Source organism: Mercenaria mercenaria, chromosome 15, assembly GCF_021730395.1.
Source record: "Mercenaria mercenaria strain notata chromosome 15, MADL_Memer_1, whole genome shotgun sequence".
Classification (NCBI taxonomy): Eukaryota; Metazoa; Mollusca; class Bivalvia; order Venerida; family Veneridae; genus Mercenaria; species Mercenaria mercenaria.
In genome coordinates this window covers 62,653,414-62,797,592 of record NC_069375.1, presented here as the reverse complement: position 1 = coordinate 62,797,592, position 144,179 = coordinate 62,653,414, and the positions used below count along the sequence as shown (strand labels likewise).

Genomic DNA, 144,179 nt, shown 5'->3' with positions numbered 1-144,179 from the left:
ATGTCATTCTAAAATAATATTCGTCAAGTTTATTTGTATTTTGTGACTTGACAAGAATGTGTTATGGCCGTAAAAGTTATAAAACCGTATAAAACATAGTTCGATATTTTTTGTGGGGGAGTGGGGGGAGGGGGGGGGGGGGGTACTTAGGTCTTTTACATATATTATACTTAAAGACAGCGTTATTTAAAACAAATGTCAGATTTTATTTTTCAACGACAGCGTATTTTATAAATGGGAGACGCCGTAAAAATATCAATGCTAGTGCTATATAAATATAAAAGGAAGTGTCTAGGGGTACGAACCTCCTTTTTCCTAGAGATTAAGGGTAATTTACAATTCAGATTTGGTTGAAAATGAAAAAAAAGAAGACTTCATCGATATTTGCCTTTAACTGACAGTGGCGTAGCTTCTATAAGGCACTGCAGGCCCGGGCCTGCAGGTTATCCGAGAAAGTGAAAAAATAAAAATGCCAAATATGCAATAAAAATCGAAGGGTCAGAGGGGTTAGGCTGTAGGAGGTAATGAATCAGTCACTATCAGGCGCGTATCTGGGCATATGCCTATACGCCTGTGCGTACAATTCAAATTCGACACAAACTGTCAGCGAGAACATAACGAACATATAAAGGAACACAGTGGGAACCGCACAAGAACGGCCGGTGGCAACACCTTCGAACGATAAATGTGTATTTTTCTTCTTTCTAAATTACACATTGCTTACAAAGCTGGGCATACCGATACTGCTTCATTTCTGTATATCATACTTATCTTCTTTGCAGTTTGCAGTTCATATGATCAGTGGCATCTGGATTATGTGATCTATAGCGTAAAAGTGAACAAACCTTATATAGGGAGTACGGACATATCATTTGATATCGAACATATATTGTGAATCGCATAGAATGTCTCACAAGAACTAAAAATTCTGTCTGCCTAAGTGACAAACTTAAGTAGAAACAAGCAAAAAATGAAAGTAAAGCAAGTGTTTTAATGCCATGGAAAACATTATGTAGGTAAACCCTAAACAGTTTCAGAGGTTTAGTATAAAATCATCAACTGTAATTTTTACAAGTACGTGTTTATGTCTCAAAAGAACTGTCCAGCTTTTAACAGTGTTTAATTGTTGGAGGCAGACCCCGGATGTCTCTTCGGACATAACTTTAGGCCATGAACTGATACCTGGATAAAGCCATAAATTGTTCAGAAAGCCAACTTGTAGTATGAACTGATACCTGGATAAAGCCATAAAATTGTTCAGAAAGCCAACCTGATGGTTTCCTCACAATGAAAAATGAAAAATAGACACCTCGTGCGATGGTTTCGAACATACAAAGATACAAGCGGATACAAGCTAAAGACTTTCATATTTGAAAATATGAACAGTTACTACATATAGTGAGGTAAACATAAAGTAACAGGTTTATCTGTATTTACAGTACTATATGCCCTAGGTTTAAAATAAGACGTAATGCATGTATAGCTAAACACAGTATAAATATTTGCTGCTATTACAAAAAGTTTAGCCAATGATTTATATTTAATTGACACTAAATCTCAGCATACCGGTACATGTATATTAACTGGATGTTTGGATGTTTTAGAATTAGACCACCACTTCAGGCGAAACATTTTGCCACAAACCCCTAGTTGCGATACTCAGTCAAAAGCGAGATTCTGTTGTGCATGCAAGTTTCTACGGCAACTACCGAGCGCTCGTTTCTACAAACATACCTACATATTAATTTGCCCATTGAACCTCGGTATACTCAATTTGGGCATGTCGGAATCTGTTTGCACAAAGGATCACCCGCCTGACTGCTATTCAAGTATCAATAAGATGTAATAAAACAGAGCAGTGGGAGAATAAAACTGATAGTCTTCCGTTATCTGGAGTAAGAAAAACGTGACTGCTTACGTGATATCGAAGGCTTTATTAATGGTTGCAATAACATCTATCAATCTATATCCAGATCTGAATACAGAAGACCTTTTAGCAATTTGCGCAGTTTAAATTTGCATTTTGCCAAAATTAGATGTTTAATGAGAAAACTTTAAACGTTGGCAATGTGTGCATAGATACATTAATCAAAAACTTGCCAAAATGTTGATGCAGACGCAATGCATTAAATTAAACACTGACGAAGATTTCAAATACGATTACAACAAAAGTAAAAAAAAAAACCCTAGTATACCTTTAAAGTGCGAGGTATCAAAAACTTACCAAAATGCGGATGCAGACGCAATGCATTTAGTTAATGACGAAGATTTCAATTATGATAAAACCCAAAAAACCTAGTATACCTTTAATGTGCTAGGTAACGTTCCATTCATTGGCTATGTAATCTTGACGTTGTGGAGGATATTAAATGAATAATAAATAAATAAATAAATAATCATAGTGACAGCTTTGCACACAGTTCGGATATTCGATGTTTTCACGTGTGTAGCAGTTAGATGCAGTTACCCAAACTGCCATAGTGTTTAAACCCTTTGTGCGTGAGCGGGTCTGGCATTGTACAATAAAATATATCATAGAATGACACAGTGTTTCAGTGACACAAATATTTTGAAACATAACCATATATCTACTGTTACTATTGATGTCTAATGTACGAAAACAGGGAGTAAATTGTGTAGAGCAATTCACAGAACTCTGATTCTTCAACGTTCTAAGTCTCAGCCGTGCTAGAGCGATACACAATTCATGGTCAAGTTAATTAGAACTCTTCATTGTAAATAAAGTATACGAAAAATGGTTGTATTCCTCAAAATATCTGGGCTGCTCGAGTTGCAGTTTTGCTTTTAGACAATGTCACGATCCCTGCCATTATGCAGAGCGGTGTGCTAATCTTTGATTTTAAATGATTACCCTCCGTAATATGTAGTACAAATGTGACAAACAAAATAGATTAACGCTGGAATATAGCAAGAGAACATCTCTTGCCTAAAAAAACATTCACTAAATCTCAATTTTCTGGAGACTGAGACCCCCTCCTCACCTACATCATACTCGCAGCATCGCTGCTTCGTTCGTAACTATGCTGCTCATATCTAGCGTACAGTTCAAAACCATCCAGGTACGCTCCCGTACTGTCCAATATTGAACACGTAATTAGAGCGTATTTATTAGGTATTTCCATGATTAAAAGATAAAACCGATACCAGTAGTTTTAATTATTTTCTCGCTCGTATACCACCGCCCCGCCAATTATCGCCCCACAACTTTATTAATGTTGGCAAATAGACAGTACTTGCGCCGAAAAAAGGGGTTGCGAATGTCATGATCAAATTACGCGGACGGGATTCGAACCCGCGACCACCGGGTTAGGAGTCCGACGGTACTTACAGGGTTTTTTTACCAAGAGGGGAAGGGGCCAAGGCCTGTTATTTGAGGGGTGTGGGTGGGGTGGGGGAATAGCTAGGTATTTGAGCAAAGGGGAATAAAAACCTGATGTAAAGTCAATTTTTGTGGAAAACTGCATGATTTAAAAGAAATTTACTGAGGGGAAGGGGCCTATCAGCGGCCCCTATCATGAAGGGGAAAAAACCCTGATTTAAATTCTACCCCTACATCTCGGTGCCTCTCAATAATCCATGAATCTAATGCATATTGAAAACATAAACTGTTTCAAGTTTATTAAAGTTTGAAAGTACTTTTTTTTTTATTAAAGAAGTCTAGACTGTGCTGTAAAATCTGTTTCATAGTACAAAATGCATATCTTGAAGTGCGTATACAGCTTATTTTTCAGTTGAATAATTATTGAAATGTGCATCTGTTTAATAAATAATGATTTACTACATTCTATCGGTGAATAAATATAATCAGAACTTCGGATGCTTAGTAATTAAATCAGGAGTGCGTAGCACGAGTGATTTAATTATTCGCATCATTTTATCCATCAACAAAATACAGGAACATATTTTTTATCAGTCACACTGTGAGTGATATAGGTTTGCTATTTCTTTTATTAGCATTCAGCAAAAAATAAACAGAATTTGTTTGTTGTGAATGGATATGGAATATCACATAGAGAACTGATACAATAACTCGCGCTACCTGCTCATGAAAATATTTAATTGCATCAACTGTCAATGTGATATATTCCATATCCAGTCAAAACAATCAAATTCTATTTATTTTGTTTTGCTGAATGCTAATAAAAGAAATAGAAAACCTATATCACTCACAGTGTGACTGATATGGAACTGATAATACTGATGTTGGTCAGTTATACTTAGTTATGATAACTTAGTCATAAACTGAACTTTGACCGTTTTTTGTGTGTTTTTATTGAATTAAACTCCTCCGTTGCTTGGGTATTATTCCGCCAGAATGGCTCAGAATGACCTTAAAATTTAAAATATATATTTTTATATGCCTCTTAGTTTTTCCCAAAATTTTCGTGGGGGGGGATCCCCAATCCCCCCATTCCCAAAAGTGCTTCTCGGCGAATGGGGCCTGAAATTAAAAAAATGCCAACTGCCCCTGAACTCGAATCAAAATGGTTAGTACAATTTCCCCGATTTTTTAATTTTTTTTCGAAAACTTTAAAATATACATTCTTCTTATTAAAATTGTATAAAAATATGATTTTTATATAAAAATTTTTTTTTTATATAAAAATATGGTTTTTTATTGCAAAGGTTTTTAAAATTGTTTAAAAAAAATTAATTTAATTTTTTTAAAAATAAACATTTTTTAAATGCTATGGTTCAAAAATTCTATTAAATTCTTTGATAAAAATGACTTGTTTTATTTCTGATGAAAAATCCCTTTTCCAAGTTTGTAACTCCGTGACATTTAATTAAGCTTTTTTTAATTTTATGAAAACCTTCCTTTTCTTCCCTTATATTGAAATAAACATCCGGTGACATACCGGGGGCAATAGATTCGACATCGCAATACGGCCCTGAAATAAAATTATGTTGTCCCCCCGTATCGATTTTTTTGCAATATCGGTCATGAGGTCAATTTTTCCCCCTTTGGTCAAAACTAGGTCGCTAGACAATCAAAGAAAAACCTTGTCTTCAAAGGGATTTGCATTTTATACTAGTTTTGATCACGTGTTTGCAGGGGTTAAATTAGGCAAATTAAAATCTGGATCTGTTGGGTAAAAGATTGGTCCCTGGCCCACTGGCCCCAGACCAAAACAAAAATGCCTTGTACATTTTATCCCTTACCCTTAGGTATTCTATAAGAACCATGGTCATAAAGGGGGAAAAACATACAACCCCATTTCCCTATTTCAAACGACATTTCTCAACTTAACGCGCGGAATGGGTCCCCCGCATATTGAAAAAGCGATAATTTTCTTCCATCATCAAAAGTCACATTGTCCCGAATTTCCCTATTGCATAGTTATAACATATTTTATGTTTTTGTCAAATTACGAAAAGACTGAATTCCCCAATGAATATCCGGTCTAGGGTCCGACAAGTGCCGTTAGGGAAATGTAAACAAAAAAAAACAGAATCAAAATTTACAATTTTTTCACTAAAAATTCGAAAGATGAAAGAATTAACTTCATATATTTTAATATGAAATCTACTTGGTCTCTCTGTTCTGTTTTTTTTATTCATTTTGTACTTATGCTGCATTTAAAACCCTTTTAGGGAAAACGCGTAGAAAATGACGACTGCCTACATTTTACATTAAACCAAATTTGAATGGTTTTTAATCTAAAAAGGAAATTTCCCCGGGAAGTTGCAAGTTTTTTTTTTGTAAAAAGTTGAAAAAACTATAAATCACGTTGTAGTATTGAGAAATTGAACCCAAAGGAAGATAAATTACATTGTTTGTACCATGTAAACATTTACCGAAATGCGTTTTTGGGATGAAATGCGCTTGAAACGGGTTAGTATGTTTCCCCTTCATGACCTGGTTCTTATAGAATACCCAGGGGGAGGGTTAGCATGTACAGAGGCATTTCTTTCTGGTCTGGCGCCAGTGGACCTGGTCAAATCAAAGAATAACATTGTGTATGAATAGGGGCTGCATTTTTTCATTGGATCTTCATGACATTTGATCAGAATGTTTGTTTAGAAATTATAGGTCAGTTCAAATAGGGGTCATCTTTGATCAAAACTAGGTCACACAGTAAAATTTCAAAGAGAAACTTTGTGAATGCAATAGGGGCTACATTTTAGGAGGATGTTTGCTTTAATGTAATTAGGTAAAAGTTGAAATATGGGTCTTGTTGGGTCAAAACTGGTCACCTGTTCAAATCAAAGAAAGCCTTGTGTACGCATTTGGGCTGCATTTTTTTAGTGGATCTTCATGAAATTTGATCAAATGTTTGTCTTAATGAATGTTAGGTCTAATTCAAATATGGGTCATGTTGGGTCAAAAACTAGGACACCTGGTCCAATCAAAGAAATACCTTGCCTATGCAAAAGGGGTTGCATTTTAAGCAGGATATTTATCTGATTTGATCAAGCTGTTCTCAGGTGTGCAACCTAGGAAACCATTTGGTTCTCTTGGTTTGTTTACATTGGTATTTAAACTGTGGATTAAAATTATTATTGTCGACTTTCTTAACATTCTGCGATTTTATTACCTTAATTGCTTTACAAATCAAGGCTCGAACTGTGTTTTATTATGCAACAGAATTACTGCTAGTACGTCATAACTGTTATACCATAACACCTAACAACATAGCGGCGCAATGGACAAGAAGACCTCACAAAACGGAATGTTCTCAAACGTTTAAAATAGAATTGAAATAATATATCTCAAGCAGTAATTTTCTCTTGAATAGAATCATTGTCTTCAAAATGCATATTATTATATCACCCGGAATGTGCTCTCGTGAAATAGTTCTTTCGCATCTGAATTTATTCCACGACAAATCACTGTTTGAGGTATATTTTTTCAAACATAGATTTCATATGTTTTTTAGAAGACAACATGTCATCAGGGATCGGGGATGGGGGGACTCTGCTTTACTGGGTCAAGGGGGATAATACCATATGTGAGCTAAGGCCATGTGCTAATTGATAAATATATGAGGTTTTATGATTCTAGCTAAAACACTCTTTGAATTATAAACATTTTCAACTGCGAAGGCATACACACACGCACGGACAAACGGAAGGATTAAATTTGATTAAATCATGGTTCCTAGAAAGTATACACTAATAGAACGACACCTGCCCATACAGTGTTCCCTGCTAGGGAGAATAGTGTCATTGATATTTTTTTAAAATCTGTTTTGATTTACCTTTATGAATCTTTGCATCTAATTTTCTTAAAACTGGAAGGGAGTTATCGGTGCTGGTCACTAGTTGTCGATGCAAGTGGGAATGAACCTGTTTTGGCAGTAACGAGGCTTAGTCGACTTTATATTTTATTATTGTACCAGTAAACGTGATAAAGTATCAAGTACCTTGATTATTGATAGGTCATCTTTTTTTCCTTTATAGCATATTTCTCGATATTCGCACCCACAAACTCTTGTAAAATACGCTAAACTGTTTACCTTCAAACTTTGTAATTTGAACCATCCTGACGATGCAGAACAATTTTTTTGCTTATCATTCTTACAGTAACCGTATTTTTTTTATGTTTTGGGGATACAGTCTGGGTCATTGTAAGCCATGTCTGTGTGTAACAGAGCGTGCAGAAATGGTTTTAGCCTCAAGGTTGACAAGCTTTATACAAAATAATTGTTAATACTGAAACATAATACTATTATGTAAAATAGTTTAAAATTTGTGTTTATCTTGCAAAAGATGATAGATAAGGGTAGCTTTCTCGGAAGCACACAGCATCACAAACACAGCCCAGAGCCATGCATCGTCAAAGTAGGCACACAACAGGTAGAAACTGTAACGGGAAAATATTATAGACCGGTTGCTTCTAAAATCCAAGAAGTACATTTTAATTTTATGGAAAATACAGAAAAGTGGGAGAGGAAGGGGAAAGGGGTAGAAAGCGGGGATGGAAGGGGAAAGTGAAACAAGGATGAATATTCAAAACTGATTGCTACGTTCCATAATCACATTACCCTACAACGTAAAAGCACGGAGAAATATCCAACAGAGAAAGCCATGTTCTAAAAATAGCCTTCTCAAACACAAACCCAGCAGGCAGATGCGCACACGACCAACGCACACGCACACGCACACACACACACACACACACGCACACACCAACACCCCCCCCCCCCCCACACACACACAAGGACAAAACAAACAAATAAAGGGACTCAGTGGGGCACCACTTTAGAACGGTCAGTGGCAAAACCACAACTGGAGAGTTTAATCCGGTTTATGGTGCACCTAACCTAGCTCTTACCCCCTCCCCCACTCCCCCAAACACACTATGTTTCACGTTCTAAAAACGCAGCCTCCCCAAACGTAAACCCAGCATGTGGACGCGCACACGAACAACACACACTCAGACTAAGCAAACACATAAGACAAAACGAACAAATAAAGAAACAAAGTGGGGCACCGCCTTGGAACGGTCAGTAGCAAAACACCACTGGGGAGCTTAAACCGGTTTAACCTCACTCTTACGTCCACCATGTTCCAAGGTCACAGGGCAGTGTAAATAGAATATATCCCCGCCCGGTGAAACTCTAACATATGCAAAGGCAGCGGAAGGCATACCTGATTCATGTGCACAGTTAGCCTGGCTACCGACTACATAATCTATTTCTTTAAATAATTGCTCTTATTTATGCTGACTTCATCAGTCTTGGCTCTCATTATCAGATGTTATAGCTTGACCTGATGAAAGTCGATCTCCAGGATTCAGGAGATGCTGAAACGACACAATGTTTTGACTGAAAGGAACATAATTATACAAAATTTAAATAGCCTGAGGAGTAATCTCCTTTGAGCAAAACATAGGGTCTGAACACAGACTAGTGCACGGTAGATACGCACACATCAATTTATACAACGCTGGAATTATATACAATTAATTCCTTTAGTGAGTTTCTTGGAAAAATGATATTGACAAAGAACATAGCCGGATGCTGATTTCTCGTTGTCAAGGTTGGTAGATCCTCATTCAGATCAAATCTTAAAGGTGATAATGTTTTTGTAAATAAACCGGACATTACTTGAGTAAAAGCAGGGCATCAGTTGGTATGTTTTCAGGTGTTGGGTCATCTCTTTTGATACTGAAATCATGTAAAAACATATGAAGTTTGAACAGTCATGTAAACTGTTTACAATTTCCAGAAAACATGTCTGAAGAACTGAAGAAAAACTTAAACAAACAATCAAACCGAAACTGGGTTCGAGCAGCACTTAGTCTAAGGTACTTCAAACAAGGATTTGAAACGTTTGTAAGGAATGAGGTAAGGGGCCACCATGCTGATATACTAAAGCGTCTACAAGAAGAGGAAGGAGTTTTGAGTTTGCACTGCGGCGAATGTACATCTGATAACCTGCTTCCTCAACACTCAGTACAAAAGAAATGCATTCAGAAAAACCGTAAACATTGCTTTTGCAGTGAACAGTTTTGTCGAAGACATTGCCCGAACAAAGTATGCAGTTACTTGTATGACTACATCGTTAAAGCCCATAGCAATAATGACCCTTTATGGACCAACACGGATCCAAGCAAATGGTTAACAGACTACTGGGAGCTAGGGAAATGCTTCCTTAGTACATTTGGTTACGCGGACAAACAGAGTGCTGCAGACACAGATGCAACAGGCTTGCTCAGTATAGCGATAAATGATACTTACATTCAAGAAAGAATGGATACAGATATAGAATCCCTAGCCAAGGTTGATTTCTCTTTATATTTCCAGATATATTTAAGAAATAATAAGTTCCCAAAAGTGGTTTATCGTAGAATAACCCGAGTTTTGAGTTCTTATGCGTAAGAATATATCATGAAGGCCGTAGGCCTGAGTGATATATTATTTCGCATTAGAACGAAAAACAAGGGTTATTTTACGATAAATCACACTTGGGAACTTGTTATTTCGATTCTAACACGACATAATAGTATCAAAAGTGTAAGAAAAAATTGTTACTACTTTTTACGACCGTGCTACGCACCTGGATCGGATGACGTCATTGCACGCGAGTGGTATATCGCAGAATAACCCGAGATAGATTTTGCTCTACATGTATGTAAGTTATTTGCTGGTCGTGTTAGAATTATGTTTAGAATGATAATAAATCGATTAATCACAATTATTCATTGAAAGCGACATTTCATGCCTTCTTAATCTTAAAATAATGCTTACTCACTTAGCACGCCTGCTCTGATACAGTACAAACCAATGTCTTAGTCACAACCAACTTTGTTTCGTTTATTTTTAAAATTATAATTGTATTTGTAATATAATACATGAGCTTATTTAAAGACGGACAATCACATTTAAGTAACACTTTATGACATTTTTTATTTCTTCTATATTATATTTAAGAAATAATAAGTTCCCAAACGTGGTTTATCGTAGAATAACCCGAGTTTTGAGTTCTTATGCGTAAGAATATATCACGAAGGCCGCAGGCCTGAGTGATATATTGTTTCGCATAAGAACGAAAAACTCGGGTTATTCTATGATAAATCACACTTGGGAACTTATTATTTCGATTCTAACACGACATACTAGTATCAACATTGTTAGAAAAATGTGTAACTACTTTTTACGACCGCGCTACACACCTGGATCGGATGACGTCATTGCACGCGAGTGGTATATTGTAGAATAACTTGAGATAGCTTTTGCTCTACATGTATGTAGGTTATTTGCTGGTCGTGTTAGAATAGATATTAATTTGAGGAAGAACAAACGCCCATTACACAGAGTCAGATCCCTTTTTAGAAATCATGTTTTCAGTGTTGTAAAATTTTCAGGTCCTTTGAGACCATGGAGTACATTTATTTTACTTTAATAGAGTTCCGCTTGAGCCAGGTCCGGGGGACATGAGGGGTGTTGCAATTTTCATGTAACCTCTCATGAACAGACTCAATGAAACCGAGCGTGTTATTATGTCACTTGGTTTCATCTTCCTTTTCAAAGGATCGTCACAGATTTTATCATTTCTTATGAATGTTAATTTCTCATTGCAGAGTTGGTGCAGCCGTTCTGCGCATGCGCGGAATTATTATCAAATGAAACGCACGGAAAAAATACTCATTTTTTTACATGTCCGCACGCATTTAGTGTATAATGTGCATAATATACTGACTAAAGGTTAGGGTTAGAATCACCATGGTTACAATATATATACATTTAAGGTATTTTTGTTGAAATTTAGTTAATCCGATAAATACCGGAGTCTGTAATATATCACGGGCGCACCAACTCTGTATTTAGTCACAGCCATTTCTTATACCCTTAACTATTATCTTTTATGATTACCTCCTCTACCCTTTTTAATGAGAAAAGAATTAAAAAGTAGCGGATTTCATTTGATTTAGGAAATGTTTAGTGTATTAATATCATTTGGTAGATAATGGGGTATTTCAACGATCTGTACTGAAACCGCATGTACCTTTGAATTCGTTTATTTCCAAGCAATATGTGATAATGTTATTTTTTCGAGTCTTGCATTTATAATGAAATTAGGCTAAATATGAAAGTTTCAATGCAAATCTTTGACAAACGCAATATCAAACAGCTGTTATATTTTTTATCATTTCCTAGACTAGGAATGTTTATAAAATATGCTTATGCTAAAACAACTTACATTATCTTGGTTGGCAAACTACTATTCGAAAATCAAAATGTAAAGATGTTTAAGTTTTGAACAAATCCGTGATTTGACCATCACCTGAATAACCATCTTAAAACACCTGTAAGATACCTTTTGTTCCAAAATTCGAAAGTGAAGACAAAACATGTGTTTAGTGTTCTTTTTAGAAGTTACCAAACAGAGACAACAAAAGAACGGACAGTTGTTTTCATAAATTTAATCTCACTTCGAAACTATATTCATCTATAATTCTATTTTCTGATGCAGCTGTTATTGGACTGCTTGATATAGGAAACAATGAAACCAAAACAACGAACAATACAAATTAATCGTATTTTATATCATTTAGTTTGACATTTCTTAGATTTATATGATAATTATCCGCTTGCCAAACCTCTGCCTCACATAGGCACTAACTAAAGGAATATCGTCCGCTGATTTCTGTGAAATGAATAAATAAAACTGTATATTGCAGGTGAAAGATACCAGGAATATAATACTACACTCTGCAGCATTATCACTTGAAGATGATGTAGTTATTAAATATATCGATGAAATGATTCAGGTTCTACAGGATAGAAAGGCTTTTGCTTCTGACGCGACTGCAAAGGATGCCATTGTACACCTGAATGAGGTAGGTAAAAACAAAATTAAACAAACCGCATCGCAAATGCCAATATTCCGTTCTGCAGTTGGGCGTTTTGCTCTCCTAACTAGACAGGTGGTAGAATTCATAATAGGTACTTGTGAAAATCTACTTCAGTATTTGTTTTTTGGTCTGTGGCGTCGGACCCTTACTAGTGTTCTTTTGCTGTTCTGTTTTCTGAAAATGTAGTCACTGATTATGTATATGTTTCTTAGATTTTTCAATTTTTGTATCGTATACTGTGTATGTAGTAGTGAATGTTGTGTCATATGATGCATTTCATTATGTATATTAAAGATTTACCTGGTGGGATTTTAATTTCATTATGTATATTAAAGATTTACCTGGTGGGATTTTAATTTCATTATGTATATTAAAGATTTAATTTCATTATGTATATTAAAGATTTACCTGGTGGGATTTTAATTTCATTATGTATATTAAAGATTTACCTGGTGGGATTTTAATTTCATTATGTATATTAAAGATTTACCTGGTGGGATTTTAATTTTTGCTACCCTGATGAATAGGAACATGATGTGTGGATGTGATTGGAAACAGTTAAATTCCCTTGTGTTCTTTTTGCCACTGATCATTTCAAGCCGGCGGAAAAAATATTCATTAAATTGCTTGTTTTGTCCAACCTGTTTTGCTTTATTTACATATGTCTGTATATATCCGTTAGGTTTACATTCATACATGTATATGCTGTTATACAGTATTGTAACGTTGGCTGTGTTTCTATTTCATTTCATGGGCTGTGTTCCTATTTTTTATGGACTGTGTTCCTATTTGATTTCATGGGCTGTGTTCCTATTTTTTATGGATTGTGTTCCTATTTGATTTCATGGGTTGTGTTCCTATTTTTTATGGACTGTGTTCCTATTTGATTTCATGGGTTGTGTTCCTATTTTTTATGGACTGTGTTCCTATTTGATTTCATGGGTTGTGTTCCTATTTCTTTTCATGGGCTGAGTTCCTTTTTCCTTTCATGGGCTGTGTTCCTATTTATTTCCATGGGCTGGCTCCCTATTTCTTTGTCACGGGCTGAATTCAGATTTCCTTGTCAATGGCTTGGTTCCTGATTTTTTATCATGGGCTTGGTTCCTATTTCCTTGTCATGGGCTGGATTCCTATTTCTTTTCACGAACTGCCTTACTATTCGTTTTCATGCACTGCATTCCTATATCTTTGACCGTTAATGTTGGTCCTTGACCTTGAATATCTTTCTTATTGGAACTATAATTGACTCCCGTTTAAATATTTTTCAAAGATAGAAACCTACCAAAGAAAGGTACATGTCTTTTTGTAAAGGAAATACCTAGGAACAGATATACTGAAGAACGAAGTGAAACCTTACATTATTTAATCAGTTTGATAATTGTCATCTTGTCATCTATTTCATATAAATTATCTGATTGTAGAAATGGTGCTTTATCTAGAACAAATATATTCTTTTTTGCGTAAACCATAAGTTTTATAGTAAGGAACTTGAAAAACATGTTTCCATTTATTATCTGGTATAAAGTAAGTGTGGGTTGACATTACTTAATCCTCTTTTCTACAGCTCAAAAACGTACAATGCCACATCAGCTTTGAAGATGAATTAGAGGTAAGAGAGGAAACTTTAAAAGCTATCGAGGACATGACACACGAAAAAAGAATTATATGTAATATTATCAAACAAATAAATTTCTTTATTGATATCAAATAGGTAACGTAGTGTTCTTCAAAACTTGACGTGACAGTCGTGATTTTAAAACTGTTATGATTTGATTCTTTTTAAGACTTGCGTGTATGAGTAAATCGTCTAGCATATTCCAGTTTATTCTGAAATATGGAGTATAAACATATTAATACAATCATTGGTTTATTAATTTCCCTTTTTATTTTAAACTTACTTAAAAAATGTATACAACAGTAATGTGTCTATCATTGCCGATCTATTTATTATAAAGGGAGCTGAGGTCTTTGGAAACGTAGAACGCAACCGAGTCAAAATAACAGAAGGAACGTTTTGATCGAGTCAAGTTATCAGAATTACGACTTTATTTCCAGCTTTATTGAAAAGCATGATTTCAATATTGCATTTGAAAATGAAACACGTGACTATCTTTGCTGCTATGAGTTATATGCTTGGGGTGTTCTAACCGTAATCTAGACCGATAAACTCCGGTGTCGTTAGATATTTAGAAAGTATCCATAATTTCTGTAGTAGGAGTAAGTATAAGTTTGAGAAGAAAATCTAACTGCATCGAAACTGTCTATAATTTTTGCGAACAACTGATGAAAAACATACTAAACATTGTATCTTTTATGATGCAGCAACCCGGGAATGTAGTGAATGCCGATCTAAAGTCATCTGATAGAAGAATGAGTAGCTATTTAAACGATAAACAGCGTAAGTATACTATGAATAATTATAATAACATTGTTTTGATCTAACACACGTTCTAGTGAAAAATTGCAGTATGCTATATCAAAGTAGTTTTCCAATTATTGTTTGATTTTACCATTGGTCTACCTTTTGTGTTTCTGCAAATTTGATAAAATTCAACAGTCGAGGGTAATATTTTAGGGGCCTCCTTAGCCGAGTGGATATGGTCGCTGACTTTAATCATTTGCTCCTCGCCGATGTGGGTACGAGCCTCACTCGGTGCATTGAATTCTTCATGTGAAGAAGCCATCCAACTGGTTTACGGAAGGTCGGTGATTCTAACCAGGTGCTCGACCAAGATGTTATAATGCACGGCGGGGTACCTGAGGTCGTCCTCCGCCATCAAAGCTGGAAAGTCGACATAAGACTTGTAATTGTGTCCTAGCGACATTAAACGCTACAAAAATAAAACAAATTGTCTATTTCAACAAGACTTTACAATGTACTTCACTTCAGTATAAACGTTTTCTAAAGCTCAGACAAACCATACTTTAAGTTTATTTGAGGATACTGTAAACTGATAATATATCTTACAGCGAATGATACTAACATTGAAATTAGTGAAGAAAAGACACACGTGTCGGTTACAAAATAAGTACATTTTCCTTATTTCAACAAAGCAATTAATATTGATATTAATTTGAAGACTGCTTTTCATCTGCTTTCATGCATACACTAGAGATGGTACCTGCCCATGAAAATCTTAAGGGAACAACTCTGAACTGACCAATAAACTGAAGCAAATATAAAACATTGGTCAAAAGTGAAAGACGAATCAGATAGGTCCTTTTTCCAACAACTGATCATTTAGACAAAATATGACCTACATTTGTTTAAATCTCATTGTATTCAATATACAACTTTTCTCATGGCTTACACTGACAGTTATTTGATAAGTTGTTGTGAGGCCCTGATAGAAAGTTTAGTAGTGCTTGAAAATAATGTAATATATAATAATGCATAAATTCCTTTAAAGAAAATTTACGAAATTAAGAAACGTTATTAAGTTCTGATCTTTTAGTCAAAGTTATTTATAGTTCTCAATGATGAAACATTGGTTAACACAAAATTTATATATAAAAATGTAAACTTTATAGATCCAACAATGAGATATAACAAAAAAAAGTTACATTGGTATCATTTTTGCGTAACAAAGTAGCTAAATTGTGCATCTTTAACATTTCAATGAATCAGTTTGAAAGTGTTTCTTATGCTTTAGTCATTTTGAAGAGTTTCTCTTACTGTTCAGGAGTACTTTGCTTCAAATAATGTAATATAACATTCATTGTCATCGAATATAATTACAATTTTAAGATAGTGATTGTAATGTATTTTAAGCAATTCAACAGTCTCTGGATGGACCTCGATCATTGCTTTCCTTGAAAAACGAATAAATGCTGAAAAAGCATATGAAGTTTACTTTATTTAATGATTTTTATTACAGCTCAACTACCTTAAACAAGCTGTAAGGTGATTTATTTATTGTTTTTAACAAAGAAAATCTTTAATAACTTCTTTCAGGTAAATTTTTGGTATAGTTTCGGTAAGCTTATAATAAAGAGCATGTCATTCTCTTTCACTCAGACTTTTTAAGCGTTTTAGACTCTTGGCTAGTCTTAGAATTTTACTTTATTAAAAGACAAAAGGAAGTTCAGTATAGGCTCTTTCAAAGTGATGTAAGTAGATTAAACTTACACTATACTCTACTGAAATTATTTAGCTGTGGAAGCTTTTGATATAGACTATAATTGGGGATATCCTAAAATCATTGAAAAACGGTCAGTACAAGAGTTGTCCACTTTGCTTCAGATATTTTGAGAAAGTCAATTTTTAACTATCAAATATTATTATTTTTACATGGAGAAGAGGAAAACAATCAATATATTTAGAAAATTGGTGCACTTAGCTATTATTTTACGCCGAAAACAAAAATCTGTAAAGATGAATTTGAATTTTTTAGGTACCATCTCTACATACACCCATTAAATTGTAGGTCGTGGAATTAACAAAGGAAATAAATGACATCAATTCACAAATGTTATAAAGTCATTAAATATGAAGTGAAAAATTAATTCGTTGCAGCTTTTTGCTTGTTCTTTGGTCTACATAGATAATCTGCGGTGCAATTTATCAATTAATCAAATTTATTTTCAGATATGTCTGTAGTTATATCATAATACATTTTGTTGTTGTTAATGCATCATTATGCTTTCAGAAATGCAAGCAGCTCTCATTGAGTTATACCAACAATTCTTCATAAAAACAGAACTCTCCCCGCTGCTGCCTGAGATTGAGATCGGTGTAGGCCGGGTGTATGTGCCTCCAGAGCTTTATAAAATTGATAGTATCGACGACTGTAAAGATTCCGAGCACGAATATTACAATATTTACGGAGATGTGAAAAAATACAGATTGAAAGTATCTGAGTTTCTTAAAAACATAGCGAAGAAAATCATATTGATAACAGCTGATGCTGGTATGGGAAAAACGACACTATGTCGTCAAATGATATTTTCATGGTGTTCAGCTCACGAAAAAAATGTTGCAAGTCGTGATCCTACACCACCGTCATCCTGTTCGGAAGATTCAAATATATACAGTTGGTTTAGCTATTTTCGCGATATAGACTTCTTATTTTTCATTTCACTTAAGTATTGTGATCAGGAATCCACAATAGAAGAAATGATCTTAAAACACCTTATTGACGATAGATACTCCGATTCTCTTTACAAACTCCTTCAATATGGAGAAGAGAAATGTCTTGTTATCCTGGACGATCTAAATCAATGGATACCACCTGTAGGTTGTCGGGAATCTCCAACGATATCAAAAGGTCTTCCGTTAAGAGAAACGAAGAGTAAATATGCAACAATGTATACCACAAGGCCATGGAAATTAGCGGCAATCAGGCCTAAATCAGGAGAATTTGACATGATAATTGCGCTTGAAGGAATTGATACCGGCTATTCAGACGAACACATTACTCTCGTGTCCCACTACCTTAATGAAAGGACATGCCGCCGACGGTATTCTGAAAACTTCCTCGCCAGTTTGGCAGATAAAAACCTTAACCACCTGAAAAAGTATCCTTTGTTGTCGAAATTATTGCTATGTTTATGGCATGACAAGTCGAATCTTGATTCTTCTCTCGCTGGAATTTATAGCGCAGTCATAGATCGTCTGATTGGCCAAGCATGTAGAAGTGGTGCTTTATCACATCTTGACAGAAGTGACGAAACAACTGAAGACTTATGTGAATTGATGACAAAGTTTACAGATAAAGAATATTTTAAAAAATATTTCGACACTGTAGTTGTACCACTAGCCGAATTTTCGTTTTGTTTATATAAATATAAGAGGCGTTTTTGTTACATATATGAAACGACCAACCTCTGTTACTATGGACTGACTGAAGACAAACTGAAACTGTTTGTAGATATTGGGATTCTGTCTGAAAGAATATGTTACAGACGAAGTGTCTCGGAAAGGTGCAAGATAATTTCGTTCGTATATGAGACATTTCAAGACTTTTTTACTGCCGTCTATTTAAGCATATACCCAGGTGAAATTTCAGACTGTTGTAGTACAGCAGAAAACATCTTGAGAATGAGTCTTGTGTTTCGAATTCTAAGCGGTTTGAATTTTAGTGCATTGAAAACAATTTCGGATAGAACACTTAACATCATTGACAATGATGTCAATTGTCAAGATTTCCGTTGTGGCTTATCATCTTACAAAGGGTTTGTAATTGAAATTCAACGTATGTGGTTAGGATGTATAACAGAGGCCCGCCAGTGTAAAATCAGGATAGAGCCTTTGGCGCTAAGAGACATCTATGTAGGACATGAAACATCTGAATACATGTTATCAATATGTGATATAGATTTTGGAGAATTAAGGTCGCTGTATTGTGATATAGACATTCCATTGTATACACAGAAACACATTGCACAGGCAAGTCAGTTAGATATGCTAGTCTGTAATAATGCTGAATATGTGGACACTATTATACTGGGAGACATCTTGAGAAAAAATCAAAGTTCCTTAAAATGTCTACGACTTTCGGGGGAGTATCTAACGGTATTAAATATTTCTGCTAACATGTTTCGGAACCTTCGCAGGTTGATGATGTCAGAATCAGTAATAAAAGGTGAACAGTTTGCAAAACTGGTAACGAATTCGTTTAGCCTTGAGAAAGTTCAATTATACAATGTTAATATATTTGGTTCCGAGGATGTCGGGAATGAAGCAAACTCAAGTGATATATTACCATTCGTTTCGAGCGTACAATATTTAATGATGCGCAATTGCGGCAACGTGTTTAAGTTCGTTAGCTTGCTTCCTTCACTTAAATGTTTACATTTCGAAAGAAGCAGTTTGCATTTATTGAATGACATACTCTGTAAAGGCACCAATTTAACGGAATTAACTATTCAGGAAGTTGACATTGGATATGACAAAAGCGTAGCAATCTGTGTTTCAAATCAGCAACATCTTAAATTACTGTGCTTACATGCCGTTAAAGTTAGTCAGTTTCGGTTATATGATTTGCTAGATGTTGTCGGTTATCTTCCAATGACAGTTAGGGTAAAAATAAATGATGTAGAACAAGAGCAGGGAGCAAACGCGAAAGATGTTTTTCGACATCTGGATAGTACAAAACTGTATTCCAATAACATGATGACATTTTACGCAATTGAGAATTGCATTAAAAATGCAGATATGTTTTCCTTTGGTACAAAAGTGTTGGATGCGTATGAATAAGGCAGTGAATGGTCGCTTTAAGAGATTTTGATACGTTCTATTATGTAGAATATGTTAAAACATCTCAGACATTCAAACATTTCTTATCATATAAAGTATATACGTAAATAAATTCAGACATAAAAATATTACTTACTCTAGGCAACCAAGGAATGCAGTTAGGGACGACTGGAATCAGCTTAAATTCGGCATACATGCATCTGTAGGTATAAACCTGAAAAGGTCAGAGTAATGTGGTTTGGTAAATATGATAGTAGTCTCTCATGGCTGGCTATAATAATGTGTCTCTGTTTAACGAAATAAGTGTAACTTTAAACACATTATTAGAATCATTTCTCTTTTAAAAACAGTGAAACACAATTTTACCAGAGGGTCGGCTGATTCAGAACCAAATTTATCATTAATTTTAATTTCCTGCCTTGATTCCACGTTATTGACAAGAGATAAAGTAAAGCAATATACATGCGTAGGCAAAAAGACATTATTCAGACTTAACTCTGAATATTCCGCAAATGTGTAGAAAATCCACTGAAATCGATTTGTATGCCATTTGATCTCACTCTTGTACTTGTATGTATCAATCCTTAGGAAATATTAGACTCATCTTCTTAATATGTAACTGTAAAAGTCATTTCTTTTAATTTCTAGTTCGGCAAGATTTGTTTTCATGATAATGATATAGTCCGAGTACAACGACTAAGCCAATACCTGTTTACACGACGATGGCAAATATTTACCGGGCAATTCATGTTGTATCTGCGGATACAGTATGGAGGTGCCAAAAACCGATATTTCGGTTAGATTTGTCTATCTAAGTTAAAAGGCCACAATGGTTATACTATAAACTGCAACACTTGTATAAAAAAAATTATCACATTTAATCAATTGCAACGATTGGTAATTTATTTTTCCAGTGTTTTGGTCTTACATTGTGTACGACGTGAGATTTTTATGACGTAATATTATTACGGCGTCACTTTTTTTATGTAAATATGTATTTTCGGCTCCGCCTTGGAGTCGGTATGAAATTTTATCACTGATTATTGAACCATGTTTTGACTTATAAGAATGATTGCTTAAAATATAAATTCAATTATAATAACTGATATCTATTTTGTTTGCCTTTTTATTTGAAAAATAGTGTCTTTGCGTATGCAAGGGTCCGAAGATGAGAGAACACTCCAACCCCTACTAAAACCCAGCAGGAATATATTTGTGATAACCTTTAAATTTAGACCTCAAAAATTTTAGACAAAATCATCTTTCCACATTGATTTTATTAAAATCGTAAAATGCTTGACAAAAACTGGAATTTTACAATAACAAAAGAAACTTATTTAATACCATGCATTTATGCAGAATCACCTAAGATAGTTCTACAAAATTCCATGCATATTGTTACATTCAACAATACAGTCTTAATAATGTTTATGATCTCATATGCGCTCTTATTCTCTGCGCCTGTATTTGTGATGGCTTTATTTCAGTGCAATTTATGTCGTTAATGACCATTTTTTTTCCTTTCGATTTGCAAAATTTCAAATTTTTGTTTATAATGTCTAACCTGGCCCATAAGAATTGCATCAGATTTAAAAACAAAAACGGGAACATAAAGTCTCACTTGAAGAAGAGAAGCCAGTCTGAGAATGAAATCAAAGGGAAGAAAAGAAAGCATTTTTTTCGGACAAAACGGAACATTTGATTTCATTCGTTTTCAGTTTAATGAATGCGCCAGAAAGATATAATTTTGATGAGCGTGTTTTCCATTATGCATTTCTCAAGCACATATTTATGGCTTACCAACATTATTTTAAGTGTAAGCATACCCAAATGTTTTGTTCAGTGCGTTGCAATAATTACTGTTTGCGTTATCATATTGGCAGTAGCTACGCAAATATTTGCGCAAATAACCAATCTGTGCATTTTTAAATTGCTCAGCGCAAAAGTAACCAATTTGCGATTAGTGCAACGATTGGCAAATCGGGCAACCTTGCCCCCAATTGTTATACGCGCAAAATTTCATAAGAGGGCCATTAATTAAATTGTTTAATTATGAAAAAGGCAAAACAGACATGCTTGAACATATGAATAGTCCGAGCCGTTCTGCATTATATGTCGACCGAAAATCCCAGAATTGGTTTAAACAATATTTATTTTCAAGCAGGTATACAGCAAACATATATTTACACAAATCAAGGATTGAGTAGGAAGCTAAGCTTATTTAGAAACTCTTTCCTTATAAATAGCAGGGATAGCTGGTAACTTAGAAAATAAAGTATTTATAAACTATGGAAAACGTGCAAATGAAACATGCATATCAATAATACATTACCAAAGCTAGTCAACTATTTATCTCATATTGTTTGTTTTAAAATGGTAATATAGTAACTGCATATATTTAAACGTGCTTAGAAACAGTAAGTATATTTTACATTGGTTTATGACTAAGAGACATGTGAAGGAAGTAAAAAGGGTAGAAATGAGAGCGTGGCGGAGATAGAGGTAAAGAAATATAGAGATATGGTCACGTACACGAGCTGGAAGTGCGGTTGGTTCTAAAATTATCAGCATGGAAAAAGTGAGCAAGATGATACATAATATCCAATAATTAATAATTTATTAAATTTATTAAAATCCCAGAATTGGAGTATACACTAAATATTTTACATGAAGAGGTTCTACAACATGTACCTTCATAAGAACTGGATAATGCAACTTTGTCATCATTGAGCATTTTGAAATATTAAAGATGGTCTATTATGTTCAAATTGTAATGCTACCGTCCATTCTATTCACCTCTTTGTTACGAAAGTGTTATAAGCATTTTCAATTATTAGGAGTAACCATAAACAATAGGAATACATGCACATATGGAGTGTCTAATGCAAAACATGGGAATTTTCTAGTTTGGCGTCCATTTTGACCGCCATTTTGGATTTTTCAAAAGATTTTCTCCTTTGAAATATACATTAAATGTTTATCTTGTTACCTCTAGCAACAAAGGTAATATATATATTAATAATCCTGTCCAAATCTTCTATAATTTAGGAGTCAATGTTGCATGTTTGGTGGCCATCTTGTTGGCCACCTTGAATATTTCAAAATGCTCAATGATGACAAAATTGCATCATCCAGTTTCTATGAAGGTACATGTTGTAGAACCTTTTCATGTAAAACTAATTTGTGCAAACTGTAATTTACGGTTAGGAAGCTAACTGGCATTTGGCATACTGTACATTACATTAAATAATAAAAGAGGTGACCCACATATTATGCAGTTATTTGAAGACGATATATACGTCCTTGGTAATTTACATACTATTTACAGACTCTAAAAGTAGTTTTTAGAGTAACTTGTGTATTTTTTAAACAGATGTTATTATCAACTTTTTTAATGCCTTTTAAAAACTGAAATAGTAAATTTAGCAAATACACAAAAAGAAACAGCAAATCCTGACACGTATTCTAAGTAGTTTTCATCAAATACTGTCACTTTCCCCAAAGATATTATTTACGTCCTTAATTTTACTATTGTAAGACATTAAAGTCTATTGTTAAATCATGCCAACTGATGATCAAAAACGCCACATTGGCTTTTTTCTTTTAAAGATTGTCCTTAACGCCCCTAGTCGGGATAAAATGATGTCTGTTGTGTTTAATTCTTTGTGCATCTTAGCCCTTCCTCATCATTTAAAATTAAAGTGTCATATAGAGCCAATTAGACATTTACCAGAATAATGGTCTTGCTGACAAATGAGCTAGGTTTGAAACTTATTCATTTTGGAAGAACAACTATGTACGTCTGAAATTTAAGAACAACGATATACCGAAACTAAAAGGTCAATTTCGCATATGGATCATAATCAGTCAATAAGTACAGGGGGTCGAACGTAAAGTTTTGTTGTGGGAGTCTTTATGTGAGGAGATGTTGTTGTGGGAGTCAAAATGGCGGAAAATGGCTTTTTTGTCAAGAATTTTCTGAAAACTAAGTAAGTGTAACAGTGTCTGTAGTTTTCTCTTAATTTCAATATGGCCAGTCCTTGAGCTATGTTATGGCTTTAATCGGCATCACTCGTTGGCTAAATAGATTTAAGAAAAAAAAATTATTGAAGGCATCAGTTAGCTGATTGGAGTAATATTTTGAAAGACCTTCACTTTTTTCCTCTATTTTAACGTATCTAAACCCTACTCGGGCCTTTATGTTGTTAACTATGATTAATCATTTGCTAATTAAGAAATTCATCCAATTTTCATTAAATACATTTATCGTTAATTTTTCACTGTATACATGTTACGTTGTTGTGGGGATAACTTTATGACATTTTTTTTGTTGTTGGTAAACATTGATGCGAAGGTCCTGGGTTCAGGTCTGGCGAGAATGTGTCTGGGTATCATTGAAAAGTGTAAGCTGATTCAAAATTAGACAGTGTTATGTACATATTGGTTAAACTTTTCAGCTAGATCGGTAGAATTTTTAAAAAGACCAAAAGGATTCAATATGTTACAAGTATCATTATTAAGAGGTCAATTCTGGGTGGAACTTATACGTGTATTGGAAAACGTTTTTTTAAAAGGTTACACAAAAAATACAGTCAGTTACTTAATTATATAGTCCCTTTACACAATTTACTAAACACATTTAATTTTACTTACAGATGCAGGTACATTTGTACAATTTTAAGAAGAAATTTTCAATATAAGTTCTGGCAACTACTTTAAAATAACTTTTTTTCCATTTTTTTCTATTTTGGATTGATTTGCAATTAGGCCATCTGACACTGGTGGAAAATATGTAATAACTTTCGCTTGAAAGGAAAAAGTCTTAATTTTGAGCAGTATGACAGCATAACAAAATCTCACAAAAATATTTTTTTTAATGTTTATATTTATTAGAGTCGCGTTTTACTGTTGACCAAATACCATAACTTCAAAATATTGATAACATATGAAATTTGCACTGAAATTACTGTCCAAATTTCAATTTGTCTGCAGCCAATTTGGATTTAGGAGAAATATTCCTTTCAGTTGTATACATTCAAGGTACATACAATCCATCAGAGCGGGACAAAATTGTCAAAAGTAATTATTTTAAGATCAGTTGTCATAACTTAATAATATAATGAAACTTTTTCTTAAAATTGTACAAATATACCAGTCCTGTATCTGTAAGTAAAGTCAATTGTGTCAAGTAAATTGTGTAAGGGGACTTTATATTCATCTAACTGTATTTTTGTGTATTCTTTTAACAAAACGTTTTCCAATACATGTATAAGTTCAACCGATAATTGATCTCTTAATAATACTTGTAACATATTTTATCCTTCCGCGATTGTTTAAAATTCTATCCATGTAGTTAAAACAATATCACAGACATATTCACTTTAACCAATATGTGCAAAACACTGCTTAACTTTGAATCAGCTTACACTTTTCAATGATACCCAGACTCATTCTTGCCAGACCTGAACCGAGGACTTCCCATCAATATTTACCCACAACAAAAAATTGTCATAAAGTCATCCCCATACATACATAACATGCATAAAGTGATATAAATTGGGCGATGAATGTATTTATGTGCGTGAAAATTGGATGAATTTCTTAGTTAGCAAGTGATCAATCATAGTTAACAACATAAAGGCCTCAGAAGAGTTTAGATACGTTAAAATAGAGGAAAAAAGTGCTGGTCTTTCAAAATATTACCCCCATAAGCAAACTGGTGCCTTCGATAACGTTTTTGTTCTTAAATCGTTTTAGCCGACGATTGATGCCAATTAAAGCCAAAACATAGCTCTATGAACTGACCATATTGAAATTAAGAGAAAACTACAGACACAATTACACTTACATAGTTTTCAGAAAATTATTGACAATAAAAAAACGTCATTTTCCGCCATTTTGATTCCCACAACAACAACTTCTCACATAAAGACTCTAACGACCCCCGCCCCCCAACCACGCCTGTTAATATTTTACGATTTGTTATTATAAAGGTTACTTATTTCTTAAACCTGTATTTCTCTTGATGATAAAAATTTGTGCAGTCGTCTTTCATATGCTGACGGACAGAACGTTTGTGATTTCTTAACTTGAAGACAAATTATTCAAAACCTAAATGCTATTTTTTGTGCGTTTATACTGGTGTAAACATTTGACACTTCTTGTAAATCCATGTACTAAGTAAGGCGCTAATATGCTACTGTTGTTTATACGAATTTTACGACAAAATAGTTATATAGTAAATTTTGAATTTATTTTTTTTAAATTTCCTTTAAGTGAATATTCATTTACAACTGTTTGTAGGTTTGAAATATTACAGGGTCTAGATATGTAAAAAAACTAATAAAAAACAGAAACATAAAAACATTACATAAAATTAATTTTATTTATTTCACTTTTCGTACAAGTCATTCAAAAATGTTAAATTTACATAACATAAAACTAGCACAACAGAGTTATAGCACAACAGCAATATTCAAAATATGAATGAAAATCATTGTACATTTACAGGCTTTGTCTAAGTAGATTAGTACAGTGCCGCAGTACCGCAGAGCAAAAGCAAAAGAAAACATCTTGCGAAAGCATACCCTACCCACATTTATACCTCGTTAAAATTTCAATTCTAAGTGTCCGGCACATAATCCTTTAAACAAATATTTTAGGAAATATAATTCAGTTTTTTTTTTAAACGATCGATATAGTGAATTGGGCATCACACGTACACCAGTACCAGATCTAGTAATTTGATATTCAGACAATAAAAAGGTTCGACCAAACACAATAACAATAGCATCAAGAACAATACAACCTTTTACAAAATGAGTAGAAATATAAATTTTACTGGTCAGGTGTGTCAGTATAAATTCTGAGCTTAAGATAGTTTATTAAAGTCACTGAAAACTGACGCCCAGCTAAGAAGAACGTTTAGTTCATTAAAACGTATAAGTAACCAGAAAAAAAAGACATTTATTTTAATCGTCTGCTTATATTTATTGTTATTTTGACTAACTGAAGCATATACTTTCATAAATTTACTACATCTATCCAGAGTCGAACTGATGAAGAACATGATATATTTAAACTCTATCCGGACATGCTTCAACTTGTAGAATTATCATATAGCTTTTAAACATGTTAACACAACTATAATTATTATCAAGAAATTGAGTTCTCTATGGGTTATTTTTATGACAAACAAAAATGCTTGACGTCTTTTGCACTTAATGGCATTTTCTGTTATAAACTGATAGGTCAAGCTAGACCGACGTTGTAATATAAGTCATATAACAATGAAGAGAATTCATGATTTATTTCTGACATGGGCGAGTTTCTGGGTTCAATTTTCGACTTTTCACAAGCTGGTTCCATAGTGATTGTTTTACTTTAGTATGACCCTTCAGAATAATGTCATGCGGAACTTTTCCAACGCTGTTTCTAACTTTACCTTTCTCCTTTCTCCAGATACCGAAAAAATAAAACATTGAAAATATGTCTATAATTTCAGTCAAAAGGACATCTTATGAATTTGTTATTAGAAGGAATTTCACTAAAATCAAAAACATAGCCAATATTTTCAGCCATTTCAGCTGAGTTGTAGCAAAGCAAACAAGCATATACCATAATTTGCATATATGCAAATATTGCATAGAATCATTGTATGTTTATGATGGATTTCTGATAATATTTTTACATCGATGAGATCGTATTCAATTATTTTCTGACTTTTTTCTCAGTTGTTTGTATAGATATTTGGAATAGGTGTCCACAGCTTCCGGAACGGCGGATGAATTGCTGGCTCACATTTTGTACCACTGAGAGGAGGCTGCCATTGTCCATTGACACAAGTAGCGCCACCTGGACCAGTGATTCGGTAGCCAATATCGCAGTCGAATTCCAGTCTGTCACCGTGCCGTATCGAGCGTATGTACGGTTTAAAATCAAATCTTCTTTTCAAGCTCTTCTTATAGACCTGTCCGTGAGCAATGGTTCCAGGGTTTGGACAATAGACTGTAAAAAGAAATCTACACAATTATAAATATAATAAAATGAGACAATATACCCTCTTTGGATGCTGAAACATTGTGTAAATAAACACCGGAAATATACTTTCACTTTTGTCAAGATAAGCGTTTTTGTATGTTTCTTGCGTTCATCTCATATACTGGACTGTATTAAGCACCTTACTTATCATATTTACACACATTCTTATATCAATAAATGATTTCTTGATATCTAGAATTCAATTTCGTGATATCATTTCTTGTTTTCTAATATAAAAATGATTAATTTCTTTTTTGATTGATTGAAATTCTATGTTTTTCGTCTTTTATTGCTTGGCTTTTCTATGGAATACCTCTGATTCAGACCAACTATATTGTACCAGATTTAAACTATTCTCTCTTAACCCAAAAATCTGACAATTTCACTTGCCATAACTTAAACGTTAGCCTGCTAAATTTCGAAAATGAACTGGTCCTTCATTCTGTTTGAGCAATACCATTTATTTTTCGGAAGGGTGTTCACTGAAAATAATGAACAGTGCAGACCAAGATCAGCCTGTACGCCCATTTTGGTCTGCAGCGGTCGCAAACTTTAAGGCAGAATTTCTGACCGCGAGTAAGCTAAAGGTTAATGGCTGTGACTAAATACAGAGTTGGTGGGCCCGTGATATATTACAGACTCCGGTATATACCGGATTAACTAAATTTGAACAAAAACACCTTAAATATATATATTTTGTAACCATGGTGATTCTAACCCTAACCTTTAGTCAGTATATTATGCACATTATACACTAAATGCGTGCGGACATGCAAAAAAATGAGTATTTTTGCCGTGCGTTCCATTTGATGATAATTCCGCGCATGCGCAGAACGGCTGCACCAACTCTGCAATGAGAAACATTCAAGGTTAATAGTAAACCTTAACAGTAATTAGATTCTTGTTTTTAACCTTATTGTTCGAATCTTGTTAGGCGCCAAATCTGACAGAGGTCTCTATAAATGTTATAAACTATCACAATCCAGAAACTCAATAATCTAATGTAAACTCTTAACTTAGTAATGGCATAACTTACACTCCTCACAGTGTGGTCTCCCACCGTTCCAGTCCCCAAACTCACAGGTCAGGTATGTTCCATTCATGCCCGTAAGACGGAAACCAGCAAAACATTTATACTTTGCCCTGAAACCGTGCTCTTTGCCCATGTAGATACGCATTCCATTGTGCACGTGCGGAGGAGCAGAGGGGCATGGTGCTGAATAGAGGAAAAATACCCAAAATATATTTTTATCTGTTCTTAAAGTTAATTTGCTTATTCATTAGAATAAAAATGTGTTTCAAAAATATGCGTTTCAAAGATTTCATATACAGGAATTGCAGAAGTGAATAATAAAGTACTTTTATACATTATGTATGTATGTTCAAGACTTGTTTAATCTATTATTATTTTCCATCAATATTTCGTCCACTATTCCACCAGTATTTCCCTTTAGAATAAAAGTAGGTAGTATTATCGAAAGAACTCCACTAGTTCAAACTTTACATTTTTATTCTAATGTACAAGGAAACCAATTTATTTTGGCTTATGGGTACATATAGTTATACTCGTAGTACGGTGAAAATGATAATTAACTTGTTCTAGATATTCATGTTGACGAAAAACAAGATCGGGGAAAGGGACATAATGAAATGCGAAACAATAACCAATGACACCTCGTGTGAATCTCAAAGCCTTCATTTCTTATTCTGAAGTTTCATTAATCATCTTTTAAAATATATATGTTATCAAACATGTCCAATCATTTATAATTTAGTAAATGGATATAACTATGACCTATTTGTGGCAAATAAACCACTGTGCTCACCTTGCTATCATAATTACATTTGATATTTAAAAATGTTTCATGTTGTACATGACATAAACAAAGTGAAAATGAAGCCGTCACTTTACCGCATGTTACGTACCCGGCATACATTCGGCGGAACTGGACCATGTTCCATTATTACATTTCATGCTTGACGAATCACGTGGTACAAGTCCGCCTTTACACTGAAACTGAACTTCCGTGCCGTGATTCACGTAGGCTAACTCACGTCCACCAACTAAAGTAGCATTGGGTATGGCTGGAACTTGGCACTGGCCTGAAAAGTTAGGAATGCCTTGTGAAACTTAAGTGCGCATGCGCGCCCGGAAGCATATCAAGCCAGCTTAACGAATGCAGTCCGATCAAAATTTATAATCATACACAAATGAGATCTCCTATCAAAGTATGACAAGAAAAGAAGATACCGTCGAAGAAGTATCAGGTAGGTAATACTAATCAAATTTGTTTTATTTAATAAAGTTGTGTCTCTATGCCCTGCTCCGTGGCTATTCAAATTCTGTTGTGTGTGTGCAGCCCATGATAACAATAGGTAACAGTTAACGGCCATGCGCCACACTTTAGCACGCAAAACCACAGGTACTTTATATAGAATTTTATATTAAACAGACTCTATTTTAACAGGCGTCACTGTTCATATTAAGGATTTTCATGCTTTTTCGGTGACAATTTAAGGCTAAATGGTAGGACTAGGTCTTTAAGGTATTAATTACATACAAAAAACGGACAAACAACCGTATATAACATAAAATGACATATATATTTCTCCATATACTGTAAACTTACTTTTATTTTTTGTATAATTTTAAAACTGCTAAAGTACCTAAAAAAAAATATTTTTTCGCAGTAAGAAACCGCACAAAAATGAGTGAAGTACGGTACATACCCCAGCATATTGGTGGTTTGTTGGACCATTCGCCGGTGTCCAAACACTGGGTCTGAAAAGTGTCCCCCTCAAACGATGTGCGTGTGTTGCAACTAAAATGTATACATTGTACATGCATAATTTCAGGCAAATGTAAATTTTTCATTTAATATGATTTCCTTCTTTCCTTATGATTGTAGAAATATCATCTTTGTGATTAACAGGAAAGGGTTATTTCTTTATTTTACTTTACTGTGTAGATGGTGTATCACGTAGTTTTGGTTAAAATATTAGAGAGTTTGAGATTTCAAACTTCGCCTTCCCCTTCAACGTCTCTCATATATATTTTGGGTAAAACGTCACCGACATGCGTGTAATTTATTTAAATCACACGTTGCTACTAAAGTTTTCCATGTAATATCACGTAAGCCTAAGACTTCGCTTTATTACTATGCGAAATAAAAAGCTTAGTTTCAGGATTTCTGCTTATTAAGTTATTTGATTATCCATATATATAATTAGACTAAATTTGATGTGAAACACTATCAATAGGTATAAGAATAATGAAGTTTTGTATGGCTAATCATTTTAACTAAATACATTGAATTGAACCTGGAAGTATAAAGTTATCAACTGATTTTGAGAAACTTTGAGATTTTGTTCAAACTTTAACTTCTACGGCATATTTGTGTCCCCAGGCGGTATCGATTATACCAGATGGGCCTTTTTGTCGTATGAAGTGAAGTTTTGAACGTCCGAAGATGTGATATCACGAAAGTCGAAACTTCATTCTTTTTACATCTACTCTGTCCACATACTCGGCATCAAAGACTGAAATCTGGATGGAGGCACATAGCATGACAGTTATTTTACTTGAAAAATAAATAATTACGCGCGATTATCATTTGGTGGAACATTTTATTTTCACATCCAAATAAAACCAATCTGTTTCTGTCGGACACTTAATACGACAATTGCGTTTTAATTATTAACATAAAATGGTACTAGTTAGACTGAAAATTCTTTTGAAGTATCAGACAATTTCAGATTTATGATATCATGATGAGAGACTTTTCCTGTTAGCCGTATGGGATAACTCCATTTTTTAAATGCACGGAACCAGAGCCTGGCAGAGAGACATTGTGGGTTAATTCCCCCTTTGATTCTTACATTTTACAAAGAAAGTCAGTCTTGAAACTCGGTGTGACCCTACCCTACCCCTACCTACTCCCCCCTCCCCCTCCCGCCCCCCCCCCCCATTGAAATGGGTGACCCCCTCTTTAATGTTGGTGTCCCTCTAACAAAAAGTCCTGGATCCGCAGATGCTTTACTTATAAAATAGTATATTAAAACCATATTGTGCTGTCTGAGAGTTTGGCCTTATACAGAGTGTCATTATCACTTTGATATGATCATAATAGGCTATTAACTTTGTATGTGGATATATGCACGAGTTCTGCAGCGGTAATATTGCGCGACTTTAGGAGCGCAATATTGTCCGCGAAAGAACGAGAGCATATATCCACATACAAAGTTGATAACCTTTTTATTACATATCCACTATCAAATGATTAATTTATATCTAAATTATCGTTCTGTCACGAAAGACAGGAAAAAATACGGAAAAAAATTCTCCGAAAATGCAATAAACAAATCAAACTGACGCGCATTAATATTTTCCGCGAAAATGACGTCAACTTGTTGTCGCAACGTGCGCGTGGACGCCATGGACGTCACGCGATTCTTTCCATTACAACGTTAAGAAAACATTCCACGTCCTATATTAGTCCAACTCATGACGTAATTATAACTTTCATTTCATTTCAGTCTGATAAATTACTACGTGCCAGTATCTAATAGGTCAGATTAATCAAAGTGTAAAAGTAAACAAAATGTTGCATAAATTACAAATTAAACAAATACACAATAGCAACAAAAATCTAAAGAAACGAGATTCGCAATGGACGGACCGTCAGGGGAGGTAACTAGAGTCACGGATTGGGACTAGTCCGATATGAAAGCGTTCAACGTCATGATATGGAAAAATATTGCACGATCGCACTCCATTGAAACCCAATGTAAAATGACTTTAGGTATGTAATAATCATTTTTATTTCCTCTCGTGTATGATTTACAATCGTGCATTGTATACTGACATAATTTTGTACAAAACCTAAATGTTTGGAGCAACACTAACGAGTTTTTACATTGTTCACTTTGTTTTATCGTGATTTCTGTTTTTTTTTTTTTTTGTTGTTGTTGTTTATTTAGGTAATCGCTCTAATATCCATGCGATGATTATATTAATTGAAATGTTTTTTTTTTTTCATTTAATTTTCATTCTTTTCATTTTTAAAACCTCTTGTAAAATTCCTGCCCTTTAGGACAATTGGTATCAAAATGCACGAAAAAAACGATCATAATTACGGATAAATTGAATGGGCGGATTAAAAGAAGTAAGGTTCATTCTAATGTTTGAAATCTCAAGGAATTTTAATCGAACTTCAACTTCATACGTTAACTTCGCAAGAGACGTTGAAGGGGAAGGCGAAGGTTGAAATCTCAAACTCTCTATTAATTAAAATCAGCGAACTGGAAAGAAAATAACACTGACAAAAACAGAACTACAGGAGTGGCCGCCATGAATATAAAACAGAAGAAAATTAATTTACTAAACTACAAAAGTTTCAGACAGTGATAACATATAAAGAAAATAGAGTTTCCATGACAATCTTATAAAAATGCACATATATTCAGATGTGTGAGAAGTACGTAAAATGATTCAAACTTTTAGTTAAAGAACAAATTGTGACGGAAGTAAACGAATGGTAAAACCGTCCTTATTTAAGTTTCGTCATATGTAATAAATCAACGAATGAATTAAAATTTAGATAATTATATTTTGAAGGTTCTTATGTAATAATGAAATATACTGTTGAAGTGTTATCATTTAATTTTAGTTCCCTATTTAATTGAGACGTAACATGGGAAAACCAACATAGTGGCTTTGCGACCAGCATGGATCCAGACCAGCCTGCGCATTCGCGCAGTCTGATCAGGATCCATGATGTTCACTTTTAAAGCCAACTGGAATTGGAGAAACTGTTAGCGAACAGCATGGATCCTGGCCAGACTGCGCGGGTGCGCAGGCTGGTCTGAATCCATGCTGGTCGCAAACCCACTATGTTGGTTTTCTCATGACATGGCTCAATTGTTTTTGCCATAAAAACACTTTTCATATAATGCGTATACCGTATACGGAATGGACGATGACGTTGATGTTCCCAAAATGGTTGCCGTGTTGTTAATTTGATAGTACGTGTCATGGTATCTTTTTTTTATTTTATTTTAGTCCAATTTTCTTTTTTTTTTCACCAATTATTGTGTTATTATGCTCTTTCTAAGAAGATATTGTCAAATGTTACATATTTCCGAATAACTGAACGGGTGATGTTGTGCATGTGTCTTTGTTGTGCATTCATCATACCTTATGTACTGGCTCTGTGGTTTTACAAAGAAGATATTACACGAGTGTCTTTTCATATTGCATAAAATAACAAAATGCGAGGCTCTGCCGAGCATTTTATCAATCTTATTCAACGAGTTAAATAAATCCGATGAGGAAGGTCACAAATGTAATATTCTTTTTATCACACGTTAGCTTTTCATGTGGAAACATAAAAATCTATTTCTTTAATTATTATAAACAAGTCAATTCGACCAACTTTTCCTATAGACGTCAACGTCAAAGCTTTATTACACAAGTGTATTATCAAATGTGAATGGTTTTATTCACTCACGCGACGTCAACATGTGATAAATATGTTTACGATTTTTTGTTATAATGTTTATCTCCCTTGACAAAACTGGCAGCCATTTATGTGATCAAAATTCTAGATATCTAATAAAAATAGTTTACAATTTAAGCAACATTTATTGACAGTTTCATAAAGTGAAAAAAACTACATCATGTTACGTTTTAAAATCGATGGACAATTATCATTAGTCTGTGTATACGCAAAACGGCTCTAACAGGGGACACTTACCTAAAGAAGATAGTTGAACCGACAGTGGTCTTGTGCCCTATCAGATAGCCGTTGTAAAAAGGTCCAGGCCATCCACAGTTTATCTCTGTTAAAAGAATACATACGATATAAACGCTTATAAATTATACAATCGTCTGTTTCATATAAATAATAATTCCAGAGAGAAATATACATGTACAGTCTATAAAATAAACAAACGTGTTTGTAAACATGAACGGATCCAAACGGAAGGGGAAGAAGCATTTTATAGTAATATTCAGATGGCAAAATACAATACATATCCGTAGACCTGACTAACCTTTAAACCGGCAAGTCTATTTTATAAGTACATCAACACGGCTGACCCATTAAACGAACTGTAATTGTTTTCTTAATAGCAAACAACAAGCCAAGAGTTCATTCTAAGCACAATATAAGTAGCAGCTTATTTATATTTTGATTAGGTTTATAAGCTTTTGTGATGTTTAAATTTTCAAATTTCCTATTCTTATGTAATATACTGGTATATGAAATATAATTTTTCAATCTAACGTTAAGAGAAATTGTCCCTCATAACTTCCAGCTTGGAAGATTCTATCAACATTTTTTAAATTTCCCGTTCGATACTGAGAAAATTGAAAATACGCTGCCCAGCCTCTAACCCACCACCCCGCACCGCCTCAAACCGTCCCCCATCCCGCCCCCAACTCATGAAAACTACGTCATTTTTAACAATACGTCGGCATGTGTGAAGAATAGTAGCCTACGAATCCAGTTGGACAATTTTTAAAGATCTGTATAAATTAATTAATCATTGTATCTTCAATGTATATATTAAGATTTTGTTTAAACAAATCACAAATTATGGACCTCTTCTTATGGCGTTGGCATTTTTAACGTGGAAACATACAACACAATCAAAACACAACGACACAATTTCAAGTTAATAATTATAATACAAAAATCATAATAATTACGTTCCTACAGCAAACGTCTCCATGTTTGATTTCGAATCAGCAATCTAGAACTTTTTGATGTCAAATCTTTTATGTTGTAAAGGCTAGTAATGAATATCTAAAATTTAAAGACAATTGTTGCATTTCTATAGTAAAACATAAGAACCTTTGTAACCTTCACATTTCGCTGAATGTCCGCTCCATGTTCGGTCGGCTTGGCAACGTCTTTCGGTTGACCCAACGTTCTTGTATCCATCATCGCATTCAAATCTAATAACCGTTCCATAGCCCGTCCCATCTCCGTACATATGGCCGTATACCGGGGCAAAGAGACTCGGACATGTTACAGCTGAAAGAAACAAGACAGAAATATAGCATAAGGTGGATATTACTGACACTTTTAAACGTTTATACCAACGCACAATCCCGATATTTCTATCCAAAATGACTTCGCAATAAGCAAGATATTTTCTACTACCATACTGTCGACAATCTAAAGCTTGACACTTTTTGACAGCATGCCGCGACGGCTATATCATTTTGTCGTTTACATACAACAGAAAGCTAAAAATAATATTACACATTTAGATAAAGAACGATATTCTTTTCACCACCAAGAACATTGTTCTAAACTTCTGATTGCCTTCAAGGAATAATACAGAACAGTATTCTTGTGCGGCAGCCAGCACTATTAAGAAAATAGATGGCTAGTAGGAACCTTTCATTTGACGTAAATATTTATCGGGTGACAGTTTTGCCTGCACCAGGGTTATTCAGAACACTTAGCACACGTTCTAAAATCCGAAACACTACTTTTTTCACTCCAATGACTTAGAGTGCGTGAAAATCGTTTGGAGGAGTCAAAGGAATATGATCTGGTATTACTCACGTTCACATGAAGGCTTATTTCCCGTCCACATGCCGTCTGCCTGACAAGTCCGGTATCCATCACCTATAAGTTCGAAGCCGTCATGACAGTAATAGTTGACCTTGTTCGGATAGGTGAAGGCGTAACCTGTACGCCAACCGTTGTCAATGTCTCCAGGAAATCCACAGCTTCTTGCTGCAAGGAAAGAAATTCAGTTCAAAAGCATTTAAGGTGTTGATTCCATAATGACACTCGGAAATTTGTTAGAATTTCAAAATTGTGATTTTTTTACATAGATTTCCATTACGAAAACTTTTCTGAGGTTCCATTTTTTCTGATATGTATAGCAAAATATCAAGCACACGAAGTTTTTTTCTACAAATATACCTTTAAGTTTTGAAAGTTCAGGGTTTAATAAAATTCTTTGTTGAAGATAACATAAAATAAAAAATAAATAAATAAATAAATAAATAAATAAATAAATAAATAAATAAATAAAAAACGTGCTGTACTAATGTCTAACGGCAATCTACGTTTGATTCCGTACTCTACGTTTACAAATGGCTTCTGCATTCCCCGATTGTGCTCGTTTGCAAAATATTAACAATCAAAGCATACCGAAAATAATCAGTTGAATATAAATTACCAACAGTCATTGTGGGTCCATTATATTAAAATGTTGCGGTTTTGCTTTGTAAAGCATAAAAAACGGGAGACTTTCACTTTGTTTCAAATATAAAAAATCTATCACTAAAATAGTTCATATAATCCAAGGGCATTTTTACAGAAAGCTTCGTGCGATAGCATATGTGTTACATGGACATGCACCAATAAGGGTAATCGAAAATGTTCTAGTACTGAAATATATTTACTAGGGCTACGGCCCTTGTGGTATAATTCCTGCGCATCTGAACTATGGAATGAGGTAAGCCAGGCGACAAAGTACTCGAATATCTTAATTATTTGATAAATGAAAGAACATCTTAAACCTGGAGTCGCTAAATATATAATTTGGATGTTTGGCCATTTTTTTTTTCATAATAAGAGACCTCTTTCAATTGCCGTATTTTGAAAGAAACAATTTGAATAACATTTTTTACCTGTAACTTCGGATAGGGTATTTGAGCACGGCTTTAAACAAGTAAAGTCATATAATATTAATTTAAGAAATGGGCGAAAATAATTACGTGAGCAAAGCAAAGTAAGCCCAATCCATTTTCCTTCTCCACTACACATAGCACGTGGTTGTCCGTCCGCATAGTAACCATAGGAGCACGTGTAGAGTAACTGCTCACCAGACGGGAACATTGGCTGGGTTGGATCACCATCGTGTTGTGCATGCTCGATATTCGGTGGCGCTCCACATGTCACTAAAGTTCAACAATAGTAGCAATTTTATGATGATTCGAGCATCTTGTATCTGTTAATAGATTTTTTTTTCAATTAAAGTTGCTTCTCTTTATTTACAGACAAAACCATTGTGTGTTTTCATTTGTACATCCATGTCATTTTTGGTGATGCAATTTCGAAAAATTGCAAGTCCACTTGTGATTTGTTCGCTATGGAACTTCAATAATATCTTAATAAAACATGCTTACGTTATATCTTTACAATATTTAATGAAACATCAAAATAATTTTCCTAATCGGTTGCTAAATGGAAATAAAAAGATCCAGTTTATACCTACCGGCCTCACAACTAGGGGGCACTCCCTCCCACTTTGCCCCACTCAGACATTTTCTTTTCTCCCTGCCAGCCAGGAAAAATCCCCGTTTACAGTGATAGACTGCGACACTGCCAATACTATTAGACGGATGTTGCTCTACCCAGCCGTTCTGAATGTCTTCTAGTCTTGGACAACCGGCATCTGCAAAACAAACATAAAATACCCAGACTCATTCAATAAAAGACCTATCGCCAAAGCAGCAAACGGCTCGAGCGCCTGGGCTCGACCGAGCAAGTAATGTTGTCCCCTGTCGTTTTCCCTATGCATTTTCAGTTCGGATATCTCAAAATCCTGGATAGCTCGGACATCTTGCTTATCCCGCTGCAACTTGGTATCTCTATTTTAAAAGATGGATTGTCAATTCACAGTAACTTAATATTTTTTGTACGTATGAACAATACACGATTTATATGCCAGGACAGAAGTAGCATATTCTTAACACATGTAGAGCTAAACACAGTATGGATGTGTACTACCACTAAACAACGACAGTTCTTTTTTATAACAGATGACAGTTGCTACAAGACATCTGATTGTGAAAGTACCTATACATGCTCAGTTACATCTAGTTAATATATTTAGCCAAGTTGAATACATTTGATGAAGATTTTCTGCATTTAAAAATCTAACAATAATATATTGCTTGAGAGTGGGCCTAAATACATATTTCCGAGTTTAATTTCTTTTAGTTTAAACAGTAGTTATTCATATGAAATTTATCATGAATGTAAGTTAATACATCAAATGAATATATCTCAAACCAATGGAAAAAATCTCTTAAAATCGAACTAGTTCTTGATAATGGATTTAGAACTTAATCAATTTTGAAAATAATACTCTAGCAAACTTGAAATTGTCAAGGTAAAAGTTATTGAAAATTCTAAAATAGGCAAGCAAGTAGCACTCCCAGGCTAGTCGGATAATGGCAGAGAAAAAGAACCCCTCCTTTTGCCAAGTTCAAGTAGCATTTATATATTTTATGTAAGTCAGTTTCTGTTTTTATTTCAATCTGAACCTATACTTGACATCTTTGTAGCCTATTCAAGGAGAAGTTTTGCATTTATAGAAATGTAAACAAACCTTTTTTACACCTGTGTTCATGCCCATAATTTAGTTGTTAGTTTGGAAGATGTTCCACAATAATTACATTTTAAAAAATCTTAGAAGCCACATGACCCGAACTTTATTTGGCGTTTTTGTGGTCTAATGTCTATAATGAACATAAGGATTAATGGGCGAGCTCTATATTTTATCTATCCAATCGCGAACGTTCATTTGCAACACGTGACCGTACAATATATTACGGTATTTGGATGCACGTGCGTACAAAAATCCTGTATTGTCTGTATTTGGACGCACGCGCGTACATAAAATCCTGTATTTTCTGTATTTGGACGGTTCAACAGTCCCATGTTAAACATACGATAAAGCCCGAAACGCGTGAAAATGTTCCGAATGTAAATCGGATGAAGTAGGCGCTCTATGTATATAGCTTGATTATGCGTCTTGCATGAAATATGGATTTAATTTGAGTACACACAAAAACGATTCAAGTGATAGCAATGCTATCTGATTTAGATATTAAAACGTTCGTTAATAATCAAAAACTTAAAAATACAGTACAAAAGATCATCAGATGTTGGAATATTTGAAAAGTCGCTAAAAGAAGCCGTTCCGGACGAAACCTAGAAATTTGAAGATATCAGCCCTGACTGTCTGAATAGCTACCTCAGCAGTTTTTATTTAACGGTTAAGAAACAAAATGGAGAAGATTATGAATGGCAGCGGACGGGCGGTCAGCATCCAAACATGTCTGCTCTCTAATTCAGTTTTCATCGGATCTTCACCAAACTTGCTGACAATGTTTGTGGGCATAACATCTCGGCCAATTTCGATAACCAGCCAAATTGTACCAGGCACTCTTTGATTATAGTCTTTGAATTACTCGAAAAACGGGGAATTAAGCCTTGTCCGCTCTCTTATGTCGAACAGTTTTCATCCGATCTTCACCAAACTTGCAGACAATGTTTGTGGGCATAATATCTCAGCCAAGTATTATTACCACCCAAACTGCCAAATGGCTGTTGTAGGGAGGTCGCACCATATACTTTTTTTTAATAATGATACGCAGAAAAAAATAACATTCAATGAATTACGTATATTACGTTTGAAAATAAATAAACATAGAATAAAAAGGTTATTTATGGCCTAACATTGTTCTATATAATATATATTTGCACTCATACCGAGCTGGGAAAAACTAGAAAAAGCAGAAATACAATATTCAGTGAAATATTTTTAATTTAAACTATTATTATTGTAAGATAAAATAGATTATAGAATAAACAGGTTATTTAACATTGTTCTGTACAATACGAGATATATTTTGACTCGTACCCAGCTGAGAAAACCATATTAAACTCGCCTAGCTACTCGTCCAATATGGTTTTCTCAGCTGGGTACTCATCCAAATATATCTCCGTATTGTACAGAACAATGTTAAATAACCTATATAATATTAAAGTGCTCTAAATAGTATTTTAGCAACATTTTATGATGGTAAAATTCAACAAAACACATCTTCTATCAACGTTTCGGCGCTTACGCCTTCATCAGGATAATTACATAGTAAAACAACGGTCGTGACGTCACGAAGTTAACGTTACGTTGAATAGCGAAAAAAACGTAAAGTATTTTTAAGTATACCTATAAATTATTTGTATGTATACTTAATACAAGTCACATGTGAATAACAGACAACAAGTTAAGTACGATACGGATAAAAGAATACTGAATTTCCTACCACATTATATATATATATATATATAAAACATAAGTAGTAAGAAACGTTATTAGTACTAAACATACCCATACTCATGTAAAATTCATTACATTAGGTTTAGTATTTTTAACTTATGAATCCAAAATGTTTCCTTGTATAACCGGTTAATTTGTTTATTTACCACATCAACTGGCATACATGTAAAAATCATCAATTATTATGGTCACCTTGAATAAAATGACCATCACCCAACATGGAATATGCAGGATCTGTAAAGACAGATATGTCAAATTTATGGCTATTCATACGCCGTGAAACCGGCTATAGAGTCTGTCCAACATACTGCATATTGCATTTTTTACAAGAACTTACGAAGTAGTGGCTTAAATCTCTAGTACATCTGTACACCACTATATGTTTGTATTCGTCATTTAACATTTGTATTCTTTGCAATGTTAAGATGATCCCAATATTTGTGTATATTTGGTAATGATGGATTTTATTCTACGATGAATGAAATAACACTTGTTCTGTTTTTATCTGAAGGCGTCAGGACTTCGTTTTGTGACGACTGCGACACCTTATTGAATGCATTAATCATATGCAAACTGAAGCTTGTGTATTTACTCAAATTAATAAACAAACATTTTCGGATTTCAAAAAGTAAGGATTTCGTTATCAATATGAGCTTTATCGGATCTTGACGGGATATGCCGAGAAGATACAACTGGCATTTTTAACATGTTTTATTGAGATATTAGGTATGGAAATAGACGAATAGATAACGCCACACAACACTAGTATTCCTCCGCATTCAGAAGGGGATAAAGATGAATACCTCTAACTGATACAGGGAAGGATGGGTTTTAGTGATGGTGTTAGTTTTAAGCTTTGGAGATAAGTTAACATTTTGAAGGCTTTTATTTTTGATATTGTTTGTTATCAAAGCTACACGTAAACACAAAACTCCTGTACAAAACGGTGTTAAGTAACTACGGCAAAGCGCAAATTTTTAAAGACGCAAAAAGGTTTGTTGTTTATCAAATTGCGAAACGAAATAAATGCAAAACTGACTATACTGTGTATTTCGAGCATTAATAGTATGCATTGTAATAACAGTTTAATCTGAACCGCAGTCTAAGCAGAAACGCAAAATAAAAAAGCAGAACGTTTGGTTACCCTTACGTGTGCAGGTCATGTTTGGCCCGACCCATCCGGTGATACCTCCACCAACACACCACGCCCTCACCACCGCATCGCTGTTGAGAGTGAAGTCAGGTTCGCATTTGTATTGTAGCATTCTTCCAAGTTTAAACTTTTTCTGGTCCGGCGGACCGTCATGGACCGCATGGTAGATTTCAGGCGGTGACGAGCATTCAACTTTCTCTGAAGTAAGTAACAACAATGAAAAGTATAGATGTATGTTTGATATAAACTAGACGAGTGTTTAGTTGCTTTTTTCTTGGGGTTGGGGAGAGGGTGTCGGGGCGGGGTGGAGGGGGAAACAAACTGTCCCCAATAGTTCAAAGTTGTTCTTTTTTTCTTACACTACGATATGCACAATTAGTCAAAAGATCAGCTTCATAGATTGTATCCAGCAGACATTTCGAGAGAAAAGACATGGACAATGGTATGTATGTATACATAATATGTATAAAAATAAAAGGGCCATAAATCAAAATTATTCAACCCTAAAACAGACATAAATGCGCACGTAGACTATGTACCGGTTAAATTCAAACAGACATTGACATTCAGCCATGGATTTTGGAGACGGAGGAAGGACAACCTACGTGCAGACAAATTTTTATATCACTTTGCAAGTATGTATAAACATAACAGACCAATAACCCTGTGAAAAATTAATTACTGATATGTAAACCCCGTAAAATCAATCCGGTCAGGGTTCTTTGAGACCAGCATGCGGACGGACAAAATCAGAGGTTGTCCATGGGTGGTCTTTTACTTGTGTCCGTTACATGCTAATATACACAAACACTTACCGACGTTATGATTGACAAAACACTGGGGTATCGAACCGCTCCAAGTTTCGTCTCCTTGACACACCCGCGCCTGATCCCCGCGCAGCTTGTATCCATCTTCGCAAAAATACTGGGCCACGGCGCCGAAGCGGTTATTGGGCTTTATTTCTACTCGACCATGTGGGATATTGGCCAGTGGTCTGCATTCTTGGTCTACAGGAAGATATAAAACCTTAATTTTTTAATGAATTTTTTAGTGTTTTTGCTTCGTATAAATTTTCTGCAACATATGATGTAATTTGAAAACGCATTTTCACTGCTTGCTACAAATTAAATTTTGTTTATTTTGTTGTTCCGTTTTGTCACGCCAAAACAATTTAAGTAATACAGTATGGCGACTTTTCCAGCTTCCGGTGGTAGAGGAAGAAATCATATTACCCTCCGAATCATCTTGATCGGTATATTTTGGACATTACCTTAAGTTAGTATCCAAAAAATGTTTGCAAACGCCATTTCAAAGAAATACTCTAATAATAAAAAATATTATTTAATATTATTGTTTCCGTTTGTTGCTGAACAATAATCATTTTCTAACCCAGCGCTATTTCTTTCAACAACTACTGACAAAGAGAAAGTACGGAATGCCAAGAGCGTCAGTATTTTACATCGTAAATTTTTAAGTCTTTATTCTTTTGTCCTCATTCCTAATACCGAGCTGCAAATTCTTCATACCAAATATTTTGAACGGTAAGTGTTCATTCTTGTATAATAGTTAATATGTAATCGTGCTTGATCATCTATAACACATTTAGATAATTTATATAAAACATATTAGAATATAATACAAAGTATTATGCATCTAGTTTATCTTAAGAGGTTTTTTTAATGCTCTTTACATGCAAAATTTTGATCATAACTTACTTAATTTAATACAGCTCATGCCACAGATTCCGTCACACTGGCATTTTTTCTTGCTCGATCGACATTCTCTGTTGTGTACACACGCCTTGCGGCACTCTCGGCCCGTGGGTAGTGGATCTTGACGTTCTTGACATGTTCCTTCTAATGCTGAAGTTAAAGAAGAAACAAAGTAAGAGCGTGTCGGTCTCTGCGATATAGAATTCTAAATGTGACAATTTGATATCCTGTGTGTTTTAATCTAGCTTCTAACCATGTTGTTGGACCCGCCAATCCATAATGATAGTGGTGTTAGCAAATCTCAGCTTTATTTCTATGTTCAGTTTCTGATATAACTTAACATCATTTATAGTTCCTGATATAACTTAACATCATTTATAGTTCCTTATATAACTTAACATCATTTATAGTTCCTGATATAACTTAACATCATTTATAGTTCCTTGTATAACTTAACATTATTTATAGTTCCTGATATAACTTAACATCATTTATAGTTCCTTGTATAACTTAACATTATTTATAGTTCCTGATATAACTTAACATCATTTATAGTTCCTGATATAACCTTATATAACTTAACATCATTTATAGTTCCTTATATAACTTAACATCATTTATAGTTCCTTATATAACTTAACATTATTTATAGTTCTTTATATAACTTAACATCATTTATAGTTCCTTATATAACTTAACATCATTTATAGTTCCTTATATAACTTAACATTATTTATAGTTCCTTATATAACTTAACATCATTTATAGTTCCTTATATAACTTAACATCATTTATAGTTCCTGATATAACTTAACATCATTTATAGTTCCTTGTATAACTTAACATCATTTATAGTTCCTGATATAACTTAACATCATTTATAGTTCCTTGTATAACTTAACATTATTTATAGTTCCTGATATAACTTAACATCATTTATAGTTCCTGATATAACCTTATATAACTTAACATTATTTATAGTTCCTTATATAACTTAACATCATTTATAGTTCCTTATGTAACTTAACTTCATTTATAGTTCCTTATATAACTTTACATCATTTATAGTTCCTTATATAACTTAACATCATTTATAGTTCCTGATATAACTTAACATCATTTATAGTTCCTTGTATAACTTAACATTATTTATAGTTCCTGATATAACTTAACATCATTTATAGTTCCTTGTATAACTTAACATTATTTATAGTTCCTGATATAACTTAACATCATTTATAGTTCCTGATATAACCTTATATAACTTAACATTATTTATAGTTCCTTATATAACTTAACATCATTTATAGTTCCTTATGTAACTTAACATCATTTATAGTTCCTTATATAACTTAACATCATTTATAGTTCCTTATATAACTTAACATTATTTATAGTTCCTGATATAACTTAACATCATTTATAGTTCCTTGTATAACTTAACATTATTTATAGTTCCTGATATAACTTAACATCATTTATAGTTCCTTGTATAACTTAACATTATTTATAGTTCCTGATATAACTTAACATCATTTATAGTTCCTGATATAACCTTATATAACTTAACATTATTTATAGTTCCTTATATAACTTAACATCATTTATAGTTCCTTATATAACTTAACATCATTTATAGTTCCTTATATAACTTAACATTATTTATAGTTCCTGATATAACTTAACATCATTTATAGTTCTTTATATAACTTAACATCATTTATAGTTCCTTGTATAACTTAACATTATTTATAGTTCCTGATATAACTTAACATCATTTATAGTTCCTGATATAACCTTATATAACTTAACATTATTTATAGTTCCTTATATAACTTAACATTATTTATAGTTCTTTATATAACTTAACATCATTTATAGTTCCTGATATAACTTAACATCATTTATAGTTCCTTATATAACTTAACATCATTTATAGTTCTTTATATAACTTAACATTATTTATAGTTCCTTATATAACTTAACATTATTTATAGTTCCTTATATAACTTAACATCATTTATAGTTCCTTGTATAACTTAACATTATTTATAGTTCCTGATATAACTTAACATCATTTATAGTTCCTTGTATAACTTAACATTATTTATAGTTCCTGATATAACTTAACATCATTTATAGTTCCTTGTATAACTTAACATTATTTATAGTTCCTGATATAACTTAACATCATTTATAGTTCCTGATATAACCTTATATAACTTAACATTATTTATAGTTCCTTATATAACTTAACATCATTTATAGTTCCTTATATAACTTAACATCATTTATAGTTCCTTATATAACTTAACATTATTTATAGTTCCTGATATAACTTAACATCATTTATAGTTCTTTATATAACTTAACATCATTTATAGTTCCTTATGTAACTTAACATCATTTTTAGTTCCTGATATAACTTAACATTATTTATAGTAAAGCAAACCTAAACCTTAACTAGTATAAATATCCAATCAGTAGCCAGATATAGGCAGTTTAAAGACCTGCTCCAGTCCTACCATTTAACCTTAAACTGTCACTGAAAAAGCATGAAAATCCCGACTATGAACAGTGACGCCTGTCAAAATAGAGTCTATTTTATATAAAATTCTACGTAAATACCTATGGATTTTTGCGTGCTGAAGTGTGGCACGTGGCCATTAACTGTTACCTATTGTAATCATGGGTTGCATACACACAATAGAATTTGAATAGCCGCAGGGCAGGGCTTTAACTTATTGTTCCTTCTCAAGAGAAGGAACACTTATGGTGAACATGTCACACTTGACTGAGCATGTAATGGATACAAGGGTATCGTCAAAGGAATCCGATTTCCCGTAGGGCGCCGCCATCTTGGACTCATGAGTATTCATTACAGATAGCCTCTAGCCCAATATGTGTTTACGCATAATCAATCTTTATTCCAGTCTTTAAATAGTGCAATACAACTACGTAAAATAACAGAACAAGAAAACACAATAATAAAGTTTAAATCATGTAACTCCTCGATTGAATATATCATAGTAAAGAATAGAGATTAATAAAATGAATATGCATCATCTAAAAATAGACTCCCGCCAAAAAAAAAACGTAATAAAATTCCTGGTCACGTGATTCCTTTAGCTTCTAACGTTTCAAATTTGCAAGTCATTTCTTTTGCGTACTTTTTTACTTCCTGATTTGTTTTTCGAATCGTAAACGCATGTACGAAATTTCTTTGTGTTAAGTGTGCGGGTACTCGCTGGTGTAGTCGCGTGATGAAAATATCCGGAAGCGAAATACAAACTGCAAGACAAATGCTTCCAATAGCATAATATGTACTGCACTTACTTATATTAAAAAAAAAACAGCTTTGGGTTAATACTTAGATTAGTTCTAAAATAGATCTAATTAAGTTTGCACAAAAAATGACAAAACATATTTTTCTCATTGCATTATTAAACTTTTGTAATATTATGCTAAAACAATATCCCTTAAAAAGAATATTTTATATGTGCTAGAAGGAACCTTTTGGTAAGCTAAATCTTGTTTAAACCTACTGTTAACAACCAGAGACAGTTAAACACATTTAATCCGTAGCTAGAGATTTTTCAATTTTTAGTCTCATTTTTAAATTTGTAAATTTTGCCAGGTCGCACAGTACCTATTAATTGCATCCATTAGGTAGATCATTTAGTAGGCAAATATGAGGGTTGCTAACGGTTTTTACAATTACTTCAAATCTTAAAATAAACAAAAAAGTCGATTTATATTATTAAAGGTATTGTCTTGTAGAGTAAGAGATCTAAAGAAAAAAATCTTGTTATGGAATAGGCAGATCAAACAGTAACATGACATATCACTCATAACTGAATGCCTCCTGCGCAGAATCGAAAATTACACTTTGATTTATCTATTAATTTTCATCGGAATTCAAAGATGAAATAAAATCTATATATATAGCAATTAACGCAGTCACGAATAACACTGCACCCGTAAATTGATAACTGTTCTGCTTGCTTCGCTTGCAAATTCTGACACTGTATTAAATCTATGATTTGAAATTGTGCACAGCCCTAGTCTTCTCTGCACTGGCCACAGATAAAAATCTTGTTTTTCCTGACAGACAAAAAAGTAATCATTCATATTTTCAGCGTTTGTTGTAATAAATCAAATAATTCAAATCTGAAAACCCAACGGCGCTGCGCAGCGAATTTCAGTATAAGATGTAGTTTCTAATTTAATAATTTGCAGAACTACAAGTCTTTTAATATCCAGTCAGCAACCAGGAATTATCAAATCTTTCACACAGTTATTGGTTTATTGTGCCAGGTCACGCATAAAGTAGATCATTTATTTAGCAAATATGGGGATCTCAGTATTTACTTACTGTTTTCCATGTTAAACTAGAAACAGGTTAAAATCATTTTTAGACCTTTATTCCAATCAATTTAGTTATTGTTTTTACTTCGCTGCAATCCGTTACAGCAAAAAAAAAAAAATCAATAGATTTCAACATGTCTTAAGCATCCTCCTGTCTTTTGCAGCAGAATTACGCCGGTCCTTTGAATGACTGTTTTATTCAGGCTTGTCTGTAAAGCCATATCATAAACTGACGGTATGTATGTATTAGGCCTAAAAAATATCTTTGTTTCCGGTAACATGCTCAAAAAAAATTAGGGTAGGTAGGTCGGATTATTTTTTTTTTTTGGATTTTTTTTTTATTAAGGGAGACTTTTCGGAAATTATTTTTGTGTCAAAAAATGAATGTAAATACGGGGGTAATGCCTTCTGAGCATCAGTAAGTTGATTTCTAACATCACTGGACATGTTTAAAGCATAAAAAGTGCAGTTTTGCAACTTCTTGTTAGAAAGTTGAAAATAATATTCTCCAAGGCCATAAAAACATTTAGGGTCGGGTCAAAAATTTAGGGTAGGTCGGGATACCGGAAACAAGCAATTTTTTTACGCCTTATATTAAAACTGGTGGATGGTAAAAGCCGCAATATAAAATGGTACTTCATTTTCGAGATTAATGCTTGTAAAAACAATTAATCATCTTCAGGTGATGATTGCTGTGGGAAAACTCAATATTCACGTTGTGTTTTAGACATTTATTTTATTTATCTCCATTTCGGTTGCAATCAATTACAAGTATTTTGCTTGCATTTGACATTCCTTAAAATTGCAGACGAGAAGTTTACATTTTAATGGGACACTATGTTTTCCATAATATGAACTTGTTGCTATGCGAGAAATCCCTAGAAAGCAGTACTTAGACTTTTCAAAATTATTACACCTAAACAACTGATGTTTTAAACTGCTTTTTTTTTGGTATCCGTACAGCCATTGTAATTTTTTTAATTGTTTAATTTCGTTGTGAAACATCTACTTTAACCTTAAATGCCAGCGGCAAGTTATTCCGCCTTTGTGACAAGTGTATATTATGATCAGCCTGCACATCCATGCAGTCTGATCAAGATCTGCACTGTTCGACCTGCAGTCAGTATATTTTAGGTAAACACCCCTTTTCACAGTTAATGGTACTTTCCAAATTGAAAGACGGACAAGTTCATTACAGAAATTTAGCAGGGTAAGAGTTAAAGCAGTGGAGCCGTTATGACAGTTGGCAATTTTCGTGCAAATTTCTATTTGTGTCTGTTATTTCGGGAATACTCAGTTTATTGAACAAAATAATATTTTCATTTACCCTGTTATATATGCATACAGTTTTTATTCTAAAACACAACAACATTCATGGTAGCATGTTGATAAATGCTAGATATATATTTCATGCATCTCTGCATTACTGCTTTTTATGCATTACGGATTTAACTACACATTTTGAACATCCTCTTGTGAGACATGATAATAAAATCAGTGAAAAGATCATTTGAGTCGCGCAATGAGAAAACCAATAGAATGGGTTTGCGACAAGCATGGATGCGCAGACCAGCATGCGCATCCGCACAGCCTGGTCAGGATCCATGCTGTTCGCTTCAAGGTTACTCTAATTGCAATAGGCTTTGAAAACGAACAGCATAGATTTGACCAGACTGCGCGGATGCGCAGGATTGTCTGGATCCATGCTGGTCGCAAAACCACTATGTTGGTTTTCTCATGCCACGGCTCATATGGACATATAGAACGCAAACAAGCACCATAATAGCAGACTTGTTCTAAATGAGTCTATGGTATGTGAACATTGCGTCCTCTAGCACCGGAATAAGCTAAAAAAATTTATAACAAATAGAATGTTTTCAATGATCCTAAAGTACCAGAAAATATAACAACACTAGGTCCAAGTAGGGGGAGACTTTTACTGCCGCTATATGGCATTTAAAGACTGTTGCTGTGGTGATAGCTACTAGTAACTGAAATAGATATTTGGAGACGGGAGCAATCGTCATGTGATATAATATATATCTATGCTATTTCTTTTTTTTTTTTTATAAAATTCTATTATGTGAAAGCTAGCAAGCATGTACATGTTTGCATATATTAAAATCTTATATATCAAAATTCATGTCTGTTTTTGGCAGACCTCATTCCCCTTTCCCAGTAAGAGTTTGAGAAAACCTTAATCAACAAGCCGAACGTTTCTAACAAAATTGTGGTTTCGCAGATGATATACAACACATTACTTGTTATGAATTCCAGAACACTGCATAAAAATAAACAATGTAACCAGAAAGAGAGTCTTCCTAAATTTGATATATATGACAATGCATATATATAAAATATATCCCACTGTAAGAGAATTCTGCTTGTAAATAGAATCAAAGAACTCAAGTCAGTTAAATGCTATGTTGTAGGGATAATACACGTTTTTTTGTGTATTAACGTCTGCAGAAGCCCGCGGGATTGTTTGTGACCGAGACCGAAGGTCGAGGTCACAAACATATCCCAAGGGCTTCAGCAGATGTTAATACACAAAACAAACGTGTATTGTCGCTATTCTTGCATAAAAATATATTTCACGACGATTTATGTATTGTTTTCATACGTGATGACTTGACGATTCCGGTACATTTTTTATTTACCATTCTAGTTGTTCTTGGAAATGGTAAACATGTTTTAAATATCCGTATCCAGGGCCCGGAAATAAACAACGCTATCAAAAGCACCTCCTGAAGGTTTTTAAGCGACTTTTTATCTCTCATTATTACAAACATAAAATTACCATTACTTGTTCATATCATTTCACAATTTGGTGGACTCGATCACAATTTCAAGAATAATAACTTTGCATTCGAGTTATATTGAGTACGGACACGCAGTTTGGAGTACGGATAAGTACGAACGTAGTGTCAAGTTTCTAAGCTGTTTATATAAATTCTTCGAGAAATTAGATAAAAACATACCGACTGACTCTTACCAAAATCATAAATATAATAGTTAGTACCATCGCATTGTATCTTAACGTGATCATAGCTTTCTGTTAAAAAAGAGAGAATGTCGAAATGATATCTAGAAAATACTTTATTTGGCGATTGTCAATACTGGTCCACTACCTTATTGGGAAGATTACTTTTTGAAGAAATTTTCTCCTATTGCAATTTTGAACATCTCTTTATATTACTGAGACAGGCGTCTTATGTATCTAATGCCTTGAGACTTTTCAAGCACCTTTGCATCTGCGGTTTCAGCAATCGTTCACAGAAAACAAGATCATATTGACAACTGCAGTGTTACATAGTATTGCCTGCCATCATATTGTCTGGAGAAGGCGCTATTTAACGATCTTAAATTCAATAAAAGACGTAGCAAAGATGACGCCTTTGGATAGTTAAGACGACAGAGATCTATAATCATTGACATGTATCACATTATTTGACAAAGAGCAATTCTCTTTAAGTACATTCTTCTTACAGTAATATATTTTCTTGATCTTATAACAACTACTATAAACGAACGGTTACTAGTAACCTAAAAAGTATTCTTGCCTATAATAAACCCCTTAATACGCTCGTTGACCTGTTACCAGTAAATGGCGTACAAACAGTTCTGAAGCATTTCTGTCGGGAAAAATATTAAGATAAGTATTTTTAATCCAAACTAGCCATAATATAATCCAGCCTGCGAATCCGCGCAGTCTGGTCAGGATCCATGCTGTTCGCTTTCAAAGCCTATTGCAATTAGAGAAACCGTTAGCAAACAGCATGGACCCTGATCAGACTGCGCGGATGCGCAGGCTGGTCTGGATCCATGCTGGTCGCACACCCACTATGTTGATTTTCTCATGGCACGGCTCATATTACGGATCTTTGTTTTTCTAAAAAGTAGTATGTCATGTCATTTCCATTTAAGACAGATATCTATCAATTTAAAAGTAGCAATTTGTTGACATATGATATATATATTTTTCACTTTTTCATTTGCAAAATGAGTAGTGCTAAAGACAAACTGTGATGTATGGCAATTGGAGTTTTTCGTTTACTGCTCCTTACCTCTCGAACTCCCTTCTTGTGATTAGCGAAGCTGACACACTGGCTGCTTTCAAAAAGCATGTTAAAATTCCGCTTCCTTATACAACATTATGAAAACGGACGATACAATTTCATATCAACTCTTAGAACAGTATTTTATCTATAAATCACTTTTAAAAAAATCTATCCATCTTTGTCTTGTTTGGTTATATCTATATGTCTTTATATTGATATTTTGTTAATTTGAAGAGGCGTTTATATCTTTGTTCGTACCTTTTTTGAATATATTCTATAAAGCACATTTGAACGTGTATATGTGCATGAAAATAGTGCTATATGAATTTGACAAAAATAATTATACAAATGTACTACCACTAATAATAAAAAATGCATGAAAGAAGGTCGCCAACGATAGCAACCGAATGAGAAATATTATATCATATATCTTTGCAGTTAATGACATATCGCTGGAATATATTTTTTTTTTTTTTGCTGAAAACACATACACTGATATGCATTGTATACTAGTATTCTAGGGAAAAAGTCATATCCAAAGATGTAATTATCATCACCGTACGTTTCCACAATACTGTTATGTTTCCTGTCTTGCTGCATAAACAGATATTCGGCTCTTAATGTTTACATTGTCCTGTTACAAAATGATACGACAATTATAGATATATCGCCAGAGAACGACGTGAGCATCTGCACGCAAGTCCTTAAGTTCAGCATATGATGCTAACAGTTTACATGTTTTATTATTGGTATGAAGTGATATTGTCCGACATGTATTTCTAGTATTAAATTTTGACGGCCTCATACCCTTAACAGCTTGCCTGACTCCATGTTCCATGCGCTGTTTAAGACTTAATTTCGGTCTCCACAAGCTTAACGCCCATGACATACGAAGCACATACACCAGAGCTATATTTGACAATGAACCGAATTTTATACAATGGCTTACCTGCCGTTAATTCAAAAACATTCCACAGAACAGCACAATATAGCCAAAACAAATAGCTTTCTTTGGGTCATATTGCTTTAGAAATACACAGATTTGTAGCCCACTGTAAGAAATCTAATTCTGTCTATTAATTATTCCAAAACTTAAGGTCAGTTATATCCTCCTTAATTTCTATAATCCTTCTTTATAAATTACATGAATATCCATGCAAGTGAAATTCATGTGCTCATTCATCCTACAAAAGATATCTGAGCCGTGCCATGGGAAAACCAACATAGTGGGTGTGCGACCAGCATGGATCCAGACCAGCCTGCGCATCCGCGCAGTCTGGTCAGGATCCATGCTGTTCGCTAACAGTTTCTCCAATTCCAATAGGCTTTAAAAGCGAACAGCATGGAGCCTGACCAGACTGCGCGGATGCGCAGGCTGGTCTGGATCCATGCTGGTCGCACACCCACTATGTTGGTTTTCCCATGGCACGGCTCATCTGATCTCTATTAGTTTCCGATTATAAGATTAATCTGTCATTATTGCTAGTTAAGGCTTGCACGCTTAAACAGATGTTTGCAAATAAATTGGCTTCGTGCTGTTTCTAAGTGCCGCAAGAATCCTTTTTGCGTTCTCATTACTGCCAATCAATGATCACGTAGTTATCATTGATTAACAGCTAAAGCAGGAAAATATCATAATTATCACCCGAGATAGCAGTACATATTTCAGATTATTAAACGCTGCATTTAACAATTATGTTTGCAATATTTTCTCAGAAAGTTCAGTGATGACTACAAATATGCAGCCTTCCAACAAGTGTACTTTGTCGGTGGATATTTGTCACGCCGCCAAGTGGGGGTGGGGTGGGGTGGGGTGGGGTGGGGTGGGGAGAGGGCGTGACAATCCACCGACAACTGACTGTTTTCCCTGTCTGGAGGCACTGATAAAAATTCTTTATCAGAAACTGAACAGTTTATTGTGTTGTTCACATATCCATCATTAGTCAGAAGATGTGCCAAAACCTGTAGTGATATTTTAAGTAGAAGACAATTTTATCTTTGTAAATAATGCTAAAGCCCTCTACAGCCGGTAGGTTTTTGTTGTACAACACCAATTAAATTCAAGATGTACAGCCAAATATTATCGTGTGTATGATGCTGTTCCTTGATTTCGTACATCTTAAGTCCTGACATACAGATTAGGACATGTTCTATTTCGTAAGTTTTGCCTTACGTACCACCCACGTTGACAAGCAACAAATTGGTAAATAATTAGTTGATAAGAGGCAAGTGAATGAAATTCCAGAAACAACTGCCCAAAATATAAACACAAATCTGAATATAAAATGGCTTCTAATGCATAATGGAAAAAGGATGACACTGAAAAGTTAAATGATTTGAGCCGCGCCATGGGAAAACAAACATAGTGCGTTTCCGACCAGCATCCGCGCAGTCTGGTCCATGCTGTTCGCTTACGGTTTCGCTAATTGCAATAGACTTTGAAAGCAAACATCATTGATCCTGACTAGACTGCGCGGATGCACAGGCTGGTCTGCATCCATGCTAGTCGCAAAGCCACTATGTTGGTTTTCTCATGGCGTGGCTCATTTGTGTCATGCGTAATCAAATTCATGGGACATAAAAAGGTGAATATTATTTTTTTGTTTTATTATATTATTAATGGTTACATTCTTTTCAGTACCTGATGTACTATGTTTACTAGGTAAATCTCTGTGATTTATATGGGAATGGAATACTGTCTGTATGTGAAAAATGTACAATTTCAAAATTGTACATCTTTGAGATAATTAGTGTTGTACAACAACAACTTACCGTCTGTAGAGGGCTTAAGGTACACTTTTACAATTGTTTACCTCTGTAAAAAAAAAAATGTTTAGCTCCACTGTTCGAAGAAAATGTGTGCTACTCTCCTAGTGCCCTGTTGTCGGCGTGTGCCTTTTCTTTTTGGCTAAATTTTTTCGGCAACCTTTGCTTTTCTTTGTTCTTAAAGCTTAATGTAACTTCATGTTAACATTGCTCCGCATGCAAATTAAATATGCAGGGGCTGGGCCGATACTTAAGGTCAAGGTCACCAAGGTGTTATACTTAGATTATTTTCAAGGAGTTTTTTTTTTTTGGCACATCTTCTGACTAATGATGGATATATGAACAACACAATAAACTGTTCAGTTTCTGATAAAGCAAGGCAATTAGGTTCGGCATTCAATGCATGGTGGAATAAAGTCTCCCTCAAATCATCATACAAGCTACAACTGTCCACGTATGAACTGACAACGAACACCGGTCACGAAAACTTGTGACAACAATCGTCAAAGTCCACTTTTCCTTGCAAAATCCTTATTGTTTGCAGTTCACTTCTTTAAACGTATAAAATGTTAAAACACTGTACTGAAAAGTTCACATAAAATAGCCATAAAAACCAGAATTAGTTTATAAATTCTTCGTCTTCGAAAAACACATGTACTCGTGTCTCACCAAACTACCACAGAATGACCATATGACTATACGAAAGAACAAATAAGTCTATGTAAAACAAGGGACTACACGGGCGCCACCTATAATGACCCCAGGGTCATGATATGAACAAAATTTATAGTTGACCGCTAGACAATGCTAAATATCTAATGTGTAAGCCATATGGTTTTGGACAGGAAGATTTTCTATGTAAACTATGTGACCCACAGGAAGCTTAAAGGGCCATATCTTACCCTAGGGGGATAGTTTGAATAATCTTAGAAGAGGACCATTGGATGATGCTATATATCAAATATCAAAGCACTATGCCCTGTGGTTTTGGACAAATAGATTTTCAAATTTTTTCCCTATAGTTATAAGTCTATATAAATCTCGTGACCACACGGGCGGGGCCATATTTGACCCTAGTGGATAAATTGAACAATCTTGGTATAGGACCACTACACATTGCTACATACCAAATATCAAACCCTTTGTCCTGTTGTTTTGGACACGACTTTTTTCAAAGTTTTCCATATTAAGTCTATATAAATCATTTGACTCCAAGGGCGGGATCAAATTTGACCCTAGGGAGATAATTTGATCAATCGTAAAGGACTACTAGATGATGCTACATACCAAATATGAGTTCCAGAGTTCTGTATGGAATTCAATTCTTTAAACAATTTTTAATGTAGACCATCCAGGAAACAACCATGTGAAGTTTTATCAAAACTGGCCCGGTGATTTAGGAGGAGATATTGGTTAAATGAAAATGTTGACGGACGACGGACGATGGACGACAGACAACTACTGACCACAACAGCTGACCCTTGAGCTCTTTATGCCCAGGGAGCTAAAACATGACATTAAGTTCGAAAAAAAAAGAAAATAGATGAGAACATTCAAAATAGATATGACGAAATTGACGGTCAAATACTTTCAGTAAACAGCTATTAAGTCTGTCATGAATATTACATTCTCTGTCGATTTCCTATTAACTTGTGTACCACGTTTGATGCCGTTCTCACAAAAAGTACATCTTTACGAATTGAGTCACCATATTGCTAAACTATAATTTCCATTTCATGTGTTATATAAATCTGGATGGGCAAAATTTTAATACAATTTGATTCTTGTACGCTTCACGGGATTTTCCCATGTTTTTTTTGCGGGTGCTGGGAAAACCCGTCTTGCACCTCAGTGTGTAAGATGACTCATGTAATGTAATTATAAATGAGTGAATACGTTACTTCATAAGTTACTGTAATAAAGTAGTGCCTAAAGAAAAACATTTGCTTAACTTTATTTCTTCTACTAATTTAATATCACGGCATGCACGGAGAATAATCTATCACTAAAGGCGGCTTGCATGCTCTAATCTGTTTCAGTATAGCTGTCCTGGAGACCAAAATGTTCCAAACATTATCCTACCATTTATATGACCTATAGCCCGGAGCGAATGACACTGAACTACGCAAGGGTCTCCCCGACAAAAACGTGCAAGTATGTCTATATTGCACTGGCTGATTTTATTATTCAAGAAAACGGCAAAACACTTGCTTTATTATTATAACAGTTTTCTAATCTTGCCAGTATTTTTCAGGGAATGTTTAAGAAAAGCATGCAAACATGCACTCAGGTCGAATCATTCAAATATTAGTCTTGCTTTTACTCTGAATCAGTCTTATTCTTCACATACTTGCTAAGTTTAGCATAATCTTATGCAAATAATATGAAATAAGGCAAAGCCTCAAAGCGAGCTCAAAGAAATCGGATTTAGCTAAAAATATTATGCATCATTTATTTGTCACACAGAAACTATTCCCTACTCACATTCAGGAGAACCCATTCACTTGAAAAAGTCAACATTTAGTGTCACCATACCTGTAACAGTGAATATCATACGTTGCAAAAATTATGGGAAGCCGGTGTCACGGTGACGTCATTACCGCGTTCCCGTTTCTTTCTGCTTATTAATGACATTTTTACCATTTTCTGGCCGATGCTTGATCTTTTAAATGAAAATAACATTTTTTTTCAAACAAATGGAAAGCATTCTTTCATTATTGTTAAGTGATGAATATTTTTTAGCAATTGAATGAAGTTCTGTATTCACTCCGGAAAGAAGTACTTCCTGTGAGCACCTATCGGTTAGGGTGCGCTTTTTAAGAACTTCCGACGAAACTTTTCAAATCCATCACCAAGTGTGGAAGTATACTTGCGTTACCGTAAAGCTCGATTCTCGAGCAGGCCCTTCGGGCCTGCTCGTCGAGCTCGCTATTAAATTTCATTACATCCATATTAAAATTTACCTGTTTCTTCTGGTGTTTCAAACTGTGCAATAATAAATCATTTGCAAATCATTGCTTTTGTAGCAAATGATTCTTTAAACAATCCAAACATGGTAGTTTCAATGGTGTCATATGAATTATGAATAAAAACTGGAAAGATACTGAACTGCAATAACGGGTAATAAGCTGAAAATGAGCGATATGACTTGACCTCTGATTAGTAACAATTTGTGGTTCCTGCGCCGGATCATTCTTAAGTTCTTAACATGAAGCCTATCACAATAGCTCTGACCTTTGACCTACAGACCTCAAAATGATATTGGATATGACAATCCTGTCTATGAAGTTTGAGGTTCCTGAAGAACTGAAGCGTTAATAACAGGAAACTGATTTTCTGCTGGAGGTCACCTTCACCTTGATCCTTGGGCATCTGCAGATCACGCCTAACCCACTAACCAAGTTTGAGGTTCATGCACAGAATCTTTCACGAGTTATCGATCGCAGACCAGTTTTTATTCAACCTCAAAATCAAAAGAGGCCATTTGTTTGTCACGGCCAACCTGACTAGAAAGTTTGAGATTCCTGGGCTATAGCATACTTGAGTTTTCGTTACTCGAACTTGATACGGATCGTCTGCCTAGGGAGTTTGAGCTTCCTGTATTCTTCCGTTGTCGATCGGAAACCTTTCTTCAGCTCAAGATAACTGTGATTCGACTTTTGAGTAAACGACCTCAATATCAACAGGGCTCACGATCTACCTATCACGTTTGAGTTTCCTCTAGCAAAGCGTTGTTCAGCTATCGCTCGAAAACCAAAGGGAAGGACTGACGAATTGGTCGTCGTGGGCATAAATCAAACTCCTACCAGAAGGGAAAATTCAAAACCATTATTGTTTAAGTTACAATGATCACAGTCTATTGATTAAAGTTCGCGTTATCATACTGCTTCTGTTTGTTTATTAAAAATAGAAACGCCATAAAACTGTGCGGTTTTCACCATAGGGTCTGCGTAAATTCACCACTTGAACTGCATTAGAACCACTTTTTGTGATAAAATTTTGGTCAATTCGGTAAATATGCATATTGTTGCATGTATATGCCTTTGCATTACTCGCAAAGCCTTGAATAAACGATTTATCTACCACTATTTATCCACATTGTATTACGTTTAAGTATATACATGTATATTCCTTGACCTGTTTCTCTTTAATATGACTATCTAAATGTAAGTTAAGGCCAATGCGCCGACCCTGAAGCTTTGTAAAGCAATTTTCGTGACTTCTTTTTAAAGATAGACGGAAGCCTTGATCTTAATGGACTGAATGAAATGATAAAATGTCAATTTCTTTATAACATTGCCGACTCGAATAATTTCAAATAACAATCTAATTTCATTCTAATTAAGGGGATAATAGTGTTACGAAAAAAGACACTAGTAGCTCAACAATAACTCACTAAAGTAGTTAAGATAAAACTAAATTTAAGGGGACTAACCCACATATTTTAGGTGATAAAAATTCATAAAAAGTGAGTACATGTACATTGAAAGTGACTGCTGGTAGAAACTTATTGATATAATATTTTTGCAAGATGTTCCTGTAAATAACAAAATATATTGTGTAAAATGTAATAAACCGTTGCAACGGTTTTGAAATAATGCAGAAAGTTTAAATTTTCTTGCATTTTTACGTGTTTCTAACTTATATTTCTATCCACTTAATCATTTGTTGTCAGTGTCATATACAGTTTACATTCTATGCCAAACTTTGTGGAAATGGACATGTTTAAAACTTTCATCCAAACTGCGGTCGAGTAGCTTTAAACACCTCTAAAAGATAAATTAAAGAACATTTAGAAAAAAAAAGTATCCACTTCAAAGTTTTTCTTTATAAATTGTTTAATTATAGGAATGAATAGGAATGCTCTATCGAAAAACAAATATAAAGACAATTATGTCATTTGAAAAGCAATTTGCACGAAATAAAGGGTTATGGTTACCTATTCGACACACCATTCGATTACAATGAAACGTTTCAAAAATACCTGAAATCAAACTACGGAAGCGTTTTAGTGAAAGAGCTTTTTGGAAGACCCCTCGTATTCCGTTATTCCGTTTTCAATAAGTCTGAGGGGGCAGGAAATCTTTAAATATCATTAATTGTTTCCCTCTGTTGAGACGATTATACATAAGCGTCTTGCAAGACAAAATGTAATATTGTGCTTAGTGTTTTTTCCTTTTCTTATTTTTCTTATCCCATGTAACATGCTTTAAAAATTAGATATTGCTTATTATTCCCACTCCTCAAATGAAAATTAATTACTTTACTTTTATTCACTTTATCAAGTAATTCAGAAACAAGTAACAACAACAATGATATAGTATATGGTTACTTTTATATGTTATATATTTTTGTAAAAATATAACTTAAACTTGTTCTTCTGCTCACTTTTAATACGTCCTTTATCAGAATTCCTATAAATTTAAGCAAAAAAAAAATTAAAATCTGAGTACGGGATGGATTGCTACTTCACATCAGACTAGAATTATTCTTGGCAATATAATTTATCGAGTGTCAAATACGTACGCTTATATATAAATATATACTGTTTTTTCATGATAAACTTCAAGTCTTTATATAGAGATTATTTAGTGTTATACTGATAGTTTCCGTTTGATGGAATCTTTTTCTCACTACCCTCAGCACCGGCCTTAGCAGAACTATATTATACAGGTATATTTATACAGTGTATATATATTGAAAAAGTTCCATGATTTTAAATGGATATGAAAGATTACTACACCGAGTCCATGTGCTGGAATGGAATTTCATCTAAATTGTCGCTTACTATCATTCATGATAGGCACCAGTCTAATGCTTCATCACTGAAACTCATCTCAGTCCCAGGGGAACATATTACCAATGTTGTAACAATTCCCTTAACTGCTGGTACTTCTGTTTGATGGCATCTACATTTTGCAAGATCCATGGTGATGCAACGGGGTCCACAGTGTCCCTTAAAATGTGCACCTTGTACATGTAACATCTTGAGGATGGTTTAGGTACATAACGACACGCACCACAAAGCGGTATATGTGTAAACTACTCTTATAACATGAGAAGTACACATTGAAAAGCAAAGAAGAGAACAGAAACAGTAACAACGTCAAGAAACGCAACGGCTCAATTATTACCATAGACTATATGAAACATACTCATGCTGATCAGTCAGTGAACACATCACACAATCAATAGGAAGGTCATTACAACCACGGACATGGTCTGTGATACCAGCTTCCGAGGGACTTTAGAGCGAGTTTAAACATGCAAACGAAACATTAAATAGGTTTCACTACTTTTAGTTGTTATATCAAAGGCTACTGAAAGAAAGGATAAGAAAAAAGGCTTCATCTGGAAAGTCAAACCAAGAACGCGAGAGTGTGACCTGAGATCCCATCTGGATTCCCTAGGGCTGAGTTAACGAGATTGACACTATTTCATTGATATCTTTAGTAAGATGACGTAAAACTCTGAAGTTAGTCTTTCACATAAATTTGTATATGTAGTTCCTAACTGAGAGTGCAGTATATAAGCAACGCACATTATCTCATGGTCTATATATTATCATAGTTATGCAAACCCAAAATGTGAAATGGTATCAAACATGGGTATGTAAACAACGGAATTACTGACAATTGTAAAACAATTGTGACATGCAGATAAGACGCTAAGTGCGTAAAAGCATAGCAAGGTAAAAAATGCACCAATTTGCAAAAGATTCAAAACTTCCCTGTCTTGACATTCATATAAAATAAAAAACCAAAAGCGCAGAATTGCTCGGCTTTTCTTACCAGTCACGTCGGAGGAATAGCAGAACTTCTTGACTTATTTCTTAATGTTCTATTTTTGATAAGAAATGAAATCGATTTTTATTCTTGCTACAATTTTTGTGTACTTTGCTATATACCTGGATGCCTCGTATGCGTGGAGCGGGTTCGTATTTTTACAATGTTTACTTCATAAATATAATGTTTATACGATATTTCTTTTCTTTTATTTATTCGATTACTTTCACGCTGTTGAAATTATGATTTCTTTTCAGGCAATAATCATTTGTTAGAACATGTATTGAAATAAATTACCTTGTAAGAAAACACAAAACCATTTCCTATATGTTCATATACATGTATTTTCATATAGAGAATGTTATGAAATTAGGCTCAAGTGCAATAAACATTAACATCGAAAACTTGCATTTACACTATAATTTAGAAAACACCTATACTGTATTGTAATGAGCTATCTATGAGGACGAACATACCAACACAAAATAATTGATTAATGGTCAGACCAAAATATTTGAATATGTCCGATAATTGCTGAATATTGCTATATCTGTTTACATATAACTTTTCACACTGAATTAGAAGTACGTTTAACTCAACAGTGTGTGAAATTTAGATGTAGTATTCATTTCCTAACTTCAGAGCAAACGCTATGCAGGAAACGGCAGTTGTTAACCACGACGAAATTACTACCATAGATAACAGCAGTGTAACTAATATAATTTTTGTAGAGATTGTAATTAATGGAACCCTATACTTCGAGTTCTTTTTTATAAAAAATGTTTAAGAAAAAATACACTGAATGGCTTCATCCGCAACTGAAACCGCTGTGGTATCGTTCACCGCTTGTGGTAAGGAATATCGACAGTTGCTGTCAGGAAAGATTATATTCTTATCTCAGTGCCTAACCTTGCCTGACTTTATCTGTAAACTTGCAATATGTCATTCCCCCAGCTGGCACGTCGCCATATGGCCTCAGTTTCATATTATCTATGTGACTTAAAACAAACACACACAAACACACACGAAAAAAAGACATTATATTTTTCTAAAATTGGTTATTGCTGCCAAAGAAGTTATTTGAAATGATAAATAAGACTTTCTATTCCATTTAGTAGTCTAGGCTGGTTGTTCCTAATCCCCGTACCGTACCCGTACCGTTCATCCATATTCGGGAACACTCGGTTTTGTACTCAAAATGGCGGAAAAGTACGGAAACCGCAGGCTATTTTTAGAAACATACTTCGCGGTTATTCTTTCATCATACCAAAGAAGTATAAAATACATTTTATTTTTATAGCTCTTTGATCATACATTAGCAATCTGTCAAGTTTGTTCATTCGAATTTTGTCCGAATTTTTACGGATTTACCCAACGTACTACGAAATATTGCCGTTAATATGATGAAATATAATCAATAAAGAATATATACACATTAAGCTTATTACAACAGAGAACTTTCATATAAAAGTGAGAATTATATGCATTGATTTGATTATGTAGATGCAAAAATAGCCTTTTAACAAACGCATATACGTATTGAAAAATACATTATAATCGATCAGATGAAAAGTAATTATTTTGCCTCTTTCACAAGTTTTGTTTTTAACATGAACAAGAACATGCTATAAAGCGTTTACAGAACTTTCACGCATTTTTAAACGTATAACAACTCTTTTCAGGGAGAATGACGAGTTTGGGTTTTTCCTTGCTAAGCTGCAAATAAGGGAAGAACCGTAAATACATCCTGTTTCTTTAGAACACTTAATAAATCTTATAGATCAACACATTCATTTTACGACCTCGAGTCACTAAAAACCCTCAAATTTTTGAAATCTACAAACAAGCAAATTCGTTTTGAGGCTGCAAATTCATAACACAATCAACATCATTGATTGGTCTTCCCGCATCTATAATACACTTATATTTTTAAAATTTTGTTTGATATTTGACCATATTTCAAGACCGACGATATCGTAAACAGGATGAAAAGAAATCAACGTAACGTCTGATGTTCGGGTATTAAAACACATAGTTGAACATATACATCTTGTAACACGTATAAAAATGAACATCACTATTCGTAATTGAATTTTCTACAATGTAAAGAAATATAATTGATTGATTATCTCATTTCAAGTATCTACATATATGGTAAAACGGTTGCAATTCTGCGGGAAAACAAGTATGGCGTCCATTTTTCATTCAGCGATACAATTACAATTTTAATTGAACGGCTGTCACTGCGTTTCTTCCTGTTTTTATATATCGTACAAATGATATTAAATCTAAGAAGCATGCTGTTTCTACTTCCAAATTTTAAATGTGCTGCCTTTAAAGTCTAGCGACTAAAAATTTCAAGATTTTGACAATTTTAATTTTTTCTTACTTGAAACGACGAATGGGGGTAGGTGTGGGAGGGGGTTCCCCTCCAGCAGGTGGGTGTATGGGTGCCTCTCCCAGATTTCTTTTAAATCAAGCTGTCATTTCGTGCGATTTGGCGTGTATTTGAAAGCTTGCTGATGGGTAGATATGTGACTCATTTCATCGCTTTTTCCGTGAATAATACATAACGTTTTTCAAGTTCAGTTCATTAAGTCAAGATAATGATAATAATACAAAAGTAATATCAAGAAAGACACACTATTTAAAAAAAAAATAATGAAAGATGCGATGAGCATAGAAAAGGTCATTGTTGTTTATAGAACAAAGATTACATTGCACCATTTATAAGAAAATTAATGTAAACTGAAACCGTATTTTTTTTATAGATTCTATTTCATTCCGCTATTGTGAAAAGGTATATAGCTATTCATAATCCTTTTCGCATAAAAGTAATGCTCTGTGCTTTCTAAAAACATATTCTAGGATACAAAGAATATTTACATGTATATGTACAGAATATTTGGCAATTAATGCCTAGTTCACATCTGCGGAGTCCGTAGACTGTCCTTATCCTCCTTTCCGTGCAGGAGTCGGCATTGCAATTTCCGTTCGAATTCACGGGCTGCACAGCCTCAACGAATTGCTTAAATGAAAAGTTACACAAATAAGAAAAAGCGAAATCCCGTAGCTCGTAGACGTGTCGTAGATGGGCACTGCACAGTCTCCGTCTTTAGGAGGCCTTGCACTGATCGTGCAGCCAACGCACGATTTTTCGTTGACATGTTGCCCAGAAGAAATCGTACGGAGATTGTTGACTCGTAGGACCTCCGCATGAGCCTCGCACTTGCTGCTGAGACGAGTCACCCTTGGACACCATGACATCCTGATGCAGGAGTTGATGGGGGAATCACACGGTGACTTACCTAAGAACCGAGCCAACCATGTTTCGGGAGATTGTGGGAGACTGACCCCAGAATTTTTTATTCACCCAAGCTGCCGTCCAGACGATTTCCAGGGAAAGCTTGCGGAGACTGCACGACAACTGCACAGAAATGGCACGATTTCCGTATAATCTTCGCTCAGCGTCCATACCCCAACCCCCTGGTTATGCCCTTGAGATATTAGTTAAAATCACTAGAGAAATGCTCTTTCATTCCTTTCAACATATAAACTTAATGGATCATTTTTAAACTGAATTAGAATTTCGCCATTCTCCGTACAAAACTGAGTGTTCCCGAAGATGGATGTACGGTAAGGGTACGGTACGGGGATTAGGAAAAACCCAATCAGACGATGTACTATAATGAATGAGATAACGTCCTATTATGACTTCTAAAGATCAGTCAGGCCGAAAAACGAATACATGTATCATTCATTTTTTTCCGTGACAAAGATTTTTTGTCTATTTCCTTTTTAAACTACTTGGTGAAAAGAATTCAAAGGGAAAGCAATATGAACTTCCCACTTTTTCAAGACAGTTTAATTAGACCACAAAAATAGTTATTTGTTTCGGCAAACCCGACTGTACCATCATTGTAATTTTCAAAAGAGAGATACGTCCATACTTTGGTTAATTAAAAAAAGAAAATGTTGTTTTTTTTTACCTTATTTTTTAATTGATCATAAAAACATTTTGATGTGATAGTCTACTTAGAAATTGTTCGCGATTTTTTAAAAATATGACCTCGTTTGTTGCTTGATTCTTAAAATGCTGCAAGATATAATATATAATATCAAAGCACATTACATGTACAGATACGGATGTCCCAGTGTAGTTTATACCAATACAAACGCAATACAAACTCAATAGTGACATGTAGTAACATTCTTGCATAAAAACTACTTTTTTCACTGGATCCGCCTATGTATTAACAGGAGAAAAATCGTGTGCAAACAAGGCAATTCACGTGTTGTTAATACCCGATTTTTATTTTTGAAATGCTTTCCCAGGGATGTACATGTATTTCTGCGCAGATTGACATTTGGTATCTGTGTCTTGTGTCTTTCATAAAAACCCTTTTCGTATCATAAAAGATGCAATCTAAACCATAGAATGTTTTGTTGTATCAGTTACCAACGCCAAATGCACTGCCCCCAACAATGTTCGTACTCGCTTTTTCCCTTGTTTACTCCCGTTTTAGAACTCAGCGTCGTTTAAGTTTTTGTAGATAATCGTGAATGTTTAAGAATCTTGTGTAACTTGTGCGATTGTTTGTTTTTAGGAATCATATTTATGATTTTGGTAAGTATCAGTCGGTATCTTTTCATATAATTTCTGGAAGAATTCTGGTCGTGGATATTTAAAACATGTTTACCGTTTCCAAGAACCGCAGAATGGTAACTAAAAATGTACCGGAATCGTAAAGTCATCACATATGAAAACAACACATTTAGTCGTCGTGTAATGTTTTTTTTGTTTATGCAAGAATAGCGAAAAACACGTTTGTTTTGTGTATTAACGTCTACAGAAGCCCTTGGGATATGTTTTTGACCTCGACCTTCGGTCTCAGTCACAAACAATCCCGCGGGCTTCTGCAGACATTAATACACAAAAAACGTGTATTATCCCTACATTCACACCTTTTATCATATACCTATTCAAATTCTGTCAAAAATACAGCTTGCAATACGAACTGGCTGAAAAGAAATCCCGTATTGTATCTTCCAAAAATCCCATATTGTACCTTCGTATTGTATGTTGCTGGACTACTTTCATTGAATACGCATGAGCTGACACAGTTATATATATAGCGCATACAAAAACATCACTCATTTCATTTTAACATCAACAAACATTTAAGATTTCGTTCGATTGCAAATATACAAACAAAGAGGTGGAGGTATATAATAAAAGGGTCATTACAACAGTAGCTAAATCTAGGATTTTGTATTCGGCTGTCGTGGATTTTGCAAGGACGGTCTGAGTCACAAACAATCCCGCGGGCCTCTGCAGACATTAATACACAAAAAACGTGGGTTATCCCTACATTCACACCTTTTATCATTTACCTATTCAAATTCTGTCAAAAACACAGCTTGCAATACGAACTGGCTGAAAAGAAATCCCATATTGTATCTTCCAAAAATCCAATATTGTACCTTCGTATAGTATGTTGCTGGACTACTTTCATGGAATACGCATGAGCCGGCACAGTTATATATATAGCGCATACAAAAACATCACTCATTTCATTTTAACATCAACAAACATTTAAGATTTCGTTCGGTTACAAATAATTATATAATATATTATACAAACAAAGAGGTGGAGGTATAATAAAAGGGTCATTACAACAGTAGCTAAATCTAGGATTTTGTATTCGGCTGTCGTTGATTTTGCAAGGACGGATCTCACTCGGCGCATGCGCGCCTCGTGAGATCCGATTTGGCAAAATCCACTCGAGCAGAATACAGCATCCCAGATCGAGCTACTGTTATAATAACCCTATTATATTTACATTTTTACAGTAGCTTGCAACAAAATAAGTTGTTTTCTTTCCATGAGTATCAGAAAATCAAAATAAATGTAAGCTCTCGATCTTTATAACATCTATATAGAACAGTAAAAAATGCCGGCCTTTGTAGAATTGTTTAAGATATAGTTCCTGATTTTTTATTTGAAATATCCTTAATGCCTATAAAATCAAATAATTGTGTCAATTCAGTTTTGCTCTTTACCATCAGAAAATAGTCCTAGGTATAATTTTATGTTATTTTTGAATTTTGAGAGATTTAAATTTTATTTCGAACGACACCATTTTGTCTATGCTTTTGTGAATGACGTCAGATAGCATGTCCAATATCCAGGAAGAGCCGACTTTGATATTAATGCACCAATATTGTTTATAAATACAAAACTATACGTTTGTTTTTCTTCCTTTCAAAACACATGGTGAATGTAAATATTGAATATTGATAAGACAAGAAGACAAAGTAGTTGTGTGACAAGTTGATTTATTACATGACTATATTCTATTGTTTCTCTGATTGGCTGAAAACGGTTCGAAAAGTAATGAGTACATATCATATCAACTTATCTTAGGTTATAAATAGTACGATAATAAAAATAGATCGAAGTAGGTGCTTGTAAAACCAATATCAACCTAATTTGGTCTAAAAATAGATGTAATAAAACAATTATCGACTTTTTCATAGGTTGATATCAGGATTTATCAACCCTCAAAAAGTTATATTCACCTATAAAATGTATAAAAATGCGCTTCATATGTGGCTTTGATTTGAAGTAGGTTATCAACAAACAAACAAATTGTTTATTATAGTTGAAAAAAAAATTCACTGATTAGATAATACTGAAATTGCGTAGTTTTTAAATTTGTGAAGATCCGCAACATGTAAAACATGTAATAACATGTGACCATTTAATCTTTATTCCCATTGTCAATAAATCCGGTATATCTCGGTATCCACTTCTTGGTGAATGAATAATAGGAATTGAACTGTTTTATAAACAAGTGTTTTTGTATGATCTATATATAAAGGGTAACAAGGTTAATGCGTATCAAATTTGGTTTGATTTGAATAGAAAAATTAGTAAAATTATAGATTAATTCATGTGTGTTCTTAAGAAATATAGCAATCATTTTCAGATAAAAAAAATAAGAAAAAAAAAAAAATGAAAAAAAAAAAAAAAAAATAAAATAAAAACCCAACAAAAAACATTCTTTTTTCTTGTTGTCGTGCGATATGGAGATCAGTGCCTTTTACTCATTTGAAGGAGTCCATAGAGCAAAAACATGTTTCTTTTGAAAAAATAATATAATTATGCCCTTCAATGTGACCATGATATAGCCAACAGAATGGTATGAGAAGTTTTTTCCCCATTTTGTAAACTTTTATATGAACTTGTACAGAACAAACGCTATGCGGAAAGCGGCAATTACAAACATGCGCGAAATAAATTATAATATATATAATAGCATTGTAACAGTTACAATTTTGTAGGGATAGTAATTTATGGATTCATATACTACGAGTAAATTATTTATAGGACTGTTCGGAAAAAGCTGTATTTAAATACCTCCGTGGCCGATCGTAAAACGGTCCCGAATGGCTTCATCCACTGATGGAACAGCTGTGGTATTGCTGTGGTTATCTGTGGTGAGAAATCAATCTGACTAAAGTACTTGATCTTCTAAACGAAGATCTGAGAACGACCCATTCACATTCGTCTTCTGTATATTTTGGATTTCCAAGATTGCTATTTTTATTTTCGCAAATCTATTTTTGTTTGAACCAATCAGACAACTTGTTCGATGTCAAAGAGTAAGAAAAATTGCAGATAATTCAGGCTCGAACCGGACCTCTCGCTTTCACAGCAAGTGCGCTACCGACTGAGCTAACCGGCTATCTCACGTCTTCGACATAAAATTGTTATAATAAATACCAAGGCTTTTAAAGCTTGCAGAATGTTGTAAGTTAACTTTTGATTGGCTAGCAGAAGAGTTGTCAGAACGAGGCCATCATTAGCTCGTTGTCAGATCCTATGCGTAGCGTAATAGGAGATGTACTTTAGTCAGATTGGGTGAGAAATATACCAAGCTTTTGTTAGGGAAGTTTATGGTTTTATCTAGCTGCTAAAACTAATCTGAAGTTATCTCTAGGTCATTCCACCTAAGCTGGAACATTGCCATGTGACCTCAGTTTTAATTTATTTAACTGACACACATCCATGCACGTACGCGCAAATAACATATCTTTTTTCCCTGAAATTGATTATAGCTGCCGACGAAGATATTCGAAATGATAAATAAATCTTTCTATTCCATTTAGTAATGGTTAGTCTAGGCTGATATGAATTCGTCCGCTATGCAAATTATTTTCAGAAAATCAATCAGGTCCAAATACGAAAACACTCCTTGATGTTTAAGGATGACCATAATTTGGACTTCAGGATGATTTAGTAAATAATTTTCGATAAATTTCATTGATATTGCATACACACAACTCAATATCTACACAACAATGTTTTTGTCTAGGGAAAGACGATATCTATGTAAATTACCTTCTTTGTCAAGATATTTAGACACTGTGGGGAATCACATGATCAAAATAACCTCTAAACCAAAGTTATATTTTGAAGAACATGAATAAATTTCATGTCATGATAAGGTATGAAATTTAAACATAGCCTATCATGTGACTAATGAAAATTGTTAAATTACCATATATTTGACAATAATGATACATATCCTGTAATTACAAAGACTAAGGAAAATAATATGTATCAGTTTCTTGAAGTGTTCCAGATAATCAGAAGGTGACTGTGATTGAAATCGTTGTAGTTTTAGGATACATGTATGTCGGCATATGATATTTTAGATTTTCAGCAAAAGATTCTTCAATATTATCCCATATTATTCATAAATTTATTTTGGTTTAGAGATTATTTTGATCATGTGATTCCCCGCAGTGTTTAGAGTTCTGTTAAGTTGATCATGAAAAATAATTTTGATGTGATGTTCTCCATGGCTACTGTTCATCATTAAAACATCAATTTCTTAAATATGTAATTTTGATGTCGTTGATTGCCAAACCCAACATGGACCGAACTTTTAAACATGAATTTGTCTACGAAAATACATATTTGGCCATTATTTTTACTTGAAATGGATAAAATCACTTATAGCTAATACTGGCTTTGTGAAATAAAAATGAATCTTAAAAAGCATCACGGGTCTCCAAGGTGGCTGCGTGGTGAAGGTCGCTTACTTGCCCGTCATTGTTGTGTGTTCAAAACCTCATTGGGGATGTATAACTGTTTGATAAGGAACAATTCTTATATCTTAATATTGAGATTTGGTACCTTTATAACAGACAATAAACTAAAACAATAGACATTCATATGTGACAAAGCAATTTCAAGCACAAATATTAATGTGGAATGTAAAGTAAGTTACACACTACAATATTCGACCAAGATACTTTCAAAAACAATGCATTTGCAGGATAGAGAGATAAAAATAATTTTACAGCTCATGAAAACTAATGACAAATTTTGATAGTTATATGATGACTCATGACCTAATTAATTTTTTTTTCTGTTATTTCTAACTTCCAGTTTGATTTTCATAAAATGGGTATTCTGTATTATAGCTTACAATTCATTAATTAAAACAATAAAAGAATATATTGTTGACCTCACTGTCATTTTGTCTATCCAAGTCACGTACGAATTCATATTGTTTCAGTCAGTTGTTACTAATTAGAGCAACTCACAGTGTTGCAATCATACAAACCACATCCCTTATTTTCACATAGATATTGGGGATTTATCTAATGAGCACATATATTGGAAACACAATTTCAATACCGATTGTGTATTGTAATGCTAAACTATCTCAGCCGTGACGTGTCCTTAATCAGAGAAGCCTGGAACTCTAAACTTACAAAAATACATATCGAGAAATATTGCTCATTTTCCTGTCCAAGACCTAAACGAACCGAAAGGCTTAGCGATTCAGTGGCGTTGTTATAATATACCGTACTATCAAAAGAAATATTTCAATAAAACAGATCTAGTTAGTTAAAATCCAAATGGCATCGTAAGGTTGAAATTATTGAAAGAATATTTCGGCAAATCAAAAGATTTATATTTTTGTACAATTATTCAACCAGAAGACTCTTTTGTATATAAGAATACATCTTCTTCGTTATATGAATATGACATTTTTGAACAATTGAATTGTGATTCTATAAAATACGGTGTTCCATTTGGACAATCGTGACTTTTTATTGAATCCTAAACCGCGATGTACGATGGTACGATGGTGATAATGCGACCATCGTACCATCGCATTTTCACCATAGTACCATCGCGTTATCACCATCTTGCCATCGCATTTTCACCATCATACCATCGCCTTCCGGTGGTCATGTGCAGTGGTACAGTATATGTGATAGTAAAATACAGGCTTGATACAATCTCATTTTCACATTGCACTATGTACTTTCTACATCCTAACAAGAATAAGAGTTTGAATGATATCATATGACTATTACACCCAGTCTTTCACATACTTTCATACAAACATAAAATTCAAAAGACGTGGCCTTGAAGATTTTACAGTTTTAATGAACTGAGCACTGAACATTTTGTAAAACATTTTGCGAAACAACAGAATCTAGATGGTAAATTTCTTCTCATAAAATACATTGAGATACATTAATCTATTGTTGACAAAAACAAGTGCACGGAACTACGCATTTCTAACCGGAAGGCGATGGTTCGATGGTAAGAATGCGATGGTACGATGGTGAAAACGCGTTGGTACGATGGTGAAACCACGATGGTACGATGATTATAACGCGATGGCACGATGGTGAACACGCAATGGTACGATGGTGAAAACGCGATGGCACGATGGTACGATGATGAAAACGCGATGGCACAATGGTGCGATTGTGAAAACGCGATGGTACGAAGATGAAAACGCGATATTACATCAACATTTCACCATCGTTCATCATCGCGATTTCATCATCGTGCCATCGCGTTTTCACCATCGTACCATCGTTGTTTCATCATGCCATCGCGCCATTGCGTTTTCGTCATCGTACCATCGTGTATCACGGTTTAGTATTAAATAAAATGTCACGATTGTGAAAACGGAACACCGTAATAAAATATAGCTATTATTATGGTGATATATATTTGACAGGAACATGAATTCAAGTCCAGGCGAGAGGTCGGATTACATTGAAAATGTCAATCTCGACCGTTATTTTGATCTACCCACTGATGATGAATACATGCTTCATCTCCCACTATGTGTATCAAATGATAAACAATAACAATAATAATACAGGGAACCCGCCCGCTTAGCTCAGTAGGGAGAGCGTTTGTCTACGGATCGCGGGGTCGCGAGTTCGATCCTCGGGCGGGGCGTATGTTCTCCGTGATGATTTGATAAAAGACATTGTGTCTGAAATCAATTGTCCTCCACCTCTGATAATTCATGTGGGGAAGTTGGCAGTTACTTGCGGAGAACAGGTTTGTACTGGTACAGAATCCAGGAAGACTGGTTAGGTTAACTGTCCACCGTTATATGACTGAAATACTGTTGAAAAACGGCGTTAAACCCAAAACAAACAAACAAACAAATAATACAGGTTAACAATGAATAAATATAATTATTAACTATTGAGTGACAAAGACGTTAGTTACAGCTAACTGACATATATAAGGAAGATGGTTCAGCATTATTAATTTAACAAATTGGGTTTAATAATTTAGTTGTTTTTATTAGTGCTACACATTAGCTTTTGAAAATTCGCCAAATTAGGGCCCTGGAAAGTATTAAGAGGGATATAATTTTTTTCTGTCATTAACAAAATAATCACACTTAAAAAGATAGTGTGGTTCATCCCCTATTTCTTGTCTGTTACAAAGTTAACATAGTCTGTTTTCTGTGGCAATACCAGTGTGTCTATTTTTTTCTTTAGACAGATTAAAATTGAGAAACATAAACTTACAAAGAGATATACTTAAATTACTTGGTAAACAAAGTAAATATTTCTCAAGCTTAAATTCAGTTTTATACTTTCTATAATTTAGACTCTTGGAAGAATTGTCTACAAAACTGTACCAGTTTTGAAGGTATTGATCAAACAACCATGTTTTACTCTTTGTTTAAAGTTATTAAGATTTGGAACAGATTGTGAAAACCAAAATTCTGAGCAACCTATACTATTTGATACAGATTTCATTTAATCAATCCAATGGCAATGTAATATTCCTTTTTCATGAAGATTATACATGGGTTCCATACAACACATTACAAATTTTATCCTGTTTACCTGTAACTATTTTGGCCCAAAAATTTAACATTCTAGATAAAATGTCATTTTCAATAGATTGAGCACCTAGTTCCTCCAGTACTATAGCAGTTGGTGTTGAGAGATTTAACTTGAGTTTATACTTTTAAAATTTAAGTTGAAACTGAGAGATAATAGTATTATTCTCAAATTCCCATACCTCCGAACCGTACAGGAATACTGGTTTCACCATACAATCAAATAATTGCAATTTTATATCAATAGGAAGAGAAAGTCTCTTAATTTTAGTCAAAACGTTAAACATTGCTTTACGAGCTTGGTTTGTTAGATGCTTTTTGGTTTTGCTAAAATTGCCATTGTAATTAAATTTCTCTCCTAAATAACTGAAATCATCAACAGCCTCTAGTGGAGAGTTGTTAAAATATAATACAGGGTTGTTTCTTATCTTAACACGAAAGAACACTACTACTTTTGTTTTATCAGTGTTAACAGACAAATTCCACAGTTTACAATAGTCATACATACAATTAAATGCCTTCTGAAGTCCCATACGACTTTCAGAAAATACAATAATGTCATCTGCATATAATAACAGGTACAACTTGAAGTAGACTTCAACATCAATATCACTTAGTTGTTCATTTATATGATTTGAAAGGAAAGACACTACTTCACAAGATTTGGACATATAACTGAATAAGTAATTCAAGAAAATTTTGAACAATATAGGGGAAAGATTTTCACCCTGACGTACACCTACACAACTAATAAAAGTGTCTGAAATAGCATTGTTAACTTTGACACAAGACTTAGCTTTATCATACATGTTGTACAATAATAATTATGCTTATTACAAATGACAGCTTTGAAAACGGTAAAATACATCTGTCATAATGTCATTAAAAATAGGCATGCTGTTAGCGCAGTGGATTATCTGATCGCAAACTTCTGTGATTTCCCGTGTATTTCGAACATGGAAGTACGTGATCTAACAGACTTTTCATATCATAGTCCTATTAATTTCTTTAAATTATGAAAGAATGATACTTTACGAAACATATATATTGACATATGACAAAATTACCTTATATACAATATTTTATATGAAAAAGAGAGGTTTTTGACAATTTATCTCAGGAGTTGGAAAACAATAGAATTGATATAGATACGTATGTAAACTCAGTTTTTCAAAAACTGTCTTTGATATCTCCTTTAAAGTAAATGGTAAATCAATAAAAAGAGGCACCGGACAACGTAAAGTTAAAAAGTCTCTTTATAAAGATAAACGGATCTTCGATTTTTACCCTACAGGTAAGTAAGAGGAAATCGGAAAGCGGAACATTTTCAAAACATTTCAAACTCTTCCCGTAGTGGGTTTACAGTTGATGATGACACCTTTCGCCACGGACCAATAGTTATTGATGAGATAGACGGCTCGTTTACAGTTGAAGAAATCTCCAAAGCAATATGTTCCCTCAAAAGAAACAAGTGTAGTGATTTTTGTAATAATGCGGCTATTTTTTTTTTCATAGACACAAATCAGTTTATCTCATCATATCTTGTTTATGCTTTTAATAGAATATTTGATACAGGCATTTATCCCGAATCATTGTGTAAAGGAGTGACTGTTCTAATATACAAGAAGGCGAACTTTGAAAATCCTTCTTATTATCGTGGAATAACACTTGTAAATGTAATGGGTAATTTTTTTCCCCTTGACCTTAGAAATAGACTGAATAAGTGGTGTGAATCAAAACATATATTAATGATTCACAGTTTGGTTTTAGGGAAATCTTAGCAGATTGCACATTTTTGCTACATTCTGTTTTTAAAAAAGTACTTAAAATAAGTCCAAACTATCTTGTGCCTTTATTGATTACGAAACAGCCTTCAACACTGTTAGACGTGAAGCATTGCGGTCAAAATTGTGAAAAATAGTCACCAGCTTTATAATGTTTAATGTACTATGCAAATGTAAAATATTTTTCTTTTGATGTCACACTCGGTTTAAAACAAGGGAATCAGTCTCCGCTTTGCTCTTTATCGTATTTGTAAATGACATAAATGAAAGTATTGACTTTAACAATGTATTTGAGTCAGATCTAGATCAGCTTTCTATGTATCTGTTGTTGTTTGCTGATGATATAGTGTTGTTTACGACTAGTCCAGAAAGCTTACAAGCACAACTTGACAATATTTATATATGTATTCTATAAAATAGAGCCTAAAGGTAAATGTTAAAAAGACTAAAATTTGAATTTTTGAGATAAAGAAACACATTCATGATTTCGAATGGTACATTAATGGAGGAAAAAAACTGGATATTGTAGACTAATTTCCTATTTATGTGTGTATTTACACAGGTAATATGAAAAATACCGTCAGAACATTATCTGACCAAGGACGGAAACCATATAATCTGATTTCAATATTTTGTTGGGTAAGCCTAGAGGTACGGACAAAATTGTTTTATTTTTTGATAAAATGGTGTTCCCAATTATATTGTTTAGTGCTGGTGTTTGGGGTATATCTGATTATAAAGAAATAGACAAACTTCACATTAAATTCTGCAAATATGATATTTGCCAACAGACGCCGAATGTGGCCGTGTTTGGCAAATAAGGCAGATTCTCTATGTCTGTAATTTACAAGAAAAGAGCCTTGAAACACTGGCTTAAGAAAATGAAATGTAATGACTTGCCAATGTATATATGCTTTATCGAACAATATAATAGCAATGAATACAATTGCTGGGCAATGAGAGTGAAATTACTGTTAGAGAGATGAAGTTACATTTGGACTGATTTTAACATAGATGTTAACTATTTTCCTGTCAATAAAGAACGCTTAAGGGGCCAGTATATCCCAAGCTAGTATGCTACTATCCAGACCATGCCTAAGCTAGAATATTTTAGAAAATTTAAATCGAGCTTTGGACATGAAAATTATCTAGATATAGAAACTAATAATGCATTTTGAAAACAACTAACATGTTTTAGACTGAGCTCGCATGAGCTAGAAATAGAACTTGGTAGATCTTTTTGGAACTATAAGAGAGGCTCATATTTGTAAAGTTTCTTCATGTAATACGATTGCATCTGAATACCATTGTCTGTTGTGCTGCCCACTATACTTTACAGAAAGGCTCATGTATATAATAAATATTGCGTGGCCGAATATTTATATGTTTATTTCTTTTATGTCACCTCGAAACAAGAATAAATAGTGGTTAACAACTCGGCCTGGTTGAGTTCGTGCATGAGACGACTACGCCTGCGACGTCGTAGCGTCACCTTAGTTGGAACTCGATCAATGCAAATAGATTAAATGATCCTAAAGTAGCAGAAAAATAACAAGTCTAAGCTCAAGTAATGAAATATATTTTACGGCTGCCACTACATTAGATACAAAAGACTGCTGTTTTGAAATTCATTATCATCTATAAGAAGATTCTTTGGAATCATAAAATGAATCCAAGTAGAAATTATAGATTCGGCTTGAGAAATCGAAATGAGCAACGCCTATCACAACCTTAGCACGGGCTTTATCGTAACTATATTATACAGATACATTGAATGAAAAGGGCTAAACAGATAACTACACCGAGTCCATGTGCAGAATAGAATATCTTATTGTTGTTACTGCCATCCATGACACATCATTCTAATACTTCCTAAATCTATCTTACTTCTGCGGGAGGGAACATGTTATTTCTCTTAACTACTGGTACGTTACGATTGATGGTATTTTCTTTTCAAAAACCAAGGTGATAGACGTAGTCGCCAGTGTCACCTACAGTATGCACCTTGGTCATGTAATATCTTATTGTATTCCCATGAGGATGATTAAGGTATATATCGACATGCTCCACAAAAAGATACTCTTATGAAATAAGCAGTATTTACAAAGTAAAATTAGAGAACAGAAACAGAAAGACAACGGCTCAGTTATTACCATAAACTATAGGAAACCTACTCATGCTGATCAGTAATTGGACTTAAATTCACATCACATACGAACGGACAAGGTATGCGATATCAGATTCTGAGGGACAATCTGAGGGAATTAAGAGCGAGTTTAAACATGCAAACGAAGGATTTGAAAGGTTTCATTACTTCAAGGTAGCTCTATTAAAGATATCAGAGACCGGTAGCAATGCTACTGAAGTAAAAGATAAGAAAAAGCATCATCTGGAAAGTAAGAAAAAAAAACAAAACACACACACACACACACACACACAAACGCGAGAGTATGACAACATGTTGCACATCTAAGATCCCATTTGGATTCCCTAGAGCGGAGATTGTTACTGTTTAATTTTGACAAATTCGTAGTAAAATGACAATTTTTATGTATGTAATGAAAATATTAAGATTCTAATTGAGAGAGTAGTACATATATATCATCAATGTACTCTATCTCGTATTCTATATATCATTTTAGTAAGGCCGACCCTAAATGTAAAATGGTATCAACTAAGAATATGTAAACAAAGACATTATCGGCAATTGTAGAACGATTGTACGTGACGTGCTGATAACAAGTTTGATGCGTAAAAGCGTAGCAGGGAAAAAATAAGAAAGATTCAAAACTTCCCTGTCTTGTCATTCATATAAAATAAAGACGTCCGCCCACAAGCGCAGAATTGCTCGGCTTTCCTAACCAGTCACGACAGAGGAATAGCAGAACTTCTTGATTTATCTATAACTATTGTTCAAGTTTTCATAAGAAATGAACTCGATTTTATTTCTTGCTACAGTTTGTGTGCACTTAACTGTATATCTTGGTACCTCGGATGCATGGAGCGGGTTCGTACATTTATAGTATTTACTCCGTAAATATATTGTGTATCATTCATCCTATTCTATTCACCTTATTGACATTATGATTTCTTTTATTAAAAATATTTGTTAGAACTTACGTTTAAATTTTAAGAAAACACAAAACTATTTTACATATATTTTCATAATGAGAATGTGATGGAATTTATGGCATCATACAAGATTTAAATAAAAATATACATGTAACAATAATTTTCTGATATCCAAGAAAAAAAAACCCGCAAAACATTAAGGTCGTGCGATGATTATGGTGGTCCGTGCCTTAAAATCATTTGGAGGAATCCACAGAGCAAAAACATGTTTCTTTTGCCAAAAAGATATCTGCTCTTCAGTGTTATCATAATTAAGCCGACAGAAGGGTATAAGAAAAATTATGAATCGCTATGTGGTTTTTCTTTTTGTTGTAAATTTTGAGATGGACATGTACATAACAAACGCTATGCGGAAAGCGGATATGACCAACATGCGCAAAATTACAAATATAGATATTAGCTTTGTAACAGAAATAATCTTGTAAGGAAGGATAGTAATTAATGGATTCATAAACTACGAGTACAGTATTTATATGACTATTTCGGGAAAAAGTTGTATCTAAACGTGACCAAGCGTTAAACGGCGTCTACAGCCGGAGCCGTTGTGGTATTGCTCACCACCTGCGGAAAGGGAAATATAATACTTCTGTCCGGGAAGTTAGGCTGGAATATTGCCATATGACCTCGATTTAATGTTATCTATGTGAGTTTAACTCATGCACGTATGCACGCAATACATTTTTTTTTAAAACTGGTTATTGCTGCCGACGAAGTTATTTGAAATGATGAATAAGTCTTTATATTTCATTTAGTAGTGACTCGTCTAGGCTGATGTAAACTTATATGTTTCTGCAAACCGAACTGAACCATCATTGTAATTACTAAAAGAGAGATACATCAATGTTGGTTAGTTTTAAAATGTTTTTGACCTAATGTGATATTCTACATAGGAATTGTTCGAGATTTGTAAAAGATAAAGGTAAGGGCAGATTTCTCGGAAGCACAGAACACTAAAAAAAACAGCCCCAGAGCCACGCATTTGCAAAGTAGGCCCACTACACTACAAAAAGAAGCTGTAACGGAAAAATATTATAGACGGGTTGCTTCAAAAATCTAACTAGTACATTTAAACTTTATGCAAAGTATAGATAGAGGGGTAGGAAAGGGTAAGGGTAGAAAGGTGGGGGATTGGTGAGGAGGTTGAAGGGGAAAGTAGAACAAGAATGAATATACAAAGGGAATGCTACGCTCTTTAATCACAGTTACACTACAACGTAAACAACAATAGCGCAGACCACACCAACTAACAAACATACATAAACAGACAAGTAAGATACAACAACACTGTAGGGCACCGCTTTAGAAACACAGACACACAAACGCACACATATAAGCAGAAAGAAAACAATCGTGTACTGCCTTAGGATTCCAGCAGCCAAAACGAAGCCAACACGAAGACTAACCAATATTAAAGGAGGAGGGGGTGCCAAAACAAGGCCGGGAGTGCATTGCAAGGGAAAAGGATAGGGCGGTAGGGGGAGTGAGGAGAAGCATGAGGAAGAAATGACCTCATGACTGATATGACAGAAAATCGATATCAGTGGAGACAACAGCTATATGGTATTGGTAACGTGTGACCGGTATTGCGATGTCGATATCTATTGCCTCCGGGTATTGTCACCTGGATGTTTATTTCAATTTCAAGAGGTTTTTCCAAAAAAAATTAAACAAGCATAATTGACATGCACTTTTCGTTACAAACTATGTTAAAGAAGGGACTTTTCATAAGAAATTTAAAAAAGTCATTTTTACCAAAACAATACTTAATATGTAGTTTCTTAAATGTTATTTTGTATTTTTGTCTTTCAAGTCACAAAATATCAATAAATAAAACAAATAAATTTTAAAATTGACATTGTAAAATAATGTCGATTTATGGTAGCTACCCTTGCATGATCGTAAGAGGCGACTTATAGGGTCTTAACACTTGGTTTTGCTGTAACTCTGAGATTCCAGCAGGTATGCAAATTTTGATACCTTACCTCATGTTTTTATTTCGATGTAAATGAGATGTGAAACCAAAATTGGTAGTCCTGTTTGGCGCCATATACTAGTAACCTATACTGTGTTGGTGCGCCGTAAAACCCAAATAAATAAATAAATAAATATGATAGTTAATACTGCTCTTTCTTTTCAAATGACATGCAGTATATGTTATCAAATGTTTCAGACCCCTGGTTAAAATCCTGATAATGACCTTGTTAGATTTTTACAGCCACGTCCATTTTTGAGTCACAAAAATACATAAAAAAGTTTTTTTTTTTTTTAAAACGGTTGATTACAATTTATACTATTACATCTGTAGATTTGATTTGATTTGAATTATTTATTTATCTTTTTACTCTAAAATGGTTAAATATCATACGTATATAGGGCTGTCATTGATTGGGTCTTTGACATATCGACGATACCGATATATCAGAAGACAAATATCGACGATACATCGGGATGTCGATTATTAAGTTAGATTAACAACCTATTTGTCCATATGCATACTATATACCTTCCTGTAAATGCTATTTTTAGTTTATTGCCGCCTTTTAATATTACTGTTTGATTGTGTTGTATTTATGAAATAAAAGAAATAAACAAAAAATAATAAAATATTTAATTTTTACTTCACTTCTCTTTTGCATTAATTTTATCCAAGTTTACCACTTTGTGAACTTTGTTGTTTTTGAGGGTCTGAGCGTTTATCTGAATAGTTTTTTCTCTCTGTAAAATATCGATTTTTGAAACGGGAATCGATAATTGGTTTAAACAATATTTTATTCATCAAATAGCATTTAATTACAATACATATTTACAAATACTAGGGATCTAGTAGAAAGCTAATAAGCTTTTTTAGAAACTCTTTCCCGGAATCGATAATTGATTGACAAAAAAATATCGTTGATACATCGATATCGTTTCTATCGATGACAGCCCTATACGTATATCAATTATGTAATTCTTTATATATGGGGAAAGTAAGAAATTAAATGAATCGAAAATTATGGTATGTTTGTAGAATAAATAAAATGGAGATTTGTGTCACCCTTGGTCAATTGATCATTTTCTCTATTTTGAAAAATATTGGCAATCAGCGTGGTACAGGTATTTTGCCATATTCAATGTGAATATAGCTACAAAAAGTTTACCAAACTGTTGCAAAATAATAGTTAAAACAGTGATGAGAAAAAGTAAAATGGCACTATAATTATATTCAAAACGTAAATGTTATTTTGTATTTTAGTTTTTCAAGTCACAAAATATAGCCTTATCAGTGTTGTATATGTCTGTGTTGTTTTAACGTTCCTTATTTAGTGGTAATTGGGGGCAATAAAACGGATTTATATGTGTGATGGATCAACAATTTCTATCAGCTTTCATTCATTAAGATTATAGTATAGAAATGACAATCATTTTAGATTGAACATGTACAATCAATTTTGAAAGTTTCATAATGACGATTTTCAAATCAGTTCTAATTTTCACGAAAGTAATATTATATTTCCATACAAAGAAAAACAAAATGTTCATGATCATTGTGTTCTAATTTCACAAAAAGTTAGTTGATATCATGAAAACATACTTATTGCTGATGCAGTTTAAAGCACTGACTAAAAATATTTTTATATTTATCTTGCATTCATGGAAAGTTTATCTGTTATCATGTGACACATTTTTAGTATTTATTAAAACCGTCATTATTGTTGTAAAAGTTTAATGAAAGTTATGTGGTGGAAAATCAATTCCGTTTTAAATGCAGATATCTTATTTACATTACAAAAACATTCTTGTACATCAAAATCACCCTGACATAATTTCCGCCTTTAATCCTCGGTGGATCTTGAATTTACGCTGAGCTCCGTAGTTTTGGCAATTTATTATCTAAAAACTGAAAATAAAATTTATGCCAAAGTTTTTATGTAAATACCATGCGTTCCTCACGTTTTCTTCTCCAGATAAGTCTTTCAACATTGTTTGGCCGATGTAAACATTTCTCGTTTCATATTTAATTGACATACATTGTAATTGGCATAATTGACACTGATATTTAAAGAAAATTTAAAAAAGGTAAGAACAACAACATAAGAAGAAATGCGCACCTCTTTCTTTTTAGAACTAGGATATTAACTGCAATATTAAATTTGAATTTCTTGTTGTAAAATTTTTGATATTAACACAAAAGGAATTATTCGCGAAGTAAAATTGATTTAAAACTTACACTCATTGTGTCGAATAAAACATTCAATCACATATTAACTAAATTGATTAAATCATTTACTTTAACCTTTTGATCACGATACCGCATGTTCACGCGACATTAATATGTCGTCTGTATATGACGCTACAACAACAACTTGGCACTGAAGTTAATTATTCTTCAAAATCAGTGGAAATAAACCGTCTAAAAACGAATTAAATTTTTATTTTATAAAACTGACATAAATATCATTCAAAAGATAAATTTATTGAGAGTAGGAAATCACTTGCACCTAAACTTTCAAATCAATGACTTTATCCAAAAAAAAATTACTTTTAAGAAACGCTTGTATAAGATTTTTACAAATTTTATATGGAAAATAGAAGGGAAAAAAATGACGAAATGATGGCATTAAACATAATGTTAGGAACGAATCAAAAATAAAAATAAAATTTAATTTAAAAATACCGTGTGAATCAAATGGTGAACTTTGTTAATATTTTTGCACCTTAGGTTTCTTATTTTTAATAACTTTGTTTTTAAGTAAATGTGTACATGCCCTTCTTATTTCTATATAGAAAATCTGACCGCTATCGATTACTTGCCGGAGGATTATTCTTCGGTATGGAGGAAAACGCTAACAGCGAACAAGATAACTTGCTCAACACTGAATACAAGACAGACAGAAAACCACTTGAAAATAGGGGCACCGCCTCGGAACGGACAGTAACCTATATAAAGGAGCCTGGGGGTTTAAACGCGTTAAGGGCATGCCAACCTCGTACATACCCTATTTTCAACAAGTTAGGAAACACAATGTAAATAAAATCCCCAATGAGAAAGGCTCTAACATTAGCGAAAAAATACCAGGTTATATTAAGTAAAACATAAATAAATATATCTAAGGTATAATTATACCAATGTACTCAACAACTGTCTGAAGTCAGAGCACCAAGAGCACCAAGAGCCTAAGTTTTAAGGGCACCAAGAGCACCAAGATCCTAACTTTTAAGGGCACGACTAAGAAAGCTGTTAGGCAAAAACGAAATTGACCTCGTTTGTTGCTTGATTCTTATAATGCTTCAGGATATAATATAACCTTTTAGCATATACCCATTTAAATTCTGTCAAAATTACAGCTTGCAATACGAACAGGCTGAAAAGAAACCCCCATATTGTACCTTCCAAAAATCCCGCATTGTACCTCCGTATTGTTGTTGCCGGACTACTTTTATTGAATACGCATGAGCTGACACAGTTATTTAAATAGCGCACACAAAAATATCACTCGTTTCATTTTAACAAATATGTAAGATTTCGTTCGATTACAAATAAACAAAGAAAGAGGTGGAGGTATATAACAAAAGGGCTATTAAAGCAGTAGCCAGATCCGGGATTTAGTATTCGGCTCTCGTGGATTTTGCAACGATTTTGCCTCGTGCGCGCCTCGTGATATCCGATCAGGCACTCGAGCCGAATACAGCATCCCAGATCGAAATACTGTTATAATAACCCTATTATATTTACATTTTTACAGTAGCTTGCTACAAAATAAGTTGTTTTCTTTCCGTGAGTATCAGAAAGTCAAAATAAATTTAAGCTCTCGATCTTTACAATATGTATATAGAACAGTAAAAAAATGCCTTCCAATGTATAACTGTTCGCTTTCCGATAAAGATATATAGTTCCTGAATTATTATTTGAAATATCTTTAATTCCTATAAAAATCACATAGTCATGTCAATTCGGTTTTGCTCTTTATCATCCGAAAAAATGTTCTAGGTATAATTTAATATTATTTTTGGATTTTGAGAGAGTTATTTTGAACGACACCATTTTCTCTTTTTGTGTGTGTGTGAATACCGTCAGATAGAATGCTAAATATTGCGGAAAGAGACGACTTTAATATTAATGCACCAATATTGTTTATACAAAAATATATCTTCGTTTTTCTTCCTTTCAAAACACATAGTGAATGTAAATATTGAATATTGATAAGACAAGGAGACAAAGTTAAAATAGTTGTGTGACAAGTTCATAATTATGTGGCTTTGATTTAAAGTAGGTTATCTGAAAACCCTTCACAAGAATATATTTTTTATTATAATTTAGAATAGTTGAAAACAAATCACTGATTAGATATACTGAAACTGCGCAGTTTTTGAACAACTTAATCTTGATTCCCAGTGATAATAAATCCGATATATCTCGGTATCCACTGTTCGATGAATAAATAAAAGGAATTGAACTGTTTTATAGACAAGTGTATATATATATAACAAGGTTACTGCGTATCAACTTAGGTACAGGAGAACTTTGATTTGACGGCTTTCAGCTTTCAGAAAGATTATTTTTTTGTCGAACAGTTATGCAGACATTTTCAGTATTTAAATACTTAATATGAAATGTGCGCTTCTTTTCTTTTTTTTTTTAAAAAATAATATTCGTTTCAAAGCTAAAGGCCAGACTCAAATTTAACTACATAGCGATTTGTCTCATATATTTTTTTGCATGCACCTTTGTCGGCTAAATCAGGATCACGCTGTTCAAAGCGTATATATTATTTTTGCGAAGGAAACATAATTTTGCTTTAGCGATTGTATTAGATGATTGCCGGAAAGTGAAAATAGGCACATTTGAGGAACCTAAAGTATTTGTGTCAAAAGAATTAAGTATTAAGAAAGATAAACTATCAAAACATTGAATAATAACATAATTCATGAAATATGGGTGCAAGAGTGATGCACAATGTGTCATACGAGGCGGGTGATGATGTAAGAGATGATGTGTAACAACAACTTTAGTCTGAATCGAATCCATTTAGTAATAACTGAGATAGAGTGAAAGTGCACCAAAACTTTAACGTGAAATTCTAAGTAAAAAGGGGAGACATTTCATGAGATACTGGTGCTAGAGCCATGGTCCTTGTGTTATACAATGTGAACGATAATGCTGAAAAACCATTTTAAGTTTGAATCAAATCCTCTCTGTAATAACAGAGATATAGTGAAAAAACATCAAAATTATCAGTTCAAAAACTAGAAATGTGTCCATGAGACACAGATGCCCCCACTACATGACAAAGGACACATATCAACTTTGGGAAAACAATACGCGAGACAAAACATTTAAATGAGAATTTTTCCTAGGTCAGAGGCCATAAATCCTACAATACTGAATGAATCCGGACGCGAAACCCCAGGTGCAGAACTGCACATGCTTATCAACCTTCCTGTAAACTTTGGTGACTCTAGGTCAAATACTGTTGGAGCTACGGGGGACACAACATTAAAATGACCAAATTTTACTAAGTCAGGGGCCATAACTCTTACACGACTGAATGAATCCGGACGCGAAACCCCAGGTGCACAACTGCACATGCTGACCAACTTTCCTGTAAACTTTGGTGATTCTAGGTCAAATACTTTTGGAGCTACGGGCGACACAACATTAAAATGACCAATTTTTTACTAAATTAGGGGCCATAACTCCTACATGACTGAATAAATCCGGACGCGAAACCCCAGGTGCACAACTGCACATGCTGACCAACATTCCTGTAATGTTTTGGTGACTCTATGTCAAATACTTTTGGAGCTACGCGCGACACAACATTAAAATGACCAATTTTTACTACGTTAGGGGCCATAACTCCTACACGACTGAATAAATCAGGACGCGAAATCCCAGGTGCACAACTGCACATGCTGACCAACATTCCTGTAAACTTTGGTGACTCTAGGTCAAATACTTTTGGAGCTACGCGCGACACAACATTAAAATGACCAAATTTTACTAAGTCAGGGGCCATAACTCCTATACGACTGAATGAATCCGGACGCGAAATCCCAGGTGCACAACTGCACATGCTGACCAACTTTCCTGTAAACTTTGGTGACTCTAGGTCAAATACTTTTGGAGCTAGGCGCGACACAACATTAAAATGACCAATTTTTACTAAGTCAGGGGCCATAACTCCTACACGACTGAATGAATCCGGACGCGAAACCCCAGGTGCACAACTGCACATGCTGACCAACATTCCTGTAAAGTTTTGTGACTCTATGTCAAATAATTTTGGAGCTAGGCGCGACACAACATTCTCGGAAGGACGGACGGACGGACAAGGGCAAATCTATATGCCCCCACCCCGCCAAATGTGGGGGCATAAAAAAACACTTTTTTGTTGTTGTTGTCGTGTGATATGGAGGTCAGTGCCTCTGACTCATTTAAAGGAATCCACTGAGCAAAAACATATTTCTTTTTGAAAAGATAATATATGGCCTTCGATGTGTCCATGATTTAGCCGACAGAAGGGTATGCAAAATTTCACGAGACAAATCGCTATGTAGATTTTTTTTCTTTTTTTCGTAAACTTTTAAATGAACTTGTACAGAACAAACGCTATGCGGAAAGCGGCAATTACCAACAAACGCGAAATTAATTATAATACATTTGTATATATATAATAGCATTGTAACAGTAACAATTTTGTAGGGATAGTAATTAATGAATTCATATACTACGAGTAAATTATTTATAGGACTGTTTGGAAAAGACCACCGCGGCCGAGCGTAAAACGGTCCCGAATGGCTTCCTCCAAAGCTGGAGCCGCTGTGATATTGCACACCGTCTGTAGTAAGAAATATACAAAGTTTCAGTCAGAAAAGTTTATGGTTGTATCTAGCTGCTAACCTAGTCGGAAATTATCTATAGCAATGCGATTTGGTCATCCCCCCTTAGCTGGAACATTGCCATGTGACCTCAATTTTATGTTATCTAACTGACAAACATCCAGGCACGCATGCACGCACGCACAAATAACACATTTTTTTTCTTCTCTGAAGCTGTCGAGGAAGATATTTGAAATGATAAATAAGTCTTTCTATTCCATTTAGTAATGGTTAGTCTAGGCTGACATGAAATAATTTACGAAAATTCGTCCGCTATGCCAATTATTTTCAGAAAATCAATCAGGTTCAAATACGAAAATCATTCGTTTATACAAATGTTTAAGGATGGCCATAATTTGGGCTTCGGGATGAATTATTAAATAATTTTCGATAAATTTGATTGAAATTGCATACCCACAACTCAATATCTACACAACAAAGTTTTCGTCTGCGGAAAGACGATATTTATATAAATTACCTTCTTTGTCAAGATACTTAGGGTGCGTTCGATTCGGTCAAGCGAGAGTATACTAGTGTTACACTTATGCATGCGCAGTTTACTGTCAAATCGAACAGGCTCGAGTCGGGGGGGGGGGGGGGGGGGGGGGGGGGGGGGGGGAGTTTAGCGTAAATATGATCAATCAAAAGAATTTTAATCAAAAGGACGCATCTACATTAATTCGATAAATTTGCATTATTTATCAACACCAGCTTTAGTACGAGTTGTGCTCTGTGCTAACCTTTCACTTTCCGTTGCTATGCCGCCGTTTTGTATCAAGTCAATACGCACATATGCTCGACTTCACTCCCCATTGCGGGAGGAGCATGTTCTTGACCTGTGACCTCGACACAAACGTTGAACTACTCGCGTTCGTTTGGCGGTAGTGTGAAAAATCCACTCGACTCTACCCGAATCGAACACACTCTTAGACTTCTCTTGAATTGATCATGAAAAATAAGTTTGATGTGATGTTCTCCATGGTTACTGTACAACATTAAAACATCAAATTCTTAAATATGTAATTTTGATGTCGTTATTTGCCAAACCCATCATGGACTGAACTTTTAAACAGGAATTTTTCTACGAAAATACACATTTGCCAGATATTTTACTTTAAAGGGATATAATCACTTATAGCTAATACTGGCGTTGTAAAATAATAAAAGATGAATTTAAAAAAAGCATCACGAGCCTCTAAGGCCGCCGAGTGGTGAAGGTCGCTTACTTGACCGTCATCGTTGAGTGTTCAAAACCTCATTGGGGATGTAAAATTGTTTGATATGAGGAAATCATCCAGGTGGCTTAGGGTAGTTGTTGGTTCTATATAGGGATCCGCCCATGCCTGAAATGATGCCTTTATGGACAATTGGGATCTTCCTCCACCATCAAAAGCTGAAAAGTTGCCGGAAGACGTACTATCATGTCAGTCGCACGTTAAACGCAACAGAACCAAATAAATTACTAGTAATATAGAATTTTGGTGATTTTATCAGTAGTTGTTGAATATTGGTAAGACAGAAAAACACAATATATGTACTATTAAAATTGTCAGATGGCAGTTTGAGAAATTAAGCTTTTCATGTGGATTTGAAGTAGCTTCTATATAAAAATCATTCACACTGTCTTAAGTTTATACCTGGATAAACTATTGATTAGAGAGATATAGTAACTGCGTAGGTCTTACATTCGCGACTTCAATAGCATTCAATAACGGGCACTTAACCAATTTTCCGTTATATCTTGGTATTCACTGTTTACTCAAAAATAAAAAATAAAGTTGTAGGCCAAGTAAAAATTGTTTCCGCTTCATAACTTTTATTGCATTGATTGATTCTCTTAAACACAAACGTTCTCCATGATGAGACAATGTGTCAACATATGATTTATGCCTGTCTGTTTAAAGGTCAATGTCACCATTTAAGGTCAAGTTAAAATTTGTTTCCACTCCATAACATTTATACGCATTGAAGTAATTTCTTACAAGGAAATGTTCATCGTGACCAGACGATATGTTGCATACATGACCCATGCTTCGTGGTCGAATGTCACTACTGAATTAAAGTAAAATAGTTTTTGTTCCTTACCTTCTAAATGCGTTGAAGCATTTTATATACACTCACACACATGTTCTCTATGACCAGATGATGTGTTAATTGTTGTTGCTTGCAAGTCCCATGCATATCAATAAGATGTCAAAAATACCATTGAAAGTCAAGGATAGAGATTTCTGCTCTAAACCTTTAATTGCATTGAAGGATTTTGAAGGATTTTTTAAAATTTCTACACAGAAATGTTTCCCATGTTAGACTCTATGCTGCGCATATGTCACATGGTTGCCGGTCAAAGGTCACGTCGTTCTTGAAAGACAAGTAAAATTGCTTATTTTATTTGCGTTGATGTATTATCTTAGTACTGCACACACAATTTATATTCCAGTTATGAGACAATGTGACGCAAACATGATCTATGCTTGTATGTCAAGGTCACTATTGAAATATAAGTAAAATATTTTTTGGTTTCTGAGCTCCTAAATGCCCTGAAACATTTTAGTCCTAACACTGTAGATATCAACCACGAGGGACGAACACTAACAACGTTTTCCACCGGTATTGCAAGTGCAACACTCGGTCACTTGTTAATTTTGTCTTTTGACAGTGTCTGTCATATTCAAGTCCATAACATGTGATCCCCTTTCTAAATACTCCCGCTTTCATAGTTTTAATTACTGTTTAATCACCTTTTGAATATGATACCTGCTTTTTAATTTTGTCTTTTGACTGTGTTTCTGACATGCATTCTCCATAACTTCAGATTCCCTCTCAAAGTTCTAGTTTGCTTAGCTAGAGCTAGTCCATTTATTTTGACTGGGGACAATTTGCCGCTATTCATTGAGATCTGCTCAACCTGGGACTAGAGTGCTTGGATGGTAGCATGCATATCCACTTCGTTTCATCTTTGTCATGTTGTGCGACCTGTAGGTTTTCACCTTTTCTATATTAATATTACAGCCGTACGGCGACCGAAGACCTCTCCCCATACATCTAAATGTCCATAATGCATTTGTTTAAAATGTGGCAGTCACATTTTTTTCGTTATGAACATAATATTCATTCTTTTCTTGTTAATATCTATTTTTAATATGTTTTATAGGTATGAATATTGGATAATATATGATAAGGTATCACTGAATCATTTGTTTTGATTACCTCCCTTACCAACTCAGGCTGTATAAGTTCACGTGTAATATAGTAATGAGTTTTTTTTCTAATCATTTCATTATGCATATCTTCTATTGATTCAACTGCTTTATCTGATTTTAACATAAAATCAAAAGCCTTATGTAATGTTATAGTTCGTTCAGATCGTGAAGCACGACATTATAATGTTGCGTTAGTGATGTTGTTTAGTTTTTCAGCATAAAGATTTCGCCTTTGGTTGTTCAAATAATTCCGTTTTCATAATTTTAGGTATTGTTTGATCACCCTTTTGATATGGTACTTGCTTTGTAATTTTATCTGTTGACAGTCTGTGATATGCAAGCTCAATTTTCCCGGATCCCTTCTCTAAGTTCTAGTTTGTTTAATTCTGCCCTTTTTGTTGATTATGGCTAATCCATTATTTTGACTAGGGACAATTCGCTGCTTTTCATGGAATTGCACTCTAGAGTATCATTGAAGGTTCGATGTATACCGCTACTGTATAATTATGATCTTATAAGCGGATCTCTTAATCGCATTTTGTTACTTGTAAGATGTTCAAACGTTGAGTTCTTCTCGTCCCATGGCTAAAGGGCGTAAACGGTAGCATGTTCACTATTGTCCATGAACATGCTCAATCAAACTTTTCATTTTTGATATGTTGGGCGTCCTCTGGGTTTCCATATTTTCACTTTTATAACAGACTGAAGCCGTCATTTAGTCTCTGCTCGTATGAAACAAAGTATGTAGTTTTGGTTTATTATAAAATTTAACTACAACACTTTGCAGACAAGATAATTCTGCACGAAAGTAACAACATACGAGTACATTGTACAAATTGTAATTAGAGGATTTGATTTTCCTTCAGCTTTAAGAATAAGTGTTGGACTTTATGCATAAAAATAAAACTATTCTTTGTAACAAGATACACAGTCTTTGTTTGTAAACAGGCCTTATTTGTAATGCCACAGTCACACATACGGCACGGATAGCTACGTTTAGCTACGGATAGAAACGTAGTAACTCGTACCGTTCCGTACCTGAGTTGTACGGACTGGTACGGATTGATACGAGTTACTACTTTAAGGTACGGCTCGATACGGATCGATACGGATTACTACGTTTCTATCCGTGGCTAGACGTAGCTATCCGCGCCGTATGTGTGACTGGGGTATAACACAAGTTTGAACGAATACAACAGTTTCCCTTTATACAATCAGTTTAGCTCTGATAAGACGAGGCAGGTAAACCCAAGCGACAAAGTGCTGCTTGTCAAGATGAAATTTGATTAGAAATCAGTGTCCTTAACGATCTTCTTTCGGAGATCCTAGATATAGTGCATTTGAAATTATGTGTCAATTTATATGTAAATATTTTCTTTCAGTCACTATTACCATGTACGAAGACGCGGGGCCTCAACTTTAGTCACGTACTGTGCCAGCTGGTCTTGGTGGTGGTATGTACATTATATGAATACGATAGATATGAACCCTGCGTCTTATTTGGGATGACACCGTAAAGCATATAATATTCTCTTATAAATTTAGAAGATGGAAATTATGGAATAGTAGTACTTTTACAATGATATATAAGATATGTTGTATAATGTTTATTTATCACCTTTAAGGGTTTAAGGGGAAATTGGAAAGTTGCCTTTATGTATATAGAGCAAAAAAATCCTACAGGCAAAATTTCTTTGAACTTTGTGTACTGACTGCGAAAAGGTTTAAAACAGAAATAAGTATCAAAAATCATAGATACCCAGGCTTGATCTTGAATTATCTGCCCTTGGAAGCAGATTTTTTAAGTATTTTACGACTTTCAAGGGCAGATCAATCATGACCAAAGCTGGGTTTCTATTGTTTGTTTTATTTCATATTTCTGTTTTTGATTTTAGTTTTCAGTCAGTACACAAAGTTTAAAGAAATTCTGCCCGAAGGATATTTTTTTTTGCCACTATACCTATAGGCAACTGTCCCATTTCACCTCACACTTTAGTAAATCTTATTTGCAGGGGATGTTCTTACTATCGGTCATATTGGAAGACGCATTATTACCTAGCAGGTACATGTCTTGCAGGCTGGAGACATAATGGAGATCAAAATTGCAACATACGTATGTGTAGACAATAACATATTCGTCTATATATAATGAAATGTAAGGTTTAAATGACAACACATACATTAAGAAAACACAGAATCAGAGTAGTACGTACTAGTATGACTTTGTCCAGCATATTTTGCCCAATGAATTTCAACTTCTAATTTATTGCTATCAGATATGGAGGATAGAGGAAGGGCAAACTTGATATCGGAATTTGATACTAATCATTTGATACTGAGCAATCGATCTTTCTGTTTTAAGACAATGTGTAGAAGAAGGAAATGCGAATAATCTGTAATCTTGTCTTTTACAGCTATATGCCGGCCCTCATGCCGAAACGGTGGACAATGTGAACGTCCAAACTACTGCAAATGTCCAAGCACCTCGTCCGGTGCAACTACAGGGTGTAGCACCTGTAAGTAGGTAACAGCTATCAGTTTAGTGCTTAATGTTATATGTACTCTCTAAATATTGCATTCCTACTTAACTTTTTTCACCTTCAAGCCCAAACGTTATGAATCTAATCAGCAATTTTAGTATTTAAAAAGTTCGTAAATTATAAAGCGTTGCTATCTTTAAATGTTTGCAGTTTTTTTTTCAGAATTCTGCTATCAAATTTCATCAATGTCTTAACATTAATTTTAGTAACGTGTTCATACCAACGACCATGCTTTCCGGGAGATTGTATATCTGGAAGTACCTGCTCCTGCGAACCTGGATTCATCAGTCAGAGGTTAAATGATGGTTGTATTGTATGTAAGTTTTGTAATGTTACACTTTAAATCATATGTTTGATCTATGTATCATTGTCTTAGTTATCTTTCACCTGATTTAACCTTTCTGTACGAGGTTAAATTTGTAGCGAGGTGCTAATGTGCCCTCATGCTGAAAATATATTTTGCTACGGAATGTTATATTAATACAGATTTTTTTAGAAATCTCACTCTTTTTTGACTTAACAGTTGTTGCGACAATATAACAGTATAATTATATACCCGTTGGTTCAAATTTAATAATGAATTTTTTATACTGCTACGTATTTTGCGACATCAGATAAGTTCATTTGCTATTTTTCTTGTCTCATTCATAGTTAACACATCTCACACTGAACTAAGCCCAATAGTTGGCAAGAGCAACGTAACATTAGCCAACATCAGACGGACCGATAAAAGAGTGAATTTCATGTTTAGTCTAGAAGGTCTTGAAAATACCAAGCCAGGCCAGAAAGCAATTATTTGGAGGTATTTTATTAATCATATGTTTCTTTTTTTAAGGTGTTTATGCTACAGTAAACTCAATTAGACCATAAAAGTTTGAAATTAATTATACTAAAGCATAAGTGTATCACATTAAATGTAAAGTAAACATTTCGGATTATGCTTTTAATAATAATGACGAATCTTTGCTAGGAAGTCTCAATATGAGGGTAAAACATTTACGTTTTTCTTTTCATTTAATTCGTGAATAACTGCTCCTTTTTACTTATCAAATTTAGAAATATGTTCTATCTGATCTTTTCAAGCAACCAAAAACGGTTTAACAACCTACGGTTCGAGTATGAGTCATATTTTGAACCACCAGATAATTTACCGACACGACCAAGCTATGTTCATGAAAATGAAATTGGAATTGTGGAAAGTGTTATCGAAGCTAATGTTAGCAAAGTACCCACAAAGGGTAAGTAATAACTTTAGAAAATAGTAGTATAAAAGTTTCCTTATACACATGTATTATTCATTTATTGGAATTAACAGTTTACTGGTATTGCCGTGTGGCTAAAGCTGCTTGCTTCGAACAAGTCGCCACTCATTGCTGTGTAATCCCACCTTGCAGTAGAAACAATTTAGTTAGCATGCTGAATGATTGAAGCTCTATCCAAGTGCTTAAAATGATGGTCGTAATATTTCCTTTGGTTTCCGCACCTATTAGCTTTAAAACGCCTGCACTTCTATTGAATTTTATCAGTGGTATTTGTCGTATCACATTTGTGATTTAAAATAAATATGCAATTACTTATAGTTATATGAATTCACGTTACAACCAATGTTTCATAAATTAAATAACTTAGTTCTTAAGCAAAATTCAAATTGCATCCCGTGCAAATTATATTATAATTAAACCACGAGGTATCCACGAAGTAAAGTCCAAAAATGCTTACCTGGCCGAGTATGATTAAAGCTTGCCAAATGCAGACATGTCGTGCAGTGTTTCCTTGTTTATAGTACCACAATGCTATTTTATCTATAAACAATTAAACATTACTAATTTGTGTTGGTATTTCCAGAAAAAAAAGATCATCTGATATTGATTTATTACATTATCATATTCACCAATTACAGCTCTCTTTCTGACTCTTACTTAACTTAATTCTAATATATATGCTTCAGAAGGTTTGTTCGGATTTTTATTCTCTAAACTCCATTATATGAAAACAGGGGGCCTGATCAGAGATCACGGATCGTTCAAACAATACAAGTGCGAAAATGGTTTTTCTAATGAGAACCCAGCAAAGGAAATAGCTACTTGCATTATAGATGATGACCAGTTTGCGACACTAATTGAGCACGGAGACTGGTAAAATGATTTTAGCTAAAGTTTTTAAACTAACGTTTAATGCGGAGCTTTAAATATGAGAGAAAAAAAGTCTTGCTTAAATGATATATTTTGGGATTTTCGTAAATTAGTACACGTTTTGCACAACCAACATTGCTTTATGATAAGAAATATAAATACCCTTTACACTGTTGTCCTAGAAATATTAATCGTGTGTTGTTCTGCGACACATTTAAGATTCTTGTATAATTTGTACTTTTACTAAGTTTTAGAATGTCCAAAATTAACAAATGCTAATTTTTATTTAGGTTTAACATCAAGTTCAAATCAACATCTGGTGGCTTCCAGAAACTTGTTAATATCGACAGACATAGTGAGCCATATGCGACAAAATATTACAAAGGTCTTCAAGATATTAAAGAAGTAAGTCTTTTTTAACAATTTGGTTCTATTTAATATGTACATTTGCAAAACAGATATTTCAGATATTTTAGAACAAATATTTTATTAGATCTGAACTAAAATGTTAAATACCACTGAAATATTTTGTTCTTTTATTTCAGTTTTGATGTAAAACCGCAGATTATAACTGAAGTCAACGAATTTTTCTTGAAAATTATTATTAGAGTGTGTTGACGACAACGATCAGCACAATCATTATCGTCAACACACCCTACCGCTAACTACCAGCACGGTAGTGATCATGATGATTACGACAATGACTATTAAAAAACTTTGAGATATGATCCTATTTTTTGTATATACAAAGTAGTAATATTAACAAATAAACGATTGTCTGTTCTGCTGTTGTAGCTCCAGTTCAATTTCGATTTTATCGCCCCGAAACACTGTTCACAATCAGGCTCGTGGGGACATTGTGATGTAAATTCGACCATTTTAAAAGTCGGAAAAGAATTTACGAAGGTAGAGAGATTATTCCTATATCTCATTGATATATCTATATTTTTACCAATTATTATAAATATCTATTTGACAAAATAATGAGAAATGTTACAGAAATAGCTTAGAAATAATATGGAACAGAATGGTCACGTCGCTAGAATAGAATAGCACATTCAAAGTAGTAATTTTTTGTTTGTAAAAAAGACTTGAAAATAGTCTTGTTTTATATCAGGATCCGATTGAAATATACTGGTCAGGCTGGACTGATGATCTTTCCCAGGTTTGGGAGTATTACATAGAGGTCTTCAAACTGAGCCCTGATCCATATGGTAGACTGATTGAAATGGAACCTTTATCTCCGCTATTTAATGCAACTATAGCCCATGAACCTGCTATTGCATACCCAACATACAAGCCGAATGATCCTGGCATGTATAGGTATGTTTTTGTCATTATTCAAATTCTGCTTCATAGGCACTTAAACATTGCTTCACCGAAACAGTGTAGCACGTAATGAAGCTAAACGCAATTACTTGAAATACGAGTTTGTGTTGACTAAGTTAAACGAATTAGCGAACTCGAGCATAGTGCATCAGGTTTAATCTTATTTGCAAATAACGTATAAGAGATAAAGCCGGAAGCACATATCACCCGTTTTGAAAGTTAGTTTTTTATTGACATTATTTTATTGAGTTTTATGCAAATCTTGTCTAAACTTATCTTCCGTGTTCTTTTTCCATTTCATAATTGTGCAGTGTACTGTTGTTAACAAGGGACCATGCAAATAATTCGAGAATTGCACGACGTCTTGTTTTGTTTGATAATAAATCTGAGATTACTTTCAATGAAGACCCTGAGGTTAGATTATATGTGAGCTCGGCAGTTGCAGAAACCGGCTACATGTGGCAGACGGCGGCAAAAGGTAAATGTGTTGCCGATGGCACTTAACATTCATCCACAAGATTGCTAAAATAAGTAGACCATAAGATACTGAATTGAGATTTGTCAAGTATGGTTTCCGGGCCGAATGGAATCATCAACATGATGAGTTGGTAATATACAATATATCTGTCAATGCAAGTTCGCAATTGGGATGTTGTAAATTGATCACAGTACTTTTAAGGACTGACTGTCATTATCTCAAGGAAATAATGACGTGAAAGCTCATACCGAAACAAATCTAACAGAACATGCACACATCGTTTGAAAAGACGGTACTCGGTGTTCGTTAGCAACAATAAAATTTATATCTAAACAAATACTACTACGGCAGTTATCTCAAATAACCTTGCAAATATGCCGCGGACAAGTGTTTACTGTGACTAATTATTTCCGTGCGAAAGTATGATTTCCGCGTTCGTTGCAATTTGCAAAGAAACAATGCAATAAACTCAATGAAAATATAATTAACGATGTTGTATGATATAGATTATCTCCTTTATTTTACAGAAACTATAGATATTGTCGCTAAGTATTTATTTGTTTGCTCATAGTGTTTCGTTGCCGCCTATTCACCGTTGCCGCCTATTTATAATGATAATAATTTACATTTAATGCAAGTATCATAAACCTGACAAAAGCAGTATCAAGTTTGCACAAGTTCACTGTTAGCCAATTTAACTTAGCACTGCTCCGGACCAGTAACAAAACATTGTGAATAATTTCATGTAGGTATCTTGTATTGTGTATAATATCATCTAGGTATATTGTGTGTAAGTTTGAATAGTGTATTGCGCATAACATCACTTAGTTACTTAGTGTATAAATTCATTTAGGTATATCGTATATTGCTTATAACTTGATATCGATGCATTGTGACTAACGTAATCTATATTACAGGCAAAGATGTCAGAATTGATGTTCATTGGCAAAATCATTTTATCAACAAGATACATGAAGATAACATGCTTTTGAGCTCTGTTGAACCGTACCCAATGCAGTTTAAAGAGATTCAGGATGACAACTTATTGTTCAGTCAAAAGTAACTGTTCTTTTTTTCATTTTCATCATCGCATCTGAGCATGTCTCTTCATTAAAAATGGCATTGCTCTTTGAATTCAAAAAAGTAATGTATAAGCTGTCCGAACTTAAGACACTTGTTCTTAAAGGTTCAAACAATTGTAGTCAGCGAAATCAAAGACAAGGTTTGGTGGTTTCCTACTGAAGATAAAAAAAACATATTTTCAGATTATTTCGTCTTTTTTGTTATTCTGCAAAAGAACGATAAATGAAGTGCGTTAGAACGACTCTCAGGCATACGTCGATAACGGTAACTTTAAACTGTCTTCTTATGAGCGTACTTTATGAGCGAAGACAAAAATGTCGACATATGACAAATCTGAAGATGTTGCTTTTGACCGCCGTTTGAATACATCTGCAGATGTCTCTAAATTGCTTTTTGTACTTTTAGCGTGTGTAAATGTTGAGTTCTGCTCAACCCGGGGCTAGAGGGCGTGGAAGGTAGCATGCATTTCCACTACCGTCCATGAACAGGCTCAATCAAACCGAGCCTGCAACATTTTCGTTTTTGTCGTGTTGAGCGACCTGTGAAGTTTCCACTTTTTCTATTTTAGAAATGGCGACATAACAATACTTTACAATTTGTCCTTGTATCGTCATACCGTAATCGCTATAACGATAATACGACAAAGGGCATTTTATGTATTTTGAGAGTGTTCTACCGCTTTGTCATTGCTTCGAAGGCTACAGAAAGACAGAGACAAAATAAGAAAATGTCGTTTTGGCCATGGCTACATGACCACAACATTGTATTTGTCGATGTTGCACTGTGCTGTAACCAATGGAAAAAAATAATTCTGTAACACTGCATTTTTGCCAAAACGACGGAACGATAAACTGAATGCTGGAAATATCACATCGACGAAAAGCAAAATATCGTGATATCGTGTTTGTTAGAGGAAAATATGAAGATTCAAAACTGCCAGAAGTCAACCATATCATAATGTCTTTGAAACCAGTACAGCAAACATCCATTCGTTCCGTTAGTTTGCATAAAGGGATAATGATAAATACATTGTATGCTCTAAAAGGCATTAAGTCTCCTTCGTTGATTAAGCATGTTTTAAGCAAATGATTCAGTCTTAAGGATGATAATGTGTAGAAAACTCAGTATTGTTTAAGCAATTTATCAAAAGCATATATCCCGTTAATAAAACACTTATAAATCCAAAGGTTTGTCCATGACTCAATGGACGATCATGAAGGACAGCGAACGCGTGACCCCATACAGAATTTCCATGGCATTGTAAGATATGAAATTGTTAAAATATATACCTTGGATGATTCTGAGCCAACATCCGGCTGGGAGGTTGTTACGCCGTTTCAAGAGAAAACATCGTTCACAGAAAAGCTTGCAGATGGTAAGTTAGTTGCAAATTATGTTGCATCAAATTATTGTTTATATTGATTTTACTAGTTGTTTTTTGTTTCACTTAATTACATTTATCATATTCATGGTTCTGAGTCAGTAACATTTTGCTTTGAAAATTTTATCTAACCGGGTCTAGTATTTTTCAGAAATTAAAAACAAATACATACTTTGGATATAATACACGGTTGTATATCGCTTTCAGTCAACATTTTGTTCTATTAACAAAATAGTTTTTATATTGTAAAACGTTATGCTTCTCAACAGGAAGTAGGATCCGTATATGGATTCGTGCAACTGATGTTATGGGCAACATAAAAGCAGACAGTACATTAATGCGCGTTGATGCAACACCTCCAAAAATATCTAAAGCTGGGACAGTAGGGGCCGACCACGCCTTCACATCGAATGTGCAAAATGCTACGTATAACTATACGTCAAGGTAATTTTCAGGGAGGATTTAATTGCACCAGACAATAATATGCGTGTTTTAAATTGTAATTATGTTAATGGTTGAAAAGTATGTAAAATTTCAAAGTGAATCTTTCGATTGCTTTCTTGTTTCAGATCTCAATGTTGTAACTCGTTTTGACATCTTAGTAGTCAGTTAATTTTATACCGCTTTTTGCTCATTTCAGAATAAGTTTCACAGCATCTGACGATGAAAGTGGAGTGCATAAAATAGGATTCACAATAACTATCAAAACTAATGGCAAAAGAGATAGAGTGATTTATGAGGGATATGCAGCAGCAAGAACTGATGTAAGAGTTTTAACATAAATTACAAACATTTGTTACTAAATAATGTAACATTTTCATATGATCTTATTGCACAATATTATGGCTGATGTTTATATATCAAACGCTTGAAATGCTGTGCATTATAATATTCAAGGGACGCGTCTCTTGAGCTTTAAAACATTGTAAGTATTTACAATGTATGAAGTGTATGGTTCAGATATTGAACTAATTTATTTCGAATAAACATTTTGCATTGTTTAAAGATAAGAGAACTTGTTTTGAATATTCACCAGCAAAATGTCTATAAATCTGAAGAAAAATATCCTCAGTTACAGTGGATATGAATAGAACTACACATAACTTTTATAACTTTCATAATTTTCAGACGGCTGATAACCCGTTCTGCAAGACGATAGAAGGCAAATGTTTCGTTCCCCAACAGCAAGTTGATTTGGATAATTGTTGGTTTATGATTAGTAAGAGCGATCTGGAAACAAGTTTTGCATCCGTTAATGTAACCGCCTACAATCAGGCTTTGCTTACAGCATCCACCGTTTTTGAGGTGCATATATTGATATCAAAGTTGCGTTCTAGTTTAGCTTGTTGTTGACTGACAGTTCTCTGAATAACCAAAATCGAAACCGAAGGTGGCGTATAGCACTATATGAATCATTTTTGCTATCATGTTCCAAGGGTTGTATCTTTTTTTATCATAAGAAAGCTAATAAAACTTTACATTTTAGGACAGGCATTTTGAATCTCTACATAGATGTAGCAAAATAACTATGCCTCAAAATGACAAATACACGTAACTACAGGTAATCAAAATGGACAGACCCAGTCAAACCGAGTCAGCTTTTTGTTTTGTTTTGTTGCGTTCTATGTAATACCACAGTCACACATACGGCGCAAATAGCTACGTCTAGCTACGGATAGAAACGTAGTAACCCGTATCGATCCGTACCTGAGCCGTACGGATTGTCACGAACTGATACGGATTACTACGTTAAGGTACGTCTCAGGTACGTTTCAATACGGATAGATACGGATTACTACGTTTTTATCCGTGGCTAGACGTAGCTTTCCGCGCCGTATGTGTGACTGGGGTATTAAGTCGATTGTATTACCCTCTTATTAATATTTGAACGAGGAATGTAGTAAGGGGTTACCTTACATACCGTTTGGTTTTGGTGCATTTCCTTGCTTTAGGGAACCTTGAAAAAATGTTTGAAAAAAATATCAGTGGAATAATCATTTTTTTTTTTTGTCATTTAGCGGGTAAACCCTCTCTCACTGCTCATCAAGACCTGTTTTGTATAGTCCTGTTAGAGATTTAAATGTCCTTTCCAAAAATGTAATGTTTATATACTTCTGCCATTTTTAGAAAATTAAATCCCCTTTAGCTTACTGACATACTACGCAAACGTATTCGTAGACATTAAAGGAAACACATGTCATCAAGTTATGTACCATAGAATTTTATCATTTGTTATAATATTTTGATACAAGTATCATAATATAGAACAAAAATAACTTTGAATTAAGACAAGACACACGTAAGTCATTTAACTTGTAACACAATTTCTACAAATTGTCAAAACTGAAAAAGGCAAAAGTCTAATTAGATAAGCAATTTTAAATATGAAGTTCTTTTCTTCAAACAGGTTGGACATGTGAATAAACTAAATGGACTTGAAAAATGTAAGTATCGTGATAGTGTAGAATTATTGTAAAAATATATAATACTATGATAATCGATGTCAAACTATCACGCCTTTCGTTCTACTTAGGCAGATTTCATGCATTTATGTATGTTTGAAACATCCTTTGTATCGTGTGTGAGTGCGGGTGCGCGTGACTGCCTGCATGCGCAAGTATTTACTTGTGGAATACATAATTATGAAGACTTTCAACTATGACTAGGAATGATATCACTTATGAGAATCAGAATTATATTTCTTTATTGACATAAGCAGAACATTTTGATATATTCAATCAGATAATGGACCAGAAAATATGCGTATTGAATCACCTACACCCAATGGATTTCGCGTTGCCTGGGATCTTCCAGAAAAAACGTCGTGCTATGGAAGAGCTGAAATAGTGTTGGTACTTTTAAAGAAGGTAAATTTTTGTGAAGAAAGCTATGATACAATTATTATATAGACAGTAAATAATTTTAAATGATGTTTTATGGCTATCCATATTTACAGATATGTTCGATAAGTTTAATATTACTGAAATTAACACAGACTAAACATTTTGTTTAGTGTATAATATATAAGCATTCATAATAAAATGATGTAGAGACGTTGGGGGTACCTTTTGTAAGGTATTTGTACCGCATACTACTTGAAATTAAAAGATGGCTTGTTATCACTTTTGCATGAATCGTTTTCTTCTCAATACAGACTACAAACGGGGACATGAAATTAGAGACGTATTACACATCTGGAACAAGTAAATACTTTGATATCCTTGGTCTCGATGCTGAAGCTGACTATATGATTGACTTTGGAATGAAGTTGCCAAATGCTTCAGCTGTACAGCAGACAGGAGTCGCATTAAGTGTTAAAACTCGTAAGAACGACCTTGACTGTATACATTTATGTTAAATTTTAACAATAACGGTAACATTGCTGTAAATGCAACATAGAACTATGTTGATGTAAATGTAAAAGATGTAAATGTTATCATTTATTCTGATATTTAAGTGTTTTCAATATGTGTAGTGCAGTCAACGTTAGACTATCTATCAATGTTAGCGAAACTCTGATCAAAAGATTTCAATATTATGAGTATTTTCTAGCATATCATAAATATTTTTATGGCAGTTTTGTTTACTGTATGAATGAATCTGTTTGTATTAAAAGGAGAGATATTTCGTTTTAACATCCATACTAATGTCAATATATTTTCCTAGCTGCACAAGTACAAGATAAAGGAACAGATACGGGAGTTATCGTTGGAATAGTAATTGGTACGTAAACTCTTTGTGCGTGTGTCCATTCATGCGCGCCAGTGCGTGCGTTCGTTCGTTCGTGCGTACGTGCATGCGTGCGTGTGTGTGTTAAAGAGAGAGAGAGAGAGAGAGAGAGAGAGAGAGAGCCATTTCGTGGAACCATATGACTAGTCTGTACGCTTAAGAATAAATATTCCAATTTTGAATATTCCTTTTAATTAATTTGAAAATGTAAAGGTTTATGTGAATTTGTTTGAAAGCAACAAGTACAATCTTATTTACCTGATTATACAATGTAACACCTTACTTTAAACAACAGGATTTTTGGTTCTTGTTGCACTGGTTGTGGTGGTTATGATCTTCCTTATAAGAAGAGGTTACATACATCCTGCTCAACGGGTGCGGAGTGTAAGGAGGGCTGTTACGAGGAAGGTTAGGAGACCGAGGAGTCATGTAATAAGTGGAAACGGTGCTCGAAGTTTTGATAATGCCGCTTACAATGTAAGAAATCCAATATTACTTTGAAACATTGGTGCATTCGATTCAAAACCTGCAATTGCAAATACATGTACTATACAAGCTTTTGGAGAAAACAATGATAAACAAATTTTATCAACATCATTTGTTTCGGATTTTTGCTCCAACATTGTTCATTACATATGGCAATTTTCCTACTCTTAGTGGATGAGGAAGACCCTAGGCGATGTAGCATTATTTCAAAGACAGGCAAAAAGCGACCTTCCATATGCCTGCTTGATAACGTCCTCAAATGAAGATCCGAGCAAAATGCTGAACAAATGTTCTGATGTGAACGAATTTAAAGTTAATTTTGTAATGCCTTTCGTTTTAACTGTAAATTCAGAATCGTCAAAGCGAATTATACATTTACGGCGGAATGGATATGGAGGCACCGAAGATATGGCATATAAGTAGGAATGACGTTGTATTTGAATCTCTAATCAAAAACGGGCACTTTGCCAACATTTACAAAGCTAAACTTAGATCCAAAAAGGGACAAGCAGGAGATGTTGTGGCTAAAACATTGAAAGGTAAACTTTTTGTATTCCGTCCCTAGCATTAGCAGAAAAATAGTGATACAAACACAATTATCTATCAAACATTCTAACTAGAATCACATAATGGTATCTTAACTTTTGTTACGTAGGTCTGCACGTTTTGATCAAATTATTTATACATTGTAGAGTTCAACCATGAACTTTCAAAACTTTAGAATATAATGTGAAAATCTGGTGAAAAGAAAAGGTTCGTTATGATTTATTTTTTGTTAGACTGTTTTGAGTTATTTGGATCTGAAAATGTTAAGTTTCCTTAATGGGCGTCTATTGAAAAATCACAATTTTGACAACATTTTTGCGGATAGAATAGTTTCTACAATATGGATGTTACTGAAACTTCTCACAGTCGTAAGTATAGGTATGGTCTATGAGATATATGACCATGATAAAAGATATCTGCAGATTACACGTTGATTTTAAGACATAAGTTCGATTTAGTTAACAAATCAAAATATTAAGTAGCATATTTTAGCTTAAAAAATTTACTGACTTTGCCGATTTTATAAATTGGCTCACATTACTGATCACAATTTTTTTTACACAGAGGGTTTCACGCCGGATGACGAACTACTGATGAAGGCAAAAATAAATTTTACTGGAGAAATGGTAGGGGAGCATCCAAATATTCTAAAGTTTATCGGCGCTGTCATCAGCGATGATGCAAGTACGTTTAATCTTCAAAATACAAAATCTCTGAAGTATTTGCAATTTCCATATCATCAAGTTGACTTTTAAAAGCTTGGGAATTTGAACTATTTAGCGCGATAATATTGGGCGCGATTTGAATACATGGCTAAATTATAGAGCATTAGACTATATGCATATATTTATTGTAAAATCAGAGAGTTTTTCGATTGTTTTGTTTTCGGTATATTCACAGATTGTCTTGTTTTTGCGAAAATAAACACTCGCAAAAGTGTCGTCCTTGTTACAAATAATCATGTGTATTTCCCAAGCAATACACCTGGAATATTCCACCTCACAAATCAATTCTAAGTTTTGAATTTCAACTGAAATTAGGTATCTCGAATCCCAAGAGATCGAGTGTCTTGCTTCGATATATTAACCGAAACTTGACTTAAAATAATATCTTATGCTGATGTATTCGGGACATGACTCAACAATGCCTTCGATATAGCCGGAAGTTTGAGATAAGCGTGTTCGAAATATCGAGTTTCAACTGTAGCGAAATTTTAGTCCCGAGCAAAACATCTGATTCACGCGAATTTAATACATTCTTTTTCATACCAATATGTTCTGCATTCAAAATAGTTTAGGAAACAAAACTTCTGTAGGCAAAATCATGTACAGTGAATTGTATGTTGTTTATTTTCTCTGTTTGACTTAGTGGGTCCATTCATTATCTATGAATACTGTGCACATGGACCTTTACGAGACTACCTTGCCGAACAAAGGAATAATGTAACTATAGATTTGCAAGAAAATCTCTTTCGGTTCGGACTTGACATTTCCAAAGGCATGGAATTTCTCGCTGGAAAAGGGGTAATAGGATTTTTGTTGTATTTGATATGATTAAGACAGAGATATATTTCATTTTTTTTTATCATAGTTGTACCATGATCAAAAATGACACTACAAACTTATATCTGTGTACTGATTATTCGGTGTATTATTTATTAGCTAGTAAATATTTCTTGCTGTTCAACATAACGCATAGAAAGCATTGGCCAAGATGTTATGTATTAAAATTATTCTTAGTGATTATATTTTTCATACTTCTAAATGATTATATAACGCTTATGTTGTACCATAGATAGTTCACCGACGTCTTGCTGCTCGAAACATTCTTTTGACTTTCATCAATGAAGTCAAGATTGCTGGTTTCGGACCCCAACCGAATGAAGAGGACGGTGGTGATGCGGGGAAGGAGAAACGGGTAGATTATATTAATTCTTAGGCTCACTCTTCTTGTCATGATACTCTCAAGTACTATTATTCATGTTGTCGTTTGACCTTCATTTCATTATCGAGTCAGATACAAACTAATTCAAGTAATCCTCATTTCATTGTTGTCATTGTTATTACAGTAACAGTTTCTTAAACCATTTTTTACACTGTATATGCGGCTCTCATTTATACCATACTATGATATATACATTATAGTCCTTCGTAAATGTTACCTAAAAAAAAGATACATAACACAACACTTACATTTCCGTTATTTACTCGAAATACTGTAATAGTTGAGAAAACGGCGCTTAACTCAAAACCAACATTTTTTTCTTCTGTGATACCTTTTTACACATCGTTTGATCAGATTATTGCTTTATTATTTTGTATATACAACTATAGTAGGTATATAGTTGCACCGCAAAACATACATTTAGATACTTGCAGGAACGCATACCTATCAAATGGATGGCGCCAGAATGCATGGGATCTACTCGTGATGCGAATGAACAGAGTGATGTTTGGTCATTCGCCGTTGTTCTTTGGGAAATATTTTCACTCGGTACGTATATTTTAGCTCAAAGTATTTTCGGTGTGAATGGTGAAATATAGCAGTGAATTATATTCCGACAAAATCACTGTTTCAAAGACAATCCACTTCTATCTGTCAACAGCAGGAATTATATGTGAAATAATACCACAATTTGTCAAAATAAGAAAACATGATACAAGTCCTACAGGTCGCAATATATTATCTTACACGTATGTATTCAAGAGCTTGGGAGAAAGTTGATTTACCGTGATCATAAAGAAGGAAGTATTTTCTACAGTAAGTATCTATCAACAATGTATCCATCGCAAGGGAGGTTATACTTGCAAAACAAAATGAAAACCGCGTTTATTTTAGAACAGATTTTGATTTGAACAATACATTATTGCTTTGGAACAGTGTCAAATTTATGTACAGGTAATTATACAGCACAGCCTGGAATAGTATCGATATAATTGTTTAGATCAATATGACTTTTATGAAGCAACACGTCTTCTATATCTTTCCACTACAGCATATATATAATTTTTTCGGCTCAGAACCGACTTTTCGATGTATAACTTTGACAGCTTTTTCTGTGCTCTGTGCTACCGGAAAATCTACCCTTACCTTTAATTTTCTTTTCGTAAATAAATGATAGATAACCTGACATTCTTACCAGTAATTCTACTTCATTTTTGTATTATGTCCCTTATTTTTGATTACGCCATGATCATATACTTATTTTCAAAAAACTATTTGACGTCTAGATGTGTAGAACGTTCCGGTTTACATTTACTTCTAAATGCCATTTAACCCTTATCATGCTGGACACGACCGATTCTGCCTTTGCGACCAGTGTTGAAAGTTATCAGCCTGCACATCCTTGCAGTCTGATCATGATCTTCACTGTTCGCCATTCAGTCAGTATATTTTGGTAAGCACCCCTTTTAACAAATAATAGTTCTGTCAAAATCGAAAGATGGACAAGTTCATTATAGAAATTTAGCTCGGTAATGGTTAAATGCATGAAAATTAAATGAACTGTTTGGTTATGGAGAACGATCAACATGCATTTCTTGTTATGAACACAATTAATTTTTATTATATTGTTACCCATAAAAACAGATGTTAAAATGTTCGATATTACACCGACAAAATAAGATGTGTTATATGTATGACCTGACTTTGCGTTTTCATTGCTAGGAGAGACTCCTTATGAAGGAAAAGGCGCGGACCTTCCAAGGCGGCTAAAGAAAGGCGAAAGACTAGGAAAACCTGAACAATGTGACGACACGTAAGGACATTTATTTCAACTGGCATGCCTTTTTACATAATATTTCTGTAACAAGAAAACATTCTTCATTAATCGTTATTTAGCTCATCGGCTCATCAAAAGTTGCTCACTCTTGACGGCTGTTACATGAGTAAGGTCTGTGTGCTTCAATGTTTTGTTGTTGTATACGTGTAACATCAGGGAGGCGATTATGCATGTAGAATATTTCTGTGTTATTTTTGTAAACTGAAAAGAGACATTTTATTGTGAATTGATAAGTAACATTTTCTTTTGTAAATTTACAAGTACCATTTTCTTTTGTAGTTTCACTTTTTTTTGTAAATTCATCTTTTTATCTACTTTGATGAGTATTCTTTACTTTTGCATTTGAATGAATATCATATTCCTTTGTATATTGATTAATATTATATTCTTTTATAGATTAATAAGTATTATTTTCTCTTGTATATTCATGAATATAACGTTTTCTCTTTGTCGACTGCAGTTTCGTTACTTACATTGAACAGAAGATGGAAAATGTCTTATATATTGTAAAGCGTAATGTTTAATTTTGTTACATTCTTTGAAAGTGGCATATTGAAAGAAAGCATGTTTAGTAAGAAGCATATATAATACAGATTTTACAGCTTGTTGCAGAGCATTTGGTTTAAATTTAAATATACCTGGACAGAAATAAAGTGCATTCTTTACAAAAATCTGTAATGATTTGCTACGTTAAAGTGCATATTCTTCTCTAAAAAGGCATTAAGGTCTATGAGAAACACAAAGCAAAAACACAAATCTGAAACTCTCGCAAAAACATAGAGCATAATCTCGTGACAACAAAATGAGACACTTAACACAATAAGCATTCAGGTGATTGAATAATTGATCAATCTGATAATGATTTCCCAAGAATATAACAAAATACGACTATTATTGCTATTATTTCTTTGATAGATGGTATGGTGTTATGCAAAAATGCTGGGCGTATGAAGCGAAGAAAAGGCCATTGTTCCGGGATATCAGAGACGAACTGGACAACCTGTTTGAAGCATCGCCTGGAGATGATTACTACTTTTACAAACGATAAAATCGATACAGTCAATACGACAAACTGTACATTTTGAATTTTGTTGCTATGCTTGTCTGACATTGGTTAATGATATATTGAGTCATATTACTTTCTGTCATATTTCTCCAGTACTGAAGCATTACAAATGTGTTAGCCACCATATCTGAATACGGTCACAGCTTAACTTAACAGAAAGAATGAAAAAATAATTATAAATACAAAACTAAATGCACCTCCTTGCATTTTATATGAAATTTGCTTCTCCGAAGTTTAGAAAATATCAATAGTCTTTGTTTTGCTCGTGCTACGCAACATAGTTAAATGGCAATGAATCAGTACATGACAAGTATACACTCAGTTCCAAAAGAAAGTGTACACTTAGTTTTCTGTTATTTTTTCTCGGTTATTTTCATGAAAACTTATAATGTTTGTTACCAAAATTTAAATCAGTTCGTAAACAAATTGGTGTGCATTTTAGATTTTGAGTTATACCTGAGAGTTAGTGTATGAAAAAATGAAACAAAAACGTCGGGAAATTTTTTGAAATATTTAAAACTTAAAAAGTGCACACTTTCTTTTGGAACTGAGTATATAGTTGTTAGATATCAGACGATATGTACACAGTTTAATCATCTTTCGGGTTTGCTTCAAGCAATTCTTATTTTACTTGCGGACTAATTTAAATGTTGCTTTAATTCTCAATTGTTCTATTGCATTGATAATATCAAACGATGTAAAAAAATGTATGAATGAGACAGTGAAAAAATGGAGGCAATTATTTTTCAGACAGAAGGATCTTCGGAGATAATCTCTGTGAAATAAAAACTCAGTTTTAATTAGCTTTGTATAGATTCATGTAATGTATGAGTTGTATTTGAAATTTTACACATATGATAATTTTAAACGCACACTATCATAGATATTACGCCTACACAGTAACTCGTGAAAATGTGTAAAGTTTAGAACCTATTATTATGTTTAAACACGTGTAAATAAAGTAAAAGTTTTCTTTCTGTGTGTTCCAGTTAGCTTTTATTTATACAATGGCTGATAAGTCGCTTGACAGTGCACAAAGTATGCATCAGTAGGTCCAGATGCAGAAAACACAAAAATACAATGATACAGTGATTAGGTAGGTGTAGGAGCAGGGGGCAGGAGGGGAAAGGGGGTCTCCGGTCCTATCCCACACACCCACGACTTTGAGAGTGGGGTTGGGGTATATGCTTTCACTTCCGCCGCTGACTTTCGACCCAAACAACTGGTTTTTCCTAGAGAAAGACTGTAGATAAAGGGAAAAAAACATTTGGGAGAGCATTTAGATGTAATGATATGCATTTGAGGTGATGTCTTTTGCCGCTGAGGGGGAATACCTTTTTTTTTCTTTTTTTTTTGTGGTTGTCCAAAAATTGTCAGGAAAACTGAGTAAGTTTATCTGGCCGGCTTCCCTATGGCCCCCTCCCAAGTTTGAATTCGCCCCTACGCCATTGTAATAGACAACGTGTTATATGTTACTTGCATGATAAATTGTCTACTTTCCTAGCAACAAACGATCGCGGTAGTTATTTTGGACCTTATTGCTATGCCATTTGGTGAACTTTAATTCAGATTACTTTTGATGAAACTCAACAGAACTCGTGGTGTGATGAAAACTGCTTACAACTCCGATTTCAGTACTTTGATTTGAGCTGTCTTGCAAGTTTTATTACCTCTCATGAACAGATCTGACCAACCAAGTTTGCTTTCATTTTTCTTGGTTGCGTTCTATGTTTCCGAAGGATCCTGTTTAAGGTTAGATTAAATTTTAAGGTAGTTCAGTTTGATAAACCGGGCGTAATGGCGTAACGTCATTTATTCGTAAAACGTACAATAAAGCCTGGATTCGGAATCCGGAAAAGATATTAATTTATGAATTAATGGCAACCTGTGAGTACATCTATAACAATGATACTGTAACTATCTTTCTAAAGTTAAAATATAACATTAAAAAATCTGACACATTAAATTATTCCAAATAATGTCATAAAATTAGCTTGAAGTGTGCGATTTACTTTAGTAATGGTCAAATATCTCAAAAATAAGCACACAGACTTATACATTTTATTTCACCATATTATATGCCATATGTTTAGTTACGACTATAAGAAGTTTGATTAAAATCTACATTGTAGAAAAATTTCTATTTGCGAAAATGTTATGAAAGTTGTGATGTTCCCAAAGACTCACATAATGAAAACTTGCGTGAGGCCCACGTTTTCCAAATCAGTCTAGCAAAAAATCAAGCACACGACCCTATCTCTTTTATTTACTGAATTTGCTAAGTATATTCTGAAGTTTTGAAAAATCAGAGTTTAATCAAATTCTACATTGTAGAAAAAAAAATTGACCCGAACGTACAGAACTACCTTAAGTAAATACCATCTCCCAGCCGTTAAATAACTCCCTATGCTCTAAACCAATGTTATCATTGTTCCTAATCATTTAGGAAAATTGTGTCTACATACTTTTTCTTATGTAGAGTCCCGCTAAAATTGGTGTTTGTCGGGCAGTAGCGGAGGAATGGGATTGGGAATGGGTGTAGTGTGTGGTGCTACACACTTCATAGGCCTAACAGTACTAAAGATACCAACGACGGAGCCATCTGGTAATGGCGGAATGGGTATGGAATATTAATTTTCCGCTTTGGACGGCCATAGAAATATACAATAAAGCAAGTTCCAGTGTAAATATTATTGTTGATGTAATTTGACATCTTGATAGAAAGAAAGGAGAGAAAATGTTACATTTGGTGAAGTAATATTTAATTATACTACGAGTAGTAATACCAGGTCATGTTGATGTGATTTTACGGTAAGTAAGTGTGACAGGAAAATTTTACTTTTAGAAAATACACAACCAATTCTTATCTCTTCAATTTATTCCAGTTTGAGACATTCCTCACAATAAGAGAAGGGTTTGTAATCTAACCCTTACCTGTAATTTTCTATAATGATTTTGCCCATCTTTTAATTTGGAAAATACCATTAACTGTTAAAAGGGGTGCTTACCAAAATGATAATGACTAAATGGCGAACAGTGCAGATCTTGATCAGACTGCACGGATGTGCTGGCTGATCATAATCTACACTGGCCGGAAAGGCAGAACCAATTCTGTCCAGCATGATAAGGGTGAATATGGGATGGATATGAGGGACTACATTGAACCAAATGAACTTTATACAGAATATATACATAATACTTCTTGGGGTATTACAGTCCGTTATCATATCCATCCAATCCGACTCTGGAATTATTTTGGTTGGTTGCATACTATGCATCCTAAGGATATGACAGATTGAGTTACTCATGTCTGGGTTAGATTAAAATAGATACGAAAACCGGAAGTTGACTCACTTATTTTAGTTACCAATTACTGCGTGTGTTACACTTTCGAAAGATAAGAAACTGTCCAATTTTTTCCTTTTGTTGCACAATATGAAGGTCAAACTTTAGATGGACAAATCTCCATTTTTATGTCAATTTTTTTAAAAAATTGAAAACTAAGATTTTATTTGACAGTGATTATAATGGTACTATACACCTGCTTTTGTGGTCAGTGAAATATGTAAAAAAATCTTTCTGCAGCGTTACACACGCAGTAAAACGATGCTTTAAAATTGAATAAAATTCAGTTATACTAGATAAAGTGGGTTCCCTGCTTTTGATATTCTAATTCTGAAGATGTCATGTATTTATTTTGATCTATTAAAATTGCAATGCATATCTAAAGACCCGCCCCTCTAAGAATGATGAAAGAAACGTTACTGATATGAATGCCCTTATTGCTAGATTACTTTATATACTAAAGTTGCTTTGTTTTCTGACTTGTTGCTGTATAAATGACTATGTGAAAAAGTCACACAGTGATTAAAATATAATATCCAATATATCAGTTTGGTCAAGCAAATGTCTGTAGCCAAGCATATGATCAGGTTGATAAGATTCAATGCATGAATTTGACTGATTTATCTAAAGCGATCAATTAAATCGTGTGTTACACTTTTGAAAGAAGATAATAGATTGTCCCACTTTTTCCCTTTGTTAAAGAATGCAAAGTTCACATTTTAAATGTACATGTTTAGTACTACGCTATGTCAAATTTTTCAAAATCGAGTATCATGATTGTATTTGTTAGTAAGTGTAAATGTAGCTGGTAGTATACAGTCGGTAAAATATGTAAAAGAGTTATCAGCTGCATTAGACACGCAGCAGTTAAACTATCCCTTAAACTGAAAACAAACCCAGCTGAAGTAGTAGAATATCTTGATACAAGACTATAGATATTCTAAAGACGTTGTGTATATATTTAGATTTTTTTAAAACATATTTAAGAGTCATAAAAGATACCTTTTCTTACAATACAAATATATCCATACAACAGTGTATGATATATGACGTGACCAAAGGGTAAAACGTCACCATTTCAAAAAATATAAGTATGAATAATATCTACAGAAAGATCACTTGGACACTTGAAGGCATAGAACGCAACCAAGCTAAACATTAACAGACTCGACTCGGGGCTGAGGCTGTGTTTATGGTGCTCGGTGCTTCCGAGAATTCTACCCTTACCTATTATCTTTCGGTGTTACTGAGTCTGTTCATGAAATGTGATAAAACGTGCAGCACCTCCTATTCCATTTAGCACAGGCAAGAGCGAAATTATGTCATACACAAATATTGAATGGACCTTACCATCACATATGATCAGAAAATATAACTGTACTGGTTCCATTTTCAAAATAGTAAACGACGAAAATGTACGCTTTTTGTTTTATTTTCGATGCTCATCTGGATAGCCGGTCACGAGCTAATTTTTAGCTGGATTTAAATATTTGAATAACAACTACTTAACAAAAAAAAAAAGCTCTGAACATTTTGTTATGAGACGTATGCCTGTGCCAAGATGTCAGAAATAACAGAAACCAAATGCATGAAATAGATTGTTTTATTATAACTTATGAGAACACATTGCGGCATCTTGTGGTAGGACTAGTGATCACAGTTATGTCCATGTCCGTGTTCACCATGACCATAAACACACTCAAGGAACTGCATGATAAAATAAGCCAATAAACAGTTAACATGGTTAATTAAAGGTATAATTAGACTCATAATTACAATCAGCAATTTCCACGCCACTACGTCTTTCAACATTCTTCGGACAAACATGTAGGTCATGGTGTTCCTTTCATGCCGGAGAATGCCGCGACATCGCATACAGAGTATACTAAGCAAAGTATCCACTTGTAACTGCGGCCCCGCTACCGTTTGATCATAGAAGGTAACTTAATTTGCATTTCAGTCTCAACTTAGTTTAGTTTGAAGCTATAAGTTTTATTTATTTTGCGTTAGCAACTGAATTTAGTTCCAAGAAAACATATTATTAGACATAGACTATGAACTATCGCAAACTGGGAAGGTATTTTTCAGTACAATAATATTTGCATTAATGTACTATATACTTACCCCCGTCATGTAATGCTCGTATTCGTGTAGACTTACAGTGCCGTCACCTGCAATAATGATAAATATATACAATACTATCAGAAAATTAAAAACATTAATTGAGAGCACAAATTGTTAGATTCAAATTTGCTTTTTCAATTTATGTTTGATTATCAACTATACGCAAAACGTCTCATAGTCCTGTTGAATTGTAACAACTGAATTATAAAAGATGCTTATATTATACTGAAATGTTTGATAATACTTTATATAAACAGTCTGTTCTTTTTCCTTATTATTGTGTTGGTCTAGGAGTCGGGCCTACTTAAAAGAGGTCATATGGCGACATTTTAGCTTCTATTACTGAGGAAAATAGCTAGTGCAGATCAAGTTAAATACTGGACTTAGACACCTGATGAAACAAACGGAATATTTGTTATTTTTCTTAATGTGATGTAAACCAAGATTGACCTTCTTAGATGAAAGTGTGCAAGACTAAACATAGCATTGAAACAGAGCAAAAATCAATGTAAATGTTTAAAGTACCATTTGGGTCGAGCAAATGCTTGTAGTCAAGCATATGGTCTGGCTGCACATAGCCGTCACCATCTTTATCCCACACATTATATATTGGGGCGAGAACATCTTGTGTTGTATGCCAGTAGCTTGCATATTCAGCTAGTGTAAGATTACCATCGTCTGGAATATTGTTTCATACTTTGAGATACATAAACACTTTGTGATTTGTTGTTGATTTATCAACGCTTGCAGAAAGTTCCGTTGTATATTCCTTGAATATTCTCTTCAGATTGAAACTGCTGTTTAGTATGTTTTCATTTGTTTTATTGAGAAAAGACGATTTGTTTCTAGATCATATACAAACACATAATTAAATTGAGCTGTAGTGCAGATGGTTTATATAAAAAGTGTATAAGCCTTTATCTATTCCAGATTATGAATTTTCAACTGTAATAAGACAATGAACAAGTTTTATAGCCAAAACAATATAGTATCTGAAATGCCTGCTGCTATTTTTATGTTACAGAGAGCGTACATTTATGAACTTACAATTTCAATCCACTCTATGATACATAGCATTTAGTTCTTGAAGTAACAGTTATCTATGAACTTACGATTCAAATCCTCTTTTTGATACACAATTTCAAGCTCCTGAAATGACAGTACACCATCGTGGTTTGTATCAAATGCTTTGAAACCGTTATCAACTATCACCTTCAGGTCGTGACCATGAGGAATCTGCCACGTTGCACTGTCAAAGAAAAAGCGTAACGAGCAAAGTACAATTACCTGTATGTTAAACATCAGATAATAATAATAATAATAATGATAAAAATAATAATAATGTAAATTGGGTAAATAAGGACTGTATCCGGTCACCTGTAAACGATAAAACTGATAATATAAGTTTCAGCTAGAAACAAACTACAAATAATGCCGTATAGCTACAGATTTTGCGGTTACGTGTAATGTCATATCGACAGAAACACAGATCTTAGTAGGGGAAGATCCCATGTGCCCCTCTGTGCATTATTTCATCACTGGCGGGCACCTAGGTAGAGCCACCAAACTTCCGTAAGTCGGCTGGATTGCATCCTTATATGAAGAATTTTAGGGTCCGAGAGAGGCTCGAATCTATATCGATGAGTGATAAGTCATTGGAAATGAAGGACCACGTGGTCACAAATTTTTCTCAATCATGCTTGATTGATGTTAGATTGAGGAACGATCCATGATGTATCACATGGGGCCTGGAACTACACCACACACACCTCCGCTATTGCCAACTGTTAGCCAATACCTTTCAGCATTAAAACACCAGTATATTTTAGCATAAAAACACGAACTTAGCATAGATCATAAAATGGGTTTTGTAACAATCTTAATTTGTTTTCAAAAAGAACCTTTTTAATATCAATTTAAATGTCCTTTAAAAGTAGATTGGCAACTGTGAAACTGACACTGGGAACACTTGCATGCTTCACATGCTTTGTATCGTGCATTTCATTAATCGGGAACCAGAATTAATATGCTTACGACTATATTAAACCGGATCAGTGCTTCCTATGATTCACAATAGTCCAATTTCGGTACCCGACTACGATATGCGCAGGACAAAGCAAGAATAAATTTTCATAAAATTGAAATTATTGATTTCTCGTCGGAATGTCAGTTGTCAGGGTGGTTACAGATCCAACGATAAATAAAAGTGATTTATAGGTAGGTATTAATTCAAAGATTTAAACGGCTATTGTTTCCAAGTATTAAATTCAAAGTTGCTCATTTTTTCCTTAAACAGTATTGATGTTAAAAATGAATTTTCAAAACATGCTGCAATTGTTACAATACCAGTTTAATAACTGACACCTATGCTCAGTACGTGTTATAATGCTAAATATATGGACTAACTGTTTGCAGGGGCGGTTGATGTAGGGGTGTGTCCTAACCCAAATTATCTGTGCTTACTACAGGAAGAGAAACGAATCAATTTGCTGAATTATGTTCGTGTATACACAGTAAAGGCCATTACATGAGATTATTTGAAGTCGTAAAGAGTAAAATATAACCCTTATGTTACCAGGCGGTGTAAACAAATCAACAAAGTTGTTTGATATCGATATAGCTAATATTATTAACTTTGTATTAGAAAGAGCAAATTTAGCAAAGTCATAGCTTGTTCATAATATGTCAGTAAGGTTTAAAATGGTGTCTAAGATAATCAAAGGGATTTTGTCCAGAACAGTCATTAAGTTTCAAATTCTCAAAACAAAATGAAAAATTGAAGATAAAAAATCGCTTATTTATTGGTTACTAAAACGTGATATTTTTTTTCTGCGTAGAGACAAATTTCACTTAGGCGTATAAATAACACTCTCAAAGGAGTCGGACGTAAAATGTTATTGTGGGAGTCTTTATGCGAGTAGTTGTTGTGGGAGTCAAAATGGCACAAAATGACGTTTATATTTCGAGAATTTTCTGAAACTTTTGTAAGTGTAACTTTGTTTGCAGATTCCTCTTAATTTCACTATAGCCAGTCAAGAGAGCTATGTTTTGGCTTTAATCGGCATTAATCCTAAGCAAAATAGATTTAAGTACAAAAGAGGTTATTGTAGGCATCAGTTGGCTGATTGTAGTAATATTTTGAAAGACTTTTACTCTTTTCTCCAGTTTCACGTATCTAAACCCTACTCAGGCCTTTATATTGTTAACTATGATTTATCACTTGCTAATTAATTCATCCAATTTTGACGCCCAGAAATTTAATACATTTATCGCCTTTTTCCTCTTCATGCATGTTATGTTGTTGTGGGGAATAAACATTCTGTAAAAATTGTACCCCTTTTTAAAAGAATTGCATTTGCAATGACATAATCATCTTTAATAAAAAATACCGCACAAGGGACAAGTGGTCTTTATTTGTGGATGGTTTTGATCCACGCGTCAAGATACACAAACAACTAAAGCTTCTTACCTACTGCAAAGAGCAATGCAAGCAGAGACGATTGCCACTGTCAACATGTTGATGTCTTTTTGGTGTTTTAGTCTGCGACAGATTGATTATATAGTGTTTATCGCCACATTTCGAAATATGACCTTAGATTGACAAATATAGAGCATAGATAAGATTGAAGCCTAATACTTCGAGTTTAAAAACTAATAACATGACATTAGTATCACAATTTTACTCTAAACTTTTGCAACACGAGCCCTCCATATGTTACAAAGCTAGTGGCTTTATTGATATATTAACATTTTTCTTTTTCTGAATTGTCATAGCTACACGTACTCTCTCAACCACAGCCGCTCCACACGTTACAAAATTAGTGGCAGCTGGTTGGAGTTTTTATGTGTACTTTTGTACATTATGTATATATGCTCAAACTGCTACTTACATTACAATAATTATGAAAAAATATGATCATTATAATCATTTCCTTTCGATTCTGATACTTTATCAATATGTGAAACATTCACAAGGAATAAGATGATATGTACAATGTTGAAAAAATATCACAACATCTTTTGGACCATTTCCATCGAACTGTTCACACATATATTAATCCGCCTATCCAATTGTAAGATTTTATGCCCTTATGTTGAACAAACTATGAGAACACTATGATCGGTTGAAAATGGGTGAATAATACTGCGTAATGACACTACGCTTTATCCATAAACAAAATGTACGAATGCCGTTTTCGAAAGCAAATGAGTGTATGACATTAACTTTGTCTATGAACAAAATGTATGAACGCTATGTTCGATCGCAAATGAGTGAATGACAAAACGTTTTGTCTATCAACAAAATGTATGAACGCTATGTTCGAAAATGAGTGAATAACATTAGGCTTTGTCTATGAACAAAATTTATAAACGCTATGTTCGATCGCAAATGAGTGAATGGCAAAACATTTTGTCTATGAACAGAATGTATGAATGCCATGTTCGAAACCAAAGAGGGAAATGGCACAACGTTTTATCTATGAACAAATTGTATAAATGCTGTGTTCGATAGCAAATGAGTGAATAACATTACGCTTTTTCTATGAACAAAATGTACGAACACCATGTTCGATAACAAATGTGTGAATGGCACTACGCTTTTTCTATGAACAAAATGTACGAACACCATGTTCGATAACAAATGTGTGAATGGCACTACGCTTTGTCTATGAATAAAATGTATAAACGCTATGTTGGAAAGCAAATGAGTGTATGACATTAGCTTTGTCTACGAACAAAATGTATGAACGCTATATTTGATCGCAAATGAGTGAATGACAAAACACTTTGTCTATGAACCAAATGTATGAACGCTATGTTCGATAGCAAATGAGTGAATGACATTACGCTTTGTCTATGAACGGAATGTATGGACGCTGTATTCGATAGCAAATGAGTGAATGACACTACGCTTTGTCTATGAACTGAATGTATTAACGCAAAGTTCGAAAGCAAATAGGTAAATGGCATAACGTTTCATCTAAGAACAAAATGTATGAACGCTATGTTCGATCGCAAATGAGTGAATGACAAAACGCTTTGTCTATGAACAAAATGCATTGTTCGATAGCAAATGAGTGAGTGACATTACGCTTTGTCTGTGAACAAAATGTCTGAAAGCTGTGTTCGATAGCAAATGAGTGAGTGACATTACGCTTTGTCTGTGAACAAAATGTTTGAACGCTATGTTCAATAGCAAATGATTGAATGACACTGCTCTTTGTCTATGAACAAAATGTATAAACTCCATGTTCGATAACAAATGTGTGAATGGCATTACGCTTTGCCTAATAGTATGAACAAAATGTATGAATATTATGTACGACAGCAAAAGACTGCATGACATTACGATCTGCCTATGAACGAAATGTATGAACGCCTAGATCGAAAGCGAATGAGTGAATGACACTGCGTTTTGTCTATGAACAAAATATATGAACGTTATAGTCGATAGCAAATAAGTGAATTTCTCTACGTTTTGATTATGAACAAATATATGAACCCTATGCTCGATAGCAAATGTGTGAATGGCACTACTTTGACTATAAACAAAATGTATGAACGCTATTTTCGATAGCATATGTTTGAATGACACTGCGTTTTGACTATGTACAAAATGTATGAACGCTATGCTCGATAGCAAATTAGTGAATGACACTACGTTTTGTCTATGAACAAATGTATGAACGACATGCGCGATAGCAAATGTGTGAATGGCACTGTTTTGTTTATGAACAAAATGTATGAACGCTATATTCGATAGCAAATGTGAGAATGCCACCACGTTTATACTATGAACAAAAATATGAACGACATGCTCGATAGCAAATGTGTGTATGGCATTATTTTGTTTATGAACAACATTAATGAATGCCGTGTTCTATAGCAAATTCGTGAATGGCGTAACGTTTTGTCGATGAACAAAATGTATGAACGCAATGCTCGATATCAAATGAGTGAACGTCATTACGCTTTGACGATGCGCAAAATGTATGAATGCTACGTTCGACAGCACATGAGTCACTTGCGTAAACTTCAGCACTTAAAGTACGTTGGAGCCACTTGCTGGGGTAATGATTTTCCTGTGCGTTTAATATGAATATTGATCTAGGTGTTTAATCTACCTATAATGGAATAAACGATTGATCTGTTACTGTCAAACACATGTATTTATTCGCTCGGTACCATTTTATACGATAAGAAACTGTCAGTTGAACCGCGTCTTGAGTAAACCAACATAGTGCGTTTGCGACCAGCATGGATCAAGACCAGCCTGCCAATGGTTTCTCTAATTGCAATAGACTTCGAAAGCTAACAGCTTGGATCCTGACCAGATTGTTCGGATGTCCCGGCTGATCAGGATCCATGCTGTTGGTTTCTGATGGTGCGGCTCATTTATTATATTGTAAAAGTACGATAAGGTTTAGACTGGTCAAAAGCTTTTTATAGTAATTTTCGTGACTTTGTGTGTGAAGTTGTCTTCAGTGGCCTAGATGAAATGACAAAATGTTGAATATTCTCTAGCCAGTAATTTTGTTGGACAAATATGTGTTGGTAAAAATGATAACGGAAGTACAAATACATGTGTTCAAGATTAAAGCTATATCATCTGAAAATGATATGTTGATCTAGCTGACAATCTCGAACGCTCTTTAAAGTAGGCTAAATCATGAAAAAGGTGTTTGTTGTTACTAATCAAATTTACGAATTTACATGCTCGGGTCGCTCAGCAGGGAAAGCGCAGAACTATGTATCGCGGATCTTGAGTTCATGCGAGGCTTATGTTCTTTGTGACGAATTGATAGAATACACTATGTCTGAAATCATTTGCATCCAACCTCTGATTCTTGTTGGGAAGTTGCGGAGAAGAAGCTGTACTGGTGCAGAATCCAGGAACACTGTCCAGGCGGTTACATAACTGACATACAGTAAAAAAACGCGAATTATCATGAATTTGAGACAAAATATTGTTGCACACCGGACTTGTATTTCTTGTGATTCAATTTTGTGTTTATTTTTTCATGCCGGGAAAACCTATCTGCCTCCCCAATATCAGACGACTCTTTCTGTTCCCTTTTAGTACATGTATATTTCTAGATTCATAATACTTTAAAGTTTATTTTACGGTAAGAACATAGCGATACGCTACAGACGATAAAACTATAGCGGAACTTTTATTGTTTGTCACTGAAACGTCGTGCCATCATTTCTGCTTACGGACGTTAATTTGCCGTGCTTTGTGTACATACTATTCTATAAGAAAGAATGCTACAAAGAAAGTCTTTGCCTATTCTATTACTTTTAAAATACTGCATGCAAGAAAAATAACCTATCAGGATTAAAAGTCTTATATGTATAGAATATTCAAGAAATAAATATCAATTAAGTCTGCAAAAAGATCATTTTAAAGCAAAGAATTCAACCAAGAAGAATAATAGCAGACACGGTTTGTTCGGGTCTGTGCATGAAAGGTAATGAAATGTGCATGCCCCGATGCAATCCGATGCGCAGGTGCTCTCGGGAAGGATATTTCTATTCGATTCATAAACACATGACAGATATTACCAATAAAAGATTAAAGTGGAAACGTCACAGGTTACCCAAAACAACAGAAAAGAAAATGTCTCGTGTATGGTTTGTTTGAACCTGTTCTGTTTAGTTAGCATATTCCATTTACAAGTTATACTTACGTCCATCAAAATACAAAATGCGTGACCATCATCACATCAGCAATACCTTTCTCACTCTAAACCTTTTCACAGTTGCTATGCTATAGGATTGAATGAAAAATTCTTGTCGAAAAACAAATATGAAACATGAAAACTATCCTTAAATGTTAAACTTTTCATACGCCTGTAAATACAAACATATGACTGATATTGACTAATTTTAGATGTCGATGATAACATTATCAATAAATTCATCAGCATTGCTTACATATCGTAAGATTTCAGGAAATAACATTAAGTTGTTCCGGACTTTAGTGCTAATTATATGTAAATGTTATATTAAAATAATTACAGACGTGTGTACCACATTCACTAACTGTAGTTTCATATCGACCATTTCTGCAACGTATAAATCTTTTTTTTTTATGACTAACGAAGTTATATATAAATAAGATTTTTTTTTTTTTTGATAATTTTGACCCCCCCCCCCCCCAAAAAAAAAAAAACAACAACAACTCAGAAACCGTCTAGGCACTTGATTAATTGACCAGGAGCGGGTGGGGGGGGGGGGGGAGTGTGTAATATCTTCTCACACGCAATAAAGCGATATTGTCATGTGCACATTTCAATATACCCGGTAGTCTTGGAGTTATATTTTTCTGTTGTATTTCTTCCACATTGTTATGAACCAGTTAAAACGTTACTGTTATGCATTGGCTGATATATATAATTATATGGTTACATTTTTTACCCCTGCCCTACTAAATTTCTTAAATGTACTAGTCCATCATTCTAATTGGGCGGTACCACTAATTATTCAAAAGGGCGTTCACTAAAAATCAATTGAACTTATAGCGAACAGTGCCGACCGTACAGGGTGATCTTAGTCTGACTTAATCAATTGCCACCAGCCAGGCTAAAGGTTATTAAGAAATAAAAAGGAATGATTACAAGTAGAAAACTTTTTGGTATAATGCATCTCGTAGTATCTGTTTTGTTACTGAATTCTCTGAAATATGGCCAATATTTCTATTCCATTTCTGCTCACAGTCTACCATTTATTTGATGGTTGATGAATTTGGACGGGAACATGGGTAGTGTATCTATTTCAGATGTCAGACAACATTTTACAAAGTTCAATATCTTTTATCTTTGTTATCTTTTGATTCTTTTCTTAAACAATTCTGTTAAGTTATCTGTGACTTAGTTTTAATATCACTATTATTCTCTTTTTCATTGTTATTATGACAGAAAACGACGTTAGCAGATTCTGTGAAAGACACAATATGAGACATATGAGCCGCGCCATGATAAAACCAACATAGTAGGTTTGCGACTAGACCATACTGCGCATCCGTGCAGTCTGGCCAGGATCAATGCTGTTCGCTAACAGTTTCTCTAATTGCAATAGGTTTTGAAAGCGAACAGCATGGATCCTGACCAGACTGCGCGGATCCATGCTGGTCGTGAACCCACTATGTTAGTTTTGTCATGGCATGGCTCATGTGTATAAAGATGCATCTTCCAGGGACATTACATTATATTTCATAAAACAAAGAACTAAGTTCCTATGTTCTTTTCTTTTTTTTTTTGAAAATCCATGCAGTTCAAGAATCGAACTATGTTTTTAGAACTGTATTTGAACAATGTGCAAAAGGCAATATGCTAAAACAGCAACTTGTCAAACTCTTTGAAAGAACTTACCTTTAACTTATATCAGTCGTTTTCAAAATTTTATACTGTTGTAAGCAGTTGTTATGGTTAGTATTTGCTAAATGCCAAGCAATATTAAACAATGTCATATAGTCTGAAACGTATCCATTACTATGTCACGTTTTCAAAAACACGAAAATACAGCGATTAGACTATTTTTAACTTAAATATGCAAAACATGTGATAACATTGACTGTTATTCCAGCAACGAAACAAACACGTTTGACATATAATCTACTTTCTGTGACAATTACACTGGAGAGCGTACGCAGAGGTCATTTTAGTAACACTGTCTCACCCGCTCCTCAGACAAAAATGAGCCGTGCCATGAGAAAACCAACATAGTGTGTTTGCGACCAGCATGGATCCAGACCAGCATGCATCCGCGCAGTCTGGTCAGGATCCATGCTGTTCGCTAGCAGTTTCTACAATGCCAATAGACTTTAACAGCGACCAGCATGGAGCCTAACCAGACTGCGCGGATGCGCAGGCTGGTCTGGATCCATGCTAGTCGCAAACCCACTATGTTGGTTTTCTCATGGCACGGCTCAAATTATTAACATATGGATAAGAGTCCCGTGTATGGGTGCTTTACAAGTGGTGCGCGAAAGAACCAGGAAAGCTTCTGCAATTGGAGGATTTTCTGTATCTTGCAATATTTCCAATCTACTAAAGTCTACTATCTCGTTGTAATTAATTGCATTTCATACCTAGTATGTTGTGAAAAAGGTCGATACCAAGCCCACTACTAGACTATGCCTTATTGTGAAGAGTTGTTTAATTACTGACATACAACAAAGAGATGAAAAGGGGTCATCTGTCTTCTGGGAAAGATTTTTTGAAATGTTTGTTACTGCAAACTCACATCAACATCACACTACTGTAAATTAAGTTTTGCTGAACCTGGGACTAGACGGCATGTATGGTAGCTTGCTCTTCCACTACCGTCTATGATCAAGTTCAATCAAATCGAGTCTGCAACATTTTCGTTTATGTCGTGTTGGTCGACCTGTGGTATTTCCACATTTTTATTTTGTGTAACTACTCAGAAGAGCGCAGATCTACGGATCTCCGTGTCGTAAATTCGATCCCTGGGCGGGGATGTCCTCCGTGAAGATTTAGTAAAAGACATCGTGTGTGTGATCATTCGTTCTTCATCACAAATTCATGTAGGGAAGTTGGGAGTTACTTGCAGAGAACAGTTCTGTACTGGTAAAGAATCCAGGAACACTAGTTAGGTTCGGTACCAGCCGTTACATTACTGAAATACTGTCGAGAACGGAATTAAACTCCAAATAAACAAACAAAGTTTTTTTTTAAAAAATAAGGACTTAACCTAAGGGTAGAAAAGATAACATTTTGTTTCGAACGTTACAAAATAAGAACGATATCTCTAGATAGATCTCTTTGAAGCATTAAACGAAACTAAGGAAAAATTAATGGCAGACTAGATTTGACGGATTCTGTTCTTGAAAAGGTAATGAAAGGTACAGCACCGCCTTTAGCGAAGTTAGGTCATATGAATATATTACAACTATTGGGTTCAGTTTCAGAATATTAAGCGACAGTTGGTTTTTATTTTCGATGCTAATCTGAGTAACCTGTCACCAACGAACGTTTTAGGTGCATGTGATTTACGAAAAACTTATGTAAACAAAAAGCTCTTATCATTTTGAAAAATAAGAGGAATACATGTGCCAAGAAATAATTACAAAAAATACCAAAACCAACACATCAAAGAAATTGTTTTATTCAATTTCAGAGAACACAGTATGACATCTTGAGGTACGACTAGTGATCGCAGTTATGTCCATGTCCGTGTTCACCATGACCATAAACACACTCAAGGAACTGCATGATAGAAACATGTGTAAATATTTGACTAAAAGTAGTAAGCGGTAATTTCGTTTGCTATTATATAATTTTTGTGACTGTCTCTGACAGTGCAGACCTGAAGCGCCAGTATAAATTACAGACTCCGGTATAAACCGTATTCAAGCAACTTGAACGAAAAATATCTTAAATGTTTATATTTTGTTACCATGTTGAAACTAATCCTATTCATCAGTCAATATATTATACATAATATGTGCTAATTTCCTACGGACATACAGTATGCGCATTTCTGACGCTCTCCTACTGATAATCACTTCCGAACATGCGCAGAGGACCACTTACACTCTGCAATGATCAACGTCGATTTCTTGTTAAGCGTTTCTGCATTGTTCGGATGATAATGTAGTTCGTACGAGCACTAAGTATTCCGTTCAAGCCGGAGGATACCAAAATCACATGAGGAGAATACTAAGCGAAGTCTCAGATTGGTCGGGTTAACCGCCTTAAGACTATGGAGTGTCATATAATTTTGATTTTAATCACTATTTAGTTGTAATGCGTGTCACTGAATTAGACCATTAGACACAGGTCAAAATCTTACGAAAGATAAGAAATAGTTAAAATGGTCAATGAGTACCGATGGTCTTGTACACAATTGCTTTCACAGAAAAAATGAATTTTATTGTGAATAATTATATTTTATTATAAATGTAAATATATAGAATAACGTACCCCTGTCATGTAATGTTCGTACTCGTGTAGCGTTACAATGCCATCACCTGTAATAAAGATAAACGTATACAATATATCAACACAATTAGAAACCAACATTGCTTAATTCATATTGTTTTATTTCTATATGTGTAATAACTATATTTGAGATGCGTACACAATATTAATTATTGGGTTTGTTAATGACCCTCTACGGAAATATGTAGGGTCTTTATGCTTTATGGAGGGCTCTCTATAAAGCATCCTGACCCTACATATTTCCGTAGAGGATCAGTAACAAACCCAATAACTGATTTGTTTTATCGACCACTTAATTACTTCTCCCGGGCAAGAAGGATAGCTCCCTTATTCAGTGAATAGTCATCCTAAGAAATGAAACGTTAAATCATAATTAAAATGCAAATTTCCGCCATTTTGAATTGTAATTCTCATGTGGGGTCACCCACTGACCCTCTATAGAAATATAGAGGGGCAACCACGTGACACTACTCAAAGGTAAAACGTCTCAAAAAGATGTAGAATTTTGAAAGAACGAGTAATATATTTATTTTGATAAAGTTGAATAGTATAATGCTGCATTATATGTAAAATAAAACAGTAGAAAATCATAGGACGGCCAATACAATAGAAATGAAAATGTGGCGGGCTCGGTTTGATTGAACATTCAAAGCAGTCTGACATTGATGTCTTTAAAGTCAGAGTGTAGAGTTGATATGGCGGCATCTCAGCTTGTGTGGTTGAGGAATACATCGGTGCATTAGGTAGTTATTTTTGACTTAAGCAAACAATTGTTGAGAAAAACGAAATGTTTATATTTTCTAAAGGTGATGTAAACTGTTTGACCTACTTAAACGAATACTTGCATAAGCTAAACATCGCATTGAAACAGAACAAAAAACAATATCAATATTTAATATACCATTTGGGTCGAACAAATGTGCAAAGGCTGCCAAATGATCTGCTGATACATAGCCGTCTCCATCTTTATCCCATACGTTAAATATCGGAGCTAGAACATCTTCTGTTGTTTGAAAGTATGTCGCATATTCAGCCAGAGAAAGAATTCCATCGTCTGGAATAAAGTTTTACACTGTTTACACTTTGATACAGATAGGTATATCTGGACGTATGTCACATATTAAGCCAGAATTAGAACACCATCGTCCGGAATAAAGTTTTACGCTGTTTACACTTTGATACAGATAGGTATATCTGAAATTATGTCGCATATTTAGCCAGAGTAAGAATACCATAGTTTGGATTAACTTTGTACACCTAGATACAGATAGGTATATCTTGACAAAGTGGTTCTATATCTACGCATACGGTCACCTTTTTGTAAATGCCTTGAATAATTTCTTCAGATCGGAACCGGTGTTCAGAATCCTATCCATTGTTAATTGAGAAAGGACGATTATTAGAGCCAAAAACGTATATGAACGTACAAAGTCTTTACAACAGCAATCTTTAAGTGCCGTGTGGCGGCTGTAAAAAGTCTCCCCGTACTTGGATTCAGTGTTGTTATATTTTTTGATCCTTTGGGATCATGGAGTCCATTCAACATATATATAATAGAGTTCCGCTTAAGCCGGTGCTAGGGGGCGTGAGAGTAGTTGCACATTTCATTACCTCTCATAAACAGACTCATTCAAACCGAGTCTGCTGTTATTCTTCTTGGTTGCATTCTTTGCTTCCAAAGGATCTTTTTACAGATTTTATTGACTATCACAACAGCAATCTTTAAGTGCCGTGTGGCGGCTGTAAAAAGTCTCCCCGTACTTGGATTCAGTGTTGTTATATTTTCTGATCCTTTGGGATCATGGAATCCATTCAACATATATATAATAGAGTTCCGCTTAAGCCGGTGCTAGGGGGCCTGAGAGGTGTTGCACATTTCATTACCTCTCATGAACAGACTCAATCAAACCGAGTCTGCTATTATTCTTCTTGGTTGCATTCTTTGCTTCCAAAGGATCTTTTTACAGATTTTTTTTTAACAATGGAGCAGTACAACAGGTGATTTACATGATATAAAAAGCATATCAACTTCTCTCTCTTTAATTAACTTAACTTTAAACAAAGCCAGGAATCATGGTGAGAAATAACTACTGCGGCTTTATCATTACTAACCCCAAACCAAAAATTAACGAACGATTTCTATCCGTATTGTTATAAACAGTATCAAACTCTTTAAAATGACAGTTAACCATGGACTTACGATTCATTTAGCATAATCTTCGATGTTATACACAGTACATAGCTCTTGAAATACCAAGAGACCATGAACTTACGATAACTATACTGATAGTTATACTGCCCGTACCTTACCTAGCTTTTGAAAAGCCAGTTAACCTTCGCTTACGAACAATACACAGTGCCAAGCTCTTCAAATGTCAAGTGACCATAAATGTACTATTCCTATCCTCATGATACACATTACCAAGCTCTTGAAATGAAAGCTAACCATGAACTACGATTAAAGTCGTTGTTGTAATAAACAGTACCAAGCTCTTGAATTGACAGTCAATCATAAACTTACGATTAAATTCCTTCTTGTAATCTTTTGCCCCCAGTTCTTTAATGTCAAGGGACCATTTACTTAAGATTCTTGACCTCATTGTAATACACAGTACTAAACTCTTTAAGTAGAAGGTAACCATTAACTTATAATTCAAATCTCCGTAGTAATACAAATAACAAGTACCAATCTTTTAAATTGTCAAGTTACAATGATTTTTTGATTCTTGACCTCATTGTTATAAACAGTACCAAGCTCTTGCAATGACTTACGATTCAAATCCTCTTTGTAAAATATGTTACCAAGCTCTTGAAATGTCAGGTGACCATCTCCGTTTGTATCATATGCCCTAAAACCGTTATCAACTAACACTTTCAGATCGTGACCATGAGGAATCTGATATGTTGCACTGTAAAAAATAACGACAGGAACAAATGAAATAAGACCGAATAAAGTTAAAATAGGGAAATTAATATTATATATATATTAACACTAGTGTATACTAAACAAGCACAAAAAGCGAATACACTCCATGTAATATGGAGTATTGCAATATTAACAAAATAAAAACATGATCTCGCCTTATGTAAGTTGCTGAAATATTTCGGTTGGCAAACCCTTTGTATGGTTTTCCTTGACAGCTTATATCCAGTATTCGATCTCCTAAAATCTACATAACAAGTTTAATGTGGAAACAAACTATAAAGAGTACATTATAGCTACAGTCCTACCTAAAAAACGCTTGACTAAATTGAAATTAACGGATTTTTCAAGTTAGATTCATGATATAGCTAATGCAAGAAAAAGTAACGAATCCTTTTATCAAAGACTAATTTACGTTACATCATCAAGTTAAATGAAGTCGCTCATATGCCTGCTGGTTGAGTAATAGATTTAACCATTTTGGTATTAAGCAAAAGTGCTTTTATGTTTAATTATATTGATTTCACATAAGCAAAATCACAGCCTGTTCTTGTTATAGTTTTGTGTTTCTATGATATTCAGACAGATCGACAAGTACAGTCGTTAATTACTGAACAAATGAAAACACAACGAATGTTTGTATAAGAGAAAATGGTATTCGACGGTTACTAAAATGCTGTACTTTTTGTGAGCAATAATAATTAGTGTGAAGTTACATTTATAAATTTCAATTGATGTATTTTAGCTTATCACATATTACTTATTGCTGTGAAACATGTCAATAATTTGATGATTTCTTAACCTTTAGCCTGCTTAATTTCTACATGTATAATGGACAGGTCCATCATTTAATTTGGGCAGTACCATTTATCATTTGGAGGGGTGTTTAGTAAAAAAAACTGACTGAATAGAGAACAGCGCAGACTATGATCAGACTGCACGGATATGCAGGCTGATCTTGGTCTGCACTGTTCGCAAAGGCAGTATCAATTGTCGCCAGCATGCTAAAGGTTAAAATGTTTGAGTATTCAAAAAGTTTTTAAATATAATATGTTGCAGCACTTCTCAAAATTTTGTGTACTATTGTTCGACAAAGCCAATATTGATGTTAGAAACAAATGAAATGTATTATACAAGTTTTTTATTAAGCTATTAATGTACGAGTTATATAAGATACAGCTGTAATAACGTAAAAATAACACAATGAACTGGAAATAAAATCAATATTTTCTGTAAACGCTGGTCTTTTAAACAGATTATATTGTATTTATAAATGAAACGTATTTTTATAACTATTGTTTTATATTACATTCGAAATAAAAAAAATACAAAAGAAAAAAAAAATAAAGAAAAAAAATACAAACAAATAAAAGCAACAAGAACAATAACAAAAAATACAATTAAAAAAAAAAATAACAAGAAGAACGATAATAAGAAATAAGTTACCTGTTGCAAAGAGCAATGCATACGAAGACGACTGCCACTGCCAACATGTTGATGTCTTATTGATCGTTCTGCCGGCGACAAAGCTAATTTATAGCAGATATCTTTTAAAAGTCACGAGAATATTGCGAAATATGTTATAGATAAGCGTGTTGTCCGATGTCCCGAGTTTAAAAAGTAGATGATTGTCCATGTGCAGTTTTTTTTACGTGGAGAGTTAAGATCATCAATGACACTCTGAACTATAATAGATTTATCCCGAAACAAACTTAAAATACACTATATTTTTTTAGGTTTATTATTGAAATAAAAATGTGACAAAATTCTAACATGAAAGGTACCTCTACTTGGTAACAAATCAATATGATTTTTATAGAACATACAATTACTTTCGCTGCTGATTTAAACTTTACACATGGTTGTCATGATATGTCGTTCTGCCTCCAAGGTAATGGGTATGCATTGCAATCTAAAATTCGAATACTACCCCAGGCCTACCACTTGAAGAATATTGTTGCACTGGGATTAGTGGTTGAAAGTATGCTGCGGCTTGCCAGTTTCAAAGTACAGGTTTCGTGCATGTATAGATGTCCATGTACAAGCATGTTACAGTAGAACCGCTCTAGAGAACATAACATTCAGAGCATACAACAATTGAATTCATCTAAACTAAACAGCCATTAGAGCATGCCATTATAGATCCAGTCTAAACCAAACAGCCTTAAGAGCACGCCATGGTAGAACTAGTCTATCACCAGAGTCACACATACGGCGCAGATAGCTACGTTTAGCTACAGTAGAACCAGTCTCAACTGAACAACCTTCACAACATGATATAGTAGAATCAGTCTAAACCAAACAGCCTTCAGAATACGTTACAGTAAACCCGTTCTGAATCCAACGGCCTTCAGAGCATGCTACAGTAGAACCAGTCTCAACTAAACTATCTTCAGAGCATTATATAGTACAACCATTCTAAACCAAATAACCACCAGAGAACGCTACGGTAGAACCGTTCTGAGCCAAACGGCCTTCAGAGCATGCAACACTAGAACAAGTCTCAACAGAACAACCTTCAGGGCATGCTACAGGGAACGCTACGGTACAAACCGTTCTAAACCGAACAGCCGTTAGAGCAAGCTACAGTAGACCAGCCTCAAACGAACAACATTTAGAGCATGCTACAGTAGAACCGTCCTAAACCAAAGAGTCTTCAGAGCATGTTACAGTAGAACCATTCTAAACAGAAAAGCCTTCAGAGCATACTTCAGTAGAGAGAATGCTACAGTAGAACCAGTCTCAACCGAACAGCCTGCAGATAATGCTTTAGTAGACCAGTCTCAACCGAACAGCCTTCAGAGAATGCTATAGTAGAACCGCCCTAAACCGATCAGCCTTCAACGCACGGTATAGTAAAACCGAACAACCTTCAGTGCATATTGTAGCAGACCGCTATAAACTGAACAGCCTTCAGAGCATGCTACAATAAAACCACTCCAAGCCGAACAGCCTTCAGAGCATGCTACAGTAGAACCAATCTAAACCTAGCAACTTTTAGAGCAGGCTACTGTAGAAACAGTGTCAACTGAACAACCTTCAGGTAATGCTACAGTAGAACCGCCCTAAACCGAACAGCCTTCAACGCGTAATATAGCAGAACCGCTCTAATCCGAATAGCCTTCAACGCATGATATAGCAGAACCACCCTAAACCGAATAGCCTTCAACGCATGATATAGCAAAACGGCCCTAAACCAAACAGCCTTCAAAGCATGATATAGCAGAACGGCCCTAAACCGAATAGCTTTCAAAGCATGATATAGCAGAACGGCCCTAAACCAAACAGCCTTCAACGCATGATATAGCATAACCGCTCTAAACCGAACAGCCTTCAACGCATAATATAGCATAACCGCTCTAAACCGAACAGCCTTCAACGCATAATATAACAGAACCGTTCTAAACCGAACAGCCCTCATCGCATGATATAGCATAACCTCTCTAAACCGAATAACATTCAACGCATGATATAGCGGAACCGCTCTAAACCGAATAGCCTTCAACGCATGATATAGCAAAACCGCTCTTAACCAAATAGCCTTCAGTACATGCTACGGTAGAACCACCAGAACAAATCTAAAAAGTGTTAAAGCACTCTTTGGCTATAAATTATGTCTTAATTACGGTTAAGCAGACACTCATATTCCCGAAGGATTGTGATCAGCCAAGAGATTTCCGTTTAACACCATTCAGTTTAGTTTGTGGTTTAGAAGGGTTTCCAGTTTTAGTTTGGAAGGATTTCAGGTTTCAGAAAGTTCGGTGAAGAGGGACTTTAGAGAATCGAATTGTTGTCGGAGAAAACTGAAAATTTCTCAAGAAGGAAGTTATGACATTATGTATTATCAAAGCGGTCTAAAGTTGGCAAACAAATGTAAAACATTGAAGCTCAAACTACAATCATACAATATCTAGATTGATAAGACGAATTTAATAGCAGATTGGATTGTAATAATTTTAAACAATATTCAGTTATTTACATTGATTCTTCTACATTGCAAAAACCACCAGTATAGGTTTGAAATGTGAACGAATGTCATATCTGTCTGTCTGTAGTCTGTTGGGAGGAAAGCTTTTTCCAAGCCCTAACAGACTCTTTACAATTGACACACACATTTTACCATAGATTTTGCATTTAGCTGGTCTTACCATGGACATAAAGTTAAATTTTGTTTTCAAAAAAAAAAAAAAAATAAATAAATAAAAGAAATACAGTTAAGGAAAATCTAAGTTATTTTTCCAGGATTAATAATACGTTTCTATGTGTCAAAACATCGGAATATATTAAAAGAATTATGGAGCCTAGCATTCATCTGTATTTAAAGTTTACCAGTTTAACTAGAAAAAATATACTGTGTTTCCGTTTCAGTGTTCTATGTATAAAACTAATCAAATAAAAAAGTTTAATTAATAGAATATGATAATGTTCCTGCAGAACACAGTCAACAGCCCCAGAAACGACATTCTTTGAGACAAATGGCCTATAGAAGGCATTCAGTTCTGGTAAATGCTGATATAAAAGAGGCCGCGACCGTTTGAGCGCGGTCATAATCCCTCGCTTGCAGAATGCACAAGGTAAAGTCAGTATTGTTATTCTATCTTCAATTTCGTCAATGAAGTAGGTTAGACATTTAATACGCACATGTCGTATTTTGAAATTTTAACTGCCATGTCATTAACTATGACATTGGAAGTATAATCTTTAAATTTTGTCACCTTTTTCGACACTCTGTGAGATAAGGTATTCAGATCTGTTAAGTAATAAAATCTTACGATCTCATAATTACAAAATTGCATCTTTTCAGATGATAAGAATATATTTACTCTGTCATAGTATGGTTGAATCATTTAGAAATTTAGAACAAAGGTCTTCAGAACAAGGTTTAACCCTTAACCTGCTAAATTTCTATAATGAACTTGCCAAGTTTTCAAATAATTGCTATTCTATTTGTTTATCTTCAAATTCGACAGTAAGTAGGTTAGATATTTAATACGCGCACGTCGTATTTTGAAATTTTAACTGCAATGTCATTAACTATGACATTAGGGGTAAAATCTTTAAATTGTTATCTCTTTTATACACCCAGTAACATAAAGTATTCACATCTGTTTATATCATAAAAATGTATCGACACTGTCGAATTCAAAACCTCAAAAATGCAAAATTGCAACTTTTCAGATGATGAGTACATATGTACTCTGTGTAGCACAGGTGAACCAAAGTTTTTAGAATTAAGAAATAATATAAAGCAAAACTGTGTTTGAACACTATTTATACACGATAGGCTGGTATACGTCGTTCAAAATAATTTTACTCGGTCATAACCACCCGAGTTAAATTCTAATATGTATTTTATTGCAAAATGTAGAATAAATACGATATAAATGCATGTATTACGTCAAATTATAATTCATCACTCTCCTTTGTTTACACACACCAGGGCCGAAAGTAAATGCGGAAGAGTTCAATAAGTGAATTATTCTGCAAAGCGAAACTCAGTACGTGTGTTAATTAATCAAGAGAGTTATGCAAGGTGAGGTTTCAGTTTAAACGTTCTTTTTAGATTTGAAAGCGCTATTTCTAGATGCATACATTGCTCTAAAGTTCGCGTCGACATAAAATTAACAAAAATCGTTGTGATGATTTAGGCATTGCTAGTCATATAAGAACAAGTTTATCCATCCAGCATACGTAAACATTATTGATTTTATTTATTAGAATGTAAATCTTTTTCTATCAAAGTATAACGTTTTTGTCCCATTTAATTTGCTTGTTAATGGTATTTAATATGATAGCGCTTGATGGCTCACTACATATCGCACTACAGCAAATTTTCAAGTTGCCTTAAGGCCTATGTTTTTCTGAAATTATGAATTAGGTGGGTGGGGTACATGATATTATTTCTGAGAAATTTCGAAGTTGTTGTAAAACAAATTTTATTCCAGTGTAACAATACATTAAAACCATGCAGTGCTGAACTCTTACTTTAATTAAAAGACTAAAGTGGGAAAAGTTATCAGTATGTTCGTGTCACAATTTTCGGGGTAAGTATTCTATATCATCAAGCATAAATGCGAAAAAGTATAACATACATAGTAAAGCTGAACTATCCGTGTAAATGAGCTGAGAGCTATTTTTCTATTTCCGTTTGTTGCTTTTCCAAAAAAACACATTAAAATTAACCAGGTGTGGGTAAAAATTGTCATTTTTGTGCACATGCCTTTACACATTAAAGAAGTCCCAACTATAAGTATGGTGTGCGAGAAGGGCCTGAGCGCTTGTACGTAGTGCGCATTTACAGGGAGTGTATTGCTCAAATTAATATATTAAATATATATTTGACTTTATTGTAAGTCCGAAAAGTGCACCAAAAATAGCAGTATTAATTTTGTAATAATATTATTTATTTACAAGCGTAGCCTATCTCTGACAAATGACATCGAGAATTCTAACTAGCCTTTTAGAGAGCTGCATTTTCAAGTACCTGATATTTTCTACTTTGGTTAAAAGCATTTTTTACAATACATTTTTGTAGATAGTGACTGGCTACAGAAGGAATATCACGGAAATAAAAATACGCTGGACCTACGGAATGCTACAACCTACTAAACTTCAATAAAAATCAAATAGATCGTTTCGGAAGTGTTAGAGAGTGAGAAAGCAAACATATCCTACGTAGTATTTAGCATGGATGATTTTGACCTGGGGTCATGGGACTCGTCCCGAAAAGGCCGGTCCGTCCGCCGCGAGTTAGTTGAATGAATGGTTACAGACTTCTATCCGCATGGCGCCTGGCAAAGTGGTAGGAGTTGGGAGGTAGTTGGCTAGCACAATAAAGGTGTCTCATAAGCCAATTTGGCTGGCCCTTTCAATAAGGGTGACACTATAATAAAAAATAAAAAGAGACCTTTACCTTTATACAGTAGGGATCTGTTTGTTTTACATGTAACATCAAAGCATTAACCCCTCGTGAAAATATTATGCTTTCGGCGTTCACTGTATATGTATAATTATAATATTATACTTTGACGTTACACTGATACAAACAAATACCCTTTTGCATATTCATTTATATAAAAATAAAAACAAGCAAACAAACAAACAACTATGGGGAAAATGTTTATCTTTTTTATTTTGTTGGATTTAGAGTAACATCAAAACGATACAATTAACTTTTTCCATTTTTTTTTTTTTGGTGAGGAAAACCTCCAGGTTCCCCTCCAAACATTTTTGGGGCTCAGTTGAGTACCTAGATAGAGGCAGAGACCTTAGAAAAGTCAGCTTGTGGCTTCCTTACACCATCCCACGCCGGTGGCAAGGAATTCAAAGTCAGCGACCTTGGCCATCCGGTCATGGAGGCATCTATAGAAGTAATGTTTGAAATATTTACCATTATTCAATTCTCACGCTGCTTTTCATTCCTGTGAAGTGAACAATTATGTCTACGTTTTTCTTTTGCAACTATTAAACTTATATATTCAATTAAATCCCGATAATATAAATGATACTGTCAATGATATTTACCGCCTGAAATTACAAATAGTTTGTCGAATACACCATACTTTTAATTACAAAAATTTACACACCACGAGGGTCGGAAAGCACGAAATTTACGTTCTTGAATGTATATATGAAACGTCATGCATTAAATGTAAATAAAGGAATAAAGGTAATTTTTAAATGTTCGTGGAAAAGATCGAACTGTGATTGTCGATGTTTCCGGTACAGAATATATATGAACGTATATATACGAGCCGTTTCATCTTATGGGACTTACAGGAACATTGTAAGCGATTGTTTATTTATTTTATTTATGTTCTAGTAACCTTTGACACTGATTTCGAGGACAAGCCGTATTTGTGACACATACATGTCTATTGTTGGGCTGTAAAAAGATAGATCCAAAATTTAAACTAAAAGCTATATTGCATAAATTCTTCGTCATTTCTGTGCATAGAATCCGGTTGCTATTTCGTTAGAATATCAGAAAATTACTGGAAATAAAACATATCTTTGAAAAAGTCCCGATCTTTCATCATTTGTTTGGTTGGCGTATGTTTACAAATTTCATGTTAGTAGGCCGTCATGTCCAAGAAGCCGTGTAAAGTGATAATTTTGATGACACATTGGTTTTATTTTGTAATTGTGAGTGATCGTTACGTGATCAGAAAGATCGGACAGTGGGATGTTATAAAAAGTGATACTTTATTTAGATTAGAAAGTGAATCGCACTATACAATAAGGAATTCTAAGGTAAAATACTCCTTTTACTTCGTTCACTGAAGAAAACATGGCGGACATATTTTTGTAAAATATTGGTGCACGTATGATTTGTGTAACCCAGCTTAACGACGTTTTCTTAGAAAACTAACGCTCAGATCATTTACACTGACATATCCTTGATTGATGAATATATATATTGTATAGATATAAGAGACTTACGGTACCAAATACTTACCCCGAAAATTCCTGTGCATTTTCCTCTTGTGCACTGTTGGATCATGTTTTTGAGTGTCATTGATGCTTTATAATTTACTCGGAGATACATTTTTTATTATTATTAGTTTCTCTTTGAAACCCGAGCATTTCTCGCGTTGTTACGACAATCTCAGTTTTACATAGGAATTTTGCACTGTCAAAATAGCATAGTCCTTAAGCACATAACTGCAGACAGCGCGTAAAAACACCTAAAGTGTACCATTTTTGTAAAAACAGAAATTAATATAAGTGAAATAGATACGGGGCTTTTGCCTATTTCATATGATAAATTTAAAATAGCGTGATTGCTTACTGGGTCGACGACTAGATAGAAATGAGCAGGAATTTCCGGATACGTTTTATGAGAAAATATTTTCGCGCTAAATATCAATAACGGGGTTTTGGGTCGACACTGTTGATATGCATATGTTTATTTCGCGAATCCTTATTCTATTTTGGTTCACCTAAACTTTCTATACCTGTAAACATATTTTATTAAGGTTAGGAAAATTCAAATTGATAGCGTAAATATTCCACCAAGACTGTTGTGTATTATCCTCATGGCAACACAGATGTAGACATATTAAACGTTTTAAGATTTCTGGAGTTTGATCAAAATAATATTTTTTTGTCGAAAATACAATTACTAAAAATAGGTATATGTATATGAAATTTATAAAAGTGAAAAAAAAATGCATTATCCGCTCGTAGCGATTTTTTTTAAAAAAGTGTTCATATTCAATAGCACAGACATTCATGCTCAAATACGCTAAAATGAAAACATTGAGTATATCTATAAGAGACTTTCATTAGCTGCAATTCGAATAACGTTGTACAAACAATCATTCACAGATGACTATCTGTAATGATTCATTGTAAAATTATATGAAAATTTATATTTATTTAAAGCTGTACCATGTCGGAATTGCGGAAAGCTTGATCATTCCTCAGATTCAATTTTCACTTTTTTAGACGTTTAGTGCATTGCCGTGGCTGCGTTCTTTAGATGTGACTTAATAAAGGTGCAAATAATGACTGTTTTGATTAGCTAGTTGATACTATTTATCCCAGGAAGCAACAAGTAAACAATTGGAATACTACGGCCTCATTGTCAGAATTACATATCTGTATTTATGATGATAGAATATACAAACCAAAATTTATTGCAAAAAGAACTACTAATATTTTTATTTTGTAAGCACTGTAAATTTACCCTAGTTGTATGTACCGCAAGCAAAATCCTATTGTGTATATATATTTCTCTATTAACTGGATTTGTCAGAGCGCGTAGTCATATAGTATTTCAACGTACTAATTAACTTTTTCAGCAGGCTACCTTTATTATATTAATATTTTACCGAATTCCACGATCCTAATTTAGATTTGACATTGAAATTTAATAGAAATTTAAAGACACTTGTGCGAGACCCGATTTTATCCGAGACGTTATTTACAAACGTTGTAAGGGTTTGGGTAATGGTCATTATCCAACAACATTTTTTAAAAAAAGAAAAAGAATATGAGTTCAAGTCTATCATATTTATATGCAGTATGCTCGATCTGGATTCATAACTTTAGTTCAACATTTTAATCTTACTATGATAATAATATCGCTTCAATTTGTTTCACACAAAAATAAAAGTAAAAATATACGTAAAAACAAAGAACACCTTTTCAGTAAATGTAACAGACGTGTTACAGCCATGCGGAATTGTTGTTACAATATTATGATAAATCGTGTATCAGTTCTTTGAGCACAGCAGCTGGCAACATGTTAATGTTTCAAATAACGAATAACTAAAGCGTTTATTACTGTTACAACGAAAGAAAACGAATCGCTTTTTTCGCTCTCCTTTTTGCATTTGGGACAACACATGGAACCAAGTTGTACAAAATTGTTATTACAGGAAAATCAACGATGCATCTGACAATTTTGCTTGAACGGTGTCTTGTAAGAATATTTTTCAAGCAGTTATCCATGTCAAATTTGTGATTCACATGAAAGGTGGTTGAAAAAATAAGAACAAATCTCATGAAAATGAAGATCCCCTTAATTCGATTAATTTCTCGCTCCCCTACTGAAAACATTCTACTACCACCGTCCAGAAAAGAAACAAGGACAAAACACTCATTTTATAACAAATATAAAACAAGAGCACCACCTTGCAGGTGTAGACGCTCATCTGATTTTTATTTGTCTCTGTACAATAGAAATATTGTCATACCCATGACTTCCTAAGTCCAAAAGGGCCAAAATTCTTACAAAAAGCAAGATGGAGTTTACAGAGTCAGTTTCTAGTGCTAAGTAAGTGTTGTAAATTTCAGAGCAATAGCTTTGACGGTTTAGGAGAAAAGTTGACATAAACATTAAACTTGCCAAAGAAATCTGATATTTTCTAAGTCCAAAAGAGGCCTTAATTATTGCAAAAAGAAGAAATAGTTAGGTTTTCCTTCTGTATGGAGTAAGCTATTGATCGTAAACAAGTGTTACAAATTTTAAAGCAATAGCTTTGATAGTTTAAAAGAAAAGCTGACCTAAACATAAAACTCAACCAGGCAAAGCCGACGCAGACGGCGACGCTGACGACGATCAAATGATGACAATAACTCATCTATTCTTTTTTTTTCCAAAAAATAAAATGAGCTAATAAAACAAAGAAACAGAACAACATCAAAAAGGGGGAAAAAGATCAAACATTTTTTCGTACCTTTAATTATTAGATGTATTTTAGCTGAAGTCTCGGCTTTTCATTCACTGACACACTAAAAACTATGTTAGGTTAGGCCGTTGCACTGCAACTGGGTTGAAAGGCTATGTCAAAGCTGTTTAAACAATTATTTACGTTGAACATCTTAACACACATACATAGATCTATGTGAGTTTCTCTGATGCACATGTAAGAAAAGCTATTTCCTATCAATATTAAATATTTACCAAAGACTTTATTCACGTAAAACGCGTCTGTTCTCTGTATTTGCGCACATGCATTGTCATGAGTTTGTTAAGCCTAGTCTGGGTAATAATACTCCTTAAATAAGTTAGTACCAAAAATGTTCTTTCACTTGTGGTTTCAGGTGCTAGCGGTGATAGTAAAAATGATTTACCCTTTGACAGAGGCACTTTTTATTTGGCGAAATATGGAAAAATATTTAAAAGCGTAAGGTACGTAAACGAGAGACATAATCAGAAAAAAATCTTGTAGGTTGAGATACACGTATAGCTCACATATATAGTTTATTGTATGACCTCGAACAATGGGGATTGACCTTTACCTTGATCCTAGTCAATGTTGTCTGTGATTTGAATTGTTTCAGTGACATTTCCTTACAAGATGAATGTAATGAGCCAAAACATTTGATCTACATAATATGACCGACCAGTCATATATTACATCTTTGTTTAAATCTTATCCGATTATTGTTTACTTTTAGAAGAGACATGTTTTGGCTTGTCTATTTATACTCCTGATTTTGTATCATTTTCTAGGATGCCTTTAACAAATGCTTTAGCACAATCAATCTAAAGTATTAAATTGTTTAAGACAAGTTTTTTATCCAATCCTATGTTTGTGCACGTCATTAATATTTTCATGATAACCCACTGAATTTGTCATATTTCCTGATAGGATATGCACCATTTGCATTGCATTGTTGGATTATTTATCTCCGTTACTAAGCAGCATAAACTATCATTGTCATCTTGAAAGATGGTTAAAGTTGATAAATGTCTTAGATTTAACCCCCTGGTACAAACTTTTACAGTATGTCACTGCTTTGCATTATACAATATACACTTTGAAGCATTTAGCAGAATTCTCCATGTAAAATATCTCTATGGAAAATTTCGGTCACTTGGCACATCACATTAACCAAATTGGTCATTGACCATACATATTTGATAAATCAACCATGTGACTATATTTCGACCAATTTATCCTGGCCATTTTCCTTACCTACTATATCAGGGCCGAATTTGTGACCGTCAGATCTCTTCAGTTCTGAACAATAACATTAGCAGCACTTTTTTTCTAGTCCTGAGAATTTTTCGAACCTTTAGCTTAGATTAAAATACAATAGTCTCAGCATGAATTACATTGGTTCTGTATTATCTTCTGCTCTCGAACTGAATGGTAAGCACCTGGGAGACTTTCGCCGATTTTGCCGAAATGTCTAACCAGATAGTGTATTTCGTTCAGTTAAAGCTAGAATTGCTTTCTACATTTATACTGACTTATATGATAAACAATGTGTGATATCTTGTGAATTGCTAAATTCCTTTGAAATCTAACGTGATCAGTATACTTTTACTTAATACTTTTTCTCAACATACACTTTTGCCTAGTACTGACGCCTTTACTTTTGTAGATATGTCTACCAAAATATCTACGCTAACAAGAATAGGTATATTGTTTTCACAGTTAGTACCATTGAAGAGAAAGAGACATGATAATAACAACGAAGCATTATTTAAATGCAGCAAAGTCAAGTTTCACTTTCATTAAATTGATGAAATAATTCACTCATTGTATTTCTATGAATATGTCGTATATCAGTACTCTGTATTCTGTTGTATCATGTTTGTACTCTATGTACCGTTGTACTGTACTGTACTCCGTGTTTGTATTATCATGTCCATCCATGTGTCCACCCGTGCATATGAACTTGTTTTGTAAGTCAGGAGAGGTTTTTATTGGTCAGTTATGCTTTTGCACAAATAACAACTTTTGGCGCGAACTAACAGGCCCCTCTATACATCATTCTTGAGAATCATTTGCTATCGAACACAAGATCCTTTAGAACTACCTTTGAATTTTGGTAAAACGTCCTTACCTTTGGACACCTTACTCTTTGGTATTCAAGTGTACCTTTGATAGACATTTCTGGTAAGCAATTTTATTTAGCATTTCGAGGGGTTAAAGCCAGAACGGTATAAGTCCACGTTTTACTGAAAATCACTTTTTTAGACTTTTTAATACCATTTTTAAAGCTCCTTCTTTTGCCCTTATCTCTGGCACCATATAAGGTATAAAACCTAAGATATCAAAGGGAACCATATCGCAATAAGTGCTTATCATCAGTATTGTTGTATGCCAGAACGTTATAAGTGCATTAACATGAAAACCAGAAGGATTTAAGTGCACTTAGTTCCTTCTGGCGGTATACATTTTGATATATTATGTAAGGTAAAAAATGTGCCAAAACGATACAAGTGCACTTAAACCATTCTAGAAGTAACACATTTTGTTAATAATTCAAGGCACAAATGAAATATGATCACTTAATACATTCTGGAATTAACACCTTTGGTTAATTAGGAAAGAAAATACTTTCAGAACTTGTATCCACAAGGTATATAATTGTTAATTGTAAATGGAAAGTAATATTTTTATTAAGGTTTATGTTATATTCACATGAAAACTTATATTGTTCCCTGCTAAAATGGTGAAAACTCCAGATTTAACAGTATTCTGCCATATTCGTATATATTAAATAGTTTGGCAAAGAAAAGTATTAAAACTATGAGAGGGAATTATAAAAGGAGGTAAACAATCAGTTTTTTGTCAAGCTGGTGCTGTGAACAGAAAACAAAGAGTTGACAGAACAGATGACAAAACCGTTGAGACCGTTTAATCAGGAACATAGTAAAATGAAAACCAGAGATAGAGAAATAAAATCAAACAAATTGAGCACAAAACGAAACCAACCATCTGCAGTCAAAGTAGTTTTACTGATTCCATGTTCCATTGTCAACCAAGTTTATTACCTGTATAAAGAGAAAATTAGGTTGCTACAATTTGTTTTTCTTCTCTTTGCCAAATTTAAGTTCAACATGAAAATTGTGGAAAATATCTGAAGAATAAAGAATAAAGAAACTATTGTGAACTTTGAAGTTGGCATATATGTACATAAAATAATTTACTAGGACAGTAATGCATGTTTTTTCATTGTGATTGTTGTGAAGGTGAGAATTGTTGCTGTAACATTAAAGTGGGGGGCAATATAAATTGATAATTAATTTTACAGAATTTCCATTTAGTGACAATAGTGTTTAGTTGGTATAATTCAACGTCAATTAGTGAGGCATGACTTATCCGCTATCCTCCG

At 34.2% G+C, this 144,179-nt stretch overlaps 6 protein-coding genes across 7 annotated transcripts; 3 read left to right on the top strand and 3 right to left on the bottom strand.

Annotated features, from left to right (window-relative positions):
- Positions 1-9,200: 9,200 nt before the first annotated feature.
- Positions 9,201-14,036, top strand: LOC128548805 (uncharacterized protein CXorf38-like). Its single transcript, XM_053524288.1, has 3 exons — positions 9,201-9,749; positions 12,152-12,310; positions 13,890-14,036. Exons 1-3 carry the CDS (start codon positions 9,201-9,203, stop codon positions 14,034-14,036), a joined length of 855 nt encoding a protein of 284 aa, XP_053380263.1.
- A 605-nt stretch (positions 14,037-14,641) lies between these two features.
- LOC128548804 (uncharacterized) lies at positions 14,642-19,523 on the top strand. Its single transcript, XM_053524287.1, has 2 exons — positions 14,642-14,723; positions 16,975-19,523. The coding sequence occupies exons 1-2, from the start codon at positions 14,642-14,644 to the stop codon at positions 19,521-19,523; spliced, it is 2,631 nt and encodes an 876-aa protein (XP_053380262.1).
- A 6,366-nt stretch (positions 19,524-25,889) lies between these two features.
- LOC128549126 (protein lev-9-like) lies at positions 25,890-52,925 on the bottom strand. The gene is made up of 13 exons (XM_053525434.1): positions 52,908-52,925; positions 43,533-43,679; positions 42,633-42,824; positions 41,809-42,015; positions 37,809-37,988; positions 37,309-37,491; positions 36,143-36,316; positions 35,420-35,602; positions 34,319-34,403; positions 30,294-30,385; positions 29,490-29,666; positions 28,600-28,779; positions 25,890-27,530 (listed from the first exon to the last, which is right to left on the bottom strand). The coding sequence occupies exons 2-13, from the start codon at positions 43,549-43,551 to the stop codon at positions 27,253-27,255; spliced, it is 1,950 nt and encodes a 649-aa protein (XP_053381409.1). The 5' UTR covers positions 43,552-43,679; positions 52,908-52,925; the 3' UTR covers positions 25,890-27,252.
- An 8,573-nt stretch (positions 52,926-61,498) lies between these two features.
- On the top strand, positions 61,499-110,216 carry LOC128549125 (uncharacterized). 2 transcript variants are annotated; one of them, XM_053525433.1, is made up of 29 exons: positions 61,499-61,657; positions 92,067-92,138; positions 92,697-92,797; positions 93,099-93,200; positions 93,431-93,541; positions 93,876-94,026; positions 94,308-94,462; positions 95,221-95,359; positions 95,647-95,761; positions 96,152-96,262; positions 96,474-96,679; positions 96,997-97,163; positions 98,081-98,222; positions 99,434-99,621; positions 99,897-100,071; positions 100,268-100,391; positions 100,756-100,932; positions 102,035-102,071; positions 102,370-102,494; positions 102,782-102,950; positions 103,294-103,350; positions 103,652-103,833; positions 104,195-104,381; positions 104,953-105,072; positions 105,757-105,911; positions 106,183-106,305; positions 106,767-106,881; positions 108,055-108,145; positions 109,085-110,216. In XM_053525433.1, exons 1-29 carry the CDS (start codon positions 61,581-61,583, stop codon positions 109,215-109,217), a joined length of 3,807 nt encoding a protein of 1,268 aa, XP_053381408.1. In that variant the 5' UTR covers positions 61,499-61,580; the 3' UTR covers positions 109,218-110,216. The 2 variants fall into 2 exon arrangements, with proteins under 2 accessions (XP_053381408.1, XP_053381407.1); XM_053525432.1 differs by lacking the exon at positions 61,499-61,657 and adding an exon at positions 78,315-78,497.
- A 3,949-nt stretch (positions 110,217-114,165) lies between these two features.
- On the bottom strand, positions 114,166-118,325 carry LOC128548849 (insoluble matrix shell protein 5-like). Its single transcript, XM_053524369.1, has 5 exons — positions 118,174-118,325; positions 115,817-115,953; positions 115,230-115,382; positions 114,705-114,751; positions 114,166-114,287 (listed from the first exon to the last, which is right to left on the bottom strand). Exons 1-5 carry the CDS (start codon positions 118,218-118,220, stop codon positions 114,228-114,230), a joined length of 444 nt encoding a protein of 147 aa, XP_053380344.1. The 5' UTR covers positions 118,221-118,325; the 3' UTR covers positions 114,166-114,227.
- Positions 118,326-125,821: 7,496 nt separating this feature from the next.
- Positions 125,822-131,186, bottom strand: LOC128549124 (uncharacterized). Its single transcript, XM_053525431.1, has 5 exons — positions 131,043-131,186; positions 129,446-129,582; positions 127,575-127,727; positions 126,656-126,702; positions 125,822-125,938 (listed from the first exon to the last, which is right to left on the bottom strand). Exons 1-5 carry the CDS (start codon positions 131,087-131,089, stop codon positions 125,879-125,881), a joined length of 444 nt encoding a protein of 147 aa, XP_053381406.1. The 5' UTR covers positions 131,090-131,186; the 3' UTR covers positions 125,822-125,878.
- Between the last annotated feature and the right edge of the window lie 12,993 nt (positions 131,187-144,179).

Coding starts and splice junctions, on each gene's coding strand:
- LOC128549124 (XM_053525431.1), bottom strand. CDS start 131,089: ATGTTGGCAGTGGCAGTCGTCTTCGTATGCATTGCTCTTTGCAACAG. Junction 127,728..129,445: donor TTACAAAGAGGATTTGAATC/GTAAGTCATTGC, acceptor ACTTTATTCCAG/ACGATGGAATTCTTTCTCTG. Junction 125,939..126,655: donor ACGAACATTACATGACAGGG/GTACGTTATTCT, acceptor TCTATCATGCAG/TTCCTTGAGTGTGTTTATGG.
- LOC128548805 (XM_053524288.1), top strand. CDS start 9,201: ATGTCTGAAGAACTGAAGAAAAACTTAAACAAACAATCAAACCGAAAC. Junction 9,750..12,151: donor ATATAGAATCCCTAGCCAAG/GTTGATTTCTCT, acceptor TGTATATTGCAG/GTGAAAGATACCAGGAATAT. Junction 12,311..13,889: donor CCATTGTACACCTGAATGAG/GTAGGTAAAAAC, acceptor TCTTTTCTACAG/CTCAAAAACGTACAATGCCA.
- LOC128549126 (XM_053525434.1), bottom strand. Junction 34,404..35,419: donor GAAATGTGAAGGTTACAAAG/GTTCTTATGTTT, acceptor TTCTTTTAACAG/AGATAAACTGTGGATGGCCT. Junction 30,386..34,318: donor GGTTCAACTATCTTCTTTAG/GTAAGTGTCCCC, acceptor TATACATTTTAG/TTGCAACACACGCACATCGT.
- LOC128549125 (XM_053525433.1), top strand. CDS start 61,581: ATGAAATCGATTTTTATTCTTGCTACAATTTTTGTGTACTTTGCTATA. Junction 98,223..99,433: donor AACTTATTGTTCAGTCAAAA/GTAACTGTTCTT, acceptor ATAAATCCAAAG/GTTTGTCCATGACTCAATGG. Junction 100,933..102,034: donor CAGCATCCACCGTTTTTGAG/GTGCATATATTG, acceptor TTCTTCAAACAG/GTTGGACATGTGAATAAACT.
- LOC128548804 (XM_053524287.1), top strand. CDS start 14,642: ATGCAGCAACCCGGGAATGTAGTGAATGCCGATCTAAAGTCATCTGAT. Junction 14,724..16,974: donor CTATTTAAACGATAAACAGC/GTAAGTATACTA, acceptor TTATGCTTTCAG/AAATGCAAGCAGCTCTCATT.
- LOC128548849 (XM_053524369.1), bottom strand. CDS start 118,220: ATGTTGACAGTGGCAATCGTCTCTGCTTGCATTGCTCTTTGCAGTAG. Junction 115,383..115,816: donor TCAAAAAGAGGATTTGAATC/GTAAGTTCATAG, acceptor ACAATATTCCAG/ACGATGGTAATCTTACACTA. Junction 114,288..114,704: donor ACGAGCATTACATGACGGGG/GTAAGTATATAG, acceptor TTTATCATGCAG/TTCCTTGAGTGTGTTTATGG.